This window comes from Solea senegalensis, linkage group LG13, assembly GCF_019176455.1.
Source record: "Solea senegalensis isolate Sse05_10M linkage group LG13, IFAPA_SoseM_1, whole genome shotgun sequence".
Taxonomy (NCBI): Eukaryota; Metazoa; Chordata; class Actinopteri; order Pleuronectiformes; family Soleidae; genus Solea; species Solea senegalensis.
In genome coordinates, this window is record NC_058033.1 from 14,749,544 (window position 1) to 14,893,722 (window position 144,179).

Here is a 144,179-nt window from a genome sequence, read left to right on the forward strand (position 1 = left end):
AAAATAAAACAGGAAACAAACATAACTAACAACATTTCTCTGCTGGAGAAGTTTTTTTCTTTTCTTTTTGTAACTTGAATTTGAAATCGCTAAGACTCTGAGGTGCTCGATGAAATGAGTTAAGTTAGATTGCACCTTACCCCTCACACTAAAGGATCCAATTATCCTCTTAGCCTATATGTCGTGTCTCGACAGTTTTGGGCGTAACAATTGTAGAGTTTGTTAGTTGCGTGTTTATCACAGGAGGTTGCAGATGGCTGTGCATTGATTTGAACGAGTATAATGTGTTGTGTTCTGTGTGGGCTCTCCACACACTGTTATTCCCTTCACTGAGTCCCAGTGTAAACACCATAAACCAAAGGACTTGCTCGCACAGAAAAAGCCTCTAAGAAGGAAAATCAGATAAATCCAACGTGTTGAAAACAAGGCTCAAGAAGGCACTCCAGAGATAAAATGCAACGTCCTTTTTAATCCCCATTTCCATTTGCTACATCTCATACAGTAAAGCACATGAACGAGACAGGGCAACATACAGAGTCCAGTCACTGAGCATATAGAGAACAATCTCCCAACACAGACAGTCCACTAATATCCCGGAGCTGTCTTTGTGTAGAAAGTCTTTGCGATCTCGATGCGTAGCAGGGACATGCAGTGAAATTGCAGTAGAGAGAACACAGTGTGTACAACTCTTTGTTTGCAGATAGCTGCTAATTCACAGTTAAGTCTGAAAAGTGCACACATACGGATCATGTACGTATAGCTCGATGGATATTATCTCTAGTGTACATACGTCTTTATTCAATACCGTAACACGTAGTGTTACAGAGCCCAACGCAAGACGGCAGTACTTATCTGATGGAAAAATAAATGACGTGACATATCAATATCCACAAAGAAACTATCTGAATTGATTTCACAATATCTACAAATTCACAACTTGATAACACTTTTTCAGAGCATTTAGAGTTGTTGCCACAGTTTTTTTTTTGTTGTTTTTTCTTAAATTTATGTAGTTCATCTATTAGTCTACGGTTTTCTACCATTGATAGATTTGCGTCAATTCTGTAGAGGTTAATGTTGTATAAAACATAGAATATTTAATGCTTTACTGAATAGCGTAAATGTATTCATATACTCTTATATACTATAGGATGACATGTTTTCTGCTGAAGGTTAACTCTGGCCCTGTAAGGAAAAGCGTGATCACATGACTAATACAATCACAACCAAACCTAAATGGCAACAACACAGTTCTCTTTATCAGTGAAGATGTAAAAAAAATAAATAACAATCCTAAATTATTACAAACTCTTGTCCTGTAATGCCACTCGTACATGCAAACAAATTAAAAACACATTTTCTTTTTACAGTTTCTTCTATTAAAGATGACCAGTTGTTTTTTTTATGACCTTTTAGTTATCAGTCCAAGCAGATATGATGGCACAGATTCTACTCTAGTTTGGCTGCAGACAGCAGAGGCTCTGGAAGTGTTTCCTTCTACTCATAAACACACACGTTATTGATTATTATTGATTAAAAGGTAATCGATCGTTGTAGTTTTTTTCCATCAGCTTCTCCCTCTCTAGGGGACGCCACAGGGGATCCCCTGCTGGTGATTTAGCAGAGATTGTTTTTACTCCGGAGACCCTTCGTGACACAACCCTCCTATTCAATCTGGGCTTGGGACCGGCACGAGTGGCTGGGATCAATTTAGACTGTCCAATTAACCCAATCAATGGGGAGCAATAGGGATTGGGCACTGTTGGGATTCGAACCCTTCGGTTATAGCCAGATTCCCTTTCCACATGGGTTGCCCTAATCCTGTCCATCGTACTCAAGAATAAATAAATAGAGGAAATATGAGACAGCACATAGATATAAGTGTTTTAACACACAGTCATTAATTGATCATAAACATTAGAAATGAACCATTTCAGGAAAACAGTTATCACTATTGCAATTTGATCTAGCTTCAGTTCAATATTCACACTGACGTTGTTATTCACGATAGTTTTTAAGACATGATGGATAATTACGACTGAAGGTGTGTGATCATATAAAGGTGACATGTCTTACTGTCTTAGTCATCTCACTCATCCTGTTCACATATGAGGCAGCAGCTGCGTGGCACTGCTTAAACAAAGCACCTCCATGGTGTTATTCCGAGGAATCATACATAAACATTAGCTCTGCATGCCACTATCATCAGATCCTGAATTAGTAGCAGCCAGCAGGCTTGAACACCCACAACAGATGTGTGTCATCAATCAGTTTGTTTCAGACAGGGCGCCTCACAGTATCAATTTCATGAAACCTATTCCATTTCAGTGTGTATACTATATCGGCATTATGTGAGATATATGAGATATATATGTCTAAAAATTGCTCGTCAACATGGACACATTTGCAATGATAATTCACTTTTTAGTCTAACTATTATTTAAATTTGAGTTAATAAACAGTGCATCATTACAAAATCAGTGAAGAGCAAAACTCAAAAAGCTGTCGAAATAAAGAGACAGATTTGGTTGACATGCGTGATGCAGGTTATATGCCAAGGGAGAAATTATTAGATTTTAGTGGGGATCTGCACATGTATCCAGATTTAGGACTTTTCCATTTTTAAACAGTTGTTAACCTTGTGACAAAGCAGAGATTGGTGCAAGGTTTGCATTCTGTGAGTGCTTGTAGTTATTCATTAGTAATTCAAATGATTTGTGTTCCAGCTTTATATACCGTACAGCAAGACCGGAACTGTATTTGCAAGTATTTGAGAGGTGATCTGAATTTGTATACGCCTTTTTAATTTGGCATTTTAATGTTTACGATACAAACGGATGTAGAACTTGCTCATTCTCTGTGTGTTAGTATATGCTGACATTAACCTGATGTCTTTAATGTCAGATGAGGGCAAAAACACTTCCAGAACCACCTGTAATTTATCAGCATCACATCTACTGTACGTCCACAAATAATCTGAAGCACTGATGATGTCACTGTGATGACCTACAGACGCTAAGCCCTATTCCAACGTGACACATGTGCCATTATTGGCACGTGCAGACGTATGAATGTACAGATTGTCATGCATTAACCTATGACTGATACACTGTGCATGGTTTGTGTCATTAACACATCTTTAGAGAGGCTACGACACCGTTCACTTGTTCTCCTGTAACCGCTAATGATACAGTTGGATGAGATCTGAAATGTTCAGAGTGCGTCCAGCAGAAATCAACAGAAATGGCTTCATAATCAATATAACACTTGTATAAACGCATACAAAAACGAACACTAAACAAATGGCAAATCTGACGTTCAGCTATGAAACCATCACTTGTGGAAAAAGACCAATTATATTGCTCTTCACTGTGATCACAATCAACACGAAAACAATAATTGGTGATACCTAAATGAACAGAGTTCATTCAAACCAAAGTGACATGAAGACAACTTGTTTAGTTTGAATGAACATGATTGATTTAGGTGTTACCAACAGTATTTTTCCAGGTTTGACAGCATTCTCTTCTTTTCAGTGTACATTTAGTTAGTAATGTTGTTTCATAAGAAACCTTTTTCGACTGGTTTCATAGTATTTTTCACCAAAATACGGCGCGACTGTGACATACTGGTCTTTGTTGTGTACACCTAAACACAAAACAGTACAGCATACTGCATGGAGACAATCAAATCAACACCAACACACGTGAAGTATACAAGGAGCAAAAGTACAACATGAATTGAACACTTTTCATGATGAGGCAGAAAAGTAGACAAATAATAATAATAATAATAATAATAATAATAATAATAATAATAAAGCAAAAACTAGTGACAGTGAAAAAGGCAGAAATAAAGTCCCCAGGGTGCCCGGGCACAGTATACTCACAGAAAGAAAGAGTGTCTGGTTTGATTTCTAATACAGTATTTGTATACATATACATGTATGTATATATATATATATATATATATATATATATATATATATATATATATATATATATATATATATATATATATATACATATATATATATATATATATGTTAAACTGGATTTCAGAATTCCACTTGAGTCTGAGGTAATGGCAGTATTTTGTTATGTCTTCTTGGCTCATTGAGACACCACACCATGCGCCAAAACATAAATGCACATGATAATTGTTGTGGACTATGTGCGGGATCCTTTAATCTCTTCGCTTCATCCTTTCACAGGCAGAGGTCTGTTCACTTTCCACACTAATGGGCAATTTTACACTCTGTGCCCAAGGCCCCTGGGCCATGGGTGGGCGGGGCAACAGCCATGTACAGTAACTGCAGTGACACCAGACTATGTTTACATTTTATAGACCACGTAGATCTGTCTTCTAAAACGTGCGTATGTGTTCACCAAGGCACGTAGCTTCTCTGTCATTGAACACAGTCGGCCAGTTCAAACAATGAAAGCCACTGGACTAGAAAATGTACAGGCAGCTCAATGGGATGTGAAAGCAATTCCAGATGATACTGCATTGAGTCTGTTGGTATTCAGCGTGAGCTGAAGCCCAGACATGGAGGAATATTAATGATGTTCCTATGGAACTATACAAACTGCCCCAGGCTAACACAGTACAACAGTAAAACAACCGACAAATGGCTCCACTGGCGTTTCTCTGTTGCATCTCTGTATATGTGTGTGTGTGTGTGTGTGTGTGTGCGCATGTTGTTAACTTCATGGATGTGCCAAAGCCTTAAAGCTGCAGTGTGTAACTTTTTTCTTTTTTTTTTCTCTGCCTCTGTTTGGTCTTCATGAGCAGAAATGATGTCACATTATTCGTATGGTGCGTCCTTCATCTGAAAACGGGCTCGGTCAAGCAGCGTACGGTCAGACCTGACTGAGCGTTTGTCCGTATTCATCAGGCAGCGCATCGGGCGGACGGGGTTCACAGGTGTTCATCCCGTTAAACTGTTTAATGAGTTGTTTGAGCAGAATTCACGTCACTGAAACTTTTCGTGGGCACCGTTTTGGAGTCGTCTCACTCTACCAGTACAACGTTGCTGTTGCCTCTCTGTCTCCCACTTCCTGTGTGCATGTCGCTGGGCAACACAACATTTAAACACCACTATGTCAAGGGTCCGGTCATACTTCGCATTGCATGGGTGATGTAATGATACTAAACGAAGGTCTGTGTGAGCCTGGAGCCTGAAGTTGTACATCTTCATATAACATCAAGCGAGTTTCCTCAATGGTTACGCTCTCCTTCGCAGTCTGTTTCGCCCAAACAAAGAGCACGCCCACCAACTAGACTGGAAGTGTTGTGCCATAGGCAGCATGTGCAGTCGGAGCACATGGTCCACGTGGACTCAAACTAGAGGTGTGTGCGGATTTGTCGACATAGTGTCTGCATGAGCCACCCATGAGCCAGCTCTGAGAAACACAGAGAGATTTGTGCGGCGCTGACGGGCTAAATCAGCACAAGGTCGGCTCATTTGACAACAGTTTGAATCTAACTGACTGCTGACGCACTGCAGCTTTAATGTTGGTAATGAGCGGCAGTGGATCTTCAGTACAAGGTTGCGTGTTACAAGTGAAGCGCAAACATATCAAAACATGAGTGAGAACACAACTTGACTACTCTTCAAAAAAAAAAACGGCAAGCGATCAAGGTAACGGCGAAGGAGCACTTACAGTTACTCACGGAAATGGGAACAGGGCCAGAGCGAAGTGTGGAGGGGAAGGAAAAAGAAAACTACACAAATACAGACTGATGTGAGTATGTGCTCCCTCCGTAGTCCATGACTACATGTGAATTTATTGTATGTTCAAATTCGTCCTCCATCTATAGAGACGTGCAAAATATCAAACTCTTAAGAAAAAACAGATACACAAAACACATCCACGAACACACTCTCACTCTTTCTCTCTCTCACTCTCACACACACACACACACACACATACACAATAAGATGTAATGGACTTGGCCTCCTGCAAACCTGTCTACCTTCTGAACCAAACCAGATCAGGCCCAGCATTTGGTCAAATTCAGTTTAGGTTGTTAGCCTTCATGATAGCGGGCTTTCTGTTGACGTACGTGGCCCAGTAGCCTAAGTTGAAGATGAAGAACAGAACTGGGAAAATGATGCGCGATATCTTGTCCACTTTGCTGACACGGTTGTAGGACTTCTTGGCCTCCGTGTAGGGGTCGGCCATCCTCTGCAGGTAGTGGTGTTTGGCCGCTGCTCCGGGTGCACTCTTGGAAATGGTTGTTAAACCTTGGTCTTTTGCTACGTTCATGGCGTAGGTGGTTCCAACAATGTTGAAGGTGTTGTTGGCCTTTTTGGACAGAGTCGCCGATTCTCTTCTCTGAAAAGGAAGAAGGCAGTAAAGTAAAGGTTGTCAGGAGCGAAGCACCAGACTTACCAATACTTCCATTTGAACTCATAAAGAGGAAATAGAAGCAACACCACGAGACACGACACACACAAGAACAAAACAAAAGCCTAACCATATCTTTAATCCTTTCCATGTTAGCCTGAAACGGTTCCTGAAAAGAAAAGTAGAAAAGAAAAAAAGTTTACCAATTATATTAAAATTCCCCATCTTACATACTCTATTCATTGCTATCCAGCTGATACTACGTTTGAACATGTTTACACTATAAATATTATCAAGTCAAATCTGCACCATTTAAATGTGGATTGCAGAAGGAAAAAAAAAAACAGTCATGATTAAAAAAAAAAAAAAAGTCATGACAAAAATTGAGTGTGTTGAAATAGGGAAGACTGCATTCATGATCACTGCAGAACCAGGCTGGACTGGCATCTGATACTGCTTGCAGTTGCAGCACAGAGCAGGATTATATATACAAAAAAGAAAGAAGCAAAACAACAGTGCCTGAAAACCACATCTGACAAAACTGTATCAATGAGAGCAGCCAGCAGGCTCTTCAGGCAAAAACAGCTTATGCCAAATCTAACACAACAAAGGCTGAGTATGATTAAGCTTTCTAAAGCCACTGCTTTCTTCTTCATACTGTAGAGAAATCATTACTGTCTTTTCTATTTAATTTACAAAGGGAGACTGGATTTTATTTGTTAAATTGGTCCAATCAAATAACTAAACTAGCATCACCCTGCAAGATCCTGCATGTGTGAAGTTCAGGTGTTTTGAATTGTGGTTGTATAAAGTTCTGACACAAACCTGCTTGAGACATGGACGCTCACTCTCACAGAAAACATGGCTGCCAGCTGCCTGGGACACAAGGAAAAACAGGTTTAAGCCACTTAACAAAAAGCCTCAGCTGATAAATTTTAGGCCAATTAACGTTTACAAAATCTGAAGAATATGTGACTGGATTGATCTGGCCATTAGACGGCCTTTTGTGACTAGAAACTTGTGCTTTGAAAATTGCTCACTCCCCACACCAAAGTCCACGGAGAAAGTGAATGCTTTTACATCAAGACACACAGGAGTTAGCTAATAGTTCAAAAGTGTGAATTTGTGACTTTGGAGTTTGAAATACTTTTGCTTAATTGACCTAAGTGACACAAACTTACCAAACGAAGTGGCAGTAAACCAACAGCTCCCTTGTACCTGCGAGATAAAAACGCTCATTTTCCTTTTGGAGTTTGGTGTGGAAGAGTGAGCGGTTTACAAACCTCGGTTTGCAGTCGCAAAAGGCTCTCACTGATATATATACTGCATATGTGTAACAGGGTGTAGATTTTATTAGGTGAGCATTTTGTTAAGTGGCAATTATCTGTTACCACTGGCAGCCATATTTTCAGGGAGAGCGAGCACCATGTTTCAAGATAGTTCCTACAAGGGGTGGTGCACAGTGACTGACTACATCCTTTCACTGCCCCATTTCACTTTTCCTGTTTACATTTTTGTTCTACTTTTTCTTTTTCTTTTAAAATCCATTCCTTTTCTCTCCACTCCATCTTTTTCATTAGCATAGCATTGTGCCCTATCCCACTCCTCCTTAAAGCGTCACTGTGGACCCTTTCAGCTTATTACCAAGGGTTTTATTTGAATTTTGATTCTGCGTTCTCCTAAATATACAGAGACACTCACAAATGGAAGCATGTAAAACATGGTTTTATATGCAACAAACGTGCTGTGTGTGATCGCTCAGTATCTTGAGTAGAGCAGTACTGTATGTCACAATCAGATAATATATTTGAACTTAAAGACCGCACGATTTTTAAGTTTTTGTTTTTAAAGTGGGATCCTACAACTTGGGGGTCAACAATTGAATTAGAAATAAGTTATAAATGCCTTATGAGCAGTGATGGGAATAACGATTGAAATGACTGTTTCAATCAGTTTACTTTGGTGAGGGGGGCGGGACAACCACATAAGTAGCGATGATTGGCTATGGAAGAGGTAAGCCAATCAGAGGCAGCGCTGGGCGAGCGTTGACACACAAACAACCAAGAGACACATTCAGCGATGGTCAGCCCAGCAAATTCTATGGAAGCGTTTTCATAATGGAAGTACAGACATGACTTGTCCCTCACTGAGATAAAAGTGTATATGTATATCAAAGGTTCTAAAACGTCTGTTATGTTTCACTGTTCTACAATTATAAACATAGTAATGATAACATCTACAATAAGGCACAACTAGATAGTGGATCTTGTCTCACATTGTCCCACAGCAACACGAATATATTAGTCGCAGTGTTTCCCAACCCTGGTCCTCAGGGATTAGTGTTTTCTGTTAATAGTTAAGTGTCCATTTCGTTTTGTTACTTTACTGTACAATGCAATAACTCTTTTACTAACACAGTTTCTTTTTGGGAGAAGTAACTAGTAACTATAACTAATTAGTACCATGCCCAACACTGCTTATGAGGAAATATTCAGACTTCTGGGTCCCTACATGAATGACGTGAGGCTGTGCTGGGGAAAAATGTGTGGATAATACTGCAGCAATGATGGGCTGGAAGAGTGGAGTTACCGCATGGATAAAGTTTGACAAGTCAAAGATCATTCAGCTACAAACTGTCTGCTGCATTGGCAGGTGCTCACATCCAAAGCCACAGAACCAGATGTTCACTCTGTTTTCTTTGCTTCACTCTGTTTAACAACACAGAGCCACGATATGTTCACATACCAGCAGAATGACTGTTATATACAGTATTGAGCTGTGGTGGTTGGCAAAATAAATGACATTTCATTTATGTTCAACAACATTGAACATGAATTAGGGGCTGGTGTTGGGAAATCGGAAAGCATATTTATATGGACTTAGACGGGAGATGTTCGACAATTCCGTGGGCAACAACTGCATTCACCGACCCTGATCGGAAGCATCTGAACTTGGTGAGAGTGTTCCACTCTGGCATCTCCACTGTGCATCTCCTGAGGCCCTGAGTAATCACCGACTGATGCTTTAGAGCAGTAAAAAAAATACGATAAAAGCAGCAAAAGATGGAAAGAGGTGACGGAGGAGGCCACATTCTATCAAGACATGGATACAGTGCTGTTAAAAGCTATGGGCAACATCAAATTTAAAAGGGATGCATATGTGAACATTTTGGCCTTTTGAAAATGGAGTCTGTAATGGAGTCTTGTTTTATTTTTTTTTAAATAGGTGCAGGAAAGTTAGAGTCTAAACATTCTTGTCAGTATATTTTAATATTTGGACGACAGTTGCAGTAAGGGCGTAAAAATCCCCAAACATAGCTACAGTACATATTTTAATATTATTTTAACATATTTTATCATTAATAGACAATATCAAACAACTGACCGGACTGGGTAAACAGTTTCCTATCAGAAAAGGCCGTCTAACAGCAACCTAAATCAGTGAACATATTCCTTAGTTAGACTTTGTGTACATTTTGTTGGCAGAAATTGAATTCATACACATGATTGATTATCTGTGTAATCGCTTCAAAGGTCTTGCTTTACGCAGGTCAGCATCCTGTGCCATCGTGTTTGTACACCAGCCAGAACAGACAAACCAGCTGGAGAGTGTGTATTGAAGATGAGGTTCACAAAGAATAATGCTACGCCCACATAAACCCAATCAATAAATCAACAAAATAGAAGGAGGAAATGGCAGAGAAAATGAAAGAGTGGAGAGAGTTGTGAAAGAGTGTCTAAAGACTTTCTGCTATGCAAATGCCACTGTAGTCCCCTGATGTACTTGGGAAAGGGAGAAGTGAGCGGAGGAGTTCTCTTCTGCTGTCGCACCGTTATGCTGTGTTTCCATCGTGGTACGGTTCAGGTTGGTACAGTACGGTATGGTTTGGTAGACGGGTTGTGGGCTGTGCACAATGGCCGCATCCACTAGATACAGTATGTACTGTTATGTTGCAGCAGTTGCGACGACGACAACAACGCAACACAACAGTCAACAAGAGCTCTTTTTCCCACTTGGTGGGTAGCTGTTTTTTGGCTGCAGCCATTGAAGAAACTGTTACCTCAAGGGAAGGATATCAAAACTTGGAATGGTTGGGGCTGTTTGTTTTGGTACTATTGGTATATACATAATGAAAATGCAAAAGAGTACGTACTGTACTGTACCAAACCGTTCCACCAGGTGGAAACACGGTTTAGATGTCACAAATTCTATCACACTGGACCTTTACATAAGTAGTTGAGTATTTGTAAGTGGCTAAAATCAGTTTTCCTCGTGTCCCCACTGACAGCCATAATTTCATTGAGAGTCTCAGGATGGTTTTCAATGCAGGGGGTGCGCTTAAGCAGTTGTTTAAGTACACAGACTTACAGTCCAACGTCTTGGAGGCAGCAAAACATGAGGAGTAAACATGTTCAGTTTGATCAGTGTTTTGTCCTCAAGTGAGCAAGACTACCGGAGGACGAGAGTTCTCCAAACTCAGCACAAGCACTGAAGCTTGCGGGTGAGATAAAAAAAAAAGCTCACAGGCGGCGGCTGATTGCATTAAACAGAGAAATGGTGGGTCACTCCCTGAAGGGATCTATCTCGAGTCAATTAATACAGGGTGAGAGAGTGGTACTGATGCCCTGTGGATAACCAGGTACTTCCCCAAGATATCGATTCCTCTAACACCACCCAGAGACTCCTTTATCACAGTGATGGCTGACATCAGCAGGAAAAGAGAGTGACTGCTGTAATGTGTCATATGACTTCAATCATAGCTCCCTAAACTCTTAACTCCTTGGCATCAGGAACAGTAGGGCTTAGTAACCTGACAGAAAAGCCTAGCAGAACAATTATGTGCCGCTATTTAGCTGGGTTGTCCTCGGCAGTAATTCATATGGTCTAATTATTGGAGAAACCACATGTGACATCGTGCTGCGTGCATGTTTTTATGAACCTAATGCAACACGGCACATAATTTACATCTGGCCAAAGAGTCTTCAAAGTCATTTGGCTAGCTGCAGGCACACGAAATGTCCTGAACACAATGCATCTGTTGACCTTGTCTTTGTTACTTCTGCAAACCGATGAGTCAGAATTGCTTTACAAGTATGATTAAGTTCCCTGGAGGTAATCGTGCCTCGCTCCGTCCCGCTGTTTTGAGTCCAGTGTGCGCATGCGTGCATTAAACCCAACCTTGTGACAGTCTGTCCGTGTTTCGGACTGGAGATGAGGCGGTAGCATATTCAGTAGCTTCAAGTATGCGAAGTATGTGTTTTATTTATGGTGTTCTCTACTATTTACGTTTTGTAAATCTGGTAGTTACAGACATGGTCTGTGCTTGATCTAATCACTACAGGTATCAGCCCAACAGTCCACTGATAGTAAAGACCATCAACTGCAACACTGCCTCAGATTGGCCAATGTGTCAGGGGGAAAACAGCCAATGAGCTACCAGCACATACTGTATGTACTGCACCTGCTTGAGAGGATATTCCTTACCAGCAGGTGGCAGTAGTCTGCCTTTGTTAATGAAAAAGGAAAACCAGAAGAACTATTAAGCAGTGATTTTTTAACTCACCACTTGGTCAAACAATGGCCCTGCCATAGTAGTATTATCTGCTGGATGTCCAAATTAAATAAGGACGGTACACGAGGATGTCTCGTCTTCTGAAAGACGAGCAAAACAGCCAACCACGAGGATCTGTCTCTTGAAGGGACAGCAATGCGTTTGAACATGCTGAATTGGCCACAAAGCCTTCAGCAGGGTTCCTGTCTATGACGGCAAAGGCTGACAGCGCTGCACACCAGGAGAGCTTTAGCTGTTCATCAACTGCCTGACGGCTGACTGTCAGGGCAGTGTGTCCTGAGCTTTAAGCTTACACGATTTTCCACCCAATAATCCAGACCCAAACAAGAAACCAAGATTTCCAAGTTGTGGCCAATGGCCCCTATGGAGCAGTACTTGTTCGTCAATAGCTAAGCATGAAACGTTAAAGGATGTGGCCCGTGGATCCCAGCAGATGCCTCTCTGATGCCATGGAGATCCAAATCTCTTCTTGAATATCGTTGATGGTACAGTCATGTTGGTTGGGAAAAGTGACAGTCTCTCCTTTTTTAAATCAACATGTTTAAGGAAAGCGACAGAAAAGTAAAAAATATGAGAATAGATCGTACGGGGACATTTCTGTTTCCATGTGGACAATGTGGACTGTCTTACAAAATGTCCTGCCTACTGCAGCTTTAATTTCAAATATGTGAAGATGTTGTCAGCGACGCAGTGGGTGTGAATGTGCAAGATTATGAGTCACACATTAGTAACTGAGATTCCCTGGCTCCGGCAATGAAGCCCACTGCACAGTGAGCCAGTGCTCCAGCCTCTGCTGATGAAACTAGCTTTTAATAAATCTCACAAACTCATTTCCAATCATTTGTCATGGAGAGTCAAGATTATGCAAGCAAGCAATTCATTCCGACCAACCAAACTCCCCATTGGCTAATTTCTGTAATAAGCACACCTTTAGCTGGTGAAGTGAGGGAGCGCTAACTAGTTACGCCATCGTAACGCCATCGCAGCGCCATCATCTGTCAAGCGGAATGTTAGGTGACAAAAAAAAAGAAAGAAAGAACCAGCAGCATAAGTTGCACATCGACCACTTCCATTTCAGAAACCTAGAGGCAATCTTACTTACATGAGGGTAAGAGTAGTGGCCTTGCCTCACACATGGAGCCTCTATTTTCAAAATTGATGTACTGAGCTTCAACATCTTTAGCGAAACACACTTTTTCTCTTATAAGTTATCTTCCACTCGATTCTCTTCATTAAATTTAAAACATGTTGAAAAAGGAGACACGTGTGTATTCTGATGCTTTTGCTTTCCAGTCATTCTAGCTATTATGGGAGTGTTATGGGAGTGTAACGTCTCCCGCTGTGACCCCGTTCTTTTTTATCTATCATGACAACTGCGTGCTCAGCACAGCCCCCGAGAAGGGAACTCAGGCTGTTGCCATTCAGAGGAGACATCAAAAAAAAAAACAATTCCTCCCCTCTGCTGCAAATTATCCCCGATGACTGAACAGTTCTATGGCAGCAATACATATTTCCGTCAATCACTCAAAGGACCAAATGTCAAGCTGTAAGGACGTGGAAACACTGTACTGATTGTGTCCAACACTTTGTACATAAATAGCAGGAAACGAGTTTCTGTCGCAGTAAAAGAAATATATGTTGTTCTTTGCTTTATGACCTGTCTGTGACAGAAGTGCAGCCTTTTTTTTTAACGTGCTGGCAGCAATAAAACAGTACCTTCCTAGTCACTTTAGTTAAATTAAGTGAGACTTTTACCTGGTTAAACAGAGGGATAGAAAAACATAATTTAATATAAAGCAATGGAGGTGCAACTTTTTTTTTTTTTTTAATGCAAACATATCACAGTGTTTGTAAGCTCTCTCGCTGTCAGAAAATCAGTTTCCCTTAGGGGGGAAAAAAAAAGCATGTGTCCTTCTGCAAATTGTGCTGCGCTATTAAATATGAAACTGTTCTTTGATGTATTCTCAACACAGTGCAAATTTACCAAGGCTAACTCATCTCAGAAAATAATAGTACAAACCAGTCAAACGGAACATCTTATAGTCAGCAAATCAGCTACGTCTGCGTCCACACTACGACGTTTTTTATTTGAAAATTGGGCTTTTCGATTAATGACATGTGTGTGTCATTAATAGTGTTTCAGTGTCCACAAAAAGACACGTTAAAAACTAGGACTATGCTTCAGGCTCCACAATAATACAATAATAATTGATTGGTGTCTTCAACTTTCACTCAGGAGCGAAACTTGTTCCTTAGTTAGCTGACTTATGTTATCGTGATAAATAATAAATGTCATTATTGACTAGTTTGACACTTTACTGTGTCTTTGACTGTATTTTCCAAATGGTACTGAAATGATGTAGAGATGTAGTCTTGAGACATAAACACCACTCAAGCTGCCAAAGTCTGTCTAGATTAGACTGTGTATTGCAATACGTATGTTATCATGGCTTCTCCGTCTCGATATGTATCATTAAGATTTAGGAGATACCCAGCCCTCATAAAATGTAAATACTGTATACTGTGTGACCATACTTAGTTTCAGAATGTACTGCTAGTGGAAAACAACAATGTTGAAAAGTAAGAAACTGAAAACCTTTGACCTTTTCCTTCACAGTCGATAGTCCACTCGTGGCCGATAACGACCAATCAGGAAGCAAATGCAGGAAACCGTGTTCAACTTATTGGTGCAAGTCCAGACTAAAACACGACCCAGAGCCGGCAGCATTTTCAAACTTTTCTGCCTGGACGAAAGCGTGTGCGGAGCAGAAGACAATGCATTTTTAAACAAAAAAGCATTATTGTGGTTAGAGCCTATGCCAACTAAATCTGCCATGACCTAATTCTGTCATTCATTAAATCTGTGTAGAAATGCTAAATGCATTTGTCCTTTCATCTCCATCAAAAACAGGCATTTCGAAGCATACGCTGTGATGCAACTTGCAGCGAATCAATTAATCACGGGAAACATGGATATTTCATACATACAGCAAGTGCTTCTTTGTGTTCCAATACTGCCTCATGTCTCTAATCTATCCCATATGACACGATCAACTATAAAACATCATAGAAACCATGTATAATTAAAGCACCGAGGCAGTCGCGAGACACTAATCACTTTTTTATTCATGACTTCATTAGAACTTCAGAGAAAAAAAGCTTCTTCTTTATATATATTCTCTCACCATCTAACAGACCAAAGTACAAATCTGTAGGCTGTGAATGATCTAGTTTTGTGCTATAGAAACGCCACCTTCAGGTGCACACGCCCTCTCTATTCTCTGCATCCATAATTTGCAGAGTAGACGTGACACTGACATTTTTTTCTGGGGGCAATGAGCTCACAGTGACTTCAGGACGAGACTTGAACATATGCCGCCATCATAAATCGGGGCCAGTGTCTCTGGGAGTTTACCTCTGTGTTTTCGCTTTCACTGTCCCACCCCACTCTCCCTGTTCCATTTGGCTGTTAATGAATAAATAAAAACTCTCTTTAAAGTCTTATAGAAGACTCCAGGCTGCATTAAAGAAGGAATATTCGATCAATGTTTTCAAAGTGCAATTTGCCCTCATTGCCTGTCACTGAAGGACTGAAACAATTAAAACTAAGCATACTGAGAAGACGACAGTGGTTGACAACTTTGAAAAAAATGACTTTGGTTGGCGACGCCTAAAATAAGGAATTCAAAATAAAGTTACGAACAACAGTTTTATTGAATTTCATGAAACGGTGTCACCAACTGAAGTGCCTTTTTAAGTATGTTAACCATGTTCGTCTTTTCAGTGTAAAAACAAAAGGAGAGTGCAGGTGTGTCATGTCCATACATTTCCATACAACTGTTTCAAATAAGAATGACTCACCCTTATTTCCATGCCCTCTTTTTTCCCATCCCATGCCCAGCTGCGCTTGGTGAAGTAGTTGACTGTGGCAAACTCAATCAAGGCAGAGAAGACAAAGGCATAGCACACGGCCATGAACCAGTCCATGGCAGTGGCATAGGCCACCTTAGGAAGGGAGTTTCTAGCACTGATGCTCAGGGTGGTCATGGTTAGGACAGTGGTGACCCCTGAGGATGAAATGAAAAAGTTAGCAAACAGGTACTTTGTGCAAGGAAAGTTCATTTTCTTACAGCTTTTACAGAACGACACAAGGGTCATAATAATATTTTTCCTTTGGGGAAACCAGGACACAGGGCACAGATTTTAAAGAGTCCACTAGGGCCACGTAACAGAAGGTTAAGCCGAGTTTAATTGTCCAATCTAGCTCAATCATGTAAATTGCTCTTTTGGGGTTTAAAAAAAGAATAAAGTTATGAACTAAACATTCTGGTCCACTGAACTGCAAAGCATCGACTTTACATAATCTGCTGTGTGAAAGAAGAAATTTGAACCACTAACAAAGTTCAGTGGTGCGTAAATGTTGGAGGTTTGCTGACTCAGTCTTGTAATATATGATATATATATATATATATATATATATATACATATATATATACATATATATATATAGTTATATATAATATATATTTATTGCAAGATAATGTGCAAAAGGTCAGTTCCAGGTCCCTACAGGACATATCACATAACAAACATTTCGAATTTGCGTCGAAATGAATCCGTTGGTGTGAAACCCTTCAAACTTTCAGAGGTCATGTCACAGCTTAACATTCAGCGCTTCCTGCGATTGAAAAAAGAATGTGAACCGATTTTACGCCTTTTTTTGCAACTGATGGAAAAAAAGATGCACAATATGTTCCAGGCCCCAAAAATGTTCACCTAATAAAATGTACACCTGTCAATGTTATCTGTGTTATAAATGACATCAACACCATCCTGACTGGAAACTGACATTTGTAAGCCATTCACTGTTCCGCACCAAAGTCCACTGAGATAATCTGCATTTTTAGCTCCCGGGCGCAGAGGAACTGCTGTCTCGTGTGATAAGTTTGTTTCACTTGGGGAATTCCAAACAAATCACACAATAACAGCAGACGCAGCAATGGTTCAACAACTCCTGTGTGCTGTAGGGCTGCCACTTTTTCTCTGAAATTTGGACCTTCAAACTTGGGTTTCCGCTCTGTTCTGTAATCTGGTCCACAAATATGCAGCCCACAAGCGTTTCAGACTGTGTGAAGTAATGACTGAGTTGTCTGTTATTGCAGAGAGTGTGGTGTGTGCAGCTTGCCCTCTTTACTCCTCAAAAGAAGACGACAGGGACATCTTAGCATTGACAATGGAAGAGAAAAACAAGCTTTACTGTCCTCCTGAGTGGACCATCACAAGACTAATGCATACTAAACCAGACATGTGAAAGTATGTCTGGTTTATACGCACACAAGCACCGCCCGTGCTCATGTCTGTGTGTTTGTGTCAATACCTTCAATTATATAGTGTCTCACATGATGTACTTTGTTGCAGAGAGCGAGCAGTTTATGACGTGAGACAAACTTCAGTGTCTAATGGTGAGATAATGCGATAAAAGACAGCGTGTCCATGTGGGCCCCATAGAGGGTTCTATTCAGGCTGACAATATGGGTCCCAAGCGGGTTTGTTAATGGTTTCCATGAAGGCCCTTCCTGTGCTTGTCCACTACAAGCCCTTTCCCTTTCCAGGCTACGTGAGTACTAATGGCGTATTTCCACCGGCTCTACTCACCTCGGCACGGCACAGCACGGCACGATTAGGTTGCATCTCCACTACAAAAAAAGTACCTACTTAACGTGGGCGGAGTCATCACTGCACGGCTGAGCGAAACTGTGGTGACTAGAGACTTTACACCAGACTCCTGGTAGTGATATGAGATTAATAAAATAATTACAATTAAGATAGAGATTAACCCACGTTTTTAGGATTGTTATGTAGTTTTAACTTATCTACAATTTGGCACTGTTAAATATAGAGATTTCCCTGGTAGTTGTTGGAGATTAACCCACGTTTTGAGGATTGTTAAGTAGTTTTAAGTGATCTACAGTTCGGCGCTGTTCGGCTTGATTTGTGTGTGGGATGTCTCTCCCTGTGACGGCAGTCTGACCAATCGTCGCATAGTACCGACTCAGCACGGTTTTGGAACCTCGCCAGAGCAGGTCCTAAAAATAGGACCAGGTACCATGCTAGTGGATACGCTACCGTGCCGTGGTGAGTAGAGCCGGTGGAAATACGCCATAAAGGCCCTGGTATACTTCCGCGCACATGCAGCACGCGTCGCACATTGTGGACCCTGGTGTACTTGCGCGTCAGGGTCCTGTAGTGTCCCACTTCACCATCGGGGTGGTGGTACAAGTCTGGACGCAGAGTATAGGACGCATTCCTACCAAAGGAAAAGAGAACGATGCTTCATCTCCCTGGGACACTTCTGGTTTGAGCGGCTCACAGCTGAAAGGCCCGGAGTCGGGGTGTCAGCTGGTTCGTGGGTCGCCAGGTCGAGGCTTGAATCCTTGGCGACTACTTCCTCTATTGTCTAAATGGTTTTTCTGCTTCACGCTCGTTGCACGTGGTTCCTAAATCTGGGTTGCACACGTAGACTGCGTACTACGTGTTGATGACGCAAATTACATCACGCCATGATGCGTGTTGGGTGTGCGCGGAAGTATACCAGGGCCTTAAGTGGGCATGAACTTGAAGTGAAAAGCCCATGTGGGCAAACATGGATGGGTTCACCATGGAAACCACGGACAAACCAGCGTATGACCCATGTTCTCAGCCTGAATTTGACCCTTATGACCCCACATAGACTTGTTGGTTGGTCAGAAGAAAGATTTATTATCAGGTGAGCTTTTTGTTGAGCGGCCAAAATCTGTTTATCCTTGCTGCCAACTGGCAGCCATGATTTCAATTATATTATCTCACGCAGGTCCAGAGCGGGAGGTGTTGACTATATTTCTGTACCTTATACAACCACACTTGAAAAAAACCCCAAAAACCCAAACTATCCCTCTAACTATGTGGTATTGCATGCCTGTAATATCAGTGAGAGTATTCTAAAATAAAAAATCAAATATTTATAAGAATCTAAACCCTTGAAAACCCATCAAAACATTCAGTCTTACTCCTGGCAGCCAACAAAACAATGATAAATCAGTTAAGTTCCCGATGAAAAGGAGATGCCATGAACTCGATGGAATGATGATTTTTCTTTCACCTGATCACTGTGATTGTGAGAACAGAAACTAGAGATGTGAACTGTGTCCTTCACAGTAAATGTTTCAATGGTTACACGGAGAAGATGACACTGATTACAGCACCTCTCTGCTTGTGTGAGGGAGAATCGCTCTGTGCAGATGGACCTTATTGTGTGACTGAATGATTTTCACATGATGTTGAGGGGAAATGTTTCTCGTGTTTGTGGCGAACTGAGGGAACATTGGTTATTTAAATGCATGGAAATAGGATGCTGTAACAAGTGTTTTTTCACCCCCCCCCCAAACAGTCTCTTGCTTTGCATGTCATTTAATGCGTGTTGTGCAGCGTGTGCTACCTCATATACGTACGTGTGCCATTTCCATATCAAAATGCTAATTATTCAACAAACACAGGTCAGGGGTTTCTTCACAGATTATGCAGCTCAGTCTATTATTATTCACAGTACAAAGGGAGGATAACACAGTGAAGTGCCACATATGCAACAAGGGAAAATGTCAAATAAAATCAAAAGGATTCTGCGTGGCTTACATCTTCTTAAATGAAACGCATTAGCATTCATATAGAATGTTTTCAAGAGAGGTCGGATCTGGTCGAAGGGGTTTGTCTCCTTTTTATTGACATGGATTTCAAATATTGGCCATTTAATCAGCAGCCAGTTGCTTCAAAATGAATTCATTCATTTTGCTCCACCGATAGAAGCACACAATGTGTCAAGGGCAACTTCAGTGACGTGCGGTTTTATCGAAATCACCTGGAGCTCAGTAAATAATAAGACTTTAAACCAGGGTGACTGTTCCTTGTTGACAAAGTAGCCAAACATCCTCTTTGACAGATGTGTTTCCCTGACTCAGTAGGCCCTACTGCATTTTTCCATTTTGTTTCATACTTTGCTTTAACTTCTGATTAATTTGTGTGTGTGTGTGTTTTTTAACGTAGGCACAAATCATTAGTGTGGAAAAGAGCATCAGGAACAAAACACATTAGTCTTTCATATTCACCAGGTTGTTTTCTGTAAAATGTCCTTCTAATCAGACCTTTTCGAAACCTGCAATTTTTAAACCACTTAGTCCAACTCTGCACATATTTTTTTTTTGGGGGGGGTTTAATCTCTCTTCGAATTCTCCCCCCTGTTCAATTCATCATTTAGGGCTTTCTTTTTTTTGCTCTTTGATTAAACACACAAGATGGCACTCACCAAACACAGTGCGAGCAGGAACCGATTCTCTGTTTAGCCAGAAGGAGACCTGAGACAGTATGACAGTCATGATGCACGGCAGGTAGGTTTGAATCACAAAATAGCCAATTTTCCTTTTCAAATGGAAATATGCTGTCATCACTACATATTCTCCTGGGGGAAGGGAGAGAAACACAGACAGAGATGGAGAGAAACACACAGGGTCATAATTATTGACACAGCTACGCACCACTGGGAGCAACACAAGCTGAAAGATTCAAGGGTGGATTCGTACACATTTGACTGTTAACAGGTTTGTTTTCGGTCAGTGGATGAGCCATTAAAGCGCAACAGAGAATGGTAGTTGTGATATATACTCTTTGTATAAAAAGGTCACAAAACTCACATCTTTTTAGACTGGGGCTCAATTTGGAACTGAATAGAAAAGTGGAATCTAAACATTGAATGACAGATGCTGATTTTAAAAGGAACCTGAGCATCCTGTGACAGCCTGTATATAAGATTAGTAACCGTAGACTTCCATTTACAAAATGTATATCCATCAACTTCAGTTCCAGAGAAAAACAAATGACCTGATGTGAAAATAAAACAGTACAAGTTGACTTAGAAATAGAAGAAGTTATTTCTGTGATGGTTCGAATGGTTGTCAACAACACTTTTTCTTGTTGAAGGGCCTTTCCAGAGCCCTTCAAGCTAATGTGAAGCGTTCCACCTTCATATTGTAGATCATCAGTGACGTACTTCTTATAAACTCATCTTTCTGTTGACGTCTTTGCCGTTCCGAGACGTGTGCCTGCATCTTTCTTACCTCTCGATTCAGGACATTCTTCCTTTAGCTCAGATTTAATCCACAGATGTAATCTGTGGTGCAAAGATATGAGAAAAACAGCCTTTCATTCCCCCAAGGGGGTTTTATATGAGCAGATTCTACCCAGCACTGGCTTAAATTCCCTGGGCTCACTGTCCTCCGTTATGTTTGAAATCTAAAGGAAATTGATTTACCAAACCAAATGAAAGGAATTATGTTGACTGCACATCGACTATTCTTCACACTTGAAGTCCCACTTGAGTCGGATCTTCAAAATATCTCCAAAAATTTGCTAGAGCATGTTCAAACCACCAAAGAGCACAAGACAAAAAGATGTGCTCATGGAAAGTGCTCCCTGTAGAGCTCTAGTTAAGTGCTTTTATTTCAACAGCTTTCAACACTTCCTAGGGAAACGGGCTGAGTGCCATCCGACAAAGCAGTTTCATTGTGCTTTAGTCTCCAAACACTACTGAAGTCAGACAGATCTGTGATTCTGTTGCTCACCTCCTGAGAGCCACAAGAGCAAACAGTCTCACCGCAAAGGGTAAATCTCTCAAAATGGAAAGTCAGTGTGGCTCAGTTGTAAGCTATGCACTTGTTGTTTATTTATTTCTGTAATTACCTACTGCCCCATTGAAGCAACCTCTTATCTTTGGCCTAGAAGTAATCAGAACTCCTGCACTCTATCCCATCTTCTTGCTCTGTTAAGCCTGTTATCTAAATTGAATGTTATTTGCCTGATAGATCCCTCTCGAAACATTATGTTGCTATGAATTGTCTTGTGCTGTCAGTCCGCACCTGTTGCCTTTGTCTTTTATGCTTTTATTTTGAGTGCTGCCATACACTTTTAATGGTCGTATGGGGGTGCTAACAGTCAGCAGACACTTTTGCCTTTCACCAAAAACAGGGCTGCCAGGAGGTACACAGGGGAAACTGAACAAAAGGTTCACCAAGTCCAATGAGAAATTCAGCTTTTTTTTTTCCTTACATCATAGCACACAGGAATTGTTGATCCACTTCTGCCTATAATCAGCAAGTCCAAATATGTTATTTTGTGACTTCAGTGTTTAAATTCTTTGCTCAGATGTACCTCGGTGACAAAACCCCACCAAAGGAGGCAGCAGTAGACCATCAGCTCTGTGCAAGTCAGAAAATGCTGTCTCAAATTGGGGAGACACATACTAGCAACTCCTGTGACCCCCCCCATGAGCTTAAAACACTGTTTTGTGTGAAGAGTTGGTTTAAAAAGCAAGACAGACTTAGGTTTCCAGTCAGAAAAAGGCTGTATAATGAATGGAGAAAAAGTGGCGGTCAGCCTTTTGGTAATTGGCGAAAATCTGTTTTTTTTTCCTTGTGTCTGCACTGGCAGCTGTGAGTTCAGTGAAGGCTCGTGTCCATATCTCACATATCTGGAGCAGCAAAGTCAGAGATTGAGGATGAGGATTTGTCACTGCCTCATACAACCACACTTAAAAAAAAACTTCGCTTTAAGTCCTTCTCTGGGTAAATGGAAAAAAAAGAAAAAAGGGATAAAATGGTTCTGCAAAAAAATGTTGATGGGTTGCAATCAGAAGTATGGACCTGCTAAATTTGTCCTTTAACTCTACGCTGAGTGTGTCGACTCTGAGCTGTTAGGCCGAAACAGAATGGAAAGAAGATTTTACACCTCTGGCACACTTCCTCACAGCATCTCTGTAAATATGCTGAATTGTTTCCCAAAAATTGATAACAACCATCATTTCCCACATGAAACCCCCGAATAATGAAAGCCGCGTCTAAAATGGCAGAAACTGTGAAAAAGTGCAGACTGTTACTTTATGAAAACACACCGAGGAAAGCCATTATACAGTGAGGTCTGTATGTCATCAGAAAAGAAGGAGGGCAATTTATAATGTCCGCTTTCAAGCGGCAGTTTCACTGAGTTTATATTTCCAAGGTTGGACTTATATCCAACGATGTAGTTCCGCTGCAGTATCCTCCAACAAAATTGAATTTGTCCAAATGCTATAAATTGTTGTGAACACTTTGATGTGCACTCACACTGCAGCCAGAAAAGCTGTGCAGTGAGGTGTTTGCCACTCTGACTGTTAACCTCTTTTGCCTGTTTGAACTGTCTGAACACACCAAGTCTAAAGCAGTTTGAGGTTAAATGTCTGGGGGGCTGTAGATGTAACCTACCTGTGCTAGAACTGATGGTTTCTTTGCCAATAACGTGTCCCAGTAAGTCGTACTGGTTCAGCCTTGAGCCGTCCTCAGCCACAGCGACAGACTTCTCGTCTCCCAGGGTCCACAGGTAGATCACTTCATTATTGGTGTAAGCATCTAGGCAACAGAAAGGTGGGTGAGGAATTGACAGTGGGGGTATCCAACCACTGTAGAGAAAATATTGGATATTTATTGACTGTGAAACTTGAGTCCTGCACCACACTCGCTCAGTTTTTCAACTGAAGCAAAACATTCAGAATGTGTCGTGAAGTCAGTGTTGAGAACCTTTTCTGCTCATTATTACTGATCATTAACACCCCACAGGCTAATACTGATTAGATTCTGTGTTTATTCACAAGAATGACACATGAGTAATGCCACCATAGATCATATATTATGGTAGATATAGTGTTCTGGTTTGCAGGGTGAGCCTGAGAGGGCAGTAAAAATTTATTCAACAGCAAAACTGCTGGAACTCAGTTCGAGTGGAAGTCTATGGAACAATTAGCTTCTACTTTTCACTTGATTTATAACTTCAGTTAACATTTTCCTGAGGACTTAAGGGTCTCATCGTCAAATCTGTGAAGTATACTAGCATTTAGAGCAAAATGGATGATAAAATGTGTGGACACCAGTGGGACCAACAGCAGGTATGGTCCACTGGGAGCCTGGTTTCAGGCACGTCTGCGAATTTCCAATTTCAAAAACTGAATGTAATGCCGCTCAAAACACAAACCTGATATACTTTGTCCCATCCAAAAAAAAAGGCTTTAAAACATCTATGAGATTCATCTGCAGTATGTTAAAATGCATAGTGTTGACTTGAGGATCACAGGTCTCTGTCCTGAGCTCCTTTGACTGTACCTTTAATGCTCAAGATACTGTATATGGCTCCACTCACATCTGGAGACACATCCATCTGTATTGAGTGAGAACTCTCGCTGCAAGCTTATGGTTATTTTTTTTTGTGTTTGTCACAAGAAACAATTCTAAGCATAAGAGTTATTGCCCACTGTTATATTTCTACAGTGCAGTCAGGTTCAAGTCCTATCCCAGACAGGAAAACTAATAAAACCAGCAGGGGAAAATTGCCACTGCTTCCGCAGTAAAGTTTTATTATTTTCAAACTCTGTGTTCCTGTGACGATCTGGCTCGACTTACAACTTCCAAACTTCAGAGGACAGGCGTGCGCATCCATCGGGAAGTCCTCCAGGTGCATGGGACACTCTGCATGAATGGTCAGTCTGACGGGACAGAGGGAGAGACAATAATTTCACAGGTAAACTATGAGACAAACTACAGACCCACCACTCATTGCTGTTGTGGAGATTTTCAGGTAAGATGACCAATGATGGAACATCTGGAGTCAGTGATGAGTGAAGTTGAAAGATTTTATTGAAGACAGCAAGGCATATCCGGTCCAGATGCCTGGTGCTTTGGTATCTGGTGAGGGAACCTTGAAAGGTGCCTAGTTTGTGTCTTATCCTATGTTATGGCTCTTTATATTGAACACCAGGTTGTAAGAATATGTGAGTCATTAAACTTAAAGTTGGCTGAAGATTAGAATTTTCTCCCACAACTGTCAGAGTTCTTATCATGCCTCCACAGACACTGACATCATCTCTGGCAAAATCAAAGTGTTGGAATCCATTGTGACACCAAAGTCACTTTAAAGTGACTGTTCATTCTCTTTGGAAGAGCGACTTGAACATATGCTTGAATAAAGAGCACCGGGACATAATCTTTAATGGAATTCATTCCTCATCATTTAACTCTAATCACAAAATAACACATTTAAACTCGCTGATGAAGGCAGCACTGGAACAACAACTTCTGTGTGCAGTGATGTAAAATCACTGATGATTTTTTTTCTCAGCGGAGTTTGGTGCGGGGAGTACAAAATGATAATAAGGCTGTCTCGCTGTGAGATAAATTGTGGAGCACATTCTTAAGACAAAAGTAAACTTAAGCAGACACTGATTTTACAATGTGACCCTTCAGTTAAGTGGCTAAGGTGTATTTTTGTGCCCCCCCGCTTCAGGGAGAGCAAGAATCCATGTCTCAGGCTGGTTGTAGTAAATGGCAGCACACTGGGAGCATGCACAGTGAAGTTGACTTCTTTGGCATTGACTGTGTCAGTGCCTCATGCAACCATACTTAAAAAAACAACCCCAAAAAAACATGAAATATCTCTTAAATTTTTAAAACTCCAATTTTTTTTATAGTCAGAAACTGTATATTAAAAAGAAATAGTGGGCTGGGCATTCCGTCAGTGGTAATGAAATCTCAGCTGACTGACCTAATCTCTTGAGAACACTAGATATTTCATTTGGCCATAAAGCAGAACCACAACATGCCCTGAATAAATAGAGAAATTGTGCATATTATTATGTCACTCATAAATGTTTAATCAGCACAGGGATTTAAATTTGCTGAGTTCAAACAAAACTGCAGCCCATTAAAACACCCTACTGTGGACTGACTTGCTATTAAATGGACCACAAACAGGGTTATTGTAAATCACTTAAAACATTTATAGACCAGGCATAAATCCAAAGATGGGTTATTTGAGCAACTGGGCCTGGAGCAGAAAATCGGAGCAAGTACATATTGGTCTGTGAGCAATAATTAATGTATAACTTGATGGATAAACTGAATCTAGATGCTTTAATCACATTCGTATAGATTTTTTAGCATGGCATTCAATGGAGATTATATGATATAGAAAACGTATTGCAGACCACTTCCAAAGTCAGACTTAACTGTTTCTAATTAGCCATGTGCTGCACTTGTAACAACCCTGTGCGCCCATTGTTTTCCACCCTCTTGACTGCTCTCTAGTGCTACCTCATTACTGATAAGTGTCTCAGTAACTACACATATTAACAAAGTACGACATAAATCACATGCGGGAAACACACTGCTGCATATCTCAAAGCACTTCCACTGACAGCTAATTGACAAAATTCATCTCATTCCTGAGCTGCACTAGTCCTAAAAGCTGTATACACACACGCCAGAAGTGGAATTACTTACCTACGTAATCAGAGACAAGTAACTTCTTAACTTTGTGCTACAACAAAATGTGGCACAATGCTGCAGTTAGCTCTTAAGCCTTAGATGCGCCTTCAAAAAAGCATCAAAATGTGTTCATAAAAAATTAAGCTTTAAATATTATAAAAAATTATACAATAATATTTTTATAATTTTTTTATTTTATTTTTTTAATCCAACACCGGACCTTTCCATACATATCAAATATTAATGATTTTTTTTAACCCTTAAAATTGCCAAGTTTTTGTCATGATGCACCTTCATTTCAGTCTAGATAAACACAATATATTAATTATTTTCACTATACTTCATGCAAACTTGATTATTTTCGGTTTGATATTTCAGCCTGGTATATGTGAAATATAAGTAGAAACATTTGTTTATATCCATAATTTTTTGCAATGTAATAGTTCATAGAATACTCGTACATATCAAACATTAATGAATATTTAAAGTTTTCAACCCCTAAATTGCCAGTTTTTTGTCAAATTGAACGGGTTTCAATGAGGACATTTTTGTACATAGGTGTGTTAGTGTGAGTATTTTAGTTAACGTTGTTTACAATAGACTAAAAATAAAAGAAATACATGAAAACACTTTACACTATTCACACATTGCACACTTGATACCCATATACACTGACTGAAATTAGTGGTTAGGGGGTTTAGTTACACTTTAAAACACTTGAAGCCGCAGAAGGACCATGGATAATAATTTATTGTTAACTTGCATCCACAGGTTATTAAAAAACTCAAAAACAACAAGAACATTTTGGGATTTTAGGGGCAAGGGCACCTCAGTGGTAGAGCAAGTCGTTTTTTCAACTGGAAGGTTGGGGGTTTGATTCCTGGCTCAACCAGTCTACCGGCCAATGTGTCTTTTGGCAAGATACTACTTCACATACATGCTGTGCCAGCAGCATGGGTATAAAAGATGTGTAATAGAAAATGTGCTGCATGAAAGTGTGAGGCAAAACTGTAGTGTATGGCAGCTTTGAGTGGTCTAGAGTGGACTAGAAAAGCAATATATTATACAGTCAGACATACAGACCATTTGTCTGTCCAGAACCCTTCTCATCACATGAGCACAGACAGACATACTCATTTTTTTTAAGGGTTGTAAAGGAAATTGTTGCCGGTGCTGGAGTAGCCATCATTCCACTGAAGGGACTTCAGAGTAGTTATTGCTGTGGAACAACCATATGAGATAGCATTCTGATGAGCTCTGTTTAAATGGATTTTTAAAGCTTACCTCACTTGATTTACACTACAGTATACCAAAACATTATTATGGAGTGTAAATTTGTGTAAATGTATATTTCTTTTATGCATATGTTATGTTCAGAATTCAGCAGGATTTTAATTAGTCCCCTTAAAGACAGATTTGCACCAACTGTGGTTGCACAGCAGTGAGTGAGCTGTGCGTTATGGGACACAGTGGATCTGGATTTTATTGAAAAATTGCTTTCATTACTCTGAAATGGATTTTGCAAAACGTGCCTGCATTGTGTTTATTTTTTTAACAGCTTGAAAAGACAGCTTAATGCAGTTTGGGGATGAATAAATTCATGCGAGGAGTTCGAAGTAAAAAAAATAAAAAAATAATAAATACATAGACTGCTGTCTTCTGGGAGTATTTTAAGTTCATCATCAATTGTGGATTCTCTGTCAGGGGAAACCAAGCACAGGACTGCAGCAGCACTGGCAGACAATACAAGTTCCCTGGATCCAAAATAATGATGCAATCCTGCAGAGTGGAGGCTTTCGCAGGATTTGTCAGTTCAGATGCTGTAGACGTGCTGATTAAATGGATTTGAGCAGCTGTTTATTAAGGAGTGCCAGTCAACACAGGGTACTGCGGTGATGTACTTCACACTTAACGTCATATAAAAAAAACATAAATTATCCGTATCTGCAACATTTCTAGTGCCTTAGACGAGACATGCATTTTGTACGGTGACAGTTGAAGCGGGAATAATTTAAAAGAAATAATATGCGCTTAGTACCATAAATAAAGCACAGATTTTGAATTGGAAATGTAACACAAATAAGGACGACCAATGGCGGATTTCTAAAGGCACATCAAAAACATCAGAAGAGGAAATATTTATTAATTACAATATTAAAAAGATAAAAGAACTGAATGTTTTACAAATGACAGCATTGATACAAATAAAAATATGAATGTGTGTTTGCAAAAGTAATACAATTACAAGGTTCATTGAATGTACCTTGAATGTGCTGGATGGGTCATGTATTGAGCAGTGGTCTGCATCGTTTTGATCATAATTAAAAATCATAATTAGAGCGGGTTTGCTAGTTTTGATTAGGTTTTTGCTGTAAATGCTTAGTTTTAGTTTAGTCATTTTGTATTAGGATTAGGATCTTCTGAAATATGGAGTATTTGCCAGGTGTAAGATTCAAAAAGATGAGTATTGTGTCTCAAATAAAACCTTTCAAAATTGCCAGCAGAGAAAAAATAAATATATTTCATAGGAACCAAAAAGGATTATGCATGAAATAAATTTGCAAAGACAAAAACTAAGCACATTTTTGCTACAATTGGAGTTTTATAAACACACAATTCAGTTCAGTTATCGTTTTTTTTTTTAACTAGTTTTTATTTTTTTTCAGTTAAATGTTTTTTTCAATTGAAGTTTTCTCTATTTCATTTTCGTTAACTATAATAACCTTGCTGTGGAGCCTCCATGCAGAGCAGTGATGTGTGTCTCCACATGATGGGAGGAGACAGAGCCAGGGTCTGTAAAATGTCCCCTCGTAGCTGAGAAAATGGAACCAGCTCACTTAAATTTTTGTCTCTGGGTGGTTAATCTTCCTCTGCTTCATTAGGCAATCTCTTTATCATCTTTTCGCACAAATTCAGTTGGATTTGAAATATAAGTGTCCTTGCAACACTCCATTAGACATTGAATGTCTTTCTCAGCCTTGGCAGAACTGACCCCTGGATGTGGAAACCACAAAATGAAACTCTCTCAATTTAATTTTCACCCTTAAAAATCAATAGTGACCTCATGGGTGACATCATGAAAAATGCTTCTTTTACAGCCATTTTAAGAGCCTGACGCCCAGCTACAGAGACCACTACCAGACTGACAGATACACAGATAATACAAGTTTTGTCAGTCAGGTAGATATTCCCTTACTTTTACTGTTTCGGAAGCTGATTCTGCTTTTCACAGAGCATTTTGGACACAGCATCGACATAGTGGAAATACTTTTATCAAGTGGATATTATTTTCTGAGCATGAGTGGCTCCAAGTCTGACACTGAGTGATGAAATGAATCTAACAGCTGCTGCATCAGCTCCCCACAACTACAGTTTTAATCCCTTGAGCACCAAGGTTTTTGAGGTTGACATATGGGCTTGTAAGATGAATTGCTGTGAAAGTTTGGTACAGCTATTCATATTTCACTCAGCATGAATTGTAATAACTTTGGTGATTGCTTTTTTTTTTTAAAGTTTTTATCTAGCACTATCATCAGGTCAAAATATCACCTTGTCCCCGGACTTTGGTTTTTCAACCAAATGTAACGAAAAACTGCTGACATTCCTACTACAGGAGGACACAAAAGTGGCTTTGCAAACTTGGTGGTTTAGCATGCAAGGGCTCTTATGTGCACCTTGCAAGACTGAGCTAAAACTGATGAGGTCTGGCTGCCTGAGGGGTAGAGCTGTTCTGATATTAACTTTTTTTTTTAAGTCACTACAAACTTGTAAAGCAAAAACTATATTTGAACTATTCTGTGCTGACTTTCCCTGATATGCTGTTGCATGGTTACTATTTATGTCCCTGATTACAGATATCTGCAATGTAAATGATGCTTAGGTATAAGCGTGCACTTTTTCCAAATATGAAGTTTCACTTTTTTGAAGATATTATACAAATGGTACTATGAATACAGTGCCCTTTGCTGAATCGTGCACTTCTAGGCTGTATGTTTTGAATATGAATGAGTTTTTAAGGTTTGAATTTGAACTTTAAAGTCATTTTGGATATGAAATGTCAGACCGCGTTAAGAATCACACAGACTATTGTCCAAAGAAACTTATGTTGTCTAAGCTTTACCAGCTGATATGACAGAAGAACACTGTAGTCACAGTTTAAGGATGTTTTTTACATCTCACTGATGGACAGAATTAATTCCCTCCTTTGAATGTATAAATATAAATGAATTATTGATTTAAAGCAATCAGATATTTGGCGTTATTTTCATTTTGTTATAAAAAATCTTGGCCTGACAGGTAGTCTTGTTGGTTCGGACAGAACAGGCCTGTAGAAAAACAATAGAAACCCTGCCTTAGAACTGGCTTGGTTTTGTCTTATTTCAGTAGTAGGCTCATAGCTTACTATATGTTCAGTCCCGGAAAGAAAGAAAGAAAGAAAGAAAGAAAGAAAGAAAGAAAGAAAGAAACAATGAGCCAGTGGCATTTTCACTACAATGCTGAAAGTTATTGCTTCGATCAAAAAGTGTCACCGTTAAGCCGTTAACATAGTTGAGGCCTAGGACAGCCTCATACTAGTATTGTTGTAGATGTACAATATCCAACAAAGAAGACGTGTCGGCAGTGTGAATAAGTCTAAAAAGTGACTCACCTCATTGTGTAGAGGAGTGTGCCGTTGTCGACGAGTCGTAATAGTTTGTTAGGAGTTGTCATGTTGTGAGCCACAGATTTCTTTCCGTTGTGAAAAAAGGTATCAGGAGTCCAGATTTTACTGGCCAGGAGGTTGTTGAGGGGTAAAACTTGCATGGGACCATCAAACTTGAGCCTCTCATCTCGCCAACTCTGACGGAAGAAGACATCAATGGTGTACTCCTGAGGAGAGAGAGTGCATGGTACAGTTCACATAAGTAGAAGGTATTTTACAGATAAATAACTGAGGTGAATATGAATATGCAAAGTCCAAACTAAGGGATATCCAACTACTGGAAATATATTTTTTAATAGTGACCTAAAAACCCTCTGAATGATTTGCTGTGGATTGAAAAAAATAAAATAAATACAAGGGTTTGTGGTTACTTCCTATACCATCTACCTGACCAGTTCATAACACAATTGAATTTCCTTATTTTGAGGCCTGTTTCATTACCTGCTCTTTCATTGCATCACCTTCTTTGCTCTGCCACTGTGTACTGTGTGCTTGCGCTTGTACAAGTTGCACAATTTATGCACTGTTTTAAAAGTATTGTTTAAGCGATGACATCAGGAAAATAAACCTAAACAATCTCCAACCTTACAAGATAGACAGATATATAGATAGATACATATATACCAAAACTAGAGTATTTTTGTGTTACAGCAACTGCTAGAGTTTTCATCTGTAACAGAAACACTGTATTACTCATACAATGTATGAGGTCTGCTTCGTGGTCCTATACAACTGACTTGTTTATAAAAAAAATGTAATTAACATAAATAAAACTACAGAGCCTAAAACGCAAAGAATACTGACATTAGGCCTACATTAAATGAGAATGAAAAGAAATGCATTTCAAATATTAGGCTTAAAAAACGTCCGGTTTTGCACACTTATAACCACCAAGACCTGAACGAGTGTTAGATTAAAATAGCATCCAACTGACTTCCTGTCCTACCTTCCTTTGTGGTATTTGAAGTGTCGAACTGAACATGTTTTAAAGAAAAAAAGTCAAGTCTGTAGTCATTCCTTCATTTCAATTCCTTCATTCTGTCAGAATATGTGCTACATCTACTGACTAGTCAAAGAAAATGCAACAGGAAAAGATGCATTAATCAGTGGGGGCAAAACATACATGGATGTCGGTATGAAGGATAAAATGATGGATCTCCACACACAAACAAGTGCCAGAGTTTGATGCATCTTACGCTACAGTTTACAACTAGTGCATGCTGATGAAGTTGCCAACTTGCATCGCAGCTGATGACGTAGGTAACTTGCGTAGCAGCTAATGACGTAGATAACTTGCGTAGCAGCTTATAGCGTTGCTACTATAGCGGCTGATGATGTAGCAGGTGACTTATATAGTGACCTATATTCAATAGGCGTCAGCATCATAGCGTCTGCATGCAACATTCTTGATGTTCTCTGGCCAAAGTTAGCATATCCATATCGCGCAGTTTATTTATAATGAGCTTATAAGACTGCTGAAATCGCACTATAGTCTGTAGGAAGCATAACTCACTGGGAGCTTTAACAGAATAAGGAAACAAAAAGAGTAGGTTATACCGTGTTTTGTTTGCTGATGTTTGTCGGGAGATTACAACTCTGTTCATCAAAGTTTTATTTTCAAACTTCAAACAAAGTACTGAGACACAAATAAGCCTCGGCGACAAATACGTTGCAAAAAATGAAACATCGGTTTCATTTTTTATTCATACGTAGCAAAGTATTTTTGTATTGTCATCGATGCATGAAAAGTAAATAAAATGAACGGGAAACAGCCAGTCATTGAGAATTCATCTCGTATTATTCATTCAGTAAGACTCTGTTGCGGTGTCCTAGCAACAACCTTCCCTCATCAGCTGCATACACAGCAGTGGTGCAGACTCGCTGCAGCTGTCTGAACAGAGTAAGGGGGAAGGATGCTGTCTCTATCCCCCACAACAGTGCACATTATTGGTGATCATTATTGGTGAATAAAAGCACAGCGCGCATGTTTGATTCTAACATTCTTTTGTGAGTTTTGCCCATACAGTGGATGGCCCGGGGATCTGCAGGTGTTTATCACTCGGCTGTAACTGGCTGGGAAAAAAAGTGATAAAGTCATTTCTCAGAGGTTCAAACCACAGGAAGCCATCATCCTCAGCGGGAGAGGTGCACAGCTTCCGCTCAACACATCAACAGGGCTTCTCTAAACGGCACCACATGGGTGTCTGTTAATTGATGTGATTGGGCTTTTTAGCTCGAGTCACCTGGAAACAATTCTACCGTGTGTGCTCTGCAACAGTGCATATAAAAGGATAGTTTAGGTGTTTTGTGGTTGGATGAAATACTGTTATACACAGCGCCGGCGGTCGGCAAGGAACATGCCCCCCCATGCCGTGAACCAGCTTGCGACATGGAGGATCAGTTACTGACACATAGCAAGCTTGCCATTAAATAGGCTTTTCCTTCCATAAACTGAAGTTTGTTTTGCTTTGTAAACCAGTAACTTCTTGCATCAAAAGTCCATCAATGAAAGAGGCGATTCTGTATCACGGCTCATGGGAGTTATCGATTCACTGCTGCCTCCGCCAGTACATTTTAATGTGATATTTTTTGCAAATTCCACTTTTTAAAAAGTTTGGTTCAGATTTACCTGACAAACTTGTCATCCCCGGAAGCTAAAAATGCTGATTTTTTTCTATGTACATTGATATGGGAGCGTGAGCTGTCAAAAAGAACCTGCAAACATGTGTCCCCACAGGCTGTCACATTTTCCCTGAAAGACTCAGTGTCTCAAGCTTTTTCCTCAGTGTAGGGTTAGTGCTGACCACTGTATGAGTCAGTAAAAAGAAACGATTCCTTTAAATCTACTGCAAATAAATGCTAAACGTGTATTTTTTTTAGCTCTTTAACGTAGTCTGAGAAGGACACAAACTGTGTGGTGATCTGTTGCTCAGCGTTCCTGTTTATGGTTTGTCTTAACCCTTCTGGTTAACGCTCCAACAAAACTTTGTTCCACCCTGGCACAGAAAAAGCCAGGGCCATTCTAATATCATCGCCGGTTGCCTTTATGCTATTCACTTAATTCCTCTTGACTTTTCCTTTATGAGATGCCAAATCTCATTCTATTCAGTGTACAACCTAAATAGATAATGGTGTGCTTGGCCAAGCTGGGCGGTGCGATGATTTCCCATCCTTGGAACTGAAATCTCCTGTAAACACTGGAAATGAATATAAATTGAAAGACAAAAAGAAAAGCATAGTCAATTTTCAGACAAGGTAAAATGGCACAATGGGTTTGAGTGCCAGCTCATGTTCCTCTGGGGACTGACTGATTGATTTCTCCTTGACAGAGGAGACAGAGTAGAACTGCCCAACCATATATTTTAGATCTCTTTTTATAGCAGTAAGCCTCAAGAATGGATTTACAGTAGTAGACAAATGTAATTTAAATGACGTTTTAAAACACTTTCATGGCACCTGAATGACACTGCCCCAGATTTATTCTTTTATAAGCCTATATGGTCTTTTCTGGCACTATGCCTTTATTAGAAAGCAGAGGGCAGAGATGCATGATATGTGGGGAGAGGAAAGAGGGGAATGACAAGCATTACTTGTCCTTGGATGGAATATGTTGAGTCCTCTAGCACTGGTTCACCACGACCAAAACTAGAACTTCTCCAATAATAATGAAAATAAAAAAGATCTATCCATATTTTTTTTTAAATCATGGAATGGCTGCTTTCCAGAGTCTTTAAATTGTCTAGTTTTGTTTAATACTGTAGTAAAAATATCAGCAGTTTACGTTGATATAAAAGGCACTAAAGCAGCAGATCCTCATTTGAAAAGCCAGAACAGGCAAGTGTTTAGCTTGATAAATGACTTCCAAGCTGCTGCTGGAATCAATAACTTTAGATTAACAGCTGATCAAAAGACAGCGTGTACTGTAAATGGGGTCAGACCCACTGAGAATTATCTCCCGACTCCTCAGCTCCTGCAACTACAGTACAGCTATATCTGCTCTCCAGCTATATATGCAGCTATACAGTATATGCTCCCTGTTTGGCTTAGCATGCTGCATGGCCATGTCTCGGTGTATTTCCATTTGTTGTTGCAATGAATTGTTTAATTACAAAGGGATACTTAGGCTACATCAATACAGCTATGTTAATTAGAATTTTCCCGTCCATGAGCTACTAACACACCTAAAAATGTATAACTCTATAGTGTGACAATACTTTACTATACTAAACGTTTGCCTATTTCAGCACTGCATCAGTGCTAATCATCAGCTAAATCAAACCTGCTTGTGACTGCTTGTACAAACATTGAAAACAACAACAAAAAAAGCCTGTTATGAGCATTTTTGTATTTTTAATATAGGTAATGTCTAATCAAGCTGGTCTTTCTTGCAACGTAAAGCCAGGCTACAATAAAACAAAATAAAAGTAATTCTATGTTTATGTGATTCTGTCTCACTGTCGTTGTCCTGTACGACCTGAAAGAAGGAAACAGAGGAAGGAAGCAGTATGACAAATGCCAGCTGCCATACGGCATCAAAAAACATGTCACAGAACTGAACACTGCAGTAAATACTGTGGGACTGTTACAGTATTGTTTTGATAGAAAATAACTTATACCAATAAGAACAGGGATCATAAAAATATAGAGAAAGAACAAACAGGTCAGAGACACAAAGACACCTCTCCATTGTGTGTGAGGAAGAGTGGTGGAGAGAAGTGGCCAACAGCAGTGCTGCAGGAGGGAGGATAAGAATGATAAGAATGAAAGGAAATGAGGAAAGAAAATTGCTGATAAGTTGGTAGTTAAAGTAGGATGTAGAGTAGACTCGGCTAAATGAGCCTAGATGTTAAAAAATGACATTGTCTGGTTCTATGATAATAACAGGAAGGTTGTGTCTAATATCTGATACAATATTAATGCAGCCTTTAATCCTAAATTAATGAGCTAATTAAGTTCTGACCATTTCTTCCATCTCATTTTATAGTTTTAATTTCTTTTCACCCAACAGATCTGGACATGTCATCATCCCTTGTGTTTTTACACACCATCCACAGAGTCCTCGCTGTATTTCACTGTATTATCCGCTTGATCTATAGCTGCAAGTTTTATAGGTGATATTTGAGTTATTAAATATTTAAGTTATTAAATCAAATCTCAAACGACCCCAGTCGATGTCCTGGGGCCCTACACTTATTTTACAATTATAATTTAAACTGACCAACAGTGAACAATTTTTTTATAACAATACAAATAATACATTAGCTTATCTAATATTTTAATTACAATGGTCTACATGTTGTTTTGATTTAATGTTTTGATGATATTTTATTTCTGTCTGCTTTTTAATTGTGAAACAAACACTTTTACTTTGAAATGGTGTGCAATATCATTTTTAATATTTTTAATTTTAACATCATGATAGATTATTTCATTTTTTCCATTATGATTTTAAATTCTAATCACTAAAAATGTAATGTTTCCCAAACTGTTTTCCTGACTTTTTTTTTCACTTGACTGGCCACCTCCTGACCAGACTAGAAGTTCACTGGCCCCCAGGTCATTTTGAGTTTGAGGCCACTTGTGTTAAATAGTCATAATGTGTCATGAGAGATGAAGGAAACATCCATCCATTTTCTACCACTTTATCCTCCACATGAGGGTCACGGGGGTTGCTGTGCCAATCTCAGCCGACACAGGGAGTGCAGGGGTGGGCAACATTTTTTCCAGAGGGCCACACTGGGATAAAGGAAGCAACCAAAGGGCCGCAACTAAAAGTTTGTAAAGAAATAATAATCATTAAACCAATATTTAACATGACGTCTCTTTTTATGTCGATCCACAGATCGCGGGGGTGTAATCTCAGTGCACATGGCACAAAGGGAGTTGCATTATCGGTCTGGATTATGTGTGTTTTGGGGCATAACATCAATTAAATCAATCCGAATTTGGGAAATGCGAGTGCATTTGATACCTACACAATGTGAGCGCTTAGCCATAACAGACTCTTGTGAAAACATTAAGGAAACATGTTAAATTAAAATATTAGCTGCACCCCTAACAACGGCCAGTATATTCACAAAATAAAGTTTAATTTGCAGGCTGTAAATTGCGTTTATGTTTTGGTCTGGTCTTGCCTTTTCTGTACAGAACTCCCCTACAGTTTCAGAGTACATATTTCGCCAACACCACTGTAAACATTCATCCATCCATTGTCGACCACTTTATCCTCACTGCTGTAAAAACTCACCGCTGACTCTCCCCCCTCCGTTCCCCCCTCCTGGCCATGCGAACACAAATCCATGCTGTTTTTCAATTCTCTCTATTTTGTGCTCGAAAAAAGCCGACTTTATGTTCAGTCATGTGGGGATTATTTTCTCACACAGGAAGGCGAAGGTGGTAACTTCCACCGAGGTTAGCGAACACTCTCTCCCCCTCCCTCGTTTCACTTTGTCAGTGAATATTTAACAAACAAAGTTTTTACAGTCTGTTATTGTCGCCCCGTTGTCATCCTCTCATAATGTGATAATGTGATGCTGCTCTCAAGCAGACACACTTGCACTTTCAATCACACAAACCAAAATGAACAGCTTCACTGTTTATAAAAATAAATCAGACTGTGGGACAGTTATTTATGTGTTTGTGCAAGAACATGCTGGGTACAAGTGCAGCATCTAATGTCTGCAATATCTCAAATCTGGCAACCCACTTGAACTGTGCTCATGCAGTCTTTTGAACTGGGATTGAAGTTCAACATTTTAAAAGCTAAAGATCATTGTTGTATATATTTGACATAAATCACCTTAACAAACAATGATCTCTTTATTTTTTTCCAGTTAGAATACAAAACTAACAATTATTAATATGCCCTGAAGGCACAGAAGTAATTCATTGTCCAACAGTGCTGCAATAGTTGAAAGGATGAATAATTACTTATGAAAATAATATGAAATACCACCTATAAATAAACATATCATAACATAATACAATATAATCTATTCAGTTTGAGGATGTTGTTACATGGAAGGATTAGGAAAACATCATTAACATGTTTTTTCCTACATTTTATGTTCAAAAAAACACATTTGACAAAAACTTGTCTTGTTCTTGACATGAACATTTTGTTTGTTTGTTTGTTTTACACCGAAGGACAGGTTTCACTGGTTTGATTTAGTGTCTCTGTCCTCATACAAATAACAGCGTTTTCCCACATGACTGATGAAAACTAGATTTCATAACGCACAATTACCTGGTATAAAGTGCGTTATGAAATCTAGTTTTTGACAGCACAGTCGACCATTGATCACATCTAGTTAGCCAACATGGTGAGTATTGCTGCTCGGAGGCTTGCAGCGCATTCATTTGACCCGGCCCTTTTGAACTTTACACTCTGGGCTTTGTAATGATTAGTCAAAGACTTGATTAATGCCTTAATTACAAACTCCTTCTCGCTCTCCGGTTGTCAATTATTCTTTCTCGCTTCTCATCTCGTGTTGCGTTCACCTTTCCAACCTGTGTGAGACATGCAATGAGCTGTGAATCCCACACCGACTCCAGTTATCCTCATTGTTCTGTGGCTTCTGCAGCACTGAGCCATAAACATGTTCGAGCACTTCAACTGTGTCACACTTCAGACAACACCACAAATACAAGCGCAAGTGCAAAAACCCGACGGCAGTCAAAAAAAAAAAAGAAGCAAAACATGTTGCTGTGAACGGTTTATGTAATAACTTCAAGGCTTAAAAATCTTAATTCATTTTTAAAACCTGAAATACATTATTAAATGATGGCTCTCGGGGAAATAGAATAGAATAGAGTACAATAGAATAGACCCTGGTCTCATGCTCACCATAAAATGTATAATAAACTTGTGTAACTCAGGTGGTTTCCAACCATGAGGAGAATGACAATGACCATTTTCCATTATATGCAACACGGACAGCTCAGGCTGAACAGTTTGAAAATAAAGTAAGGATAGTGATTATGTTGGACAAAGGATGTAGAAGATGGAGCTGCCGGGGCAGGAGGAAAAGAGGAAGACCACAGAGACAGTTCTTGGAAATTGTGGAGGAGGACATGAGGACGGATGGTGTAGCAGAAGAGAACAGACGGGATAGGACAAGAGGGAGAAGCCAAAAGAAGAAGAAGAGTACAATAGAATAGATATATGTATATCTCAATTAGTGTGACTGTAACTAAACAGTGTTTGAATGAAATTGCAAACGCTGCAATATATTCATTCTATTTTTTCCAGATCTTTAATTGTAATTAAGGATTTATCCCTGAATTAGTTGATATGTGGTGATTACTAAAACACAGTCAATGTTGAACTGAAGCAGAGACTTAAAACAATACCAGAAATGAAATCACTCTTGGGTCCACACGGTGGCTAGCACTGTTGCCTCACCGCAAGAAGGTTGGCGGTCCCATGTCCCACATATCAAAAAAACATGCAGAGGTTAATTGGACACTCTAAATTTAAACCAAAAGGAGTTGAGCCCTAATGTGCAGCCCTGACAGTTACAGTGTTCAGGCACACACTACTTACATTACCTTCCCACTGGTGCAAACATCTTGCAATATTTTCAACATTTTCCCATGGTTTGTGTCTGCACCATGCAGCAGAGCAGAATCACATCAGTCTTATCACGTACGTTCCTGCAGTGAAATGTAACGTAAAAGATAACAGTAAGGGCTCTACGGATATTAAGCAGCTACGGCTTTTACTGTTAAGCGGCCTACGAGGTAACTCTAGTGTCACAAATTGTAACAGTAACGACAACCCACAACTCGGAATGCTGTGTTCTTTTCTTTTTTATTTATTTTATTTTTACGTGACAAATAACTCTTAAGGCAATATTTTATGTCATACGGAAGACACTTGGTGGTCTTCCACACAAGTTGGCATTTAGGAAATGCGGCTTGAGGACAACATTATGGTCAGTAGGATACATTGTCTGGGCGAGATCTTGAAGATGCAGCAATATCTCATTTGATAAGTGAACTTATTTTTTTTTTTATTTTGCACACATTTGTTGGTAGAACTAGATGGAAAATTACTCTTATTAAAGTTAATAGGACTCCTCTGGGAACAATTAATGTCTGAATTATGGCAATAACTGCAACACTTATGGTATTTAATTCTGGATCAAAGTGCTGACTGGCTGGTATTGCTTTCCCTAAAGTCACTCTGTTAGCGTGGCTAAAATGTGGGGCATTAAAGGAGAAACTATTAAGACTGAAAACTTCCTAGACAGAGCACACTCTTTTCCCCAGGCATCTCATAGTTTATATTGCGTCCACCCAGTGGTCCAATTACCCATCTCTGCAGCATCAAGTGTCCCAGAAACGATTCCTTCTCACTCACCCCAAGGGCCAGTTGTTCAGCCTTCACTTGGACCCCAATACGCCACATCTGCCTTTATCGTCCTACTATAACTACAGGAGGGAAGCGTAACTGCATAACTGGAGTGAAACTGCAATACTAGGCCAATAACAATGCTAACATCCTCCAGAGTTATGTCTGACCACTGCAAGACCCAGAATGTGGGTTGCTCTTGATGCTGATCTCTGGTAAGTAATTTGCATCTCATCTCGTCCACCCTTCCCTCCTCTCATGTAGTTTTGTTGCTCAGAGAGATGATGTAGTCCTATCACATTCACATGCATGCAGTATCCATTCACAGTTACCCGTCTCCTGGTTTTGACAGGTCTGTTCACAGGAAACGGGGAGCGATTTAGGCCGTCACAGGTGCTGCGCTGAAGCTTGCTGATCTGAAAGATTTGCACAATCTCTGGGGGGGGTAAACATTTGTGTAATGTGTGACATTTTCAGCAAACAGCCGTTCACTTAAAATTCAGGGAACTCAAACTCTTGAGTGTCTGAGCAGTTCAAGATCTTCTGAAGAGAACAGATGGAGTAAATATTGTGTTACTAATATTTGAAGATGAACTCCTGGATTCTACAGTCAGTCAGTCAGTCAATGTCCTTGTTCAATGACATGCAAACCCCCTTTTTTTATATATACACACAGACACACAGAACTTTAAATTACCAACAACATTTCGATAAAAAAAGCTACACTCCTAAAATAGGGCTTATTTGTTTTCTCCGGTCGTACAGGGCGTCATGTTCTCCACTGTCAGAATATGATTCATGTGCAGGTCGGGAACAACTTGAAAGCAGGTCAGGCATACTTTAATAAGGACTATATTTTTTGTGTGGAAATGGCAGCAACAGGTTCATCATGTTTCTTTTCACAAGATGTCACAGGACAAAATGTCTGTTAATGCTTCCTTTAAAAAAAATAAAATAAATATTATTAACCTTGGTGTTTTTGGCTCATTTTTGTCACAACACTGCTCTCTAAAAAATACAAATACAAATAAATAAAGTCATTTGTTGTTTTGACAACATGGGGCGATAAACATAACAGATTATTTAAGAACATACTGTATTTGTATTTGTATGGAAAAGCTTGTTGCAATGCATGGACTAAAATAGTCAGTGGCAAAATCAGAATGCAGTCGCTGGTGTTTGACCAGACATGCACTAGAGCTAAATACTCAATACTTGGCACTAAACTGTGAAGATGTGCACCTGGATCAACAAATAGCATTACATGATAGCCATATACTTTGGTTTACACCTGCAAAAAAGTGGTTTAGTGCTTGTACCTTTTCCAAACAGTGTAAAATGCGGTAATGTCTTTGTAACTCTTGTAGATATGCTGTGCAGTAGGATTGTTTTGAGTACTTGACTGTTCTTAGGTAGCTCTCATCCACTCTCACTACTGTTTGTTCATGTGTGGGTGTTAAAAGCAGTTTGTAGGGGCGGCTGGTCTGCAGCATCTCTGAATCATGTCGTACTATATACTTCAACCATACCACGTCCTGGTTTTGTCTAGGCAAAAGAAATATGTAGAATCCTGACGTGATGTCTAAAACAGTAAACACAATGTAAATGGTTCATGACACACAAAATATGGAGAGAGACATACACCACGCATGAAATGTGACCAGGATGTAAGAGAGGGATCCAGTGGTCATGTAAACTTTGTGGACACATTTTAACCCTTAGTGGTCACATATTCAGGCAAAATGTGTTTTTTTTCCCCATCTGTTATTGTACTAAATTTTTAGTAGCAATAATTGTGCAGAAGTCACAAAATAGACAGTTTTTTTCCCATTTATTTTTGCTCATAAAAACGAGCCAAGCAAACTTTGAACTGTGGCGTATTTCCAAATTTCACAAATTCAATCCGATTTTAAAGATTTTGCTCTAATGTGTTTATATTCTGTCATTGGTGAATATGTTTTTTTTTTTATCAGATTGTCTATGTTGTGCTGAAAAAAGGATATAAGACACTCTATATTGCACGTCCGTATTGCCTCTGTATATACTGTACGTTTAAACATAATAATGGAAAAAACGCAGTCTAAATGCTCTGTGTTCTAAGGGTTAAGATACAACAAGAAAAAAGTAATACAGATGAGTGCAATTTTGGAAAAAGACTGCATATTATAGCCTTGAGTATCTACTGATAACATTATCAGTAGATACTCAAGGCTACAATATCATTATTTTTTTAATAAAAAAACAATGGTATTGTGCCGTCCTTCGTTGCATTGACTGGATACAGTTTCAAAAAATATAATTAATGTGTGAATAAACTGCACATGTCTGGTGTGGTAAATACTAACACATGGACACAACCAAATATAATGAGCATGAGATGGCCACTCAAAGCTGCTTTACAATATAAAAAAAAATCACTACAGTTTTCGCCCATTCACTCACACATTTAAACAGCGCATCTATATGCAGCACATTCTCTATTATACATCTATCATACCCATTCACACACTGCTGGCACAGCCGTCAGGCGCAACATGGGGTTAAGTGTCTTGCCCAAGGACACATCGGCATGTAGACCAGCAGAGGCGACAATCAAACCCACGACCTTCCAGTTGAATGACGACTCACTCTACCACTGATCCACCATCATTAAGTATCCATTAACCTCTGCTCTTTATAGCATTGAATTGTTGGTAACTCATTACAACTCAATTACACAAAGTGAATTGAGCATCAGGTATAAACCTCACATATCCCAACCAATATTTATTAAGTTCTGAGACTCTTTGGACCTCATGTCCCCTCAAACACTAAATTATCATGATCTCCAAGATGAAGGCAGCTCCTCTTTGTAAACGTTTAATTCAAAACACAAGCCTTAAATACATTTTCCCGTGTCTTCTCACAGCTCCAAGGTAACTAATGCCAAAAATTAACATTTATAATCCTCACGTTCATTTTCACATGATGTTAAGTGTTTATGTCTTCCCGTGTGTGAGCGAGATACTAAAACCAGCAGGGGTGATCTGAAGCTCAGTTTCCTGCTTTGCATTCAAAGCAGCTGTATCCATAGAGTGGTATATTAGTTTGAGATGAAGCACTATCAATTTAAATCTTATTAAAGAGTTAATGAGGTTCTTTACATAACTTATTAAAGGAATCCAGGGGGAAACAACTAGCTTTGACAAAATAACAAGGAGTACACAGGGTTTTTTTTTTTTTTTAATCTTACCAGGATGCAACTAATGCTCCTCTTTTTACTTAAATGTAACAGCTGCTCCAAATTAGTCTGCTAAACTCTGATGAACTAACTCCAAAAAAAAGAAGTTTTCTTTGGTGAATACTTCGAGGACATTTCTTAAAGAGCTTCTTTCCCCCTCTGAAATACCTCCAGGATTTGTGACTTCCTCTCCTTTTAACTGACCTAGAAAAAAAACTTTCATGTTTTTGCTTCCCTGATCCTTTTACTGCAGTGCTCAATACTTTGAGGTTGTCCTACACGACACTCAGTCATCTCATCACATTCTTCCTAAACTAGCTAGCCTGGAAAGTCATGAACCAGAAAACACAATTGCACAACACTGACCTACTGTAGATTTGTCTTCCTTGCTCCGAGTACACGGAACTCCAGACTATATTCAAAGCTCATATATAGTCTTTACCAAAGTCATTTGCCCCGGTCACACAATTACCCAGCCTATAAACCTAGTCCTCCTCTCTGCTCGCTGAATGGAACAGTCCTATTCTCTAAACTCAAACAATAAAAAACAACTAATTACTCTCAGATCTTGCCCTCTCTTTTGAAAATGGGCACCAGTTTCAGCAGGCAGACTACTCATTACTGAAGCCCAGAGTCAAGCTCTAGTTATTTGTTGCAGCTTCCTATCAGCATTTGGTCATTAGACTGCATCATCATTGTTGTCCTCTCATTCCCTCCTCTGCTTAAAGAGCCCCAGAGCGAGTAGTGACGACCTGCCGCCCCAAACAAAAGCTCTTTAAATAAGAGACTCATTGCAGTGTACAGGAAATGAGCAGTGCATCTCTGTAAATGTTAATCTGAATTATGCAAATACATTGTACACGTTTACGTTGTTAGGTGTAAGTGTGACCGATTTTGTATATGCTACTTATTAAGTATGATTTCATAAGAGTATAATCAAAATATTTCGTACTGTGTTGCCATGGTTGTACAATGAAGCGCTGGGCTCATGTCGAGCGTTTGTCCTTGTACTTCTTCTATGGTAAGAATGCCTCGTATGCTCCGCGTCCAGACTTATACCGCCACCAGATGGTGAAGTGGGATACTACAGGACCCTGACACGAGTTAACCTATGAAAATATATTACACCTATAAAAATATTACTAATATTATAAAAATATAAACACAAGTACACAATTTAGGGTTGAATGATGTGGATAAAATATCCACTCGCAATAATTGCAACAGACATTGCAAGTATGAACTGATTCACAATATCATCTTTCAAAGTAAAGCTTCAATATTTACTGTATTAAGAATTAAAAACAAGACGGAGCGATGCCATTTTTTAAAAACGACAACATTCTAAAAGCAAAGCATGTAGGAAGATTTACTAGCATTCATTTCAAATTGCTATTTTGATTTGAAAGCCAGTAATTGTTCAGTCCGACTACACTGCATATATTTAGAGAGAGGAAATGGCAAGGAGCCTATCTGCAGTGTATGTATGAATATACAGTAGCGCAAGGCAATATACTGTATTATAGCCTGAGGTCAGACTGATCTAACATCAAATATAAAATACAATGAAATAATAATAAGAATGTTGATGCTCAGTTTGCACATCTGGGAAAAAAACAAGACCTTGGTATTTTACAGTATATATGAGGCTTTGAATTATGGTAATTTTGGTTAATGTGTGGTTTAGGCAATAACTGGTTATGGTTAAGGTTCGGGATAGGGCTTTGTTTTGGCTGTTTAAATGAATGCAGGTCACTGCAGTGTCCGAGGAAGAGTAGCTGTGCAAACCACTCCGTCGCATCTGACAGGACATAGACACAGCACTTGTTGTGGCCCCGCTAACTGTGGCTTCGATCAAAACACCAACACGAGTGTGCTTCTTTGGCCTGCCCAGCTGTCACTTTTGCCGCAGTCTGTCGTCTGTGCCGTTTGCCACTGATTCATGATGTTGCCAAGTGGAGAATGTGAAGAGAATAAAAGATTGGGGCGAGAATTGAGCCCTGCGAGACCCCAAAGGTGATATCTGCCTGCGAGAGATAAAGCACTGTCTATTGTGATAAAGAAAGAGAGCAAACACTCTCCTCCCTCACAGAGCAAATCCAGCACACTTTGGTCACTTGACCGTAGCATTCCAGATCAATTATAAAACACTCCAAATAATTTGGCCATCCATTTTGATGATCGACTAATCAGCTTGAGTACGTTTTCAAGTTGTCAGCATCTTAAATGTGAATATGTTCCGTTTTCTTTGTTCCTCTGTGACAGTAAAGTCAAAAGCTTTGGTTTGTGGACAAGAAATCATCGAAATTCAGATATTTGTTAAAACTTGGGTGGTACAGTTAAAATCCTAACCTTTAAAAAAAAAAAACCTTAAAGTTCAAAATATGCAGCCGAAATGTGCATCAGACTGAATGCAGTGTGGCCATGAGGAGATTATTTGAATGAATAATACATCACTTAATATTTGTTCAACCTTTTCGGATGAAGTGACAGCCCTTTCTCCATCTTCTAATATTTACGGATGGAAGAAATTAATAGATTAAGTGAGAATGGAATGATTGGCCAATTTGATTCTGATAATGAATGTTATATGTGGCAACATCTCAAACCCAAGTCCATGATTTTGTTTGTTACAAATTACAATGACAGTATTACAATAGAAGGAGGGCGATTTGTCTCAATAACCACAACACAAACTACAAAATATACAGATTTCAATTTCACAATATATGGCTTTGAGGGGGGAAAGAGTTTAAAACAGTGATTTGTAAAGATGAGCTTTTGTAGAGTTTTGACAGTCTGAAAAGAAGCTGCTTCAAAGAAGCTGATGCTAAAAATGAAAAGAGAACCCCCTGGTGAGACGATAAAAAACTCAACTCGGCTCTCTAAAAAAACAACAATCTTGTTTTGTCATACGGGTTGACAGCCGGCTCCAAACTGAGCCACAGAAACTACCGGGTGCTCAAGGCAGTCAATTAGAGCTGCATGATCAAGTACGTCAAACACTGCATACGGTCTCAAGACGAAGCGCGAACCATCTCCTGCAATAGATGTTTAAAAGCAGTCATTCACGGCATGTGATTGCATTTTTACCAGAAAAGTAGTAAAAAAAAATAATAACACTCATTTAGGACACCTACATTATTGCAGCAGCAAAAGGACCATTTCACCATTTAGTTAATCAGCTATTTTACTTTACTTTACTTTCCACCAAAAATATTAATAATTATGTGAACAACATTGCCTATTTTATTTATTTATATATATGTATACACATATATATATACACACACACACACACATATATACACATATATACTGTACATATGCACAAATATATACACATACACATATACATATATACATACACATATACATATATACATACATATATATATATATATATATATATATATATATATATATATATATATATATATATATATACTTAGAATTTAGTTTAGAGTTAAAGGCCGGTCAAGCAGAATGTTACGAGCATTACAATTGAGAAAACATGCTGCTGGTAGCCAGATAACAGTGGATAAAAAAGAAAAAAATAATCTGAGAAGCAGCACTGGCAGTATTGTGCACAACACAAGTGTGCAGGAGGAACATTATCTGTACAGGTAGAACATCTTATCCACGGAGCAGCATACACTCGGAACATTGCTTTGAAATAAGTGTCCCTCAGATTGGGATAGTGGAAAAATAACTATGAGGAGGAAAGTGGAAAGCAGGGACTTCTGCTTTGGTGAGTTGTTGGGTTATTACAGCGTCACTTTGAAAACAATTATCTCATGCATCTCAGATATATTGGTTTGCTTTTATAATCGTCTTCAAACAACTGTCTGTTACTGATATTGACTTTAAAATTATACTGAATTCAATGTTGCCATGCTCTGACTTCATTTATTTTGCCCTAATAAACACTGATGGGATGCTCAAATAAAACATGTATCTGTTGCGGAAACTGTGCGGAAACTTGAATCTGAACAAAGTTTTAAAATGACAGTGGCGATTGGTGACTCATAGGTGCGCAATTACAAGGTTTATTACAGTGCCGGATCAGGATTTGGAAGATGTGTGTGCACCACATGAGATATGGGTGCCCCCTCTCGCTGAAAAGCTGGCTGCAAGTCAGGACATGTGACCTTTTTTTATAAAACATATGTAAAAAATTATATATTAAAAAATATGCCATCTTAAATCTATGTCTTAAAATGATGTTAGCTGTTTATCTAACCATGAGACAGTTTTCTGACGAGAAAGTTTGTGTTGGAAACACAGGATGAGCCACGTGGTTGGTGTAGTGGTTAGTACTCTTGCCTTTGCAGCAAGAAGAACCAGGTTCACGACCCGGTCGGAACAAGGGCCTTTCTGCATTGAGTTTGCATGTTCTCCCCGTGTGTGCATGGGTTTTCTTCGGGTTCCTCCCAGAGTCCAAAGACATGCATGCAATATGGGGATTAGGCGAATTGGACACTCTAAATTGACCATAGGTGTGAGAGTGAATGACTTGTTTGTCTTTATATGTGGCCCCGCGATGACTTTCGATCTGTCCAGGGTGTGACCCTGCCTATCGCCCTGTCAGCTGAGATTGGCACAGCACCCCCCGCGACCCTCATGAGGAGGACAAAGTGGTAGAAAATGGATGGATGGAAACACAGCAGCAGCTGGTTCACTGCTGCCTCTTTGGTAAATTTGTGTCACTGAGGTAAATCTGAACCAAGGATTTCAAACACTAAGGTCACAAAATAACACTTTTTGAGTCAGCAGTGGGTGAACAACCTCTGTTTGCCATGATTTAAAATCACTGATTTTCTCTTTAGGACTTGGGAGTGAGTCATTTTCAAAGCAGAACATTTTTATTGCGATCATAAATGCTGTCTAATAGCAAGCAAAAGACATATTCATAAGGTACGTGGAGAGAGAAAAAAATTTAATAAAATACTCACCATGTCTGTATCTGACACTGGCCCAAAACTCGTCACATAGATGTTCGTCTTCACCTCTGTCACGCTCTCTGAGGGAAAAAAACAAAATGGAGACATCACAGTGGAGTCTGTTTACAAAACGCTTTGCGCTGACTTCACGTCTGTCTTCGTTAAGCTGATTGTTTGTGTACGTGTTGGTGAAGTTTGCCCAATGGCATTTCACTAAGCTGCTTCACACGGAAATTCAGCTGTAATCGAGGGTGAGAGGATTTTCTTTCAAACTGAAGGTTTAGGTAATTTGTTACTTGTGGAAGGATTAGCACCTGGATTCTTATGTTGTGTCATCCACAGATTGCCGGTACAGGTGCCATAGGCTTCATCCATAATACAAGGTTTTATTTGAAAACAGCATTTTCAGAGGAAAATCATCTCTTAGAAGTTATCTGTGTCCATGTTAACACACATGTAACTGGTAGTGTCACACTATAAAGAAACACATGTGTTGGACTACGACCAATGTGGATGACTCCCAGAGAGTTGTTTTCAACCTCAGTTCAGGGGTAAATTATTCCTGGATTTGCTTTAGAAAGCCTTTTGTCGAGTACAAGCACAATTTGTGCACCTAATCCTATTTCTGTCCACTACAGCATAGAATCAGCTTTAGGCCACGCTTGTGTGTGTTTGTGTGTATGTGTGTGTGTGTGTGTATCTTTGGAGAGGAGACATCCCTTTTGACCCCAAAAAATAATTTTGGTTGTACTGCCCCAGAAACATTTAACTGTCCCTGAGGGGTAATAAACTGCAGCAGCACAAGTCAGTGTGTCTATTTTTGACTCGACTAATAGGCACACTGTGTTGTTGTTACACAACTTTATACATGAGTTATAATCATTTATGTTCTATATATTCCTTTTAATTATAATTACATGTATCGTTGGACTTTAGAAGCTCATCAGTGATGTTTGTGGTGCTGTGATGGACAGATATGATTCTCGATACCCTTAATAAAGATCAAACAAGAAAGTAATAATAAGATTTTTTAAATTATATAAATAAGTAGAGGTGAAATGAATGATAGGGTTTTAATATAGCTTTAGAGAAGAGCATGATATGAGAGTGGTGACGAGTTATATTTTGCCCTCCTCCGTGTGGCCTGAATCAGCTCCTCTGGGGCAAATGTGTAAAATAGGCTTTTGTGCTGTTGGTGAGACAAATAGCTGCTCCCAGTGGCGCAACAACTAGAGAGTGATGAGGCTTTTCTCCGAAAGTGAACAGATCGTCGACTAACTCTGTCCCAGATCTCGGCGACCACCCACAGGTGAAGTCTCCAATCCTCTGGCAAAGGGCCCCCCTGAGACGGAAGATCCACTTCCACATTAATCATTCCCGCGGCACAAATAGTGCTCGCAAATACGTGATTATCACAACGCCATAGTCAGCAGTTTGCATGGCAGGCTTAGGTGCGGGGAGCGGAATGAGTTGCCCCATTCCTGGTCACAACACAGGCAGCAGAGCGTAGGGCAGAGCGAATAGATGGTTCTGGAAAATAAAACTAAATGGTCCTTTACAGCTTTCGATCCCATCTGAGACCTGAGACCACATGATTGGTTCAGGCTCGGAATGTGGGAGGTGGCCATCCAGAAGAAGACTTCAGACACACAGGATCCCTTGACTTTGAGCTCACTGGCCATGATGGTCCCCAGCAGATATAGAGGCCACTCACATGCAGTGTATTATCTGTAAACAATTACATTGCTTTAAATGGAGATGCTGGTCATAAAACACTACCTGTCCAGTGCGGGAATGTCACCAGGCAGGATGAGAAGTAAACGTAAAAAAGAAAGAGTTTTGATGTATAGAACTGTCCGTGATGGTCCAAATGCTCATTTCCATAGTAACACAGTGTTTTAAGACCAGGAGTAATAAAGAGCAAGGGCGTACCTTTTTCTTTCTATGAAAATAAACGAGTAATAAGCTCTTAAAAGTCTGACAAGGCATTGAGTCCATATTTTCTTTAAACTTTCCCCCTTGACATTTTCCAAAACAGTTTCTCAAGCTGTTCAAACATCCTGAGGGTACTCTTCACTTAAACTCTGAGACACCCGAACACAGCATCCACACCTCATCCACGGAAACAGAAACTTGAATGTGGCACGAACCTATTACACAACGGTTTGAATGTAACAGACATTTTGTTTATAGTTATAATATAGGCGCTACAGTTTTAGATTCAAAACGGCATTATCTGTAAATTTGGCGACCCCACAAAGCAGTGTGATGTTGCTGCTCTCATGGGAGCTCAGCTCCCACGTAACTCAAGCTATATAATCTGCACAGTTATAACCGGCTTTCCTTATGTATATATTTTAAAATAAGATCCAAGTGCAACACTAAAAAAAGACCTATGGTGTGGCTGCTCGAAAAAGCTGACCTCATCATCACCACATCATGACTCTGAGACAAGACAGGTGCCAACCTCACCATCGCTAACCCTTCAACAGGTGAACAAATACATAACATGTCATGAACACCTTTAGTCTTATTCTTCTCACAGGCTGCTGCCTGAGAATCCTGCAGCTCATCCAGCCTGGTGGCTCTGTGTTCTGGTAGCCATGCTCCTGGCTTTTGCAGCAAGCACCAGAGCAGAAATGACCATTCCAGCTGGCTGTCTGAAGACAGGGGCCTGCCTGCTGGTTTGTTGTCCATGGGGATGAATATTTTCGATGGAATGGCATCAATTAGAAGGTTTTGCACTGACACATGTGCTTATTTGCCACTTGGGCATGGCTGAACAACAACGTCCACCCAGGGGTAGGCAGCTATCCGTTCCAGTGCTGCAGAAAATGACCCGACTTCAGAGTGAGGTTGATTTTATTGTGTTTTCTGTATGAGTCATCAGACTTCTTAATATCCGCTGGAATTAGATACGGCTACAATGAGAAAATGAGGGCGTGATCAATGACAAGAGGTACAAAACTACCAAAGGAACAATCACAGTGCACTACAGTAATGTACAAAAGATGTTTTAGGCTTCCATAGTTTATCGTTATGTAATACGTTCAAAACTGACATCCAGTTATTTCATAAAACATGTGTCAAAACAGTGTCACAAGACAATTCTGCAGTGCTGCAGGAAGTGACAGATCTGAAACGCTTACTGTTCAGATGAGACAACAGGTTTGGTTTGTTGACAACCAATCATCATGTTTTTGGTGTATTTTCTTCCACAATAAATGTCAATTTAGTTGCAGAACTAATCAGCCACACAAATTATGAATCATATCGCAATTGCTATATCTATCAAAGTAAGCAAAACATGATTTTTTTTCCCCCACCATGTAATGTGCAGCTGAAACTCAAAACAAGATGCATCACCACCCTCTCTTGCATCATTTATAACATTTGTGGACTTAAATCATTATTTTTTCATTAGGTTTTTTTCCAAGTCCCTGTAATGCTGAGAAATATAATCAGAAAGCTGTGGATTTAAAGTTAAATGAATGTGAAGTAAGCCATGAGGTAAACTCACTTCTGTTCTTTGAAATGGAAGAAAAACCTACATATGTGATGCATTTTAATTGAGTTTAAGGACCATGTTTCACTCCTGAGAATTCTAAATTGATTCATGGATGGGTGTTCATTTGTGGTGGATTTACTCCGTCCATGAAAAATGACTTGGTGAAATGTCTGCGGATCAGTGCGTGACTAAAAGTTGGTGCTGCAGTAATTAACCAATTATTTAAGTTCATCAACTATTTTGATGATCACATAATAATTTGAGTTTACTAAACACCGGATGACATTTGACTCCATTTTCTGCATTCTATGGATGAAACAACAGATTGATTTAAGGAAAATAATCAGCTATGTAATTATAAATGAAAAAATAATCACTAGTTCCAGTCAAATAAAAAATCTAATAAAAGAACAACACGAGATGCTGCTTGGTCCTGTTATGGTATACTGATTTTAGATTGGCACCATTATAAAGTTAATTTAGTTAATGTAGTTAAATCAAAACATGATACAAGAGGATGTATGTGTGTGTACAGAGTCTAACAGTGCCTGTAGTGTGTTACTATTTTCCTCTGTTGGAGTCTCTGATTTATGGAACACAAACTGTTGCTTACCTCCCAGCCCTGGACGTAGCCTGTTGTCATATCCATCCAGCAGCCTGTCTAGGATTCGGGTGAAAATAGTGATATTGTCTTTACTATCATCAGGCAGCGGCTCTCTGTGTCCAACTACTGCCCTGTAGGGAAGAACATGCAGAGAGGAAGATAGATTTTAAAAGGAAGAAAGCACACAGGGAACACTACAAAAAACAAAAAACACTGATGTATTGTTCTATAAGCGAAGCCCGGACGCAGCCATAGCCTCAGCGAATGGTCGCGTGAAAATGATGTTCGGCTTTGCCACCATTTATATCTACACATTAATTTGACATTAAATTGTCCCTTTGTATTCAAGGTGAACTTAATTTCATCATCCTTCATTTCGAACAGGGCAGGGCCATTTGAGAATCATCAAAGGAGAATGACAATACTCTGTAAATACACTCTAAAATAAAAAGATCTACTGTTTATGATCAGTTTTATATGCTTAAAATACAGTTCTTGCACTTCATTTTATTTCTTTGGCTTTCAACCGTTACAACACAGCATTTCGGGTGCTTTTTTCCATTACTATATTAAAAAGGATATACAGTATATACAGAGGCTATAAAAATGTGCAATATAGGGTGCCTTATATCTTTTTTTTCAGCACAGCCTAGGCAATCTTTTTTCTTCATTTTCACCACCTGAGCAAAAAGTACCCAAAACGTTTAAAATCGGATCGAATTAGTGAAATTTGGAACTACGTCACAGTTCAAAGTCCACTTGGCTCGTTTTCAAATCAACAAAACGTAAAAGAAAAATGGTCTATTTTTGTGGCTTCTGCACAGTTATTGCTACTTTATATCGCTATTAAAAATGAGATTAAAAAATATCATAACTTTGTCTCAACAACAGGTAAGAAGACGAAAAAAAGCAAATTTTTTTAAAGCCTGAAAATGTGACCTATAAACACCCCCCCAGGATGTCCATATAAGGAGTTGTATGTTATTCTCACAGAACTTTTCCAAGGGTGCACCTGCAGCACAGATTCATGCCGTGTGAGCAATAAGGGTGATATTTATATTTGAATGAATGAAATTGCCTATACATATGATCAATAACTGACTTTTTAAAAATGAAATTTTGCCGATTTCATGTGTTTTTTTAATCAATATACATAATATTTAGCATCCATTCATCCATTTTCGACTGCTTTTTTTTCTACCAGCTGACATAGGGCCGAAACTCTCACCATGGGCATGTTTTTGGACACGTGGGAGGAAACCAGAGAACCCAGAGAACACCCGTACACGCACACAGGGAGAACATGCAAACTCCACACAGATCGACCAGGACTGGGACGCGAACCAGCAACCTTCATGCTGCGAGGCAACAGTAGTAATAATACTTGTGTATTTCACAGATGTATTCAACATGTTGTCAATGCAACAGCCTTTCAAACCAGAAAAAGTCATCATAAATACCTTATCACGATATGACGACCTCCAAAATCTAAGACGAAAACATCCACACATACATGTGACAATTCGAATCAGTCTAACATGTCTTACATTGTCCATTTTCTTGTGGTACATAATATTTGAATGCATGTTTTCCAGTGTCAGTGTTGACATATTGGTTTGTAAAAGTCAGATAATCTTGTAATCTTCTGCTCGTCCAGAACGAATAATAATCTGTAGTTTAGAAGACGTCAGCTGACTGACAGCAACTGCCACCTAACCTTTTTATACTGTGCAGTCTCCGGTTATAAATCTTAAGGCAGCGTCTTATTCTGCATCGAGAGGCTTAAGATTGGAGGCCGAGTAATGCGTATACTGTAAATGATTTCACCTCGTACAGAACATGGAAGAGACTGGCTGCAGGTCTTTCTGCAGTTTTGGAGGGACACGCTATTCTGAAAATAAGTTATGGACAAATCATTTCAATTAGGGCTGCACAATGGTAGGGAAAACGTGTGATTTGCAGTAATGTTCATTATTGCAGTGTCCAAATGACTTGTGAACAAATAGGAAAACAGGATACATGAGAAAAGAACGCAAACAAAATGTAGGTCAAATATAGGATACTTGACAGTATACAGTGTGTTAATTGTAAATTAGCGCAGTGCTGTTTTTTTTTTATATATATATATATATATATATATATATATGTATATAAAAAAAAATATATATATATGGTTTTAATGTCCTTTACTTTGGTTTCACTGATTATGCAGATCCAGACAGTAAGCAGCTTATGCAGACACTGGAAAGAAATTAAATCCACTATTTCCATTTCAACATCATTGCTTCAATGGGAAAATAAATATATTAATGTTCTCCTTAAAATATTTCCTGCTCAAATGTTAATATGGTGTATAATTATATTTAATATTATTTACTATTTATAAAGTATATGTGTGAGAAGGTATCAGGTCTGACTTCTCGCCTCTGTTTAATATTTCTCCCACAGTAAAGATCTAATGCCAGTGATCAACCTTGGGCTTAAATCAATATTTAGATAATGACTGCCTGGTTGTGTTTGCTTTGCTCTATTTTTCTAAACAGACTGGAGCCACAATAATAAACAAACATCATGAAAATAAGTTCTTTCCCAAATAGGGAATACTGCTTGGTTTTGGTAGAGAATACATCATATGCTATAAGTCACTGGTTATTAATTAACTTGGCCCCCAATCCCCTGCAGTACAATATGGTGGGGGAGATGATGAAAAGGCCACTATAGTGTAGGTGGAACGCTGATGAGTTAATGAGTACTGTCTTTAATTAAACTAGAATCCTCATGGGAAACTGACCTATTAAATCCAAGTAATCCCTCCCAACCACCACTCCATGCACTGATGCACCAGCACAGGCTGCTTTATGCTGCTTGATATAAAGGATGGTGTTTAAGACATTTAGGGCTTTAAGTGTGGCCCCCAATTTTACTTAAATTTTGATTACAGAGAAGCCTGCACTCCCTGCAGCCACTGCATGAGACCACATGTCTCTTACTTAAGCTACTGTATATGTGACTTCTTTGTCCTTTAATGTCAACTCATTACTTAAGACAATTCGTTTACATTCCTAAACATCTGCATATGAGATCGGTCAGTTTTTTGTGTGTGGTACGGTTGTACGAGGGACTGACATTATCAATGCCGACTTTGCAGAGGGCATCGCCGTTTCCATGGACCCACCTGGGAGCCATACTCATTCTCACTGATAATATGGCTGCCAGCGGGGACAGAAGGTAAAAACAACTTTTAACTGAGGGCTCACATAATAAAATCAACTCCTGCTCATATTAAGAATGTGTTTACTGCTTTATCAAACTGTTTTAGCCTTTTTTCTGACTAGAAACTGAAGTTTATAAACCGCTCACTTTCCTGCACCAAACTCTATAGAGCAAATATTTGATTTTAGCTTGTGGGCACACAGAAGCTGCCTGTTTACTGCTGCCTTGTTTGGCAAGTTTGTGTCACCTGGGTTAATCCAAACAAAGGATTCCAAACACTGAAGTTGCAAGATAACATATTTGAACTCACTAATGGAGGCAGCAGTGCATTATCAGCCCCTGTGTGCCATGATGTAACAGTACTGATTTTATCAATGGTGTTTGGTGTGAGTGATTTACTCATTGTCCCAGGCTGACACAAGCAGCTTTTTTTGAACAAGAGCCTCATTGTTTTGTGTTATTTGTGTTGGTGCTTGTTACATGGGCTTTACATAACAAATTAATATCAATCTGTTAAACTAGTTGAGGAAAGTGTGAAGAGAGCACAAACCTGATTTTCTAGGAGACCTGGCAGCCATTAGTTATGTGAAGGTCACGTTCAATATGCAACGTATGCACATCATCATTTTTTAGATATTTGGGCAGGTATTCTAAGGTAAGATGGGCATATGTGAGCTATAAATAAAAATCAATCAAGCCTCCATACTCCCTCATGTTCCAGAGATTGCTTCCCCTGTGCTGAAATAGTTCCCATGGTTTACAATATAATAAAGCAGGACATGAAGATTTATGATACACATTCAAAAAGCAAGTTAAAACACAGGTTTTTTCTAAACTGACTTTTTTTTTCTTTTTTTTTTTTAATATGCGAAGTTCCAATACCCTAAAGATTTTCATGGCTGATAGGTTTATGGAGTTTTTTTTTTTGTTTTTGTTTCTGCAATATCCAATCAGTAATCACTGTTTGGTTAAGCAACATACAGATTTACATGGATGGGAGATCAAAGCTTGAGACGGTTATTTGATTCTGATTCACTTTTTTATGTAATTTATTGAAATCCTCACATCTGGATAACCATCAATAATGAATGCAGTCTTTCGAAAACCCGGTGTGGCAGTCGTGCTGCAGCAGCAGCAGCAGCAAGTTAAGTGAGTTATGTTGTGGCCTGATTATTTCTACCATTAAGGGAGCAGAATATTTTAGACTTTCTTGTGTTTGAAATGGCTGGTTTTGGCATCAGCACACTAGGTTATGAAAGGTTTGAGTACAAAAGCTTTTGTAACAGGGATGGACATTTCTCAAAAATGCTATTTGAATATTCAATGGTATTATTTGTGAAATGGCCTAAACTCTATTACATGAGAGCTAGTGAAAGCAATGCAGGGTTCACAGTATGTTGAGCAAACTGCAGTGGCTAACCAAAAGCATTTAAAGACCCTGGTAAGAAGCCGGCTTCAAGATGCATTCAAGAAATCTCTTAAATTTCATCCCTTCTGCACATGAAGTCCACTAACTAAATACATGCTGATGCTGCAATCTTGTGACTATAGATGCACCACAAATTAGGCAGTCATTGGAGTGGAAATATCTGTTTTAATAAATGCAACAATTGATAAAAATAATTTTTATTTATTTATATGTAGAATGGTCACAGTAACTGATCGACCTTTGTATAACCAAGTCCTAATTAGCAACCACTAACCTCTAACTAGGCAAGTCAGTTAACAGGTACACTGATCTATGGTAAGTGATTCTGTCCAAATGAAAGAAAAAGAAAAACATAGTGGTTGTGTTTCATATCATAAAGCAGAGGTCTCAAACTTGCGGTCCACGGGCCACATGTGGCACAACTTTTGTGTTATTATTACAATTGTTCTTATGATATTTACTTAATTCTTGTCAACTGTATCATTCCATATCATAAAAAAAAAACTTTTAATTTGAAATTCTCTCATAAACCCTAAATGACACATGTTGTTTCACTAAGCACAAGCAGTAAATATAGAAGTTCAAATGTGTAGTTCTACCTCTACAGTAGGCTGTGATGTCTGTATTGGACAAGAAAAAGTAGTATTGAGCCATCCCTCAATAAGTGTTTCAGAAACAAATAACACACCAACAGGAATGATGTAATGCGGTGCTAATCTGTGTAATTGCAAATGACAACAGCCTCACTCTCTATTACTATTTTCTTCTCTGACTCTGCGGTAAAACTGTGTTATGTTTCTGCTAATCCAGAAAACAACATCCTCCTGCATCTGCTGCTTCACATTAAAGGCATTCAACTGGTTAAAACCCGGGTTTATTGTGAAGAAACCACAGGAAATGCGAGATCATTAATGAAAAAAATGCAGATTGTAAGAGTATTTGCTCCAATATTGAACTGCACTTGCCTGTTACCAAGGGGACTGTGGGCGTTTTAAAAATGAACTGAAATGAAACCCTGACGATTAGAATGCAAAGAAGAATGTCCTAATGATTAGACACATGATGTCTGATATTTGAGGCTTATTATCTTCAAAGTGCAGTCAACTGACTCAGAGCCTTTTTAACACCCAGCTCACAATTTACACCTTATTGAATAAGGCACAGTTTGCTATATTCTGCGTGTCTAATAGGAAACTCACTGTATAATTAACGATCTGACAAAGAACGTGCTAGAATATAACAATGGAATAAATACTGAAAAGAAACAACACAATTCTGGCTTCTTAAAAAACTGACAGGCATGTGCGGCAGCTCAGGAACACAGAAAATAACCAAACACAAAAAGCTCTGTGAGTGGGACTCACTTCCATTGGTAATATCTCACTTAACATGAATCATATATCAAACAAAAAGGCTTCCCTGCCTATACTGGTGGAAATTCAAAAATTAATGAGAAACCTTTTGTCCCTGTAAGACACCGTTCTGACTTTACTCTCACTAAAACATCCACTTCAGAAAAACAAAGTAGTTATCTACCAAGTCACACACACACACACACACACACACATATCCATACAAACACACACTCCTGGATCAGCCAGCTGATTAAACTCACCGATGAGAATTGAATGAGGAATCATTTTTGTGTAAACGTGTCATCCGCTTGTATCGCTTTGTCTCTTTCATTATTCATTGTCTCAATACAGCTGTTTTAAATACCCAAATAGAGACATAAGAAGGCTTAGAACAGTGGTTGAATTCATTCTGAACTAGTCGCACATAAGGAATTATAAACATTAAATGGAAACAGGCTCTGTGTTGAAATTGATAATGTCCAAAGTTGGTCTGAATTTCGCCTCAAGGATGGAAAAAGCAGACAAAGATGAGGGGTTGTGTCCGTGTAAACACTGAGAATGCCATTTAATTGAGATTTCCATAAAAAAAATTTTAATCTGGTCATATATATATACATATACACACATATATATACATACACATACACACACATATATATATGTATATACATATACATATATATATAGGCATTTTTGTGTGTGGGTTGTATGAGGTACTGATACATAATCAGCACTGACAGCACTGTGCATACCCTCAGTTCACCCTCTGCACCAGAAACCAGTTTGCATCACTGAAGTTTATGAGATGTTACTGCTTTGTCTCACTGTTAGCGTCGAAGTCTGTGTCGCTTTGTAAACTGCTCACTCTGCTCCACCAAAGTCCATCGAGAAAAATCAGCGATTTTACATCGCAGCACACAGTCGTAGCTGAGCCACTGCTACCTCTGTCAGTCAGTTAAAATGTGTTACTCTGTGACTTTGGTGTTTGAAATTCTTTGTTTGGATTTACATAAGTGACACAAACATATCAAATGAGGTAGCAGTAGACTCTAGCTCCCGTGTCCCTCAGAAGCTAAAAATGCAGATTTTCTCTAAAGGAATCTGATGAAGGAATGAAAGGGCTGTGAGATAAAGTATACTGTAGACTTAAGTGGTGTTTATTTTATGAAGTAAACTTTATGTCGAGTGGCTAAAATCTTTTTTTTCCCCTCATGTCTGTGCTGGCAGCCACATTCTCATTGAGAGTTAGTTTAAATCTCAATTTGGTTCTCAGCGCAGCACAGTGAGCACTGACTATGTGTTAGTACTTAATGCAACCACTTTCCAAGAAAACCTGGACTATCACTTAAATAACAAATGTCCTAACCTATAGCTGTTTATTGCTGCTGCAAAAAGTTTTGGCTGTGTACTTCCATACAAACAATTGCTATTCTGAGAGTAAAGCAAGGGCTCACACTGCCAATATGGCAACAGGTATTGGCTGGGTTATAAGCTCAGCAATCTACATTATGGAGGGACCACTCGCACAGTTAAATGCTTGAAGGGCCTCTTCTTTGTCACATGAAACAAATGAAGTGAACGAGATAGCCAGTAGATATTTTGGCAGGCAACATTTTTACTGTTATACATTTGAGACAACACTTTCCTGTGTGCAGCAAGAATGTTCTTTAACAAAAAACTGACCATCTGACAAGTCTGACATTTTCCAAAAGTACCAAAATTAACCAGTCATGCTTCACTGGGTATTGCACAAAAAACCTGAGGCTGGTTGGAACAAAAAGTGAAATTGTTTTTTTTGTTGGTGTGTAATGTTAAATGTCAATGAAGTAGTCATTTGACATTTTACGTTTCACGTTTAAAGTGTCTTTCAGATGTGTGCTCTGAATTATGTCCATGTGCTATGTACATGCATGCTTATGAGTCAGTTTTGAGCCACTGTCACATGTAAATTTTCATTTTGGGATAAAAAGGAAACCAATTAGAAGGGTAACATATGAATGGATGGGAGAAATATTAAAAGTTCAGCTTTTTTTAAGTGTGGTTGTATGAGGTACTGAGACATAGGTGTACACAACATGTAGCATAATATTGAACACAACAACAATGGCTGGCTGCTGTTTGCTGGCATTTTCTTTTTTTCTTCTTTTTTATTTTTATTTTTCCTCTTCTTAGTGGTGGAGCACTATTTAAATTTGCCTCAAGTTCAAAGGGCAAATAGCTCTGGGCTGACCTTACTGTACCATATTATTTTGGTACCGCAAAGGAAAGGGTGCCAAAAAAATGTAAAGGTTGGGTACTATTCCAAATGAAAACACAAAACAATACATACCGTACTGTATCAAACTGAAGCATTCCACTTGATGGAAACACGGCTATAGTCAATGTCGGCTGAGATGTGAGAGTCCCCTGCTGGCACCCTGTGCTTTTCTTGAAAACATAGTTGCCAGTGGGGTCTCAAGGAAAAACTGATTGTAGCCACTTAAATGTGATTTATAGAAGAAATGTATTATATTAAGACACAAAATGGCCAGGATGTGATTTTGATGTTACATTACATACTGCTTTACTGATACAATTCTGCAGCCAGTATATTCCCAAAACTTTAATTTGCGAGCTGCAAACATGTTTATGTGTTGGTTTTTGTTCCAACCACTGCAACACACCTCTATATAGGGATGCCAGCAGAGCAAACAGCTAGCGGCTAAGCGTCGGTACCCTTCTCAAAAACGCCTCGACCAGAGGAGAAGAAAAGTGGAGCTGTGTTAAATTATACAACTGTATTCATTGCTTAGTCCCATTTTTTATATGAACTGGATATGCAATTATCTTTGCTTGGAATTAGTTAAAGTTGAGAGGCAGAGAAGAGATTGAAAAATATGATAATGATATTCAAACATGCAAATGTCTACCATTTTTAGCACACACCAGTCAAAAGCATTATTTATCAAAGCAAATACCTGTGTTTTCTATGCCTTTATAGTCCACTTCTATTGTGAAAGTATTTCATGATGTTGAAGTATGGTTAAAGACTTTGCGAGCTGGTGGGAACAAAATGTGTGTGGGTTGAGCCCGCTGAGTTAGTGGAATGGGCAAATGCTGAGTGAGTGGGCTGGCTCTAGTCCAGGGTTAGTGCTCTGAACCAGTCTGACAGGTGAAGGATTACAGGGCTGGCCAGGGAGGAAATATAGTGGTGGGATCTCAGGGCAAAATGGACGCCTGCTGCCAACCAGGAGGTGAGGAGTGAGTGTGAAAGCTGAAGGCGAGGGAGCAGTAATGAGAGCTGCCCATGTGGGACTGTGAAAGGAGGGTGCATCATGATTTATTTTATCCTGTTGTCGCTGTAAGTTGAATATGTAAAGCAGTTTGAAAATGTTTAGGAAAATCTGCTTTGTACACGTGGCAGAATATGCATTTCATTATCAGCTAAAGAAAAGAGCTGAGTCATGGAAAGAGGAGGCACAGAAAAGCTTGACTGATACCCAAAAAACACAACAAAAAAGGGTTTTAATGAGTTTTTCATCAGTGGGAATACGTTTAGTCCACATTCCCTCAAATGACTGATGAATGATGCCAAGATAGTTTATATATAATACATGATCAGCAAGGACGTCTAAACCAACTATCAGATATCATCTGTCTTAACCCTTTCAACATCTCTAAGTGTACCCCCAAAAAATGAAATAAACAACAGCTGAGTAGATGAAAAGGAAGGTCTCAAAGGTTTGATAAAATTTGTCAATTTGGACTATACGTTAACAAATACATCCCGTCACATTCTAAGGGAATGGGTCATTTTCTCCATTATGTAAATTTGATGGACTACATTTATCCAGTCATCTTTCAAGGGGGGGGAAATGGCCTCAGCCATTTTTGAGTAGTTGCTTTTTTACATGCCACCAACAGAATTGTCATGAGGGTTCTATCTTTGGAACTCCTAAACAAAGGTTCTAATATATGATGGACAGTTTTCTGATAACATAAAACTGGGCAAGACCAGACAATGTGATAATGGTTGGCATTATTGGCCTGGCGTTTCCTCAAGCAGTCAGAATTAGAAGATTGGTGTCCCTTCTGACTAATTAGTCTTAATTGACATTCACTCAAATGACTCTTACATGCATGCAGGTTTTTATCTGCCCCAGCTCCATTCAGCATCAGGGAGAACATAACTCCCAGGTGAACTCACTCATTTCGTCTTTGTCTGCTTTATTTTTGCTAGTGATGGCAAATGTGCGCTCATCTTAACATTCACGTTTTCAGTAGTCCTCACTGTTTAAAACTTTGACATTGAGGACTGTCACTCATATATTCCATCACTGATTTAAACTCTATGCTTCAGTGCATGTTGCGCCCTCTGGAATGATGGATTCTCTGGAACACTGAATCATGTTGCTGCTGAGTGCTGGAAGCAAACACATTTGAATGCATGAGATTTGTCAGTTTCTTTTTTTGGGGGGGAAACGTATATTAAAAGTTGATGACTTTCTTAACGGCAGTAATAGTGGCACAAGGCCATTTATAATATAGAATATGTGACAACAAATAATACATTCCATCTCCCTCTCAACTAAATCCATTAATGAGTGGAGAAGACAAGGGGGAGGGAGGCATCTAATTAGCACATGCTTGATTGATTAATACTAAATTCCAAACTTGAACTCATTTGTTAACCTTCACAACATAAATAATCTTCCCGGCCAGATCCTCCCCCTTGCTTTGTCTCCATGTCCACCAGCAATTCTGATAATGTTATGCAGCATTACATTGTTCAGAATATTGTCTACCAGTGGATGCCTTGTATCTTTTAAAACCTTTTCAATACGACTGAATTGTCTTTGTTTGTCTCTTCCTTCCGAGTTCCACATGCCTGTTTTGAGCAGATAATGTGTACAGCAGAGGAGCTGGGGGAGGAAATTCAGTAACAGCGAACAGTCCAGTAGCTGAGGATGACGGCCTCATCCACAGTCGATCAGCCAGGGTAAATTTTCTAATATTTTCACTTCACTTTGGCTTCATTTAGAAGAATGATTTTCGGCTTTAGAATTTTTTTCATGAAATGTGAGACTTAATTTTATTTTATCTATATAAATCCCACATTTTAAATATAGCTTAAATGTACAGCAATAAACGTTCAGCATCATGTAAATAATGCTTCTGCTCCTTCTGTTTATAGCTATTGCAAAATCTGGCCCATGGAGAGGAAGCCAGCAACACATGCCAACGGTGCTATAGAAAAAAACAAAACAAAAAGTCAGACAATAAACAAGATAAAATACCCGTCAATATCAGTTGAGTGTCAGAGATGGAGAAATTGGAAAATGAAAAATTAAGAGTATTTTAATAGCCCGTGGATGTAACTCAGACAATTACTTTTCTAGCGTTGTTTAATCAGCCTGCTGTGGATTGAACTGCATCATTTCCTAAAAGTGTAGCTATGAATTGGTGAATCTGTGCCTTTCTCACAATTTAACTTCTTTCAAAACAACTGTATGGATTTCTATGAAATGTAGTGCAGATACCGACAGTGCTTCGGATGCTGCTATGTGGTTGCCATCTTTGGTTTTGAATTAAGGCTCAAGTGCATAACTTCTGTCATCCCCTCAACATGACTACATGAGCTCACACCATCCCTTGCTGATATTTGCTGCCGGTTACTTGATGTTTTCAGCAGGTGAATCTCAGTCTTATTTGGAATAAGACTGCTGTGTCTGTCTCCTATTGCTTTGCCAGCCCAATGCAGTTTTGCTTGTCTTGTCAGTCTTGACATGACAGGAATCACTTTTTTTTATATCACATACTCATTGTCCAATATAGTGACATGTGACGTGGCTTACTTTAAAACTTCCTCCCGGTAACTTCCTCTTGCTTCCCCTGCGGGGTTCCCCGACACATACCAGCTGGGCTGGTTGTTCTGGGTCGTCCCACAAGGTTTTTACCCAGTTGGCAGTGCCTGGAACACTTTCTAAGGCAGACACCTTGGGGATATATTTAGAAAATGCCCGAACCACCTTCACTGGACACAGTTTGTAATGTGTGTTTGCACTGCATGACAAGTTAGCTTATGTGTCTGCAGAGACCATCCCTTCGGAGCGTTGACTTTTACCCATAATATTTACTTCAGTGCACAAACTTCATAAGTTAAGTCTGCCCTCGTCGCCTCCACAGTTAAAACAGTTTCAACTTGGGGAAAACGATGTAAATAGTAGTTCCATGGGCAGCACATCCTCTCCAGCATCTGTTTAAGACTTCCACATAAAGCAAGAGGTAGAAGCCAATTTGGAGCCTCCTTGGCCCATTGATCACCATTGGAAACCAAAACTTGAAGACTTGTGTTTAACAAGCACAATCTGCTCAGACAATGGCACAAGAGGAGGAAAGTAAAATCAATTTGAAAATGTTAATTTCCAGCTGGTACTTTGAACAAGTCGCCCAGCACTATTGTTCTTTACTGTGTACTTGATGGTGTTGAGAAAAACAGGATGCTTTCAGCACTACAGATATGCACAGACATCTTGGTTGGTCACACAAAAGTGTGCTTACAGTGGTTTTCGCACAACTCTTCTCAGATAACATTTCAGAGAAGTCAGGATCATTTATTGTGGTGTTTAATTCACCAACATTGATCTGTCTTTTTAAGAGCTACTCTTTCTGTTCACTGCACACACACATTATGCCACCTCCTACACAGTCTAAATTCCCACGTCGTTTGCTGTAAAAAAGCCCCAGCCTTACTTGATCTGAGATTTTGCCAGTTTTCGTCTCTCGTTTTGTCCCCGATTTAATTCAGTGCCATGACAACCAAGGTCATAGGAAGCACAGAGAAATGTCTTTACACTGTCAGGCTGCAAACAGAAATCGTATCTTAGGCGTGAAAGATTCATACAAGTCAAATAAAATAGTAAATATAGTTTCAAAAATAATGAGACATTGGCAATTCAATTGCGAAAAACCACTCAATGAAGAGATATAAAGCACAGCTGTATGGCATCCATCCCAGATGTAACTGATTATCTCTGTCACAGAAGAAGAACATGTAACGTGATAACAAATTATGATGAACGTTGTAAGACATAAAGACATTTTCAAAGGTCAAACCATGTTTAAACCGTAAACGTCAACCAGGCACCAACCGATTGATACCAGCTGTCAATCACATAGGCGTCCACTCATGTGCTGTGCCTTATCAACTATTGGCCTTCAAATGGCAAAATCATTTACAAATTGTACATAATGTTCTATAAAAGAAGATCAGAAACCAACTCTTCAGGAAAATGTTTACTGATGTTATAAACCAAGTGATAAGTAGGCTCATTTTCTCATAGACTTCCATTCAAATGGATCTCTTTTTGAAACCAGTGGAGTCACCTTCTGGCACCTAGCTGCTAAACTACTACTAAAACTTTTCAGGAATGCAGAGTTATTTCAGTGCAAGAAGGGGGAGGACAACGATAATCCAATACATCAGAAAGGACAGTGCTGAGTTTATAGTAGCAGATGTACACATAAATTCAGGCTGTGAAGCCCATACAACACTTCCTGTAATTGCAAACCAGGGAGTGCGGTTGTGCATCTTTGTATATGGCCTACAGCAGCTTGATTTAGGGACACTGAAGCCACAGGTAAAGGGCACGTACAGCAGTGTCTTTATGGTTTTACAGCTGACATATGTATCCCCATCTGGCTGGGCAGCATGTGTCACAATGCTTTGTCCTCTGTGGCACAAAAGCTAAAAATACTGGAGCTCCAATTGCTCATTACTCACATCTTTGACAAGGGGTGTTATCCCTTCCATTGTTTTCCATCTCAGTAACACTCTCTCTGCTCATCTATGATTGTTTCTTTGAGGGGGTGTAAATTAACTAGGGACGTCCCAATCAGCTTTTCTGTTCTCAAACCCGATCGGAATCTTCTTATTACTGAGTATCAGCTGACACTGAGTCCTGATCGGATACTTATTTGTATACTCTACACACTACACTTGTTTGGTATTTTCCTCGATAAAAGAAATGCACTGTACACCATTTTTACAAAAAAAAGGCAAGATTTCTCTGTCAGCTTTCTGTACTGCTGCTGCTATGTAACTGCAGGTAATGTTGATAGAGAGAGAGAGAGAGAGAGAGAGAGAGAGAGGGCAGGGGATGTCACAGGCTGTCTGTTAGCTTCCAACGCTGTGTTTGTACATGTTGGTAAATTACAACCAAAATGTTAAAAGATATTGCTTCAAGTCACTTCTCAACATGTCTGTTTTGTCAGATGGTTTGATAGCCGAGTGCTTATATTCTGTAGAAACACTGACGAACGTCCTGGCTGTAAACTTGAGTGACAGCAATTGTGGAGCGTAACATATGTATATGTGTGCTGCAGAGACAACAGAGCGAACTTGAATGGATCCAAAGATGCATCGTATTAAAATATGACCAATTCTATCAAACACAGGCACACAGATAGTATGAAATAAACGTCACTACGAATCTGCCCAAACACGACCTAGGGTTGGCAGGAAAAGGTTCTGCAAAAATAAACAAGCCTCCAGAAGTCATACCACACTTTAAATCTACATAGATCATGCAAAAGCTGATATACTTTATTCCAGACCTGCAGTGAGGTTTCCACTTTTTGATAAATAATCCCTCATTCTAGAATACCAAAAGCATGCGAGCCATTGCCTGTGGGTTCCTGTCTCTCCGTATTCTATGCTCACTTAGGGCATCCATTGAGATCTTTGGTGATTTGGTAAAAATGTTCTCCTCGTCTCACATGTTTTGTCATGCCCCGGCACAACAGCTAACCACCAGGAGTACAGCCTGCTATCTATGTTGCTGGTTACATATGTCTATGGAATTGAACAGTGCCACTTCCTGTCAAAATGGTATTATTTTGGTCACAAGCATTGCATTATGGGATTGCATGCTCTACAAAGCCCTGTTGCAGTCTAGCTGTGCTTCATAAAAGGACCTGCTCCCTGTTAATAAGTAGCCAACAGTCCGTACTTGTGGAAAGCTCTGCAGCTTGTGCAAATGATCGTCGTGAGGTGATTTCCAATCCAAGATCAGTTAAAACATGTCTGGATTTTAATCCTATACTTAAGATTGGGATCAAAACACCACTAAAATAATATAACTACTGTATGTTTGTATAAAGTAAAATGGTGGTTTCTCCATTTGTCAAAAAAAAACATTATTTTGTCTTGAGATGGCTCTCGACAAAGGTTTAATCAGGACCGCCGTGTTGTGGTAATTACTCAGAGGTCCACAGGGGGCAACAGAGGTTCCACATTGGAGCTTTAATGCAATTTGTTTTTTTCAGTCACTTTAATTCATTACAGCAGCTCTAAATGTATACATTTGATGTGCTGCATTTTCTTTGAACTTCAATGAGTTTTTGCTCTTAGGCATGAAAACAGGCACATGGAAATGTTCCTAGTGTCACTTGAGAAAGCAGCATGTACCAGGTCTGGATTAATGAGGCAAAGAAAACCCAGGAATGAGGCCAAGTCGACTGTAAACCTGGATACAATGGCATATGAGCAATATTCCACACACCTGGGATACTGTCAGAGGCTTGAAGGCAAGATTGTAATCACTGCCTTGACTTCTGGAAATGCATCGATATGTCAACCTGGTAGCACACGTCACACCTCCACTTGTGAGGAGGTGGTGGAGCTGCGGAAACAAACAGGAATGGAATAAGGTCCATCACAGTGCAATCTAGCAGCTACACACTCACATTTAGTCTTTATTAGCAGGGAACATTAGCCTCCTATTTCACAAGATATTGCTTCTTTATAACAATCAATACTTTAGTGTTAAGAGCATATTAACACAACGGTCTAAGTGAATTACCCATTAGAAATTCTGAGCCTATACAGTGTGTGGAAACAAAACTATTCATCATGTCAACTTTTATGTTTAGAAGTCATATTATAAGTAATCAATAATACACAAGTCATTACACGTAGCTAATTACTGGACTGCACCCAATACGAGGACAAAGATGACACAATCTCCCATATTTCACGTCTCCTCCACAATCCGTCGTGCTCGGTAGACGAGTTAAATTGCCGACTGTCCCAAAGTCATCACAATAAGTCTTTTTTTCCTGTTAGTGTCAGAGATTTAAGATAATAGGCCATGAAAAAAATGTTACTGCCAGGGCTGTAACATTGTCAAGAGTTAGCGTTTGGAAAAATGAACACTCATTGAAGCAATAGCTCCAGACAGAAGCTTTGTTGAGGGTGACACAAAGCAGTGTCACTTTTTCCTCAGAGTCCGATCTATTAACATGTTCTTGAAAGTTTTCCGGTTAAAGAGAATTTGTTCCTTGAAGCAGCCTGCACATGCAGTTGCTATGCAACACATTGTTCTTGGAGACCTGACTTAACCTGCTGCTGCCCTGCTGAGCCTTAACACAGCAACCCCGTTAACCAAGCCTCATAACCGCGCATCATCAATCAGTCAGCCAAGTTGTAATATGTAACCATGTGATGACTTATGGGCTCGGCGATGTCCATGGTGCTGCATGTAACTACCCAGCTGTAAACAAAAGCAGCAACTCGATGACAGTTAAGGTAACAATTTTGTCACTAAAGGGAGCGTTTCCAAATCTCTTTGCTCTTTAAAGCTTGATTTATACTCCATTACACAATTGTATTGTTATATTTTGTTGCGCAGTGTGACTTGCAATTCATGTCTGCATGTAGGACGTTTTATAATCAACCGTCAGACCAAAACCTATTCTCTCTTTTGCTCTCTTCATTTGTTCATCAGCTCTTGTATAACTCCTCAGTTATATTCCAAATATCTTCCTCCCCAATGATATCAATAACTTCACCAAAACCATCCATTATAAAAAAACTAGAGCAGCAACTAAAGTCTTTGGTCCATTAAATGTCATAAAATGTTGACTTGTGTTTCCCAAAAATTGAAATGATGATTTGTTTATTCTACAAACCAACACATTTCAGTTTCAATGCTTTCTTTGTCAAACGGAGAAATGGGATTTAAGAACCTGAAAAATTAAAAACCTTGTTCTAATTATAAAAAAAACCCTCTAAAATAACTTAAATTAATAACCGATGAATTATTGCAGCCCTAATCAAAAGAAAAAAGAAGCACAGATAATGAGACAAATAAACAGTCTGACTTTGCCACTCAGGGTGATGCCATGTAAAGTGCAAACTGAGGGAGCAAGCTGATGCTTATGCAGAGACGACAAACTTTTCAGCACAGCATGAAATGAAAACAGAGCACAATAGTCTGAAGTATAATTCAGGGTTAAGACTCCATCGTTGCCCTGAATAATAGATTGGCACACGCGATTAGATTAGGTACGTTTTTGTGTCATTTTCTCTGTATTTTACCAAAGCATTAATTGTCCTCACAATATCCAGGAAACTGTGTGATGCAGACACAGGCAGTTGTATAAAAATATGGTTGTGAAGTCCTATTGACAATCTACGTTTATTTGTAACAGTAGAAACCACTTCTGAAACCTTTTGTAGGAATCTCTTGGTGTTTTACTCCTGCTGTGTGCTTCTTCCGCCTCACCATGGGAATGTCACCGCAGACAACAAAACACTACTATGCTAGAAAACCAACCAACCAAGTGTGGACCTTTTGGGAACTCATTTGGAAATGTAATGTTTGTCAGTCATTAAAAATGCTACACTAGATTTAAACACTAAGTCCAACCATCTGCTTAAACACATTTATCAAAAAACCATGGCCTTGCCACCTACAACAGAATGCTGCTGTCTGTGAGTGTAATATCAGTCTGAGGCACCATCTGACTGTTTGGGATTAAAGCTTCAGGTTTACTCCACACAACACAATCTGGTACGGAACTTTTGCCAAGGACAAAACACACAACACCAGGACTGATGTAAAGCTTATGCGTGTTTGCTACAGTGCAACATGGTAAATTTTAGCTGTATCTCAAAGCTTTCAACTGTTGGAATATGAAATATAATAACTATTTTTAAAAGGCTCATTCTGGAGTAATGACAAGCAACAATTCATACAATCAGGTGATTGTACACTTTTAAATAAAAAAGCAATGCATATTATATCTCCAATTTTTTACGACAAATGAATATACCTGCATTTTCGCAAGCGCACTTTGTATTATTGCAATTATTTGCGCCATCGGACAAAATTGCAACGGTTTCTGAAAACTAAGAAGTTGCAAGTCAAAACCAATATGTGGTCATAACAGTGATTTCACTACCACTGTTGCAGGAAACTGGTGAATCAGCATCTTTGTTGGCCTGTTTTTAGACATTAAGACAAAAACTCAAGCAAATGTTATTTTAAACATGTTTTATAATGTTCAACTTTCAAATTTAACACACATAATCTGCTGTTTGTGTACAACTACAGGGGTAACTTTGTGGTTTTTGTTATTTTAAATTGTTAATACACTAATTCAACATGCAGTGAATTGTGAATAACTGCCAGATATTGAAAGTTATTCTGGAAAAATGGGCAAAAGCACTTACTCATAGGACATTTGCTGACCCTTTTATGGTTAAAATAATAAAAAAAAAAGTCCAGACGGACATTTTGAGGCTTAGGTGTTAAAGGGGTTAAATGACAATTTAGAGACCAAACATCCCGTGTACGTTTTCCTTGAAATGATGTTCATTTCTTTATCTCTATCAAAAGAGAACCAGAACAAACCTTTTTCACAGCACAACGAAAGTCAGTCCGTGCAACTGTTATGAAGGTTTCACTAATGTGAAGTCTGTTTATGTGCAGCCTTGCTACAGACTCGGATTCATATTCAGAGGGAGTAGGGGGAGGATGTTGCTGATAATGAGGAATAAATACATAGACAATGCTCAGTGTACAGTGAATTGGGACCCTTTCCTTCAGGATAACCAACACGAAAAAACTACACAGGGATACCACTGGGGCTATCTAAGACAACAAATGAACACTTTTATCTCATAAATCCACAGAGTGGAAGCATCTCGATGCGTTAACCCAGCATTTGTGTATTTCTAGAAACGGAGTGGTGTGGTTGCAGCTGTGCAGACACCCTGTGGGAAATCCATTTATGTTTCAGCTTGATTCATGCCTGCTGGGTATGTCCACTAATGCTTACTTTGAAGATCATTGACCACATGCTAGCTGTATCAATAGGAGATTGAGTGGAACTCAAAAATAATTAGGCACAAATCAATGGAGATTTTTAAAAGATTTGGGTCGGTGGAGTAATGATGCATGCACATGACACTGTTGCTGCTTCTAACAGGATTTCTCCAGTTGTTTACTTTCTGTATAAACAGTCGATATTGACAGGAAGTCGAGGTGATTAGAAGACGGATCAATGAAACGTCAACATAATTAAAAAGTCAGTTTAAAATTTACATACAGACTTAATAGGTGAGGGACTCTGTGTCAGATATCCCACAGGCCACAGACGGGGGTTCAACACATCCACTTTGACCTTTTTATTCAAACTAGTGATGACTATAACAGACAGTAGCTGTACTTTGTCCATGTGTAAGGTTGATTTCAGTCCATGGTAACACTCACCAAATAAGATGGGGGACAAAATGTGAGATTGAATGCAGCCGTATTACAGATGTTGGCCACAGACTATGCCAGTTGAGTGTAGAGTTTGCAAATGATCTTGTGTTCAATTGTAATTTGAAGTTTATTCATAGTGAATAACTTGGAATCTTTTCACAGACTTGTTTTCTTTTCCATGGTTTTATCACAGGATTACTCCTCACCTCTCCACACAAGCTCTTCAGAGGCAGAGACACACGACCACAACCCTGAGCCTGGATTCAAGCAGCAGTCGTACAGACACTTTGTTTAATGACAGCATGGTCATCTGGGTGAAGGTGTTCATTACAAGCTGCTGTGTTTGGAAAATAAGGCATGAATATGCTGATCCAAGGGACACCAACACTGACTTCAGGCTGCACTGCCTCATGTCGAAAAACAAATAAAACTATTTTAGCCAGTAATTGTATTTGTTCATTATATTTTATATTGTTGGGGCTTTGTAATATGTAGAAATATGTATTCTTTACTATTTACTGATATTTTAACAACTGAATGCACAGCAAGCAGGTGTTACATCAGCAAATGTGACCACAAGAACATCCCACCCTCTAAACCTAGTCAAAGTCTGAAATTCCTTACCAAAGTAACGGGATTATATTTTACAGTACTCACAAGACCAAAACAACTATCTTGTGCCCTGAATAGCACCGGAAGTAGCAAGAACAAAATCTAAGTTCTTGCCTAAAACAAAACAAACTAGGCGGAATTATGATGGTCAGCACCGGATAGTAAAGTGAGCACGTACTTACTAAGCCAGATGACTTGCTCGATCAGACTTTTTGCTTCGTTTCTTGGCCTCTTCTGAAAGTATGCGCTTTGGTTTCATTGGCTCTGCCGTGGCATTTTCCTTGTTTACATGCTGTGTGCTGTAAAACATTGCACATGCGCACTTGGACCCAATGGTCCGTCCAGGATCAGAGGCTGAAGAAACAGCCAAAGTAGGAAAAATGCTGACGTTGTGGAAACGATGGAGCAATCATTCAACATATAAACAGTCACTATAACAGTAAGATAATTATGATGGATTTGCCCTGTATTACTTTTAGGTGCTGGAGGCATGATTTTAAATTTGTTTTGCATCATCGAGCAATAATTCCCTATAGGCTCTGTTTACAGCCTTAAAACTTTAATGATGTAACATCATGGGGGGTTTGACCACACAGCAGCACACAGACCACATAACTACACCTACTCTGCATACAGATCCACTTGGTGTAATCATTGGTACTCCAGCACATAAACCAGGCATGTCCAAAGTCCGGCCCACGGGCTAACCACAGCCCAGTTTCGGTTTTATAATGTATTATTTCTGGCCAGGGACAGACTGGGATCGGCCTTTGTAATATGTTGTCCCCATCAGCTTGTAAGGCGCTTTGAAACCAGAGTCCAATATTGGCAACACAGCCATACAGATACACATGCATTCCCAGGCAGAATAGTTTTTTGATCACTCCTTCATGGCTTCGATTTGGTTAAATTGCCACTTTAAAATGATCATTGTGACAATGAAAATAACATTATTATAAAACAGTGTATTTGCATGTAACTTTTACTGTATATTACATGTATATAAAAATGGATGTAAGGCCAGACTGAAAGTAGCAAAAACAAGTCCATTGGAATGTAAATCTATTGGAAAATTACCCAACTTCTCATCAGATTTACAGCATATACAACTTGTTAACATTTCCTTGACCAGTTAATGTCTCAATCATAAGTTTCAAGTTGTCTTTAACAGAATATAGTGTCAATTGTTCAACGCTAACATGGCACCAGCCAAATAACAATTCTGAAGGCTTCAAAACAGTAATTCAGATGCTTATGGGTGACTACTCCAGCACCAACAGCAACTTCCTGCACTGCAAAGAAAACCAAAAAAATAGCAGAGTCGAAAAGAGATGGACAATAACCAAAAAGAAAATGTCTGTCACTGTCAGCAGATTCAGAAATGGAGACATTTCCTTGGGTGATCTGTTGGGCATGAGATAAGCTTATCTAATGAGAGGAGCTCAACAAAGAGAGCTGTGGTCCCAAAATGTGAGAATTTTAATAAACCTGGAGCACAATAATGAACTCTAAATTAATCAAGAATTCTTCGTTGAATGATAATGTAGTATCTTCTACCCAATGAACCTTTGACTTTCCTTTCTTTCCACGCCAGCTCATTCAATCAGCAAAGTGGCTCAGCCATGAATGCATTACCCTTGTCTGGCCCTGTGACACATTAACCTTGACAACACTACAGAAACAGAATGCTATCTGCTCACCAGGTCACATCTCAAAGTGATGCCCTCTCTCTGCCAGGCTGTGAATAATTCATGCAAGCTGGGGTGAGGAAGCGAGGAGAGGCGGGGCAACTTAAGAGCTAATCCATTGACAGAGTGTACATATAGCACTCTCATGCTTATAGCTATTGATTATGTGCCATGTTGCCCGGCAGCTTGGCAAAAGATTACAAACAGAGTAGACAGCAAGATGGCAAGACTGTCCACACTTGTTAAGCGTGGGAAGAGGTGGGAGCCGGGAGGAAGGAGTGCCCAAGAAAAGGAAGACATCCACCGGACTAATGTAAACACAGTTTCCTCATTTACATGTAATACATGGATTCTTGGGAGTAATAGCTTAATCATGCCGCACCTTAGCAGGAAATGAGGACATTTTGTGACGAGCAGAATGACGGATCCTTATCCACAGGATTTTCCCGTTACACCTTAATCCATTACGAAATTCTCCTGCAAGGTTCGACTATAGTAAAGCCGATATAGAGCCTGCTGATCGTGTCAGTGGCCATCAGGGAGGTGGCACTTCTACGCTTAGATATTCTGGGAGCATGTGCAGGCTATACGTTTTTCATTTCTTGACTTCAGCAACTGAAATACTTGATGCACAAACACGCTCAGATGCAAACTGATTTACTGTTTCTAGGATTTAATGAGAGAAAACAAATTTATATAATGTAGACGTCAAATGAGCTCACGTGTAGCTTTTCTCCATCATGTTTCAAGCAGGCAGGCAAACGTTTATGAAAATCTTTATCATTCATAATGAATTGCGTTGACTGACCCCTGCTGGAAAGAGCACAATGATGTTTTTTTTTTTGTCCCTGAAGGTGTCAAGACATCATACATTTCCAGTATTAAGTGCCACTTTCATCACATCTAATGATTTTCTACATTTTCCCTGATTAACACTCTTAATACGAATGTCAATATTTCCATCGTTTATCTTTTTTTATGGCCTCGTTTGGAATAATCACACCAAGGTCAGGCCTGCAGTATATTTTAACAACGAATATATTAAATTACTATCAGGTTTTATTTTATTTTTTTTAAGTTGACAAGGTGACTCATGTCCCTCACGATGGAAAAACATACCTAATGACCATGGGATGGTTTAAAATCTCATGCATTTATACATTTTATGATAATGTAAAAAAAAAAGGTAATAAATAATACAAATGTGATAAATAATAGCTTTTACATTGAGTTAATTTAATTCAATTTGTTAACTTGTGTTGTTAGATTGTGGTGATGCTTAATCTCTCATACCAAAGTACATTTTTAGCTTGCAGGGTCATAGGAGATTGCTGGACTACTGCTGCTTTGTTTGGTAAGTTTGTGCCACATACTTAAACACAATGAAAGCATTTCAAACTCTGATGTGAAAAAGTAACATATTTGAACTTACTAATGATGGCAAGTGGATCAACAAACTCCTTTGTTTTTTAATGTTAAATCACTCTTTTCCTCTATGGACTTTGGTGCAGTTGGAGTGTGCGGTTTGCAAAGCAAAACAAACCTAATTTAACAGTTTGAAAAGGCTGTCTAACATTGAGATAAAGTGGGGGACATATTGTTGTGGATTTAAGCAGGCACATTTTGTGCTGGCTGATATGTTTTCAGTGAGAGCAAGCCTCCGTGTCACAGACTGATTCCCAGTGAATCAGTTATGACCATAGTCGTGTTTCCATTGAGTGGAACGGTTTGGTTTGTTACAGTAGGGTATTGCGTTTCCATTAGCAATAGTTCCAAAATAACTAGCCCCTACCATTAATTTTTTGGGCACCCGTCCCTTGGGGTACCAGAGTAAAATGTACGGTGGAGCAAGACCGGCTCCCTCCACGACAGTCAGCTGATTGGACAACAGCAAAAAAAGTCACTCCCTTGTCTGCTTGGTCAAGTTCAACGTCGTTGTTTGTTATCCTCGCACTGGTACGATGCCATGCCACGTATCTTGCTGACTTGGCCATTGTGCACAGCCCTCACCCCCCACCTACCAGGTACTATTCAAAGTCACAAGCCTGAACTAGGGCTTTACTATTCCAAAATGAAATAGAGCATTTGTGTCAGGACCGCATAGTACCAAACTGAAATATCCCTTTAATGTTTCCTTTCACTGGAACTAAGATGTCAAACCCAAACTATGAAAATCAAGGACTTGGACCAATAGTGTTCAGGATTAGTGTTTGTGAGCATGTCAGTCGCGAATGATTCAGATGAACTACATGCGAACAGTTAAGCACAGTACATACAGAATATTATACATACATCCTGGGTACACATTTACTTTTCTATTCAATATATGTAATTACACGTGCTGTGTGCTCCTTACAAGCAAGGAGAGCCAAGTGACGCCACGACAAAGCAAACTGAGCTAATCCCTGGCATACTGTTCTGATATCTTTCCTCAGTCTGCTCTCTCGCAGGTTTGGTGGGCCTTTCTTAGCATGCAGAACCTTAATGTGATTTCCCCAGCACCGTGTCTCATCCATGCCATAACATCGTACCTTGCTAACAAGGCAGCCTTTGCAATCGCTTGGTTTGAAACCATGAGGGGTGTGATTCAGACGACTGTTAGACGTGCTGGAGATTCTTTTTTTTCTGCTGATGCAAACACACAGACTGAAAAATGTGCACAGGATGCAGGAGGGAAAATGCTGTGAATGAAAGAATCATAGCTGGGTGGTGTGCTGCCCAATGCAAATTAAATCACTAGTCAGTGAAATGTACACTGGTGCAGAGGAGATGGGAGGATAAGCTCACTTTATGTTGTAATGAGACTTTATTTTTGGCCTAACGTAGGACAAGGTGGTGCAGGTTCTATTTTAATCCCTGTCGGGAAATATGAAAGTCACAGTGCTGTCAAGTCCAGGCAAGCCAAAACAAGGTCTATTGAGAGTACAGAAGAACACAAATCGATCATGTAGTTTACTTTATCAACCAATGCTAAAGCCATTTCAGCAACGTTACTTTATTCTCACAGACTGACATTCACAGGTGAGACTTCCTCACTGTTTGAACAAAAAAACACAAGTCGCTCTGTCTCTGCCTGCAATATAGATGAACTTTTGTCTCTAATGAGGCTGGTTAAATTACAACGTCTGCCGCAGCAGTGAGTCTGATTAGTTCAGATATAATACAAAACACATTGCAAGAACATCTAGAGCACAGCCGAGGCTGTAGGAATGGAACTTGTTGAGAGGAGGGAAGATAGCTCGTATCCAGCTGAGATGAAGAGATCGAGGGAGGTGGAGAGATGCTGTGATTTGTACAGTACCTGGTCTGATGGAAGAGGTTGAGGAGCAGGAGACAGATCCACAAGCCCAAGTCCAGCAATTTTGGCTTCCCAAGTGCAGCCATATCAGTATAAATAGGAGACTCCTGTCGAACAACAAAAAAGCTCGATAAGTGACAGGACAATACAGTAAATGATTTGTATTCATATAGCGCTTTTCTAGCCTTGATGACCACTCAAACCTGCTTTACACAACAGTTCTGGCATTTACCCTCATTCGCATCTACGTGCTGCGCATTTTCTATTTCATACCCATTCACACAGCCGTCAGGAACAACGTGGGGTTAAGTGTCTTATCCAAGGACACATCAGCATGTAGCGGAGTCGGAAATCGAACACACAGCCTTCAAGTTGAAAGACGACTCACTGTACCACTGAGCTACTGTCACTCCGTATAGTCAGTCAGTCTCTGCCACTTCATCTATTCATTATTCTGAGAGTGTTCCAGCATTTTTCCCCCATTTAGCCTCGAGTGTATGACCCTTGTTCTCTTTGACTCTGCTCTCTGGTTAGTAATTTTGGTACCTTTTCTTATTCTGACTGAATGCACTAAACCTTTTTTGCATCAGTAAACTACAACGTCTTTCTACAACCTGCTGCCCTGCTTCAGAGTCCACTTCCTGCCCCTGTCTCTCTCATGCACACATCACCTCGCTCTCCTGTCATTCCCTTTACTCTTTTACTACCACAACAAGCGAGTGTGTCCGTCAGCGTGGCCTACACAAAAGAACCTGTGCTGTCTAACTCAGTGAAGAGAATTTCCATTAAAATGTTGGTCATTCAAGTGCAGTGCTGCCACACATGGGAGGAATAGCATTAGGTTTATTAGTGGAGACACAGGAAATTGGTATGTAATGAGCAGATAAACACATATTGACATTTTATCATAATATCAGGTTATTTATTTCAAGAACCTCATTGTACAGAAAATTGCCTGATAGTAATCAATCTACAGGTGTGTCATGTCAATGTTATGTAAAATAAGGCACTCAAGAACATATAAAGAGCATTATATGTTTTTTTTCTATTTCAAAACAAACTGACAGAGTGCTTCTCACTGGTTTGGTCACGGTTTCCATATTTATTATTCTGTATTACAACAGAGAAAATGTGCAGCAAAGTAAATAAGCACAATAAAGTGGAGCATTAAACACTGCTGACTAGCCCGTAATGGATAAGAACATGTTGTTTATTAATGTTTTTAGCAAATAATATATTTACTGCACAAGCATTTTATTCAGTCAGGATTTTGCAATACACACACCCACTTCATCCACAGCTCAGAGTTAACTAGAGGCTCTCAACGCTTCATTTATATTCATCTCTTTGTGCATGAAGCCATTTCACCTTGTATAGAAAACTAGAGCTCATGGATAGTGCAGCTCCAAACACAGCTGTTCTCTCCCGCACGCAGACTTGTTTCATTTTCTGACAGTAATTAGCTCTGGCTCTAATATTTCCCGGTGGTCTGTTTGGGGCACAGTCACCTCTGAGTCTCCCGCAGCTGATCCAAAACAAACCCGGATAACATGGCTGGCAATGTAACTCATGTAATGTCAAAGACTCAAACAAGTATTGTCAATTAAGCAGAGAGAAATGAAGGGCTCTTTCTTACACCCGACACAAACCGGTGCCATTGCTAGTTTACAACCAAAGTTTCACTCCCAGCACCCATGTGTAGGTAGCAAATGCACTTCCATCAACAATTAACAATCAATTAACAACGAGCTATGAGGATTGGGTACCTTCCACTGTCGAAGTGACGATTTGTCCAATTACCATCGAGTGAACAAAACATATTCTGTGCCATTCCATAGAGAACAGTTGAAGCTGAGCTTCTTAATGTGGTGGCTGCCACAGGAATACAAAAATCACGCAAGACGATCCGTCATCAACAGCGTAACGTACTAGTGACACCATAGCTGAGACACAGGGAGGAAGATACAAAATCACAGAATGCATCATGTTCCTTAGCGCTCATGTGATCTTAACCCTTAGTGCTCCATGGTAAATTGTCAATAATACACAACTCCTTATATGGACATCCTGGGGGAGGGGGGGGTGTTTATAGGTCACACATTCAGGCTTTAAAAAAAAATGTTGTTTTTTTTTAATCTCATGTGTTGTTGAGTCAAAGTTCCGATTCATTTTAAATCACATTCTTAGTAGTGATAGAAAGTAGCAATAATTGGGCAGCAGTCATAAAAATATGAACAGTGACGTATTTCCACATTTCACAAATTCAATCCGATTTTAAACATTTTGAGTACTTTTTGCTCAGGTGTGTTTATATAGTTGTTGAAAATGAAAAATAAAAATGTTTCATCAGATTGCCTAGGTTGTGCGGATAAAAAGATATAAGACACTGTATATTGCACATTCTTTTAGCCTCTGTATATACTGTACGTTTTAACATGGTAATGGAAAAAAGCAGCGGAAATGCTCTGTGTTCTGAGGCTTAAAGTAAGAACACCTGCATAAAACAAATCTAAGCATAGTCAAATCGATAAGGTACAAATCATGACGGCTACAGTGCACATACAGAACAGTATGATTGAAAGATTGGTATCTACAGTTATCGCCCAGGAAAGGGCTGGAAAGAACATCTATGAGATGTGATGATTTTTCCTTTCAGCAGTCATGTGATTTTGAAACAGTGATGGAAGTGGTTTCAATTAATCAATCCGTCAGTCAAACTTTATTTATATAGCACCTTTCATGCAAAGGTGCAGCACAAAATGCTAAAAAAGAGCTTTTAGCCATGACAAATTTCCCTAAGGAAATACAATGACGTATATCTGTTATTATTTGAAGCTATGCATTAAAATGTAATAAAGCAGTAATAAAACAAATGATAAGAAGTATCTTAATATAAATAAAAAAAAGCTTGTGTGTTTGACCAGTTTACTCATTCATAAACTAAGGGTTTCATACATACACAATAATTAAATAACACTAAAATCACCCCAAACCTTAAGGAACTGACTACCTATAAAGCTGTAACACAAACATTAGGCAGTGGAACGGTTTCCTTGTGTTAAATATCTGCACTCTCTAAATGTTGCATATTTGTAGCACTGTAATTGTAGTAAATACTATAAGGCAGCGGCAGTCTGGCGATTTACGGAGAGATTAAATGACCCCCCCTCATTAAAAATACATGCACGCAAAAATGGGCATGAGTGCTATTGCATGAAGCCAAGAAAAAAGAAAACCAGCAAGATGAGAGAGAGAGGAGGCCAAACAATCCACAGACGACTGAGGAACACTTGAGTGCACTCGTGTGTAGCAGCTGTGTCATACTTGAAAGGCTTTTATTGTGCTGTTGTGAGATTCGTCCCTGCTTTATTGTCGCCATCGAGAGAAAAGATCAAACAAGCACTCTTCTCTGGGATCTACTGTTCTCTCCATGTTATTGCAAAACACTGATCATTGCATGAGGAATAAACACGTGTAGGGAAAAAAAAAAAAGATAATAAAAAGTTGCAGTAATTTTGCCACAGTCTGTGACCGTTCACGTATGCCATGCTTCTCTGAGCTGCACTGAGATTAAAACACTTATCGGGAGCCATCTCGATATTGACTGTAGCTGAGCACCAAGTTAAATGAAAAACCATACATCATGATTCTGGCAGTGAGACTTTGGAGAAGAAAATACCTCGAAAATTTGCTGGTTATTTGAAAATTCCTTGTGTGATGCCATGGGGCTGCAGATTTCTTTGCAACCTCGTTTAAAATAATAATAACATGATGCTTGTGTCCGAGAGGACGGTTGTTTGCCTATGTGTGGCCCTGTGATGGACTGGAAACCTGTGCAGGGTGTGACCCCGCCTTTTCACCCCATGTCAGCCGGGATTGGCACCTGCATCCTCCGCGACCCTCATGTGGAGGATGAAGCGGTAGAAGAGGGAGTGAGTCATAACATGATGCTTCTACTATAGGGTTGGGATATAATATGTATATGAAATATAGGTCTGTGGTCCTGCAAGACAACACAAAATTGCTTCACGGCACTAGCCAGGTACCGGCTAGGCAGCAATAGCGTTATTTTACAGAGAAAACTGTTGTCGGGGGAAGCGAGTTAGAGGAAACGACTGTCTGACCCAGTGAGTGGCCACACACAAGTAAACATCAGACCAGCTTTTTTCGGATACTGAGAATTAAAAACCAACATATTGGTGGTGGTGCTGGTTCCAAGGCATAAGCAAATCGAGACGGTTGTATAAGGAAGGACAACTACATAAAAATCTATGCTAAATCAACAATGCAGGGAAAGAACATCCACTGTGGCCACCAGTGGAGCAATCAAGGGGAGAAAGTAACTAGAGTGTTTATTCAACACATCTGTTTGAGTGAGTTTACGGTTTAGTTAAAAAGTTTTTGTTAGAGACTGAGATGGTAAGAATAGGAAAGGAATAAAAAGGAACAGTGTTGCCAAAAAAAAAAAAAATCAACAAGCAACAAATCTAGCGACTTTGTGGAGTTAAATTCTGGAATCTGTGGTGGTCAATTTACCAAATGATGACTCATTCTCCCTGAACCACTCTTTCACAGCTTGAGGAATCCTGACATTTTGATCTTGGTATATGCCCAGAAAAACATGGTTAAGTATACTTAGGTTTAGTTAGCTGACCTAAATTTGTAGGGGAAATTTTTAGGGCACATAACATTGCTAAACTTGACCAGCCATAACACTGGCCTCAATCAATACCAGCCTTTCCTTCTGTTTGTGCGTCACATTTACCCACTGTGTATTCCTGCTGCAGTCGACAATGGTCTGATAAAGAGGAAGAAATCGGACTCAAAAAAGCCTCAAGGTAAAAACATATACCCAATTCCTCTTATTGTTAAAAGTGAGTTGGCTGTTGATTGCAGTCCCACATGTATGGTTCTGAAGATTTCTCACAAAGGGCTGCTTTACCAATAATGTATGAAACATGTTCACAATTTCAATCAATGGACTTACAAGGAAGTTGACAAGAATTAATGGTCGTTGTCGTCCTGGATTGTAAATCCAAGATGCATGAGGTGTAATTGACGTACAGATGTTTACAGTTTACTGAGTCCATCTGGCCATAAATGAAGCATCTATCCATGTATACACAATCATTTCCCTGTTTAACTAGACCTGGAATTCTCTACCAAAACACTACAATGTTCAGATTTCTCTTCCTGCACTCACCCAAACACCCTCCAACAGTTAATTGAGTCACCACTTTAAGAGCCAAATTTTACTTCCGTGATTTCTGCCTCATCTCCCTTTGAACAGATGTCATGCTCAAGGGCAGACCAAGTTCCAGACTGTGCCAAATCTCACCAAGCTTGATAAATGCCGGGGAATGAAAAACTACAGCTCCGAGATCTATTCTTTCGTCTTTTTTTTTTTCATTTTATATTGCCATCAGGGTTTTCAGCTATATAATTTAGGAGATTCCTCCTGTGCATTTTGTAAACTGGCCACTTTGTTAAATTAATTAATTCTGGATTATTATCCAGTTATCTTAAAATCTTATGCTCCCCATAAAAGGTGCAGGATGCCGCCTGGAGATGGAGGGCATCGTTCCCTCGTTTTATAATGTCTGTCTGCAAATTGCATCACTAATTTCCTGACATATTGCCCAACCTCTTCAAGTCACCTCCAAATGGGGATCATCACTGCATCTGTGTCGTTTCTTAATTTGTTCATGTCCAGTGAGAACAAATCTTTTGGAATTACTTGGATTTTCCTTTGCCCCGCGGTTAACACGCTGCCGTTTCACCACTGGGAGTCATTATAGTTTTTAGTTGTTAACAGGGAAGATGAGTTCTCATTTATAAGACAAGGGCATGGATACTGGTAGACTCCATTAACTCATTCCGTAAACAAACAGAAACGTTTCAAAATGACTACAGAGGGAAAAAAAAAATAAAAAATGTAATTTCTCCCACTGCTCCCATCTACATTTTCTATAGCATCTCTATTCCACTCAGTTAATTCAGCTCATATTTCCTCAACACAAACACCAAATTAGAGCTATGGTGAATAATCATCAGGAAAGCTGCCTTAACTAGACGGCAGTCTTGCAAGTGCCAGAAAATCATTTCCATAAAAATATGACAAGCATCCAGTTGTTCAAATAACTGGCTGCTGGCCAGAGTCGACAGTTCTTACCAATACCTGTCATGCAAACCTGGGGTTCCTTAAACTCAGATTGAGCTTTGAACAGAGAACCAGAAGAACGGGAATAAAAAACATTTTTATTGTCAAATTAAAAATAGCTTTCCCAAGGTGACAGCAGACCTAAAGAACCCCCACCATATCCTGCTCTTCTCACATTTGTTTTCACTTCTGCTGTCGGAGTATTTTTCTTTTTACTGGGGGGAGAAAAAAGAAAAAGCATAAGTGCTGATTAATATAATCACTTTGGACAGAATTAAAAAGGCTGTAAAAAGCCTTTGATTTAAATTAGCAGAATAATCTGACAAGGGATTTGCTGCACAACACAGATAATAAATGTTAAAACAAGAAGTGTCAGTGCTAAAGAGATGTCAAACGCATGTCAGGTGTGGGTTGCTTTGTCTCTTGCTCAGTTTTTTTTTTAATCGTGTCGCTGTCAGTCATGACCCATTAAAATCCAAACTGTAATGAAGCTTCAAGGTACAAGAATAAAACACATCAGTGCGTTTAATGTGCCCACCAGAATGTCAAGGAAAAGCTAACATCTCAAAAAAGACCTCGTCATCCAATGCCGTAATTGTTATATTTAGGACACAGCTCTATAGTCGTATAATCCAAATGGCTGTTACTTAAAAATAGACCAAAAATCCTATCACGGCTGCATTGATATAACAGTCGAGCACCGAGCACTGAGCAGTTTATTATATAGACATATGGTTTACCAGGGCGTCAAAAGAGAACTCCTTTATTTAAAAAAATAATAAGGCTGACAGTCACCGACATGCAACACCTCACTGGGCACCAGCTTGAGACATGAACACTCCCTAGAGCTGTAAATATAGCAGCCAGCAGGGACACACACACAAAAGGCTTTTATCAATATAATAATCAATATCTTACTAATATGTTTGTCTTTGTTTCATTGTTAGATGGCCTTTCTCCCCACTCTTCTTTCACATATTTGAACATTGAAAAAGTGGTGGAGTCTCCTGCTGTGTTGCCTGCAGAGCTGAAACAATTAATCGATTACTAAATGAATCAACAACTATTTTGATAATCGATTCAAAGCTTTTTGCATGATTAAAATAAGATTTTTTTTTCTGGATAACAAAGAAATCATTGAAAGTTAGTCATTCTGGTTTGTGGACCAAACAAGACATTTGAGAGCATCATCATTTCCAAGTTTGACAAACACCGCTCAACATTTTATAAGGTTTTCTGATATTTTATGCATTAAACGATTAATCAAGAAAATAATCGACAGATTAATCGTTAGTTGCAGCTCTAGTTGCCTGGTAAGTTTGTGTCAGGTAAATCCCAGTTGACAATTTCAAACACTGTAGTCACATTTGAGCTAACCAGTGGATTAAGTAGTGAATTGACAACTCCTGTGTGCTGGTGATCACAGATATGGATTTTGTATGGACTTTGGTTGGGGAGAGTGAGCTCTTTACCGAATGGCACAAATTTTCCACTAGGCTAAGAACGACATCATAAATTCAACAATATAGATTACATAGACGTTTACTTTATTGGATTAATTCTAAAAGTAATGGATAAATCGTTTATTTATTTATTAGAAACAAAAAAATATGGAGCCCCAGACATAACACAAGAAAAAAAAAAAGTATTTGTGGTCACAAAATACTAATTTGTTTCCAGGAAATATGTAAAATATGTGCTCGAAATTCTAATTAGTTCCCACAAAATAGGTAAAACATGCGCATGCAAAATATCAATAACATGCTCATGAATTACCTTGAGAATTGTTTCGTTGCTACCTGTAAAAGTAACCTGGCTCTTAATATTCTGTTTAAATACCTCTCGCTAATAATTAATCCTTGCAAGGCCAAGTATTTATTATTTTGTGAGCACAAATTAATTCCCCCCCGCTTTAAAAAGCTTTTAAAACAAGAAATAATACTTGACCAAGCCACATGGACTGGTCAACTGTTTTAAAATAGCAGTGACTGACATACAGTAATTAATGGTGTCAAATAATGTGCAGCAAAACCAAGGCTGCACTGCACATGGGGCACAGGTGGACGTCTAAGACGTGAGGACACATTAGGTTTATGTTTTGGGTCGGTGCGTTATTAAAACCATTATATTTGTGTCACTACCAAATGAACGATCCTGTGGGCCGCCGTGCCTCCGGCCACCGGGGCCCTTTATGATTACATTACCGCATGTGATAATTTGTCAAGATTTAGGTTTGTTTTTCTCAGACATATAATGAGAGTACATTGGATCTATTATGAACACAGCGCCACGTGATGATGGGATGTTGCCGTTAGGGCAGGAGGAAGATAAATTTCATGCTGTCACTTTCTATTGGCTGTGCCAAGGCATAGCTAATTAATGTTCAGAGCAAGTATGTGATTCTCAGGTTGCTGACAGGCACTATAAAATAAGCCGGAGACAGTCCTCATGGCCCTGATTGTCCATTTTAATTTAAAGCTAAATCTATTGAGTCTGGTTATAATTTAGGGTGAAGTGACTTGTGTAATAGTTTTAGAAGTGCAAACCTAGGAAGCAATGCGGTCTCTAACTTTCTGATTTTGCCAACGTCTACTTTGAAGTTTAATTTCCTTTGGCTGCACTTTCACAGGGCATGTAAACATTCTAATGTTGTTCATATTAACTTGTTTAAAAATATAGATGGAGTTATTTTACTGAGAGAGATTGTTGAAAGTCATAAAACCTTTTGATTTTGATAAAAGTAGGTCAAACCACCCACACACACTAGTGAAAATCAATATATATACCATTATCACAGATCACACTTACAATGATGATAAATAAAATAATTATAATAATACTTGCTAATGTTTTTTGTAACATGTGCTTCCTCTGTTTCAACATTCTTCCATATTTATTTTGATCATCTTCTGTAAACTTATATTAACTAAATAGGAAAAGGTTGCATAATTTTCCATTTACTAATCTAAAAATACCCCCAATGTTTTGTTTATTTAAGGAAAGTAATATCTCTTTGATTAAGAGGCATTATAAGAATTCAAAGCCGATTTGTTTCAACAATGATCACATTTGTAATGTTTTTTTTGGAACATCTGTTCCATTAGTTCATTTGTTTTTCTCTGTATGGACATTCATCCATATTTGTGATTGTTTGTTCATGTAAACATACCTACACATCCCCTTGCTTTCCATAACATCATGATCACTCGCTGCTGAGAAAATGGGCTCATATACAACTGCTCCCTGGGCTGCATGACCTATTTCAGCTCTTTTTTTCTTTACTAATCGGTGCATTAAAGAGAGGGAGCAGAATCCTTACACTGTTTGATGGCTCCAACAGTCTCCTCTGTCTGAATAAAGACCATTTGGCAAACACGTCGATTTAATATTCCTCAAGCCAAATGTTGCAAAGACGATGCATTCTGTGACACTCTTGGCTTATTCTCTATAGATACTGCTGAATCTACAAAACTTTATATCCATTTATCAAATCCGTAAAGTATACAATACAATACGATACTAAATGAGCTCAATTTAGAATGTTGACACAATAATAGTGATGATTAAAGGTGTTCCATATTTTATAGCGACCAAATCATTTTTCACAGAATATATTTACCATAAAATTTCTGCAGATCGCAATCAGTTTCTCTTAAAGTGATAGCTCAGGTCCTTTTATGTCCTGTATGAGATACTGGCACTCCTTAAGTCAAAGATATTTTAAGAATATGTGACCAGCCCCCAGAAAACCAGCAACAAGTCAGCCCAGCATGAGCCGGGTAAACAAAGAAAAATTGATTTGTTTTCTCTTTGTGTTTGAGTGCTTTTTGTAACAGAGAAATTTCTCCTCTGGGGATCAATAAAGTAAATTCTGTTTCTTATTAGTCCACTGAAGTGCTAAAGGCAAATAACACTACATTAAGTTAACTACATTCATTCTTTTCACTGGGAACCCCCTGCAACCTCTTCATAGAACCCTCAGGGCCCTAGACCTGCTATTGATAACAATTGTTCAAACTACTACACTAGTTTCTGTCCTGTGTACTAATAGATATCAGATGTCAATGGCAAGGCAATCAAGGCACTCACAAAACCAGTTTGAGGAGTGCCTACATTCAAATGACCCCATCGTCTTCAAATATTTTCAGATTTCCATGTGTTAGACATTGTTGGAAAACTTAGAAACCACACTCAGAATATGTAAATATTCTAATATTCCAAATGCCTCTCAACTTATTCCTGGTTTTTCCATGGCTAGGCACATATTTGATACTTTACACTATTCCATGTTACTTTGCTTTGCAAACCACTTTTTCCCAGCAATGTCGATAGAGTAAATCAATGATTTTTACTTCACGAAACACAGGAGTAGTTGATTCACTGCTGCCGCCAACAGTGAGTTCATAAACCTACCAAACCAGCCAGCAGTAGACCAGCACTGCGCCTGTATCTCATAACCACGTTCATAAAGCCTTAAAAGTAATAACTTAAATTTGAAGAGTGTAACTGAGAGAATATCTTACATTTAGTGTAAATGTCCTTGGAATAATATTGATTGCCTGAGTCTAATGATCAGAGGCACAGAACAAACTACAACAGTCATAATTACCAAAACAAACAAAACACACCTGGACAACAGCTGCATCGAGGGACAGGGTGCTTACCTTGTAGGCAAAACCTGTCAGAGTACATAAGGGATTTCTAGTGAGGAGCACTACCTTCTCTAGCACTCGCCACCTGTGCACACGTACCACCTCAGGTCCTTGTTTCAATGTTTGAGACTCACTGTGTCAATGAACACTGTCGGCAGCAGACCTACACTTTTTATCATTTACGTTGTCTTAATGGCTAAGTTGACACATCTTTATACTGTCATCTCAGTAAGCAGCACCTAAAGGGGAACAAAGTAATTGGCCACATGTGAGCAATAAATATAAGAAATACAAGTCTGGTGAACAGTTTAAGTGCCTTTTTTATACTGTATTTGTGAGTGCAAATTAACCCTCAGAACACAGAGCATTAAGGCTGCTTATTTCAATTGCCATGTTAAAACGTACAGAATATACAGAGGTTATAAGAATGTGAAATATAGAGTGTCTTATGTGTCTTTTTTTCAGCACAATCTGACCAACTATATAAACACACCCAAGCAAACAGTACACAAAATGTTTAAAATCGGATTGAATTTGTGAAAGTTGGAAATATGTCACAGTTCAAAGTTAGCTTGTCTTATGAACATAAATAAATCGGGAAAATAAAACTATTTTGTGACTTTGACTCAACCACCCCATATGTCCATATAAGGAAAGATTGCTTGGTTTGCTTAAATTGCTTAAAGCTTAGTTATGGTGTGCTTACTGTAAAAGCAACAAATCCAAAATGTTATTTTATGTGCAATCAACATAATAAGTTAAAGCAAAAAGCCTAATGAGACTAAAAATTTGCAGTGAGTCATTTTGGAAAAAGCTGCATTTGTATCAAAAATGTTTATTTTTTATTTCAGATTATAAAGTAGCGGTAGGAGTTTTTTTTTTTTTTTTCATTTGTCTTAACAGAATGAAAGTAAGTCCATCTGAATATTTAAAGGTTACTTTTAAATGTCTGCTACAGTCAACCCTTTAAGTTCACACAATGCTGATTCAGTATCAGCTCCACAAAACTTTTTCTATGTTCCTCAATAGAGCAGTAACAACATTCCCTTGCTGCAAGTACGAAGTAATTCAGTCGGAGGCAACAGCAACATTGTGTTCGAATAAGCAAGACAACTGGGAGTAGGTTGGAGTATGACTGCAAAGAACCACCAAACCACCCAATTTTCAGAAGTGAATTCTGCTGATCAAAAATTCAGGTAATTCTGCAGTTTGATTGCTTACCCCTGCCCATCCCTGCTCTGCTGATGTATACATTTAAATGCACAATTCACATATTTAATAGAAAATATAAAATAAATCGCGCTTTTACGTGCAATATGTTAAACACCTCAGCTTCATTAGCACCTGTGTGGCTCTCATTCATTGATCTTGTTTGGCGCACATGTGACATTAGCCTCCAGACATCGGTGACAAAGTGCGCAGTTATAGTGACGTACGAGTCGGTGGAAGCAGATGTCCAAGCATCACACATATTTCTATCCCACCCACTTTCACCCGTGAGGCTGTGACTTCTGTTTTGGTTTCATTGTTGAGTGTCGCAATCGGCGAGTCAGTGAAATAGTGCTGCTGTATCTTGGCACTTCGGAATGTCGTCTTATTATACCGTCTATTTTACGTTATTTAAGATTTAAATAGTTGGAATGTGGACATTTGTGAATTCAGAATCGTCCACCCATGAATTGTGATGCATCTAAGAATCAATGTTTTCCCCCACCCCTAATCATTTGTGTTTATTAAGACCAAACAGAGGCACACTAATAACATCAACCCCCCCGGATAGCTATTTTACAGTCAAATTCTCACCCTTTAAATCATGATCAAATGTCAAGTCAGAACATAAGACTTAATCACACAAGACTCCTTCAAAGCTGATAGCATTACATGGCCAGCAGAGCATGGCCCCACATGGAGGCAAAATGAATATCTTGTGCATCCCTTCAGTGGATTATGATTACAGCTGGAACAAAGTGTTTGCCTATGAGGAGGGGGGTAACCACAGTGGCTTACAAAGAGGGGGAAGTGGGCACCAGAAGGAAGGGAATTAATTGTGAGATCTGGTGAATGGGAGCAGTACTCATGGCGGATTATCATGAAGGTGTGCTGTGACAGGATACAGTATAGGTGCAGCATTTTGTGGTTGAGATATTAGGTTACTACACACATTGCAGCAATAAAAGGTGGAAATGTAGAGTTAGGATTTTTGGAGTTGGTTGGCAACATGTGTGGATGTTAACATTTTTCCAGCCGCTTCCATGAAAAAAGTAAATCATGGACAAGGATGTAAATTTGCACAGCAACAGCAGGGATGAATGATTTGGGAATAAATATCACAATAGACACATACCACAATTATTTTTGAAAAAAAGATTTGATATATCCTTTTTTGAGTTAAGATTCAGTTAAAGGTTTAAAATGTGATGGAGACACGTCACCATCAAACCATTATATAACTAGTCTATTGTGAGGATGAAACAATTGAATAATTAAATCACAGCCTTTTGCAAATGTCTAATTACAATGTTCAAAGTGTGATATTGATTTTATTGATCAGGCCTAATTATTAACAGTTTATTATCACACAGACTAAAGGGAAGGGGGTAGACGCTATATTTTTTCTCTTTTTCTATTTTGGTGAAACTAACAACAAAAATGTTGGATTTGGATTGAATGAACAAAATGAGCATGGAAGTGAGTCATAGGTTATATAGCAGCTAAGGCAGAAGCACTGGCAGGCCTCTCCTTTCTAGTCTCTCTGCATACACACGTATTTATCCAATTAGCTCAGTGACGTTGACTCAACGCAGTTGTGCACCGGGAAACGATATTGCAGAGGGTCAGGATGGTAACCTGCTGCTGTCACGATGCTCTGAGCATACAAATGAGTGTGTAACAGAAATGCATCCACCGGATACAGCGAGCAATTCCACTGCAGAATAACAAAAGATGGAGTACTGTGACATTTGGAAAGTATAGAGCAAGTATGAGATGACACAATACTCAAAAGGTAGCTTGAACTATAGCAGAGGAAATTGAAATATGAGGTTGAAACCCTCATGGTGGTATGCCACGGTGGACAAAGTGTGCACAACCACATTGTTCCTGCAGCCTTTATTAAAATCAAGCTGCTGGAATCCTCAGAAACTACATTTGAAATGATGATGCACCCCACTACAAGACCCTGAGGGTGTCTGTATTATTCATGGGCAACAGCAGGTTGCACTTGTTTGCATGGCAGTAATTGTTTCATGATTAACCTGCTGAATTTTCTCCTAATTCATTTCCGAAATAATTTTACTCATCCCATCAGGGATGCTTGTTGAATCAGTTCCGGTTTTGAAAGGCTTGGTGGACCTTTTCAAGCCATGTGGGTTGGCTGATCCCATAAACCTCATATTGTGTGAGTTTCAGTTCAGAGGATGGATGATAAGAGCCATGTAGCATTATGTTATTTTCTAAATCAAATTCTAAATCAATTCAATATTTATCTTCAAGAAGGTCATCTAAAAAGGAATAGTTTTTGATGGGTGACAGTCAATTTGACTGCTACTAGCAAATTAAATATGAGGTGGGAGATTAATTTCTGGAGCATTTTTTCTTGTATTGCTTAAAATCCTCTTCACACCCGATTGTAACCAATTAATTAATGCATTGTCACAAAAATGAAAAATGTCAGTCAGCTGTGGAACGGACAGGCCTGTAAAAACCCCATCCTATCATATTGAACGTCCCAAAATAATTAATTGGAAAGTGATGCATCAATCAAACTGCCATCAGCCCTCCTCCCCATGCGCATACCCCTCGTCATGCACTAAATGTGCATACACAGAAGAGCGCCAGAGCTAGCTTGCTAAATCCAACAAGACGAAGGTGCCAACAACGGGTGTTGGTTGCAAACGAAAGCTGTTTTACTGTCAAGAAAAAGCTGATGCAGAGTATCAAGACTAGAGTGAACACTGGGGCTAGAAAGTAATGACATGGTGGCCCCGTTTCTACTGGACCGGTAGGTTAACATAATGTCTCTGTGAACTTTGTGAGTATTTGTTGTTTTTCATTATTACGTTGTCATTTGAAGAAGTATCCAAAAACTTTCAGTGGACGGAAGCGTCAATGAAAAGTACAGAAACTTACAGATGCTGCACTGTGCGCGTGAATCCGTGTTCGTTGTGCGTTCCTGAGCTTCGACGGTGTAGCACAGGGAAGTCTGAAGAAAGGGGCTTGGATGTTTGAATTCAAAATGTAGCCTGCTCCAACTGCTTTGTACCTTTAAGAGATTAAAGTGAGAGTTTAGTTTTTAATGTGAGGCACTGACTCTTCAACACTGAGTTTGCTGTCTGAAAGGAAGCACGCCCTCACTGTCAACATGGCTGCCATCTACACCAATGCACCTTTGTGAAGCATGCATTCCCCCTGTCATTTTGTGGCTTCAGAGAATAAAGAGTAAACTCCACAGATACATGCCGATCTTGCCATCAAGTTTGAAGCCAGATAAGCTGACGCTAATTATATCACTTCATGTAACATGAAAATGATCTCAATAAATCATTTAAGCAATGACACGCTCAGACTAATTATCTGTCATTAAATGTGTTTATTGAGGGAAATATTTCCATCAGTCTATTCCAAACTAACTATTGTCCAATACGTGAGACACACACTTGTCTCCCCTGGAAGCACTGACCTCAGGGCAAGATGCAATAAATTATAAACAAGGAATAATTGCTTTGCACATTCTTATTCATATTTCATGTTTAGTATCCAACAAAGTACAGTATATTGCTAACAAGACATCTTAAGACGAGCCCAGAAGCAACTGTGGCTGTTTAAACTTTCCACAGTCTACATTTTATTAATGAGATGAACCCTCCATGTCACGCTGGGGTTTCCAGGCATTATGCAAAATACTTTTTAATTTCCAATTGCTTCACTAGTCTTCTATGATATCCATACCCTGCACTAATGAACCACTGATTTAATGTACTCTATAGTGCATCTCTCAAGCATAAGCGGTGTCAGTTTGTGGTCCTTTGCACAGCCAATAGGTTGGCTTCATTAACTGGGCAAGGACTGAAAGGCACAGACTTCCTGGTTAATCAAAAACATAGTGGGTATGGCTCATTAACTCTCATACAGTGCCAACATCACAACCTTGAGTATGTATCGATACTGATATAAGACTAATATAATCTTTGAAAAAAAATAAAGAAGCTATTTATCAGACATTTATGCTGCTGCTTCACCACCAAAATACAACCATTTCAAAAACATCATGCTCTAACTCTGTGGCAGACATTCGCAGCCCTGTCACATGTGTCGCATGGTGGATATCTTTCTTGACAGCATGTTGCCTTTGTCTAGAGAAGCATTTCGGTCATAACCAATACAGATAATGAGTATCATATCAACTCATCCCTAAAAAGTAGAGCTAGAAATAATCATAAAGTCAGGTCCACTCAATGTTTCCCCCGTGCCACACAGAAAAAAAATAAACATACCTCCAACACTTGACTTAAATCAAACATATCTAGGTCATGAAGTGAGTCTAAAATTGTGACAGCATTAATATTGACAATAATCCTCCAAAGTCACCAGAGAAACAGGGTAAGAAACTTAAACAGGGCACAGTGCAAACACCTGTCTTACTTCATCTTGTCTGTTAAGTCTTGAGGTGTCACATGACATGACCCACTTATTCTCCAATGGGACATCCATGTCAATCAAATGCTCAACAAATCATTATGCATCACTCCAAACACAAAGATGGCCAGTGAATGAACACGTCCCTTGCTGTTAGCAGTGTCTGTCATGCTGTCACTTCAGTGCAAGCTGAAAAACCTTGAAAAGAGCTTCGACACGCTTAAATCATTTAAAGATAATTATATTTTTGCAGGAAGAAATTGAAAGGCTTAGACTAAAATCCACTTCTGTTTTGCATTTCAACACCAATTTGACAGCAGAACATTCTGCGCAGACATTAACTCTTATGTGACCATCTTGTCCTCACTGACAGGGTTTGGCATGCGTACTTCTCATTACTATAACTACAAGAGCGTCTGTGACATCTAGAAAATTCAAAAACTACCGGAAAGCAGATAGAGCTTTGCGTTCATATACTTGATTGAAGATAGCCCTCAGGACTTGCAATGTCTGTTTCTCAGTACCGTAATTCCTAAATGTGCCCAGTCTTGGCAACAAGTAGGCCAAGGGACATTTTGAGTTATTTACAGGGTCTGAAGGTGTTTTCCAAGCTTTCCGTTAATGTCTAACACATGGAAATCTGAAAATATTTGAAGTTGTGGCCATTTTAATGTAGGCACTCTTGAAACTGCTTAAGGGAGAATTTTAGCCTCAAAGATTTACACCTTTTGGGAGTCAAAAGACAGAATCATCACATTTACATAGGCCAACCCCCTCCTGGTCTAGCTGTCAGTGAAACCACACCTTCCTGTATGTGCTACTTCTCATCACAGAAACTGGAGAACAGATACTATTTTGTGAGCCACACTGCTACACGGAACATCATATATACATATATACACACACACACAATACATAAAAAAAACTGGACATAATAACCTCTTAACATTTGAATTGAAATAACTTGAAAAATATATAGGAAGGGTGGTGGCTAATTCTGTAATCATTTCTTGTCCTTACACTAGTGCAGTCATTTTCCATCATCTGTTTTTGTTGTTTTTCTTTTTGAAATAACAGTTTGCAGTGCAGTTGCAGTAAAGTACAGTTTCATTGTTGCATAGTCCATTTTAAGTCAGGAGTTGCTAAATCATTAGCATCACAGTCAATACTTCATACATAAAGCTGTGTCATTCACACATTCAAGCACATCAGCAGAGCCACCGCTCTGTATACCTCTGACCAATTATACTTTGGGCCCCCAAAAGCTTAGCAGAGGCCCTGCACATCAGGTTGGTGTGTTATTCATATTAATAGCAGACGCTCACGTGCTCCCATTACAGCTTATGATACGATCATGTGATCGAACACAAGTTTCAACGTGTGTAACATTTGCATTTTAAAACAATATCGAGCTATAGCTGACAACAATGTAGCCACATATCTGAAACGCACAGTGGATTATTAAAAGACAGCGTCCAGCATGAAAAAAAACATGTTTTAATCCCTGTATGTGACTTCAAATGAACACTAACGTAATATAGATTAACAATGTTGATTAAAACTCACCCCATAAGATAGAAGGTTAATAAGAGGTTTGAGGTGCTTTCTTTTCATCGCTGGCGTCATGACGTCATCTCCGTAACTACAGTGTCCGTCCACCTCAAGGTGTCCACTTAGTCTCATGTCCTGCCACTCTCTTTTGGCCGCTTAATAATCCGTCCGTTTGTGTATGAACTCTGGAGAAAGTCAGCTATCTTAAATGCTAACGCGTTAGCATAAAGTCCAGGAGCACAGCAGAAGTGAGATCAGCGTTGGCATGACCAGAAGCCTCTGTCTACGTTAAGAGGTGCAGCCAAAGATTTGTGCTGTAAAAGCCACGATTTAGTTCCTCTGTCGTGTGTTTTTCCTTTTCCTCATCTTCATTCAAAGGTGAAAACACACACACGCTTCTGGAAGCAGCAGTCACAGTGAGGAGCACGGCACAGCTGCATAATTAAGTAGCCATGCGTTTCCTGTGAGGAGCAGCTGATTGGGCGAAAAAACTACTAAAGCAGCGGTTTTAAAACCCACACTACTGTGATTTGAAGCATGTAGTGGAAAAATTAAATCTTCAGACTTCCCTCTGCCTACTTATTGCTAGTTTTGCGTGGTGGGTCACAAATGGTAAAAGCCTAAACTCTTTCTGAAAGTAGTAAATACAGAAACTGATATTCAAATAGCCACCAAGCTCTGCAAAAAGCCTGGTATTAATTAACTATTTATTTGAATCAGATGTGTTGGAGCAGGGAAGCATCTAAAACATGGCAGTGGGTCTCCAGGACCAGGATTGAGGAACACTGCTTTAGTACTACACAGAATAAAAACGCCTGGACATGTACTCCAAAAACACACCAAAACTTTAAAAATAAACAATGTTTTACAAAAATGTTTGAACATATGTAAAATAGTTTTAAGTTTAAATTGCAAATGCAATTTTTTTTGCAAATTTATGTCATATTAGATGTCATATTATGTGAATAATTGTGTGAAATTGCAAAATCCAAATCCTGTTTTTTGTATTTCATTCCTTTAAATTCTTTTGCACGGTCAAAACCTACAACAATATTGAATAACTGCCAGATATTGAAAGCTGAAGTTATCTTAGAAAAAGACAGAATCACTCACTCATTAAACATTGTTTGACAATTCTACAGCCATAAAATCAAAATAAATCCAGGCGGGCCTCAATATCATGATGGTCATAATTGTGGTAGTTCACATTTTTTTGAAGGGTGGTTGTGTTAATATGTGTTAGGATTGCGATAGTGAACAGATGTTAAAGTGTGGCAAGACACTCACCCTTTTCTTTTGTTGCAGCATGGTGTTTGGGTAAAAGAGTCCCAAGGTGAACAGGAACTTATTTATGGTTCCGGGGCAGACCAAGTGGGGAGATAAGACAGGGGAACTTGTGGAAAATGGATATGACTTTTGGAATCTTAATGGTGATTGTGGAGTTTGTTTTTAATAAAATAATTAAAAAGAAAACATTATAAAAAATTGTAAAAACATGTTAAAAATATTAAGTTAAAAATAAATAGTTTGTTGGTAGTAATGCTGTTGATGGGAAACCTGCAAATAGTAGTACCAGAGCTGACAATCAGGGACACAGTATAAAAGGTGCCATTTTCTGTCTGTGTTGCTGGTCAGTGCTGAGACAGCGACCAGAGCCTGACACTCTCGAGGAGAGCCTACCTCCACAGAGAGATGATGTTAATGATGTTGATGACAATTGCAATGATCCAGATGAGATTTGGTTTTAGATCACAGAGGGAACCCATAGCCTATAGGGAAGCCATACTACACCCATTAGCTGCAGAAGATGACATCGAGCACTTCCTGACCACATTTGAAAGAATGCTCATGTATGTCGCCGGCCTAAAGATGGATTGGCTGTGCGTCTGATTTGTTTCTGTTTCAATGGATGTCAAATAATCTGAAAATTATGATAACGTTAAAGCAGAGAAATTACACATGAAACATATATAGAAGACGATTCTGGTCACTGAAGACTGAGCCTGGTGAGACACCACAAGAACTGTATGTTTGTCTGAGAGACCTGTTCGCTAAATGGGTAAAACCAGACAGGTCCACAGTAAAAGACATATCAGAGACGATTATCCTTGAACAGTGCTTGAGAATGGTCAATCCAGAGCTGGAGATCTGGATCAAAGAGCATGACCCCGAGATGGCAGAGGAAGTGGCTCGCCTGGCAGAGGTCTTCACGTCGGCCTGAACAAGGAGCCAAAACACCACCTTCAGCTGGGAAAACCACCATGCCCACCCAAGTAAGTCCGCTGGGGGTGAACGGGAGTCTGGTCAATTTCAGGTGAAGCGGTTTTCTAGCAATACACAGTTCAATTCCCAAACCCCCACCAAACAGGATATTAGGTGTTATCATTGTAATGGGTTAGGTCATACCAAGCAGTTTTTTCCAGCCCTCAATCACACCAAGCCGTCTCTTCTCTCTATGTTCTGCTCTGTGACCGACTAGAGTACAGACAGTCGGGGATCACCAAAGTCCTGATCAATGGACAGCGTGAGACTGCTTTACTTGACTCAGCATGTTTTCAGATGGTGGTTCTATCCAGTTTGGTTCCCGGGGAAAAGTGGAGTGCAGACCACCTGTCAGAAAATCATTCAGACCATGCATAGCAACATTCAATATTTCTCGCTGCTTATTTTGTCCCCAGTCACAAGGGGGATCTTTTCACAACATCACTGAATATATGCATAACTTAAGAATGCATCTCTGAAGTGGCTTGATCCGGAGCTATTGATCACACCAACAGGCAGCCTATTCACAGGCAGGCTAGTAATTTAGTGGAAGGAGAAGCTATAGTCATTGATAACATAAATGACAGCTATACAGCCCTACTGTAATTGGAATGCAAGGTTTCACTCTCTGGTAATAACTATACAAAGAGCAGTGGAGTTCAGCACATGGACTCGACTGGCCCAGCAGAATAATTTGCACCATAAATCAAACATCTCCACTGTGGTTCACCTTGAAGCTCTATAGAGTTGTCTTTGACACTTAGCCAGAAATTGTCTGGAATGTTTTCTTGTTTTTCATATCCAGTCCAGACTGAAGAATGAGTAATGTATAAGCCCCACGGATATAATGTACATCTTTATGATGTCTGGGGCTGCTTTGAAGAGCAACAGCATTTTCTGTATCAGCGTGTATTAACTGAATCTGATCTGTGGCTGCAGTAAAGCTCGCTTTCAGTTGGCAACATTATCGAATACATCTGAATGTGAGACAGATGTGATGCAGGGCAACATGACCTCAATAAAAGTGAAAAACTCCTGACTGAACCAGTGCAACAACAAACAGAGTAAATATGGATTTTAAAAACTGCTGTTTTCTTTGTTGTTGTTGTTGTTGTTGTTTTTTTTTGTAACTGCAGCGTTATGGGATCTATTCAAAGAATGATAGTGAGTCAGGTGGTATGGCAGGAGTAGAGGCAGTGGAAGTGTAGGAGTTTAAATACCCGGGGTCAACCGTCCCAAGGGATGGACAGTGCACAAGAGAAGTTAAGACGAGAGTACAGGTAGGTTGGAGTGGGGTGAAGACGAGTGTCAGTGGTGATGGGTGACGGAGGGATGGCAGCAAAAGTGAGACAAAGGCATTGTCTGAAAGACTGGAGGTGGCAGAGCTGAAGATGCTGAGATTTTCTCTGGGAGTGACCAGGATGGACAGGATTAGAAATGATCATATTAGATGGACAGCTCAGGTTTGGACATAAAGTAAGAGATTCAATGTTGGTGATTTGGTCACATGCAGAGGAGAGATGGTAATTATATTGGAAAAAGGAAGAAAGAGCTGCCGGGCAGGAGGAAGAGAGGAAGACCACAGAGAAGGTTCATGGATGTCGTGAAGAAGGACATGAGGACATTTGGTGTAAGAGAAGAGGACACAAAGGATAGATGGAGGCAGATGATCTGCTGTAGTGACCCCTAAAGGGAGAAGCTGAAAGAAGAAGTAGAGTTATGTAATCTATATGTGACAAATGTATTATGTCATTAAATGATCATGTTAATGATATGAAAAAAAAGTTATATTGAAATAGTGAGCGCAAGTGTGCGGCTCATTTTTTACTTTTGAATATTCATTTGTGGACAAACTCAGTTTATGTTTTTGTGTGTCGCGACACCCACCCAATAATGCAGCTTGTGCCACGTCATCAATCACACAGAGATGCAAATGTGCGTCAGAAATGCTGAACGCTACCAAACCTAAAAAGCTTCACTGCCCCTCTAAAAACCATCTTAACCAGAGGAGAGGAAGAAGAAGAAGAAGAACAGGTTCTGCAGTGGAGATGCGTTAACATATAGAAATATAGACAACTGAAAGTGGAGTGGAACTTCAAGAGAAAACTGTGGATAACCTTGGGAAGCAGCCAAGGTTAGCTCATGGTCTCTCGCTCTCTCAATTATGTACGTATGTGTATAAACACAGTGTACTGTTAGGCTGGGAAGAAGTGCTTGTACTTGTACACTTTTTTTGTTACTCTCTTGTCTAATCAGTGCAAGGCTTATTGTCCTAGGCTTTTTTAAACACCAGAGCTGTTGCTTTTCTCTCTCCAACACATGAAGTGTTTATGGTGTTAAGTCACTCTTAGAGATTCATCAGAAACTGCGACAGAACAGCCTGAATAGATTCAGAGTTATTCTCGGTGGCTGTACTGTATTCAACATATGCTGTTATTTCATTGAATTACAAAGAGATAATTCATATTTTAACTTATCAGCAAGATATGTCAGCGCGTGTGTTTGCCACAGGCAAGAATTGTGCACCCATTTCCATTGTGTAACACACGGGGATATTACTGCCGGAGTTCTTGCCAGAAATCCATTAAGATTGCAAGAAAAAAATCTAATCTTATCCCAAGCACAGGTAGTGCGGGAGACCTTGCGCTGTAAATTTGAATCCCACAAATCCTAAAACACACATCATATTTCATTATCGTCTCATTACATCACCCAGATGGATAGAAGATGTATTAAAATATTTATCTATGAGTGTGTTAGCACATGCAAAGGAAATAAATTCAAAGCTTTTCCATCACCCTGCCTTGCCCGAGATAATAATCACCTCTGCTTCCAGTGGGATGAGGTGAGTGTGACTTTGAATAAGGCTGTGATCAGCTTTGGGTCCTGCTGTGAGACTTTGTGGGTGGGTGAGATGTACTGGGTCTTTTGAGGGGGCCAGTAAGATCCCACTTAGCGTAAATGATGGCAGCTGTGAGGCTGCCTCTGGCAAGTGTGACTCCAACTATGGCTGCTTGGTCCTGTGCAGCGTACAGCGCCAGCTGCTGAGGCTGTGTAGCACTCCAGTGAGCGTGACTGATTGTGGCTGAGGTAAGCACGGCTCTCGCAGGGAAGAACCCTGGCCACGGCCCGTGGCAGATCGCGGTAAAGCGGAAGCTCAGTAAAGCTGGCTGCTCGGACTGCGGCCGAGTCAGCGTGAATGTGGTGAGCGTGGACGAGCGTCTGTGACAAGCATGAGCTCTGTCTGCTCAGTGTGGGCCGCTGCTGCACAAGCTGACACGCTGTGGTGAGAGCAACTGTGGTGATCAAAGTGGCTGTGACTGCTCGTGCAGAGAGTTGTCACTCTGGTGGAGTTAGCGGGCTGTGCGAGAGGCCGTGATGAACACAACTACAACAAGTGTGACCGGCTGCAGCTGGCCTGAGCAGGATTCAGCTCAGCTTTGTTTGTGCTACTCTGTTTCGAGCGCGGTCAGAGTGAGAGGCTGACAAGCTTCAGTGCTCATGCAATCTGCACACCCTGATGAGTGTTCCTCCGCTCACTAATCTGGGCAGCCCCACAGACTTTAATTTGTTTGCAGTCAGAGGTAAATGTGAGTGGGGCAAAATAAACCGCAATAATAGAAGGATAAAATGTATTTGGTTGTCACCTTACAGACGGCAATAATGCTGCCAAAATGAATGCTTCAATCAAAGCGGTTAATTTCAAATATTTATTGCGTTATAAAAGAAAGTTTTGTTTACTTCCAGTGGCACAATTCTACCACATTATCCAATAAAGAAGAAGCCACAGTGTATTTATCTCCACATTCACCTTAAAGATGGATGCAAACAATTCTGGAATTGTCCCTGTAAAATATTATCTAATTGATCTCAGTGAAATAACAGAAGATTTTTGTTGCTGATGTTATTATTCAGCCTTTGTTTGGGCTTTGTAAACAGAAAGAACAGGCTCAGTCAAGTAATATCAGACCTGGCAGAGGGAGTGTTTGTTTATACCAGTAGTTCAGAGGTGGGCGTTAGGATTTTGTAGGTTTGGATAGCTAAAAAGTCTCACCAAATTAGAGTAGTAGAATTGTGAGAAATCATTAAAAAAACCAAAAAAAACTGTACTGTACTGTGAGTAATGAATGTTGAACGCTGGAAAGTGCAGTTGTTTGTGCTCGCTGTGAGAACACAAGAAGTTACATTTGTGCTATGTCCTGTTAATGACCTCCATGGCTCTTCAGTTTGGTCCGGGTTTGGTTTTTAAGTGAATGCATAGCACTGCATGCGAGCACATATTCCACATAAGCGCATACGCGTTCCCTCGATAGTTCTCAGGAGATTATCTGTCTCAGCTTAAAGATGCTGTGAAAGCATCAGCATTGTACGGTGTGTGAAATTTAACAACAGTGTGTGAAGTTGCAATATCCCTCACCGTAACTCTTCCCTTCCCGGTGTGTTGGAGAACCTATTTCGCCTTCAGTTAGCATCACAATTTAAAAGATTTCTTTTGTCCATTGTGGACTATTGTAAAAAAAAAAAAATGGTGATGATTTAAATATGACAGGCTCATTCTGGGGTAATGAAAAACAACAATTTAAATCAAGTGACTATACACCTACAAAAGAAATTAAGTACAATTACTTTATTTTTAATGTGTGCCAAATGAAAATAATTACACCTACATTATTCAACTAATTAATCATTTTTTTAATCAATTGGCAGCCCTAATATGAACATACTGTTGAGGTGAGATATGCAGAATCCTGCTGATGTGTTAAAGGAAGGTCATGTATGAGGTAACTAACGGGGATTGCTGATTTCAGCATATGACTACGACACCTGCAGGTGTCTGCAGGGCTCAGTATTTGCATCACAGTGGACACGGAACTGACGTGACCCACTACTCTCATCGTCGCATCAATGGTGCTCATGTCTTACATCATTCAACCTTGACTTTATACGGAACAATAGGTTTGTAGGACAAGTGACAAAGCAGTTTTTTTTAAAAAATAGCTCAGTGAACTGCGAGTCCATTCAAGCCAACGACTTAAATGTTTCCCGCAGAACTGATTTAATCTTTGGCGCATGCACACAGGTCACTGTGGTCACTTCGCTCTCGCATGAGTTACGGGTGCATCGACGGGAGATTGAAAGAGAAGTTTTTGAAAGAGGGAACTTTACATGCACTGTTGAAGCTGAAAATATAAGGTCTGGCTGTCGACAGTGCGAGTGCTCGATGATGTGATTTGCAAGAGCGCAAGCGAGCAGCAGAACAAACCATTCAGTTAGAGATGTCCATGAGAAGTACAAATAAACTGGGTCCGTCATGAAACTGTGGCAAGACAAATTAGAATATGAAGGGCTGCAGCAGGATTTATGGGAAACAATGGGATTGATACAGCTTGCTTGTCAACACAAAAAAAAACAAAACAATTAATAACAAATATAACAGATGTTGGATGCTGTCAAATTAAGAAGGTTTAAGGAGTTAGATTATCCAAAATGACTATTGTTAATATGCAAAACCTTGACCTATACAGTATTATTTTGAGCCATTTTCAATATACCATTAATAACTGATAACATTGGTTGTTTTATGACTTACTTGGTTTATGGAAAAGTACCTTGATCTGACTTGAATGGAATATTGAAATTCAAAGCCTCAGTTGGCACAGATGCATTCAGTTAATAATGGTCAGGTTTTAGAAAATGATGGATCAATACTGGTGAGAGAGTGACATTCTAACCACAAGTGCTATTACTGTATTTCCTTTATTTCAATGCACTTTGCTTAATGAAACTTAAAGGCCAGGGAAACCTCGGTAGTGACCTCGATGGAGTTCGTATTCCCTACTCCCTTTTTCTTTCTTGTTTCATGCATAAATGAAATCTGGCAAACTTCCTCTCCAAAACCCACGACCATCACTCTTCATGCAACTCTGAACACGGAGCACTGACACTTTATTGTGTTTATACCTTCAAATTTCATTGCAGTGCCTGACCCTGAAAATTAGAGTTAGCACATGAAAACGGGACAAGACAATATTAACAGACAGAACGGCCCATTTGCTTGGAAGAGGATTATTAACCTTTCTTGATGCACTTGGCACCATTGGCGGTTGCTGGTCTTTGAAAGCTCATTTCAGTCCAAGTTATTTCTACATAAATCCTGCAAACAAACAACTAGGACAAGGAAATGCGATAATTATGTAAAACTGAAATGCTATAATGGTGTTTTTATATACGGTGATATATGTAGAAATGGAAATGGGCTATATTGGCGAACAAATGGCACGCAACGACCAGCTATTTGTCTACACACTTCCCTCGCAAAATCCACGCAGGACTGAGGCAGAAACGGCTCCGCTGTCGTGTATGTTTCTGCAACGCTGTCGATCAAAAACTGGTTCCGCCTTTCAGACAGGTCCTCCAATCATCATGCAGATGCCCAGCCTCCGTATCCCGCCCACCCCCACATCCACTTTTGTGGAAGTGACCGTTTTCCCACATTTTGTTCAATCACTGACCAAAAAAAATAAATAAACTATTTTGTGCCGTCCCATAGAGAACAGTTGAAGCTGAGCTTCAAGCGGTTTTATTGCGGAGGCTCCCACGGGAAGACGATCTGTCATCCATGATAAACGGCGACGTTGCATCGCATATTTAGTATTGAAATGTAAATACAGCACAGTACATATTTAACGACATTTTAGGAGGAAGCTGAGCTGAGAAAACAAAATCCTATTCATGTCTTCAAATAGAAATCCGTAACAACTGTTTATAAATGGTTAAACTGACTGAAATTTGAAAGTAATATATGAGCATTCTCTATTATTAAAAGCACTGGTATACAGTAGAGATGTTAATGATTAACTGTTAGTCAGTCCATCGCCATTAACCATCAATTTCTGTTTTATTTCATTTGCATGTCATTTCTCTGGAATCCACATGCTGTATAATTAAGATTGGCTAGTACTTGGAGAGTGATGATGAGTCCACATATCGCTGATTGGTTATTGGATGATCAGAGATGATGTAGAGAGAATGAAGTAAAACCACTTCCTCCATCGCTGCACTACATAATTATCACATTATTATAATGTGCTTTGACAATATCAAATTAGAGAACAGACACATGTGTCACAAAATCATCAATATTATTGGACTGGAGGGAAATGTCTTGCATTACTGCCGGGCACACGCACTGGAGAAGAGAACTGGAAAAGGCCATGTTCTCCAAGGTTACCTGTGACAGCTTTTACGGGGGGGGACAGTCACAGCTGCAAGTCATCCTGTCCTCTCACAGAATTGTGTTCACACATTTGGCATGCAGTCAAACGTGTTCAAGGTGGCCGTCAGTGTCTGACACAGACGTACATGGTTACACATCCAGGCAGACGACAGTGTGACTGTCTAACTCGGTGACGTTACGGCACCGCCGCTGATTGCAAATGAATGCCGCGGTGTGCTTTGCACGTCACAAATATTGACTCGCGCATGGTCTTTGATATAAAGATGAGTTACTTTGCAGATACACGTCCTTTGCATTCTTCAGATACAAGGACAAAGTGATGCACGTAGGCTGCAGTATGGCCCTGTTTTGGATTACCTTGGATTAACATTCATGTTTGCCCCCAGAGGTGAAGTAAAGCTTTTTACGGTATTTTTAGTACATCAGAAATGGTAGCTCATGTCTATTGTGTGCGGCGCAGCATAAACTATAATGTCAAACTATAATGTATACATCGCACTTATGACTAGCACTTCATAGTTTGGTTTACTTGAAGCTCTTACTTACTTCTAGCTCTTATTTGTACCCAAATGTTTAAATGCACTTATTGTAAGTCGCTTTGGATAAAAGCGTCTGCTAAATGACATGTAATGTCATGTCATGTCATTAACCTCTGGCAGGTGCCAGCCAAGTAAAAGCTTAGACATACTAATACTCTGTTGAGTTAAAAGCACCTTTAGGGCTGGGTGATTAATTTATTTAATAATGAATTCATAATTGAATTCATAATTTTACCGCCGCCTCCTTGGGCTTCCATAGTTCATCGTGGTGCATGACTGGAGCCCAACGCCCCTGGCATTTCCCCAAAGAGACTCACAAGATGGCAGCAAGCAACGCAGTGTTTGTTCCCCAAAAAAATGTGCTCATGCAAATGGTTTGTATTTGTATAGCACTTTTCTCGTCTTCATGACCACTCAAAGCTGCTTTATGCTACGGTTTTGCCACAGCGCATCTATGTGCAGTGCATTTTCTATCACTCATGTTTCATACCCATTCACACGCTGCCGGCTCAGCTGTCGGGAGCAACGGGGGTTAAGTGTTTTGCCCAAGGGAATCGAATCCACAACCTTCAAGTTGAAAGATGACTCGCTCTACCACTGAGCTACCATGTCACTCATCCATGTTTGCTGGAACAGCAAACTAATAGCTGTGAATATTGCCTAATTTTCTCCATATATTTCAATGTTTAAATGATTCATGTTTGATGTATATATTTATTATTTTTGCACTGTATTTTTTGGGACCCTATTTCATATCTTCTATTTTTTTTTTTTTTACATAACAGAAAAAGAATGTTGAGTCTTGAATCGTGTTGTGATTTAAATACAGTGACGGCACCATATTGCAACCGTATGCTCAGAAATGCTGCACCTGAGGCTTTCAAAGCAGAGGAAAAAAGAATCACACCTTCCCTGCTCCACCGTCTTCTCACCTCTCGCTGCTTTAACATTGATTCCATGAGCTGCTAATGTTCTTGTAGAAAGAACCCAGACTAGAATCTGACGTCAAATTCCCTGTAATCCTCACTCAGGGGTCTCCCTGGTGTTCCCATGTCAAGGTTAAAGATGAATGCTGACTGTGCCGTTGCTGTCAGGAGCTATAAATTCAAGAGTGAGCATCCAGTACAGTTTTAAAAAAAAATCTTTAATAAAAAAATCATCTTTCATAATATTATTTTTCTTCAAACCATGGTGTCTTTTTTGATCTGATCCCTCTGTTTACTGAGGCCTTTAGCTTAGACAGTCTTTAGACCAACACACAGTTTGTCCTATGACAAATCCTGGCAACCTGATGGTTGCTGTTCCTGACAAGAACAATTTATTATCTAATTTAAACTGCAAAACCCCTTTTGTGTATTAATAATATAAAATATATCCACCGCTATCATTAAACTGACAACATGTTTATGTGTGGCACAATGATGAAGCAAAATCTGTGAAGATTTTTAGTACTCACCATTGTTACCATGGTCTCAGTGCTGTGCTTACACTTGATTTTGATTTGACATTAAAAGAAAGTGTCTAATGAACTTGTGAATGTCACAACAATATAAAGAGTTGTTTTTTTTTTTTTTTAACATGACTCACACAATGAACCTCTTACTGCAAAGGAATGAACTGCATTTTATTGTCTGCTGAGCCTGAAGTAAAGTTTTATTACCTACTTACCTTTATCACTTCTATTAGCATTTAATCTGCCGAATATTCTCTTGATTAATAGTCAAGATCTAAAAATGTCCACAAATACGGAAAAATCCCAAGGTGACACATCCAAGACATGTGTTAAACTCTGGGTAAGTGTCCCAGACTTGAATATATTACATTTATTATCATAGCAGAAAAATAAACAATCGAGAACCTGGGACTTCTAAGTGTTTGGCGAGGACACAGGAAAAAAATCCATCTTGAAAGGTCATGTGTTTAGGATTGGTGGGAATCCAAAATCAGATAAACATGTGTATAATGTTTCGAGAGCTAAGATAAGAAATAAGTGTGTACTGTTAATGATTTCCTGGAGGTCACTTAAATGCTTCTTGTAGGTCAATGACACTAGATAAGCTATTAACTATGGACTGCGCCACTTGCCTTGGGTTTCACCTGCTTAGGTACGCTTTTGGCAAGACTAAAATACGGACATAAGAAGGTTGTACTAACAGAAAACATTGGCTCCTGCCAGTGCTAGTAGCAGCACCAGCCACGAACCCTACACTAATATCTGGGTGAGCTTCTGGAGGTCTGTTTATTATGTGCTGGTAGGACTAAACAGGCTTATTGAATTATTCTGTGACTGGCACCCTGAAAAGGGACTCTTTTAGCTATAGTTGGTACAGAGCTCGATGCATGTTTTGGTGCCATGTGATTTGTGAAGCTGCCTTGGACGTGGAGGATGACAGGGAGAACTTCATGTACGTAGCGCAAATCGAGACTTACTGCAGCAAACAAGAATTCAACGAGTTGAATCATACAGTACATCGAGCCAACGTTTCCTTCTGAGCGCGCTCATTGAACGCGGACTTCCGTTGGATGATGGGAAATGACTTACTGCAAACTGAAAAATGCTGTGACACTAGGCAGCTGAAGTCCATTTACTCTGCTTTATGTACTTGACTACACACATTTTATTGCTCTACTTACTTCGTACCCGCTATGGAGTAAATGATGCACACTGATGTGCAGTATGTGGTAGTTCACTGTTGACTCAATTTGCAGCAAGAAGACCTGGGTTCATAACCCAGTCTGAAGAAGGTCCTTTCTGCATGGAGTTTGCATGTTCTCCCCATGTGTGTGTGTGTGTGTTCCCACAAGCCAAAAACATACAATATGAGGATTATGTAACTGTGACACTCTAAATTGATGTGAGAGTGGATGGTTGTTGGCCCTGTGACGGACTGGCAAACTGTCGTGGAGGATAGAGAGGTAGAAAATGGATGGATTTGACTCTGGCACCAGGTCTCAGAAATGACAAACCATACACTAGGTCTTTAACATTTTGACATTATCTGAAGGCCACTGTTGGTTCTCTTACACAATGAGAGGGAGTCAGAGGTCTGCACCTTCACTGCGAGATGCCACTAAATCTGACATGCTGAACATTCAACTGATCAAAATAGCGTTATCTGAAGGCCAGTGACATCATAGTGAGATTAAATGTCCTGATAGACGATGGGAAGCCCAATTAGAAAATAACACAAACCCAAGAGGCACCGTCTATGTGAAGGTGCACTGTCAGATTTTGTTCAAGCTCGCCCATGGTGATTATTTTTGCTTTTATGACTTTGCACAAGGATGGAAGCAGAAGGCCACTCGGTGGGGAATCTGTCAAAACTCCAATTGAATTCTGAGAAGATTGTTTGTGAGCTGCCAAAGCAGGATCACACACACACATGTGCCATCCTCATTGTTTTTTCTTGATTGAATATTGTGTGATGAGCAGCAGGCTGTTGCAAAACGACCACACAAACACATGGTATATGTTAGCATCTCAACGCTACGCACTTTTCCACTGGATGCACTCCACATTTTGAGACACCCTCTGGACATTTGTGACCCAAGTCCATTAAAACAAATGACAAGACAATTAAAGCGTTTGTCTCATCCTGAAACCATAATGCACCACGAGATCTCAGTGATCCTCTCTCCGTATCCTAAGCCAGAAACACAACGTTATCATGAAGAGGTTATGCAGTCACGTAACTGTCTCTAACTGCGTGCCTGTGCAGTCAAAGAGACCAGATGTCACTGCACACTTCACTTAATTTGTGGCATTCACCTTTATCCAAAGCACTTGTCCTCACTGTCTTTGCCAAAAACCTTCAGGCAGCATTTCTCAACTTATCTGGATCACGTACAAAATCACTCCACCTCTGAGTTGTCTGCCGTTTTCAATCAAAAGTCACTTATTTAATGCTTAAATTCCCTTTCCACACGACTGTTTTAAAAAGCAGTAACTTCTTTGGTTTTGTTTTTTTTTTTACATATAGCATCAATGTTCTGTCATTGGTGTTGTATTGTGTTTTGAGGAGTCTCTCAGGACCTGAAAACATACAGCAGGTCCTGATGTGAAGTGTTCATGTTTAACTTGTCAACCTGAAGGCTCAGACAACCGCGTTGAGGTTTTTGACATGTGGCTGTAGGACATACTGACACACGGTGAGCCATGACTTTGCTGTACATGCTGAAAGCCAGCCTGAGACATGGAGGTCTGCTGCTGGTGAATATACGGTAACTAACAGGGACACAAGGAAAAAAGCTTGCCTGATAAAATGAAAATGTCTTGCTATTTGACAGCCTTTTCTGACTGGAAAATGATCCCTGTGTTACTCTGTGAACCGTTCACTCCCTGCACCAAAGTCAATAGAGAAAATCATCAATTTCAAGTAAGGAGTCGACCAGCAACTCCTGTTTTCCTGTGAGCTAAAACTGGCGATTTTAACCCTACTTTGCTTTGGGATAGTGAGCCATCTGCTAATTTTTGTTTCCTGTTGAGATGAAGTCATTAGCATATTCTTAAGATATCACCGGGTTTAGTTTGTATGAAGTGAGCCTTTTGTTCAGTGGCTAAAAATACTTTTTCCTTGTGTCAAAGCAGCCACCATGTCTCTGGTCCTCAGTGCAGTGGGGCGTGCATTGCATTGCATCAGTGGTGACTCTGTGTTAGTAACTCTTACTCTAACACAGATAAATCCTTAACCAGAACTTTAAAGGTCACCGTAAACTAACAGACAGGACAATTTTCTAGTTTGGAGATGGATGAAGTATAAGCCATCCAAGGATTTCACAGAACCATTCCATGCTCTGCTACTTTTACTTATTTATTCCAACATCTACTCTACAAATATTCACGCCTAATATAAATTTCCATCGAATTCACACATTTCTCTATTTTTTTTTTTTTCAGTTTGCAGAATGTGATATTGTAATAATGATTTCACCCTCTTGTCCAGCCCACGTAGCACAAACGGAGTGAGAAAGAAAAGCTGAACATCTGTGGTGACAATGGATTCTGAGTGGCGGTTTTATACAGAGGACAGATAACTTGTGAATCCATTTGGAGGCAGGGTGGCTGAACTGCAAAAATGCTCACCAATTAAAACTTCTCTGGCGACGGCTAAATGCAACATCATTGTGAATGACAACTCTAATCTCAGCGGAGGGCGATTTGAAGAGGGCCGCCTGCACAACCCGGCTCCAGCAGTTCATCACCCAAAACAAGAGTCGATGATTTGCTGTGCTCATGACGCATTTGTTGAAAACGTTCCGTGCGGTTTTTGGAAAGCAGATTCATTCTGCTGCGTGACTGGGACGCTCCATCACGCAGAAACACTGTCGTTATAGGGCTCCTCCGTCTCTGCCAGGGTAACTTATTACAAATCATCGGTTTTGTGTAGGAGATTACAGCGATGGCTGAACATTTGGATGGAGGAGGACGAGTGACAAACACAGGAAGCCATCATAAATCTGCAGGCGTTTAGAGCTAACATTATTCCCATGTGAATGGAGATTCAGTGATTAATCTTACTCCACTCCTGCACATAAATGAGGAAATAATGAGATAATGACGGCGGTGAGTAAAGTTCTTGCAAGCAGTGCGTACGTTGGGGGAGTCTAAGTAATGCAGAAGTGAAAATCTTTAAAATATTCAATAGCAATCTTTGAAAATAATATTTGCTTGTGCTGGGTGAGTGCAGTACGTGGGTAAGCATGTATCGCTGTCTATTAAGTCGGCAATGGACTTGCATCCAATCAGGAGGAGAATATAAGTACTCCTGGTCACTTTGTGCAATGGTAACCACAGATAAGCACTTTATGGCATCTATGTCGTCCAGCCTCTTAATCGTCCCGCCTCTCGTCATCTTTGCCCGCGTTCCCTCTCCAAGCCTGCGAGCTCATGACATACGTGATCACTTCTGAGGCTCCAACGCACTTGAAGAGCGCTCGTGATTTTTACCTCCTGTCAGCTGTTATCCTTATCACCATCAGCCAGTGGCTTCATGCTTTAGTCCCATTGCCACTTGAGCTGTGAGACTGTCAGCGCACACTGACAGCTCAACAACAAGCTGAAACCTGCGGTGTGGTGTCCACTGTGTTGTTCGGTTGCACTCTGTCCTTTTGTGTGGACGTTTTCATTTCTCGAACGCCTGTGCTGGAATATTAAATTATGATTGGATGGTCGGGAGTGAACAATTAATTTTCAAATAAAGATTGTAATTTAACACAATTAGCAAATTGCTTAGACCGTTTCATTTTTGATTGTCCTATGTTCTTTACCATTTTAAATACACGGTAATTATAACACAGTCAGTTCGGCAGCCCATGGCCAAGTGAAAGGGAGTTGGGCTTGGAACTGGAGGGTCGCTGGTTCAAATCCTGAGTCTAGGGTTGAGCAAGCATTGGTCCCCAAGTGTAGATAAGTGCTGCTCACTGCAAATAAATCTTATTTTAATGCTAATATTGACAGTGAACCCACGATGCTCTAATTGAGTAGTGTTACAGTTGAAGCCTCTGTGTGTGCATGTGTGAGTGCAACATAAGGACAATTTGGACGCTCCTCCTAACTCGTAAATCCTTTTATAGAGTTAAGATTAGGTGGAAAAAGAAATCTGCGAGTGATTTTTTTAAATATAGTTTTTACGAATCAAGCGTTCAGTCATCTCTGTGAACATATTTTTAACTTTATTTAGCATCACCACATGAGTTTAGGTATTTGTGTTAAACTCAGGACTGTTGGTTTAAGGTATTATTTAAGGTAATTTGGTAGATCTAAGTGTCCTCACAACTACAGATAGACGTCGTGTGTGCTGGCTGTTTACAAACTCCTGAAATAAATTTGTAGTTGAGGGTAAACCCATAATTTAGCATACAGAGTCATTTCCAAAACATGCAGCAAACATTAACACAAACACAGAGTGCCCTCCTAGAATGCTGGGGGACATTACTCTCATTTATTTTTCAATAATTTGAGATACTTTGCATTTTACCGCATCACGCTTTACTGTGCCTGGAGGAACAATACAGCCAACGCTAATCCCTGCAACAATCTGCCTCTGTCTCTGCCCATGCCTTCCATTTGACTTACGTATGCACGCTCCAAAGATTAGCAATTACAAACACATCCTCTAATCATGCCACTTCAGATGTATCAGGTTCACCAAGTCGCAGAGGCGCGGCATATTTTTCTGTAACTCTGAGATAAGATAACACCTTCTCCTTCAGCTAAAGCTGCTCTCCCTGACACATTCCTGATAAATGTGAGTCTGCTTCCCTTTCCACCATGCAGCCAGAAGAGAGGCCTCTCATCTCCGTATGTCTGAGCAGATGAAGAAACTAGCAGAAAACTGTCATTTATTTGTGGTTACACGCTTGTGAGTCTGGGGAGCAGTACAATGAGGGTGTGTGTGTGCGTGTGTGTGTGTGGTGCACAGACTGAGAGATGACGAGCTTTGAGCTACACACATGACTGTGCTTCACATCAAAGGAGAAGTGCAGTCAAAAACACACACACATATACACGACTCAAATATGGCAAACTCCGGCACACTGAATGACAGTTTTTGACCTTGACCTGAGTGATATCCAGAAATTAAAGCCAGTGCACGACCTCTGACATTGGCTGGCTGAATGAAACTACAAGTGAAGGCAACGTCGTGGCTCCGTCTGATGTCAAACCCCCCCACTTCATTTTAACTTATGCACACACGCTCTATCTTCCTATACCTTAGTGCTTTTGAAATATGCAGAAGCAAAGGATTTTGTTTGTTGCTGTACATCTTGTGTAGGGCTGCACAATGTGGACCACAACAAGTGACACAGTTCATATGTTTGCATCTTACAGGCCAGCCACACCACCCTGACATTAAGCCATCCAGCAGTCGATGACCATCCCTACACCGCAGCGTTTATCCCTTTGCTGGCATCAACAGGATCAACTGTGCTGCCGATAGCTTAGGTATAGATTAAGAGAGATAACTATAATTAGCCGTTTTAGCACGGATCACGGACCGTATAGGAAAAGTGGACATCGTCTACCTCTATCTATGTTAGACAATTCGTGGTTGCCCCCAACTTCTCCAGACGTGTGGTTCAGACGCAATAAAGAAGAAACAAGCAAATGTCTTAGTCCACAAGGGGCTCATTTAAATGCACCATCTTCCATACTTTCCAGATTTACTTTGGTCATTTGGACGATAATAAAGACTTGTGGGGTGCAATATATCTGAACAAGTGCAATATAACTAAAACATGAGCAATATACTCCCATAAATGCTGCAGTGTGTACAAGTGTCTTTTATTATACTGTATAATAACGTTACTTAACTGCTTTCTTTGTTTCCTTGTTATTTATTCTGTTTATTACCACGGCACCTGCACGGAATATAAATAAATAAATAAATAAATCACAGACACTTTTACTATAACTATGTGTGTACACATGGCAAACACAATCTTGAATTTAATTAAATTATGACATGGCCGTCGAGAGTGAGCGTCTGCGTGAGTGACAAGATAAACGAACACTGCCGTTAATATTAATAAGTGCTGCCACTGATTCGATTTACGGGTTCACCCTTTTTGCCTTTCGACTACCACCGCCTGTTGTTGGGGAATGGGATTTTGTCTTGTGCGGATAATGAACATATTGTCGGTTTGCTCGTTGGCTTTATATACCTGAACTGTTTGAGTGGCGGAGTTCTGTGGACTACAGTACTACTACAGTATCTGTGCATTTTAAACAGCATGTACAGTTGATGGTCAGCCAGAGCCAACCTCTCTCTCTGTGGCTGTTGCCGTTACGTGTGCAATCCGGTTTCTTCCTCTTCTCGCCCAGCAGACCGACAACAAAAAGAACAACACAACAGTCTTACTGAGAGTGTGGCGTGATCATGTATTCTTTCTTGACTCGGCTCCATATGGAGAGCTGCGTGAGGGTTTGATGTTACCCTGAGGTTTCAATTATTTAAGCAGGTTGGCTCTGTTGTTATAGAACCGCCGCTCCAGCTTTACTGTATGTGGCCACTGACAGTCTGCACTGTACAGGTTGACGTATAGCCTATTGTGAAAGGGGGATGCGAGATGAGAGCGAGAGACAGAGAGAGTAGTGTGTTTTTAATGAGGCTGCCTTATGCCTCCCTATTATTTGTGCAGCAACAACACGCGACCAGACTTGAATCATGAAAACAAACTCATCAAGTGAATGAATATGTGCGGTTAGATGGTTTCTCAGGGCAGGGTTTGCAGGCGGCTCATAAGCCTCGTGAGGGTTTTATGTCCAGCTGAGCAGCAGAGCCTGGAACTCGACTAAAGGTGTGAACGTGAGTGTGAACGGTCGGTCCCATGATGGACCGGTGACCTGTCCAGGATGTAACCACCCAGTGTCCCTCAAAGGACAAGTGGTAGATAATGTTTGAATACATTTTTGTTTATTAATGTATCAATTAGTTATTTCTAGAGCGGCACAGTTTGGGGAAAATACCTAACTGTGATTTGGTTCAATAATTAAAAAAAATAAAAGATAAATCAAAAACAGTGGGGAAAGCATTAGCATGGCACACTTAAAACTGCAATCACTCTATTTTAAAGTTTTAATTGCTTCCAACATTCTTTTTTAGAGCCAAAAAAAGCCACACGGTTGGTGTAGTGGTTAGAACTCTTGCCTTTGCAGCAAGAAGACCAGGGTTTGAGCCCCGGTTGGAACAAGGGCGTTTCTGCATGGAGTTTGCATGTTCTCCCCTGTGTGTGCACGTGTGGCTCCATGTTCTCCGGTTTCCTCCCACAGTCCAAAAACATGCAATATGGGAATGAGGTCAAATTGGACACTCTAAATTGACCGTAGGTGTGGGAGTGAATGGTTGTTTGTCTGTGTGTGGCCCTGCAATGGACTGGCGAACTGTCCTGTACCCTGCCTGTCGCCCTGTAGTGCGACCCCGTGGAGGATGAATTGGTAAATGGATGGATGGACAATCAAAAACAATATTGCAACCTTTGTGATTTACTAATTGTGTGGTTTCATGCTGAGATTTGCGTTTTAAATGATTAATTGCTCAGCAGCCCTAGTTGTTTTATCCAAAACATGACAGAAAATTGTGAAAAAATATACACAAATGTTTTATTTTGTCCAAAGATATTAAGTATGAGGAGCCAAGAAAGCAGAACATATTCAAACTTAAAGCTCCAGTGGGCATAATTTGGATTTTCTTTATTATGAAATTGCATGGGGCAGCCCTTGTCCAAGTGCAAAGAACTTGGTTCAAGTCCCCCGTTAGGTCAAGGGCCGGAATACCCCTTAGGAAGGTATCCAATCCCTATTGTTAACTGGACACTCTGAATTGACCCCAGCCACAGGGGGCCACATCCAGTGTACTCCTGTCTGGCATAAAAATCTCTGCCAAATCAAATATGCGGATCATCCGCTATGACGAACCCTAGACAGGACGAAGCCACAAGACAAACAAACAAAAAAAAAAGATGCTTAGTTTGGCCACTGTGGGCTACTGTAAAAACATGGTTGTCCAAAATGGCCGCCTTTGTAGAGCAGCACCTGCCCGATATAAACGTAAAAGGCTCATTCTGTGGTAATGAAAAACAACAATTTAAACAATCATGTGATTGAACACTGATAATTTGTACTTATTTTATTTCTTCAAAACACAGAACTTAGTTTCAGTTCATATTTACATATATATATACATATGTGTGTGTGTACATACTGTATATATACATGTGTATATATATATATATATATATATATACATATATATATATATGTATATATATATATATACTATATTCAACTTATATATAAGTTGAATATAGTGGCCACTCATCATTGCAACTCATTTTGAAAAAAATATTTGATTACTGTTTTTCTGATACATTAATTGTGATATAACTTTGAGAAGTCACTTTGTAAGACATATAAAACAATGCACTGTAAATACACTCTAAAATAAAACAAGTCTTATTAAATTACTTTCTTATTCAATATATAATATTTAGTGTATTTCACAAATGCATTCAAAAAAATATGGGTAGTGCTTGTCAATGCCACATCCTTTTCATGATATGCCATACTGAAAATCTAGGACTATGTCTTGTCTCACGTCATAATATGGACTTGTAGCCCAGCCCTAGTCTGAGTTACCTTTAAGTGGGAAATGGAAAACAGAATTCACTTGTATTTGCCAGTTGCATTGTGGGTTTAAATCTGTTCCAGCTTTAGTTCCCCACTCATGGTGGGTGAAGATGATGGTGAGGATAAACATGACAGAGGCATCAGTTTTATAGGCAGTGGTGTTTGTGGAGGGGGGCAGGCAGCTGCCAGACGTGTGTGGAGGAGAGGAAAGAGGAGGAAGAGGAGGAGGAGGGGGTGATGTATTTCCAAGGTTAAGTTAGCCATCACCTAATCAACAGTGTTGTCACTGGTTGCAGATGAAGCAGCGTGTCCGGCGCACAGGGTCACGGCACGGACGCGCCGTGGCTGCGGAGGACGCGTGCGTCACGCGCGCAGTTCTCTAATTGATCGTCCATTAACGGTGGGGAAAAGTAGCAATTTAAAAACCGCCGGAGCCGCCGTGTCGCATTCTGTTGAACATGTGTGTGTGCGCGCGTGTGTGAGATGACTGTCCACAAGAAGTCGAGTCAAGCCAAGTAACCAAAAAAAAAAAGCTTCTTCTTTTTCTATCACCGCCATGTCAGACGCAATCCTCGCAAATGAAACGTAAAGAAAACAAGAGAGCAAAACAAAACAAAAACAATGAGTTGCGCAAAACACCACACTTCCTAACGCTGAGGACATGTTTATCACAGAAGGTGCAAAAACATTGCATAAACGACGCACACAGCGTCCGCTCTGACACACACACACACACATATAGAGAGACCTGTTAAACCATCTATTTTACTGCGGTAGCTCCACAAACAGCAGTTGTTGCGTGTGAGCACAATACACACACACACACAGACACACACAGACAGCATGTTCTACACTGCACATAACACAGTCACGTTACATGGCGCGCGCGCACACACACACACACAGGTAATGAAAAGCGTTTAATAAGAATAATCATCTCACCACCAGTGACAGCAGCAGCAGCAGCAGCAGTGACAGCAGCAGCAGCAGTGGACTGTGCGTGTACGTACGTGCGTGTGAGTGTGTGTGTTCTCGCTCCTTCTCTTTCTCTCCGACTGGGTTTCTTTTGAGTTCTGACGATTGGTCCGACTGATTTTTCCCTCAGCTCTTATTGTCCACTGGGTTTGAATCTCTCCCTCTCCCTCACCCTCTCACACCCCCTCTCTCTCTCTCTCTCTCTGATTGGCGCTGATCAAGAGGGGCAACCAAACCCTTAACCCAAAGGGCTGCTCGAGAGGCGCTGATCTGTCACTCGCACGTTTGCAGGAGGTCTCTCTCTCTCTCTCCCTCTCTCTCTCTCTCTCTCTCTCTCTGTTGACCTACCAGCTTGTCAGTGATGCGCTCGGCAACTGAGGGCGACTCTTCAACCTCCTCTAACCCTCCCTCCTCCTCCTCCTTGTTGTGCGTTATGGCACAGCAGCGCTCCCTCTCTCTCTCCCCCCCCAAGCACTTCTTGCTTCAGCACTGACGCAGGTGCCCAAGGTCCAGTCTCCTCGTCCACGACTGACAGAGATGCCACAGCCTGTGAGCTGCTCCTGACAGTGATACAGAAATCAAAGAATAATGTGAGTGAGTCACTGCAGCAAGAGCAGGGGGGAAATGGGGGGGTGGGATGGGTCAGATCTTTCCTCCAGACTGTGACCTTGGAGTGGCGTGGTCTTCAATCGGAGACCTAAAGAGGGAGGGAATCCAAAGAGAATAAAGGGCACGTGTTGCCTTTATCTGTTCATGTCACCTCTAACCCCTGTTCATGCAGAATCAAACAGTACAAGACTGTGCATGCAAGTGTGCCATCTCCCAGGTGTGTTTGTGTGAGTGTTTGTACAAGCAGCCACTGACCTAATTTAGTTCTCGGCTATTAAATGTACAAGATAAAATGCATCACATTTGTACGAATGAGAGAAGAGAGATATAAATGGCCTGTCAGTGTGATTTCTGCTTACGTCTAACTGATGTGCAACATCAAAGCTGTTGCTGAGCGGCGTTGTTTTCCTCTCCGTATTTCTAAAACACAAGTTTGCTAAAGTGTTCAGACAGACAATGCAAAAACAGACACACACACACACACACACACACAAAACAGGGTCCTCGGGACAGAAACAAGACGGCACAATGGCAAAAAATGACAAAATCAGAACACCAAATGTCAAAATTAACATAAGCAGAAGACCAACAGAGCAAGAAGACGTCACTCAAAATCAAACAAGTGCAAATGATAAGAATGAAGTTAACGATAAAAACACTAAAACCAAAAATAAAAACATAAAACAAGGGCATCACATAATAATATGTCTGTAAATATGGAAAAAGTCGTTTTATGAATCATACTGATCTTGATTAAAGACGCTTTTTTGCCCTATTCTCTATTCCCTATGGTTTCGGAGTACATATTTTGACGACACCACCATAAACATCCGTCCATTCATCCGTCGTCTACTTCTCTATTCTCACCGTGTGTAAAAGCTCCCCCCCTCTTCCCCTCTCCAGTACATTTGTTTTCAACGGAGCCGAAAACACGAACCATGGAGATGTCCATGCCGGTCGACACCCGTTTTGCATCCTTCTGTGTTTTTCAATTCTCACCATTTGGTGTTTTTCTCTTTTGTGTTGTTGCCTCCTTTTCCTCACCTTCTCCAACAACGGTTTTCGCTGCTGCTTTTCCGCCTGCTCTAAAACTACTGCTGCCTTCAGTACCTGCCATAATGAAATTTGTGTCTCTTGCGATACCTGAGACTCTGAAGCTGTTTAATTAGTGTAAAAATCCTGCATAGTTCTGCTATAAGACTCCTGTTTTTCAGTTTAAAATCCATCCATCCATCTTCTATCACTTTATCCTACATGTAAGGTTTGCGTGGGATGATCGCCGACGTGGTGCCCGCGGTCTCACTTCACTTCACCTCATTTGTATGTATCCAGTAAAATATCACTGATACTTTTTATAAAAACTGTGATAATTGTTAGGAGTAAGCACTAGAATGAATGTGTATGCATTTGAATGCATAATATTCATAATTGAAATGGTAAATTGTCAGTCAGTCAGTCATTATCTTCCACTTTATCCTCCACCAGAGGGTCGCGGGGGGTGCTGTGCCAATTTCAGCTACATCGGGCGATAGGCGGGGTACACCCTGGACAGTTCGCCAGTCCATCGCAGGGCCATGGTAAATTGTATAAAGTGTTAATATGGTAGCCCTTCATATCACTCTCTACCCTTTAGTGCAGTGTGGTAGTAATGTTTTTGGACTGTGGGCGAAAACCGAAGAACCCGGCGAAAACCCACGCAAACATGCAAACTCCATGCAGAAAGACCCTTGGTCTGACCAGGTGTTCTTGCAAAAAAGGCAAGAATGCTAACCACTACACCCACCGTGTGGCCCTCAGTTTAAAAGAATGTTCACTAAAATACATATCCTATGTGTGATGCCAAATAAATAAAGACATGAAATAAAATGTCATTTTAAGACCTTTGTTCTCAAACTTGGCATGCTGTTTGATGATAGCAACCTTTCTGGTATGCCAAGGCCACCATACTTTCCTGACACGCTTGGGAAACGAAGACGAGTCCACAGTTTGTTGCAAGCTGCAGTCTCACCATTGCACATCATTCATTCTTTCTTTCCCAATCTGAGCCTTTAAAGTAAATCTTATCAGTTATCACAATCAGTCAATTGGACACTCTAAATTGACCCCCTGTGTGGAGGACAAAGCGGGAGAAAATGGACGGATGGATGGATCACAGTCAATTTGCGAAGAGCAGTTATTTTGGTCAGAATAATAGCAGTATGAAATTTTTATGTCTCATGTCTAGACGGCACACTTGTTGCACATGTGTTCGGTTGAATAGTTTGTTTCATTGCCAGGCTCGGGCTTGCGGAGAGCTTACACTTAACGTTTGAAGTGGGTCTAAATTTGAACATGTTGACATGCATACAGCATTAACAAGCGTCAGACAGTCCATCACTGCTAAATGTTAAATGCAGTATTTGTAGAACATTCTGTGTTGGCAGTGCTGGCTGCTCACCACAAACCAAACACTTACTGTTCATGAGTAATACATGAGCAAAGTCTGCCGTCGTTAGTATTTAAATTATAATTGCGGTGGCTATGAAGGTCAACACGATTACAGAAAATACTTCCATCATTCCAGAAAACATGAGGATCCAAATATGGTCTGATTTTAGTCTTGTCTTGTGTAACATCATTAATAAATTAATGCTCAACACATTTTTATACGCCTTTAATTCCAACAATTTTACCTCTTAAATAAAATAAGTACCCAATAATTGCAACATGACCTGCACATTTATAATCTCTTAACTCAGTTGTACCACCGTTTAATGCTCTGTACAGTTTTGTTATAGCAATTAGACTAGCATCCAATGCTGCTAAGAAGTTTAAACGGGACAGTCTTCAGTTCTGTCCAATCACATGCAAGACCTGCGGGGGTCCCACAGGGCTCAATCTTAGGGCCCCTGCCTTTTTCCACTTTTCAATCTGGTGTTTTGAAATGGACAGTGATTTAAGTGAAGTTCCGCATTTTTCACTTAAGGCAGTTGGCACTGGTGAAGTCTAATCTTCCCAAACAGCACTGAGACAGTAATACATGCCAGTCAGTCAGACTTCCCTCTCAGCTTGTCCAAAATGCTGCTGCGCGTCTTTTAACTGGAGCACGTAAGAGGGAACACATAACACCTATTTTAGCCTCATTCCACTGGCTGCCGGTGCACTTCAGAGTTCATTTTAAAATGATTTTATTTGTTTTGAAATCCCTAAACAGTCTTGGCTTGTTGCGTGAATCGGATGAAGTCTGATTGCCATGTTTATTTGTGTTTTTATACTTATCTACAGTATTTTATTGTTTTATTTGACTGTTTTGTCATTACACCTTGTGTTTTTATATTTTATTTATCTCTGATGTACAGCCCTTTGTTTCAGCTGTTGTTTTTAAAGTGCTTTTTAAATAATTTTGGATTGGATTGGACTGGATAATCTGTGAAATGTTTTGTTTTCAGTAATGCTAGTGTTTTGGGTAATGTTGTTTTCTTGAACTGCTGTATGGCGTTACCTTCAGGGCCACTGTATATTATATTATATTATATTATGTAATATTATATCATATTATATTATATTATATTATGTAATATGCAACTACAACCGCATTTACATTTTGTAACAAAGGAGAGTGAGTGATTTTCAAACTTCTGTTTCCTGATGCAAAAAGGCTGTCCGGTCTTACAGCGAGACAAAGCAGCAAACATATTCATACGTATAATCAGAAGCATATTAATGTGACAGTTTTTTCTCCTGTCCCTGGCAGCAGCTTTGTTGGACATTTTTTTAAGGAGAAAAATAGGATTCCTTACTGTTGGGTCAGCCCCATGATTTCTTGCATCTTCTCTCTGGTTCCGTTTACATGGAAGGGTTTCTCCTTGTTCTGGCTGAGGTCTACGGTTTGGTGGTCGTGATTTTCATTCATCATTTTCATTTATCGTCTGATTGTGAAGCCCTTTTAGGCTGTAATTATAACTGGAGGCTGTGACACATTTGATTTGCTATGAGCTCCTGTTTGCCAATAGAGTGAGAGAAGAAATCGAGAAGTGCTGTGAGATAGAGTTTGTGTCTGAGTGGAATTTTCCAGTTTTTTGCAGAGAAAGTCATCCATGTTTCTGCATCATCACCCAAACCCGCCCTCCTTTATTTGTTTTGTGTGACATTTAACACAAGTGTACAACATATTTGCTTCTTACCTTTTAAAAGTATGTGGCTGTAATGAAGAAGCACAACGTTCCGTTTCCAATGGACCTTCAACTTAATAATTCCTTTACCAGACATAATCATAATCATGTCCTCCAGCTAGTAATTATAAACTCAGGAAAGCTGACACTGAGATATGTGTACATCACGGCAGACCTCATTTTTACTCCCAGCTTGTGGACAAAAACATATTGGCTTTTAATAAAATAATATGTAAAAAAGTGTCTTGACACTTTGTGTAGTGAAAATTTAAAAAAGTTTAAAATGAATGAATCAATCAATCAAATAATCAATCAGTCTTTATTTATAAAGCAGTTTTCATAAAAGACACAGACAGAAAAAAGACTGTCAGGAAACAGGAAACAGTGAAGTCCGTAAAAAGTAACACAAATGAAGGGCATAAGTTAAAAACAATAAAAGATTTAAATACTCAAAGACAAGATTATTAAAAGAAGATTAGATGAATCTAAAAAGATAAAAAAAAAAATAGACCGAAAGGACAATGTCGAAAGAAAGAAAGAAAGAAGACGGATAAACAAATAAAATGGAATAATAAATCGTGTTACAATAAGAAATGTCATCAAAAGTCAGACCACAAAGGTTGGTCTTTAAAAAGATGAACATTCTGTGCTGCCCTCGGGTCTTCAGCAAGGCTGTTCCACCAACGTGGGCCGTAGTCGAGGAAAAAATAAGCCGCCTATCTGTGAGTGTTGTTTTTTTTACTCTGGGGATGATTTAAAATGCCAGAACCAGAAAACCTGCGGGTTCTCGAGGGCTCATAGTGTAAAAGCAAGCCAGATAAATATGAAGGCCAAAGACCATCAATAGCTTTTAAAACCAATAAGAGGGCATTAAATTCAATTCGAACAGACTATTTTGGAAAATCTGATATGTTGGACATTTAAAATTCATTTTAATTAATAATTCCTTTATGGAAACCACATCTGCTGCTTACCACCTCGCCATGTTTGCTGACTTATCTCTCCATCAAACAGCCTTATCTGACAATAAAGTGAAGTGTTTGTCACGTTGTGAGCGGCTCCCGTCCTGCACCGCAATCATGTGCTTGAAGCACTGATTTTCTCAATTAACTTTGGTGTGGGAGAGTGAGCAGCTGACAAACAAACAAAAACACACGCTGTTCCCTGGTTCCCTTTGATGAAGCCGCAGACCCAGAGACTCCGAGGTCGTTTGACCCAGATCTGTTTGGATTTGAACGAGACAAATGAATGGCTCGATAACTGCCAGAGACAAAAGGTTGCCCTCCATAGCACCAAGGCTGTAACACGTCTATGTGCATGTCATTATTGTGACTGCGTTCTCATTGTCGCCGCTACTTTTTGTTTCCTCCAGCTTTTGTTTCGTCTGTGGCCTAATGAATGTGACCTTTGTCTTCCTGGAAATGAGTCTCTTGGCTGCAGTTTCTTTTACATTATTGTGTATTGAAAATCCAGCAAAGGCGCTTGTGGTTGTTTTTGTTGGTGTCATGCCTGTGTGTGTTCGTGTGTGCGAGCGCCCGTATCTGAGCCACAGGTGCGAGGGTTGGCAGAACTGGAAAAGAAAGCGAGATGATTTCAAGGCTAGATGGTTCTTTCATAAAGATTGAACAGGGAGCTAGATCATCATAGATGTTGGGGGGGGAGGGGCTTGCTGTTACATGAGATCAACCAGTGAACTATTCCCCCCTTGTGGCAGCTCTCTAAGTGGCCGCTGCAACTGATGATCAGTCAATTCCAGAAAACAGTTTTAACAATGAGAAAACGTATGGTTACCACAGATTATGCATCGCAGGGACACGCCATTTATGTCGACGTCAGCTAATGCTAATTATCCCTAATTACTTTCAACACTTAATGCCAGGCAGTGCATTAAGGCTGTCAGCTCTTCATTTAACCCATCAGCTGCCCTGTCATTCACTGGTTCTGCCACGCTGCTCATTAACTTCCACAGGTTCCCAGGTAATTATGTCCACTCTCTGTGACATGTTGCTGCAGGTGTGTACCTTATTATGATGTGAATCGCACATCTCAGCCATTTCCTATGTATTTGCAGGATTCTGTTCTGTTCAACACTGAACAGCTGTTAGGATTCTGGGGGAAAAAAAAAAGCAAAAAAGGCAAAACCAGAGAGAGAAGAATCCATGCTGCCAAAATAAAACTGACTAAACACTTTTACACAAAGGTTCTTTTTTTTTCTTTTTTTTTTTTACTCCAGAACCTAAAATGCTTCTGATGTAATGTGCACATTTATATCCCAGAGCCAGACTTTGCATTTATTTATGTGCTGCGTATTGCTTTGGAAGGAAGTGCTGTGATCATCACATACACATCTAGCAGCACACATCACTGTCAACCCCTGCAATAAATCAGCAAATGCTCTGGGAACGCGGCACATAAACACTGTTCGTCACGGTCCAAAAAAGGAAGCTTGATGCTACAGTAATTGCTTCTGAAAAATATTGTCGCTTGTTAACAAGTCCTTAATTCATCCATCATCCTGTAACTGTTGTGCCGTCTCCCCGATACCACATACCTACGCTGGACAAAATGACAAACAAGGCTGGTTTGTCGATGTGCGTCCAAGTGACCCAAGGTTGATCTGAATCATAGCTAAAGGAAGCAAGCACTGACTGATGGTATGAAGAACGACTCCATGCTGTACTAGAAGAGTGTGGCGCTGACTTTCAGTTAGATGCTGCTGCTGATGCAGTTGGTATTGGTTAAAATCCCTAAATCAGTTTTTGGAAAGATGAAAATGTAAACATCGGCATTACAGCTGAGTCATGTTGTTGGTTGCTTATTTCCTCTTTGTGGGAACATAATATGTGTTACATAGTTGGAGAATTGTGTCCTTGAAATAGCTTGAAATGACTATAGGTGGTACAAGAAGTGCAACAGCGCATACGTGTTAGCAGCGCTGTTGTTTATGAAGTATCTGACTTGGGAGAACACAGTGACACGGCACATTTTTATCTTGAATATGTTGAAGACGTGCATTGCACTGAGATGCTAAAAAAGGAATTGCGTCATGAGAAGAGTTGATTCTGGGTCACACACACACTAATGGTATTTATGTAACACTCTAGGCCAGTTCTGGACCTTTGGAGTATTTACGACTGTGAGGAAGTATCTACTAAGGTGACGTAACTTGTTTTTCAGCAACGGTGGCCCCAGAAACTAGAATACCAAAACAGGGCAAATGTGACGTATAGGAGGACGTCATATAAGCTTTAACAAAAGAAAAAAAAAAAAAAAGTATGGTCCTGATGGTCGGAGGCTGGAGTGTTCTAGGATTCGGCTGGAACTCTCTCTGATGCTGGCTTGTAAAACAATAAAATTCACATTGTTCAAACGGCATCTTCCTGCACCATCATCTCACCACCTGTTGTTATTTAAAGAAGGAAGGCCCGGTAATAGACATTCAAATATGTAACAAAACAGCGCCCCGAAACAACCCTGCACACAGGAAGTGATTTTGAAAGTGCTATTTAAAGCTGTGGTGCATAACATTTAAATAAAAACATCTATGTTAGATTAGTTCACACAACTATTAATTAATCATATCAGCTCCACATGTGTCTCTCAGTATGGCAGTGTTTTGAGTCATCCATTGGGCAGTGCGATGGCAAGTGGAGCTTTGCAGCTTTCAGGTCAGTAATTTAATTTCACAGTGGTGATATTTAAATGCATAATGATGAGTTCATGACTGCCAAGCGGTTTCATGCTGTGTGAATGAAAAACACAGCAGTAATCTGAAGTCACGCCGTTTTGCTCCAAATAATCCCGGCTGGGAATATAGCATTTTCCACTCGGGACGGAAGTGGAAATGTTGTGAGAATGAGAGGTGATCGTCGCTAAAACGGTCCACAGCTGTCCACAGTAATTGAAGCTCATTGCATTGTTTCAGTGTCTCGGTCCCTAATTAGTCGTTGATTGGCTCAAAGAAGGGCCAGCAACATATTTGAGGTGAAAGCACAGACGAGCCCAGATGTATACGGCACATGCACTTGGCCTCGTGAGAATATGGGAGCACTACTTGTCCCAGAAATGTGCTGTAACCTATTTGGCTGCAGAGCACAGAGCAGAAGTCTAGATTTGTTCTCCAAAAGTCGTTCTCTAGAGACGCCAGAGTTTTGTTCCATGGATCAGACACTGACTTCAGTCCCCAGCTGTGTATTTGTGCCGTTTATTTCACAAAAGACAAATGTTCTCACGAGAAACATGTTCTGTGATATCCAGAACCTCTTCTTTGGGCTGAGCCCTTCTACGCAACACAATCGTGGCCTGAGCGATTTGGAGTTAAGCTTTAATTTGAAAAATGACTTGGAAAAATAACTTCTAATGAAAGATGTGTTTGGAGTTTTGCCGTCCGGATTACGGGCTCACGGTCTCGTTTATCCGAATAACCGGTTGTGGTTTCTATACTGCTCTACTACTCTTAACAAATGTTACAAAGTGCTTAAATACTGTATAGCATCCAATATTATGGTATGATGATAACTTTACTCCAGTGACTAATTGTTTCACATTAAATCAGGGGCCCCAACCCAAATTACCTGGGGGGCCAATGAACTTCTAGTTTCTGCAGGAGGCCAGTCAAGTGAAAACAGTCCACCAGTCTCGATATTCCACCATGACATTGTAATCAAAGTATTCAGGATGATATTGCACGCCATTTCAAAATAAAAGTCTTTGATTTGCTATGGTACGATATGAAGTCAACAAATTTACGTTGCCAAATGAATCCAGACGGACAGAAACAAAATGGAATCAAAACTTAAATCAATAATAACATGTAGACAAAATGTGTGATTAAAACACTAGACAAGCTTATATATAATGTTAATGTTGAATGTAATACATTTAAATAATGTGATAAATACCAGCTTATATTTGCAGTATAAAAATATTGTTTGCTGTTCATGCATATTGCAAAAAAACAACAACACACACACGAGCTGTGTTTTTTGGTACTTATAGTAAGTGGTGGGCCAACATGAGGCTCGTGGGCCGCAGGTTTGATACCTTTGCTTTAAATGCCCTGAAACTGTTTTTGAAATAGTTTGACAGCACCATAAAGAATTTAAAAGTACAAAAAGCAAATGGATTTAGGGTCTTAGGGGCTGACGTGACACAAGTGATGTGGTTTTAACGCATGAATTCTGAATATGTTTTTTCATCAGTCTCAGCTGTCAGCCTCCACTTTAAGCTGCTGATGCTATAGAATAATAAGGGCAATATGAATAATGCACATTTAACATTAATAATAAAGTGGAGTATTTCACCAAAAGCTTGCTTCAGTGAGAATGCTGCGGTGATATTAAAACACTGGTGAACACAATTGACAGGGCTCATAAAATCCTAATAATGTTGGAAAAGTAGCTACATTAAAAATGCCCTTTTTTTTTTAGTGCTTCAGGGAATTTTCTCTGGATTCTTTTAATGTCGTTTTAGACTTTGGAATCTCGAAATGAGTATTAATCGAAACTGGTCGCGATCTTGACCATTGAAAGCAAAGGTGGAATTGAGGATTTAACCATGCCGCCAGTGTGCCACACACCTGTGGTTGTAGCATTGTAGCTATACATTCCTGCTAACCCCGAAGCTTCTGCCAACTAATAATAACCATGGCAACTGCTGATTTGGGCGACACATCGACTCAAAACTCGGAAATCACCGGTGTGGAAATATGTAGTTAATATTAATATTTATATTATAAAACGCCACACTCAGCTCAAATCCTGAGTGTGGAGTTTACCTGTGTTCCCCGTATGCACGTGGGTTTTCTTACTACTGTACTACTTTGGTTTCCTTCCACTATGTAAAAAAACATGTACCCCACCTTGTCAGCTGGGATTGGCTCCACCCCCCACCCCTGGCACTGCATGGATCTAATCTTGACAAAATTGAAATAAAGGTGATGAGAAAATATACTCAGGTCAGGTTTGGAAGGTAAAATAGACGTCAGCGTCAACAAGGGAGGAAAAACACAACATCACAGTTTTGTTTTTTTTTTACATTTGAGAATATAAATGAGAGTAAGCACGTTTCAATACTAGGACAAGATGGTGAAAGTCCTGCACTAGATCGGGGACTGTGAAGGTGTTAACATCCATCACTAGAAGAAATGGCAAAACAAAAGTGTGTTTATCTGCAGCTCTCTAGACCACAGAGACGACCGCATGGCTCTCTGTGATTATTTTCTATGTAGTAATTAAAACAAACACTGTATCAAACACATGCCAGGAGACAAACTTGGGCTATAATTCAAGTTTTTGATTGAAATCAGTGCATTAATTACAGTGCTTACATAGTTTCATAAATCAAGTTTCCATAGCGCCTTTTTAGTCTTGATGACCACTCAACACATTATACGCGACAGTTTTTCCATCCCCACACACACATTCATATATACACAGCAGCCAGGAGCAATTTGGCATTAGGTGTCGTCATGCAGACATGTGGAGTAAGGGGATTGAACCCTGACCCTTCTTCATGAGTAGTCTTATTTAGTGATCAATAATAAGAAAAGTTATTTGTAATCTATATTTTCAGAATACATCATCAGCAGTGTCCCTGACCCCAGGAAGTTTTTGTTTTGTCTGATGTGAGGCCACAAACAGATTCTCCTAACTTTTCCTCTGTGTCTTTCTTTAACTTAAACATTGATTTTTTTTTTTCCATCAAGTAAAAACAAGCTCATACAGCGTCGATAGCGACATGCATCGTCCTGCCAGTCCGCTCTAACGCCTTCTGAGGGTTTGCACTTGTGATGTGTGTTTTATCTAGCTACAGCGTTCAGCGTTTTCATGTCAGAGGATGGCGCACTCAAAACATTAAGCTGGGTGTTCCTTACACTCTTTTGCTTTCGTCAAACGAACTCCACTGCAGTCTTTATGAGAGAGAGTGTTAAATCCATCACAAACAAAGTCCAGCGCATGGGAGCTGGTGTGAGTATTACAGGGTATCGTAGCATAGATGAGCAGCTATGAGATGCATTCAATGACACTGGAGTGCGAACACCTGTAGAGTCCAATAACCAAATGCTTGTTGCTGCTGCTGCCACCTTGTGGTAATCGTAATTGATGCACTACGTATTAGGAAGTAGTTGGATCATTATTAGGTAATGTCACATCCACTTCAGTACAATACTGAATCTGTTGTTGCTTGTTTTTTTTTTTGTTTTTTTTTATCAACTGACAGCCCTAAACACATAATCAGTCTACATGAACATTTAAAGGTTATATTGGCAGAAATGGAATTAACTTCACATAAGTATGTTTGTATAAGTTAACAGTCACTAGTGAAGTAATTTTGAATTTGATTTTGAATAAGCCTTTTATTTGTACTTTGTGCTTTACAGCATCTTGTGCTGTCATGTTTTTATGGCAGCTTGAACTTGGGAAACAGAGGGATGAACATTGCAGCCGTCCATTAAAAATCTTCAGTCTCACCATTAGATGTGACTAATTCTAAAAACATTCTGGACCTTAACGCAAAGTTACTTTGAAGAGACAAATACGAACTTTTTTCATTCATTAAACCACTGCAGTTTAACAAGTTTTCCTGATGACTTTAGAAAACGAGTAAAGTGTTTAAAAAAAAAAAAAGAGGAGACACAGCAGAGTCTGCGATTCAGTCAGTACAGTTGGAACTGGCAGCATGAGCACTTGCTGCACTGCATGGAAGTACAATAACTCCAAGTCAAACCAACTGAAATTAATTATTGATGTGCTGTGCTTGACACGCATGCGTCATTATGGCGTTTTAGGTGGAAAAACAAGATAAGAAATATTGAATTATTGAAGGGAAACAAGTTGGGTCAATGTGGGTAACGGGGAAACAAACAGCAGCTCATAAGATCTGACCTCCTATGCAGGTCCATCACTCAGCTCTGTGTTTACTTGTGAGAACTCACCATGCCATAAGAAGTTATAGGGCTATAGGAAGTAAATGGCCACGGGAAGTGAAAAAAAGAAAGAAAGATGAGTCGAGCAGGAACACTCTGAGCCTGCAGCCAAGGCGGAACAGTGAGGTTGCAGCTTGGAAAAAAACAAAGTGTCCAAGGCTTTCATCAACAGCCAAAGGCGTCTTCAGAGGCAGATAAAAAATGAGCAGCGGGTGGCTGTGGTGGTGGTGGTGGTGGTGGAAGAGAAATGACTTCACTGTATCTGAGAACCAAAGTCGGGAAATTCATCTCATGGGATGTGTGGCTCACAGTAATTTGTGGTACAAGGCAGTGGCAGGTCGTGGCTTATAAAAATGAATACAGTACTGAGAGTGTAAGCAGGCCTGTTCCACTCCACTGGTGTTTGTGGGCGTCACTGGAAACTGATTCTGTTTTTTATTCACTATGACAGGTAAACATAAATCACCAGTGGATCCCTGATTCCTTAAAAAAAAAAAAAAGGTATATATATATATAGATATTGATTATGTACCTTTTTTCTGAGAATCAATAAAGGTCACGTGACCGCAATTGATCATCATGGTGATAGGAGTAGGCTGTAAGCAGGGTCACGACCTTTGCGATCAAAGGAGGCAGGTATGGTAATGAAAAAGCCCGTGAAGCAATTATCTTTTGAGCTGCAGGAGTCACCGTATGATCAATTGACCAATATGTCTGCTGCCATCATAAGTCCTTGGTCGGACCTGTCATTAAAAACAATGCAATCGTCAACACTGAGACATCCGCAAAGCCCTTTTCTCCCGGTGCAGATGTCACACAACTCGGCACAAACACCAACTCCGTGAACGCATCATAAGAGGACAAAGGCTGCAGAGGTATATGCATAGGTTCTTGTGTCCCATGTGTTGTCAAGACAGTTGCAATGAAGCATGTTAAATCAACAAAAGCAGCTCTGTGGTGGGTCTTAGTCATCCCACAGTTTCTGTCAGAACTGGTAACACAGCAGTTCTTGTGAGCAGCGGTTGCTGTCACTCAAAATAATTCTCCTGCACCACGTTGCTCAGCACCTGTGTCGGGAATTGTTCTTTTCTTCCTTTTGTTTTGGATTTAATTTCATTTAATTTAATCAATTCCACGATAGCAACCCCAGTCTATTAAGTCAGGACACAGTGAAACTCATCATGAAATGATGTGTCGATTATGTAAGACTAATTATGTACTCACACCTCCAGATTAATTGTTTCATCCATTGTCAAACCCCCCCAAGATATTTAGTTTTTTTTTTTCATATAAATGAACAAGCTTTAATTTAAAAAAAAAAAAAGCCGTTTTATTTATTGCATCTCATCTGTTTCTCAGCAAGAAAGCCAACAAAGCATATTTTCCAAAAGGCTGAACTGCTAATTTAATATGGTCCAAATTAAAATCAAATAGTCTACTTTTGTAGAAAATAATCTGATCCTAAAAGACTATTCCTGCACATATTGCATACAAATCATATCATCACATCTTAGAGTAAGAAATGTAGGGTTACAACTCATGACCAGTCATTTTCTTGATTAACTTAGTCAGACATAAAAAGAAACCGTTTATGAATCTCTAAATGGCGTCATCTTCAAATCTCGCGTTGTGTTTACGTGGTTAGTTTTACTGTCATTAAGGAGCGAAGAAACCACATGTTCTCATTTCAGAAGCTGAACTCACAGAGCTTGATTTTTATCTCAATATTGCAGATGGTGATTAATTTAGTTGATTATTGAATTATCAAATGTTGCCGCCCTGAAGAAACGTGATGTGCAGACAACTTCTGCATGAATACAGTAGTTGCTGCATTTGCACAGACTGTAGATCGATTTGGCCGCCTCTTTTATCTTTGTAGATAAGCTTTTTTTTTTTTTTTAAATCTCCCTGATTACAGTACTTCACAGCATGAAGATAGTGTGTTCACTGAGTGAAGAGCCTTTAGGTAATAACATTGTGTGTATCTAACAAAGCACACTGGAGCCATTATTTCTCTTCGTACAATCCCAGAAGGGACAATTACCAGCAGACAGTGTCAGGTTTTCTCACTGTCTTAGTTGATAGTGGACACACAGCCGAATCAAACATGTACTCTGCACCAAATTGGATAAATTAACATTTTTGATAATGAGGTAGCTGCATCTTGAATAACACATTTCAGTTTGGAGTAAAAAAAAAAGAAAGAAGAAAAAGGGCCATGTTTCCTCTGGTGCAGCAGGAGAACTATAGCAAGTTGCTTTGCCATGAATTTCTTCCTCGTCCACTGAGCCACAGAGCTGTAATGTCAAGGTGAGAAATGCAGACTTGGCCCTCGCAGACATCTCCTACTAATGATCGGATTTTCCTGGAAAACATCCATGGAGGAGGGAATGACTAACACTCCCCTAGAGGGATCACAGTGGGGAGTGTTCTCTGTGGTCTCCACTCAGGCAGTCAAGACTGGCATTAACCCCACAGTGGAGACGGAAAACGTAGAATGATTCTTACTTTCCCCATTTGGCTCATTTTGCCACCAGCGCTATTGTCACATACAATGGCAGAGTCGAGGCCTTTTTTTTTTTTTTACATTAAATTAAAATCTGAGGTGGCAGTAAATGCACTCGGTTTTTGGCTTTTACCATTCACAACGGGCTGCTCGAGGATATAATCCTCCTCCCTTTGATGGTGAGTCAGTGTCACTATTGAATCATGATTACTCATTGCTGTTTGCTGCATGTTCTGCTGCCAAGGCTCTCCCTGTAAAGAGCAACTGCTCAAGGGAACCAAATGAGACAGCAAGTCAACAATTCCCATGATCCCACGCTGCTTCCCGACGTCTTCAGTGTGGGTCTTTTCTTATTGCTTTGATTGAGAGACATTTTGTGTGTTTAACTGTCCGTCCAGGGTGTGTGCCACATTTCGCTCTTATGTCAGCTCCCCGCCGACCCTCATGTGGAGGATATAGCGATAGAAAATGAGTGAGTGAGAGTGTTTCACTGTGCTGTTCTACTAAAAGGAAGAAGAGGAAGATGAAGAAGGAGTATTCATGTCGCTCTCATGAGAAACTGAACGCCTCTAAAACAATTCATCTGTCAAACAAGCTGCTTACCGTGGTTTGCACCAGCTATCGACATTCCCATCAGCCTCAACTGTGTAAGGTGTAAGGTAAATGAGCAGTGATGAACATGCTAAGTCTCATCACTGTGTTAGCATGCTGAAAAATTGAATTCAAACCGCCCGCACAGCGACAAAAGCGTCTTTCCTAAGTCACTCCTGAGAAGTCCATACAATATGTATGAACATATTCTTTATTAGACTAAGCGTCACACATACTGAATGCTCTAGAAATGGATATCTGACAGCAGCTTGTTTTCACACATCTGCATTCCCCTTTGAGATCGTCTTAATTCAGGTGGCAAGTAACTAAAATTTAAGGGATGTATGGAGGATGGCCAATGTAGGATTGATGAGAAGCTATAATACGGTTACTTTGTCCTTCTCTCTCTTCTTTTCCCTTCATTTTCAGACTGAACACTGACATGTTGTTGGTGCGTTTCATCTGGCAAAGCAAGCGTTCCGGCCATGTTAGTGATGCATCCACAGCTGTGCAGCAGTAGATCAGTGATTAAGCCACAGACAACAACACCATTACTGTGATGGGACATTTTGCAGTGGGCAATGCTCATGTGGAACGTGGTTGGCAAAGCGCTCTCGCACCTACTACACAACAACGCTCGGGAGTGAAAACCTGGAAAAATCTAGCGATGGGCAACATTTCGGCAAATTGCAAACATTAAACCTCTGGTAGCTTCTGTCGTGCAATCTTGTCACGCAGCACCCGCAGATCACAACAACGCCACTTTGGCAGGAGGCGGTGCTGAAATCCATAGATGGCAAATATGACAGGAAACTTGTCTCAATGCCAGACATATATGGATAGCTGTTGTGCTGCAAGATACCATAACTGTCGGGGAGAACATTTTACCAGCTCCCAAAAAGGCCCTGAGAGATGACAGAGTTGGATCACTGCCACATAACGTACTCAAAGTGAGCATAGAAGACAGACAGATGTTAACCCACAGGCAACGGGTTCCCCTTGTGTAGTGATCACTTCGGATTAGATACAGAATCCAATGCCAACTAGCTTTAATAGCTCATTTATTTACCATGCTTTTAATGCAATGTCTGAGCGTCCTCAGGTTAGTCAGGTTAGTTAGTTAGTCAGGTTTTGTGATATGTTGCTATATATATACGTATATATATATATATATGTATGTATATATATATTCCAGAAGAAGCATTTCCTGCCCCCACGGTGGTATAAACAAAGTGAGTCACGTAATGTCCAGAGCTCTTTACATTTCACACACCCCACTGGTCGTCTTATTTAAGCTCTGTTCTCAGTACCCAGGAAGTCAGTGGACCCACTGGCCACCCGTTTGTACAGCCATGCAGAACAATGCCATACTAAGAGCTGTCCCAAACCAATTAGTGCGGTGTGCAAGTGGACTTTCCAGTCCTCAGACAGCATCAGTGCAGACTGACAACGATCCATGATCGTAGGCAGTGCAACAGGGGAATGCAGGAAATATAAGTTTTCAGTCTTTCAACTTATTAGGTATTTTTGATCAAATATGAACACATTTGTTTTCCCTCACACTGACTTAACACTGACTCACACAAACTGAACAAGTTAAAAAACACTTTAGAAATACTTGAAACTAATACTCAGATTAATGAATTACTCAGATTATTCTGCACTGTATGTCCTAAATGTTATAGTTTCCATCCATCCATCATCTACCACTTTATACTCCACCAGAGGGTCGCGGGGGGTGCTGTGCCAATCTCAGCTGACATAGGGCGATAGGCGGGGTACACCCTGGACAGTTCGCCAGTCCATTGCAGGGCCACACACACATATAGAGACAAACAACCATTCACTCTCACACCCACACCTATGGTCAATTTAGGGTGTCCAATTTACCTAATCCCCATATTGCATGTTTTTGGACTGTGGGAAGAAGGCGGAGAACCCGGAGAAAACCCACACACGCACAGGAAGAACATGCAAACTCCATGCAGAAAGGAAACCGGTGCTCAAACCTGGGTCTTCTTGCTGCAAAGGCAAGAGCGCTAACCACTACACCAACCGTGCAGCCCCCTTATTATAGTTCAAATTATATAATTGTTTTATTTCACTCATTTAATTCTCTTGTAAATGTCATTCTGTTTCTTTTAACATTGCCCTGTTTGAACTCCTTCTATATTTACATATGCACCGATATGAACCTTGCTATTCTTATGGCTGCGCGTGCCAGCAAGTGTCCATCATTTTCTTCCAATGGAACAATTAAACCCTCCCCTGAAGTCATGAGCACCCTCCACTGCAAGTGTGAGTTGATTTGGAGGGACATTGGATCGTGAAGTTGTAGTGGGCAGGGAGTTCTTGATGACTCAGTCATCACACGCTCTAAGAGAGTTGGCACAAACAGGCAGGTCAGTTAGTGGCAAACGGGTATGTCAACCATGTGATTTGAATGAAACGATTGGTTGTATTTATTATTAATATTATTATTATTGTTTTTTTCTTCTATTTATTACTATTGCAAGGATAGTTTTGTAGGCATCTGTATCTATCTCACGAGTAGTATTGATCACAGCACTTTTTCCCCCTTTATCAGATAAACTATAACAGTTTATTAATAATATATGTTAACACAGAATGTGTTAACCTAACATTTATTGAACAGCATCAATGATCTCTCTCTGGCTTTGTATCTTATCTGATTTACTGTCTGCACTGCACTGCAATGCAGTGCACTCACTCACTCACTCACTCACCTTCTCCACATGAGGGTCGCGGGAAGGCGCTGGTGCCAATCCAAGCAGACATAGGGCAAAAAGCGTTGTACACCCTGGACAGGTCGCCAGTAACATCACAGGGCGGCAGTGTAATAAAAATCCTGTATAAACTTAATATTTATTATTAAATGGTCAACAAATTACACTGTGTGAAGTGCAAAAATAATGTTTCAGTGAGTTAGCAGCATTTATCAAGTTCCTCAGAACAAAGATGTTTATTTGAATACCATTTTAATTTATCAGCTAATTATTTAAAAATAGCAATCCAACCAATTAATCACTCAACCTCGAATTAAAATATCTTGTGTTTTCTTTTATTATTTTCGCCTAATGAGATGAGAAGTGTGTCAGAAACTAATTAGGGTCCCTTGCTTTAATAATTACCCTTTTTGCTTAGTTTGTCAACTATAAATGTCTGCACGTAAACATCAGAGCTTAAAGTGACTGACAGGATAGATGAAGAGAGAAAGAAGCTTTGAAATGAAAATGTTGCTGTTGTTGTAACCCTCTTTTTCACCAGGCTGTTCAATACAGTTCAGTCCACCACGGTGTGGTATAGAACGGTACATCAAGATCTGACTTTGCAGGGTTTAGGGACCACTTAATTTACGTAGCTATTTACATAACACGTGTCAGCTACGTAGCATCATAGCAGCTTGACACATTATAGAAATAATATATATAAAAAAAGAAGGTGGTGACCATGGAGGACATCCACCATTCTGTGTTCTCTCCTCTTGGCATGTGGCTGTTTGTCTCAAAAAGAAAGCAAGTGTTTAAGAGAAGGCTGCAGGCTACATATGAAAAAACCCACCAAGCAGTGTTACACCAATGGTACCAAAAGCAAAAGTTTGACAATGGAAACGCCCATAATTATGTACCACACAACACTAAACTCGGGCCACACGGTGGTGTAGTGGTTAGCACTCTCGCCTTCATGGAGTTTGCATGTTCTCCCCGTGTGTGCGTGGGTTCTCTCCGGGTTCTCCGGCTTCCTCCCACAGTCCAAAAACATGCAATGTGGGGAATAGGTAAATTGGACACTCTAAATTGACCATAGGAGTGAGTGTGAGAGTGAATGGTTGTTTGTCTCTATCTGTGTGTGGCCCTGCGATGGACTGGCGAACTGTCCAGGGTGTACCCCGCCTATCGCCCGATGTAGCTGAGATTGGCACAGCACCCCCCGCGACCCTCTGGTGGAGGATAAAGCGGTTAGATGATGACTGACTGACTGACAACACTAAACTCAACTGCCTGATGGAAACACGGCTTAAGTGAGCTAAGCTAACTGGACTCCCACACAAATTGCTCACCTAATGCTCAAGTGAGGAGGGTGGGTTAGTCTTCCTCTCCCACCCTTATTATCGTTCGCTGACCTCAAGAAAGCTACTGTGGCTTTTATGTCTCAGTGACACGGTTATGTGAGCACTCGGAGCCAGAATTTTACACCTTCTGCTGTTAGCACCTCATGCAGCCACTGTACTGCTAACCAACCAGGAGAGTCGAGCTCACACCTTGTCCATGTTACCTCACTCACACACTTTAGTTTCCAGATAGTGTCATATTTCTTGTAAGTCAGTGTGCCATGTCACATCCAAGCGCAGTGTTGAATTCTCGTTTTTCAATTCAAATTCACTTTGACGAACAGTTTTTCTTTTGTTTTCCTTGCACATCCATGGATTATGTATTAAAGTCATGTTGATTGGTCATGATCAGCATCCTTATCTCCTCAAAATCTTCTAAGTACCTCTGTTGTGGTAGCGGTCAGGCAGCTGCATTTGAGGATATTTTGGGAAAGCTAGATCTTGTGTTTGAACACGTTCCATTCAAATGTTGTTCATGAGACAAACCCGTTTGACGACCGGCAACGTTTTCTGAAGGTGACTCTCCAAATGTATTTCTCAAGAAAGCTTATTCTTTGGCTGAAAATGCTTATGAAAATTAGAGAAATGAGATTAGGGTCAGTCAGCATAGAGCTCCGGATGTCACGTGACAAGGTTTCTATGACTGGTCCTGGATATAACCTGTCAGAGTTCACTGCACACTTTAAAACTTGACGGATTGAATATATCTCATCGGTAAAATGCCCCAAGCTTGTTTTTTTTACGAGTTTGGAAACAGCCGAAGAGGACATTAATCCAGACCGGCAGTATCCTGACATCTTCAACTTCCTGATTAACTTCAATTCATCTTACTCTGGAGAGTCACTGAAAGTTTACAAGAGCCTGGAGTGAATCTGGCTTGGTGACACACATTCAACTGGAGTCCACCGGCCAAAGATATGCGCCGTTATCACTGGGAGGTTGAGTGTTGCGTTAGCATAACGTTAGCATTAGCAAAGGCAGTGTTAGGTCAATAAGTGCTGTGTTAATGTTGCTGTGCACACTAGCTCTTGGTAAATCTAGCCTTAATGCAGCGATTCACCTCCACCGTCTCTCTGGGTCTGTGGGGATCTGGTAAAATGCTCTCCCATTAGCCTGTCAGTCCGTTTTGGCAAGCTCTTAACATTTATGATGAAAATATCTGATGAAGAAACAAGCTGTCTGACATGCCCGATTTATGTGTTGTATATCTATAAAGGAGGGCGTTACCTAGAGCTCTACTGATCTGGTGATGAAAACAGTCTAATGTTTCATACTCGTGCATACTCGATCTCACATTCCATTTTAGTGGCATCAATTTCTCACCGGGAAATATACCCTTATTTGTGTTTCCTTGTACTCTTCCTTGTACCAGTGGGCCACCTTGTGTAATATCAAGGAAGTTTCCATAATTACCGTCTCCTTTGTCGTGTCTTTTAACCAAAACTAGTTTGTTGTGTCTTGTGCTACAGGGAGCGTTCCCCAATCAAACTGTAGGTTTTGCATGGCGTCGTCCACGTAGGGTCCGTGCAGACCGATGCGGATGACAACATTTATTTTTTTTGTGATCACATTTTTATTTTATTTTAAGAAACAACATAAAAAAAAATATAAAAGAAAAATATAGATAAGTATGTGCACTTACAAAATTAAAATAAAATATTAATTCACATACAGACCTATACATATACACAGATACATATGAATAAACAACAACCTAAAACAAACAAACAAAAAACAAAACAAAAAAAACACACAATCCCCTGGATCCAAAACTTCATATCACACAAACTATACCGGCAACCCACGGAGGACAGTTAAGAGTGAATTTTCGGATCAGACCAAGGAACTACAACTATGTGCGTAAGTTAATTAGTGAATATGTGGACGGTGAATCTAAAGGATTGATAACTGAAAGTATACAATCTTCACACTGTGATATTTCCTTCTTGGTGTATGCTTTCTATTAAGCCAGGGAGCTGTTGAATATGCATTGGCTTGACAAACGACCGGGTGTTCTCCCAGTAACAGTGAGCACAGCTTGATAAGGCAGAAAGACTTTTTTTTTGACCATATCTCGTCACATCTGCAGTGTGATTGCATTCTGTAGATTGTGTTTTCATCAACGGTAAACCTGCTGTCAGGGGATTCTCTGGGCTGACGACAAATGCCTACGATGAGAATGTTGTCTTTAAAGTCCTTCTAGTCTACAGCTTTTTAAGGACGTGTGTAATACTAATACTGTGATATGACTTCTATTGTATTTTCATGACATGTTTTACTCTAAAGACACAATATCAGTGTATCTTTACATTTCCAGGTGGGATAAGTCTCAGCCATGTATGTTTGGCTCTCTCAGCAGCAGCAGCAGTCCTGATTGTAAGACTGCATATTGGCCGTTTTCTTTTTATCTAACAGAAACAGCCTCCCTGCTTGCCAGTAGCTGATGCTCAGGAGAGGAGCTGTAAATAAACATTGATGTTGTGAAGAAGTTCTGTTGAATGTATTAAAAGTCCAATTTGTCACATTTAGGAGGGTTTGTTGGCAAAAATTGAATGTGCCACCCAAAAATACGGCATATTTGGCTCATATGTTGACCTATTATCTGGTTTACTTTTTTACATCTGACCAGATATACAATTAACAAAACAAAAAAAACACTATTGGCTAACCCACTAGCTACTCATATGGAGCTTCTCAACCGCTGCTGTGAACCGACAGCCTCTCCTCTTCTAAACAAACAAACAAAAACAAAAAAACTCCCCACATCTCCTTTCCAGCCAGCTGTGCTAGCAGCACGTAAATAGCTATGAAAGATGAGTGATAGAAAATGTGCTGCACATAGATGTGCTCTATGAAAGTGTGCGTGAAAGACAAAATAAAGAAGCCTTGAGTGGTCATCAAGACTACAAAAGCACTCATTAAATACGAACCATTTACCAATCACCCACTACTTGTGGAAGAAAACACTAAATTTACTGCCCAAAGGAGCATTTTTCTGAGAACAATTTAAAACACAAAGCCTAAAGTTATTAACTGCAGTCTCTACTAAGTGATTCTTCTGCTAATCAAAATTGTGTTTGTTTTGGAAATGCTGGTGCAAATTCATTTCTGATCAGTCCAAGATTGTAATGGTCTGCATGTGTAGCAACATTATAGAATATTATGACTTCATTGCATTTCACATGGTTACACATTTACCTCAGCAGCCCCTAAATCATGCGCTGAGGTATAATGTTGAGGATTAGCCTTGCCCTATTTTCCTTTTCCAACACTACAGTCAAGAAGCTCTTCCACTTCTTTGTCCGTCTCTCTTTTCGCTCCTTATCCTGTTCCCTTTTTTGCTCTTTATTACAGTATCACAACCCTCAGTGATTAGGCAGGAGCCTAAAACGGCTTAAATGCTAAGCTGTGATCCGAAACACAGCAGAATTGAGGCAGAGCTAAAAATATTTAGTGTACACGGATCTACTGCTTTATTTTTATTTGACTTACTTAAAAGGAAAGTGACAACGACGATGACATTTACAAATTAAACATAGATGTAAAGTAAATCATTAGGGCCGTCAAGTGTCAAAAGGGGGCAGATATGTTGGGGAGTTGTACCAATTCATATTGCATTGCATGTTTCAAGATAGTTTGTCATTCTGTCTGAGTAGGAAAAACGCAGGTGTTAAACAGATGGTTCCTTGCATCCTGGTTGTGTCTTTATTTTGGGAGGTGTAGGGGGAAGTCAATTAGCCTTCTTTATTGCTAACTGTTCCAAAAACTAAGTCATTCCCAGCAAAGATTTTGTACCTGTGGTGATTTCAGCTTATGATCAATAACTTTTCGAAACGCAGGTCAGCAAAAATATCAGCAGAGCACTTTTCTTTTTAGTTCCTTCAAGCTGTTTACCTCTGTCGAGTCCTGCAGAAAACTGTCCTGCTAAAGGAACTGAACAGTTACAAGGACACAGCAGGAGCAGCAGCATGAAAGCTCGGCACAGTGCAGATGTGTCCACCACCTGGGACGCTGTGGCTTCGTAACTGTGAATTTTATCCTGTCAGGTTTCAGCGGAGAGCTGCTGCACATGTCTGACAGGTTAATATGCTCTTTATTAGACTTGCATTACTTATTTTAAAGCCAGACTCAACGGTTATACCCAGTATTAATGCATCTGTCTATTAAATATCTTTGACCATTAGTCAATTCGTTGTTAGGTTAATGACATATCTGATTCAAAAACCTTGGATTTCAGTATAGTGGTGTTTAGATCTTGTGTCACATGCTTACATTCTTATGCCGCACACAAGAAGTGATTCATTTTATTTCTAGACAGATGGAGGCAACAACAACAACAACAACAACAACAACATTGTGCTAGTAAATTGAGACAGCTGCTAACAGGTTGTAGTTTAACTGAAGACACAAAGAAGCGTCCATTAAAAGATTCAGAAATAAATTCTACTGCTTAAAGGCCCTATATTTCTATATGTGGGTGTGTACTTGAATAGTACTTCCAAAAAGGACACTACGCCGCCTTCACCCGCACTCTCTCTCTAGTTTCCACTGTGACAAAGAGAAGATTGAGAAGATTAAAAGTGAGGTCTTGAAACCGTGAATATATGGGGGCATGGCATCCAAATTATGACCACATTTATCCAATTTTCAGGTGTATACCAGGATTGGGTGGCATACACACTTTTCCTGTATAAATGTATATGGATATGTGTGCATGTATATATCCATATTTCCATATGGATATTGGCGGATATGCTTCTCTGTGCCTTTCAGACACTGCTGTGTGTAATCGTTTAACGTTGTCAATGCTTGTTTGCATCTGTGAGACTAGATCAAAAAAGTACTAGTGCTACTGCTACTACTCCCAAGAATACAATGTAGACAAGAGGTAGTTTAAGGATGTTTAGCCTATACAGCATGACTATTATTCCAACCAACTCGCTCTCCTTATTACGCCATAAGATCTCTGTTTTAAACGTTTGACTTATTGTGTAATAACGACTCGACACAACAAAAGTAAACATGATGCAAAGAGCATATACATTTGCTCACAGCTGTTAGGACTATGTTTTATTATTCCAGGGAACACATTTTGTGCAGAGACTGGAGACATAAAAGACAATGAAAACTTAGATTTAAAAAGTGATTGTGACTTCACTGAACTGGCTTCAGGGGAAATAAAGAGGATTCTCCTGGATCGCTGTTAAAGAGTCTCTGATTCAACTTCGGGCTGATGTAACGGTGTTACCCATATTGTTTTCATGTCTCTAGGCGGCCATGTCTGTGATAGATTGTCAGTGCAGAAAAAAATCCCCAAAAAATAAAAATGAACGCAGACTCCTTACCACTCACGGAGTAACATTTCACGGCGAAGAGCTCCACTAAATATCTCCCTCAATACAGCCTGATTCAGAACGACACGCTCATCCCAGAGAATGCATCTATTCACACATCATCTCCACATCTTGTGCTGCAAAAATGCACCTTGTTGCTTCCCTCGTCACGCTAATTTCCCCAGGGCTTTGTGTATGAGGATGTTTTTGGCGACTCAAAAACACACACACACACTGCGACCATCCTTTACTTCCTGCAGTATATCTGTGATAAAAGCATGCTCTTTCCCACCATTTGGTATTCCCAGCTGCAGCCTCACTTTGTCATATTGGTCGTGAGGGTTCGTCATCCAGAGTGCAGTCTGTTCTTGCTCTCTCCACGAAGGACACAGACACTATTAAAAATCAGCATGTAAACCTGTCATTCTCTCTTCAGACCTTTCCTTTCGTAGGCAGGTGCGTTATTTGTCGCACTTTCCGCCACACCAGGACTCACTTGGTCCTCCATATTTTTTGCACTTCAACTGCACATGACACTCTAATCAGCTAAAGGGATATGTGATTTATATTCACCGTCAGCTCTCTGCTCTTGTATCACCACTCCAGACATGGTGAAGGTCACTTTGCACCTGAATGCAACAGATAGCCCGTCCAGTCTAATGTCTGATGAGACGCTATGGCAACGTTTGCCATTGCCATTTGGCACCATAAGATGTGCAAACACATCTTTTGACACACCCGGGACTCACTCGCCATATGCAACCACTAATTTATCTACAATATAAAGGCCGTGTAAATACAGCCACTTTATTGCAGATCATTAAATAATTACCATATCTTACTGCAGTTATTCATCAGCTGAACATCCACAGCACACAGGGGCAACATACAGCCCTGGGTCTGGATTCGGCCTGCAAACAAGTCCAGATCCCGGCTTAGACGAGCACCTCAGAAACAAAAAAAGTTCCATCAGAGTCGGTTCTGATATGGTGAGACACATGAAGAGTGCTATACAAAGTTACTGCAAATACAGACTAAA

The 144,179-nt window shown here is 39.9% G+C and overlaps 1 protein-coding gene across 2 annotated transcripts; it reads right to left on the minus strand.

The window, feature by feature from the left end:
* Positions 1–5,748: 5,748 nt before the first annotated feature.
* gabra3 (gamma-aminobutyric acid type A receptor subunit alpha3) lies at positions 5,749–95,819 on the minus strand. Of its 2 annotated transcripts, XM_044042342.1 has the most exons (13): positions 95,766–95,819; positions 92,694–92,826; positions 77,757–77,860; positions 52,636–52,757; positions 48,527–48,594; positions 30,943–31,163; positions 24,435–24,517; positions 23,247–23,390; positions 20,261–20,413; positions 15,787–15,992; positions 7,179–7,229; positions 6,484–6,522; positions 5,749–6,341 (listed from the first exon to the last, which is right to left on the minus strand). In XM_044042342.1, exons 1-13 carry the CDS (start codon positions 95,768–95,770, stop codon positions 6,021–6,023), a joined length of 1,650 nt encoding a protein of 549 aa, XP_043898277.1. In that variant the 5' UTR covers positions 95,771–95,819; the 3' UTR covers positions 5,749–6,020. The 2 variants fall into 2 exon arrangements, with proteins under 2 accessions (XP_043898277.1, XP_043898278.1); XM_044042343.1 differs by lacking the exons at positions 6,484–6,522; positions 7,179–7,229.
* Positions 95,820–144,179: the final 48,360 nt, after the last annotated feature.

Coding starts and splice junctions, on each gene's coding strand:
- gabra3 (XM_044042342.1), bottom strand. Junction 23,391..24,434: donor TCCTCTGAAGTTTGGAAGTT/GTAAGTCGAGCC, acceptor TCTGTTGCCTAG/ATGCTTACACCAATAATGAA. Junction 20,414..23,246: donor AACCATCAGTTCTAGCACAG/GTAGGTTACATC, acceptor CCCTTCCCCCAG/GAGAATATGTAGTGATGACA.